The sequence below is a fragment of the Suncus etruscus genome, chromosome 1, assembly GCF_024139225.1.
Source record: "Suncus etruscus isolate mSunEtr1 chromosome 1, mSunEtr1.pri.cur, whole genome shotgun sequence".
Lineage (NCBI taxonomy): Eukaryota > Metazoa > Chordata > Mammalia > Eulipotyphla > Soricidae > Suncus > Suncus etruscus.
Genome location: NC_064848.1, coordinates 160,797,557 through 160,941,735, shown reverse-complemented (window position 1 = coordinate 160,941,735; position 144,179 = coordinate 160,797,557). Strand labels below are relative to the sequence as shown.

Below are 144,179 nucleotides of genomic sequence, written 5' to 3'. Positions count from 1 at the left end.
ACATCAGGAGGTGCTCGTGGAAACCAAAACAATCATAGTCTCACTTAAAGCAATAATCCTAGTGTCTAAGGAGGAGGAACTTGGAGCCCTAGTGACTTTGGTTGGGCCCTATGAAGTCTAAAGTCACCATATCTGTGTTTGTGTCCTATGTGGATTCTGTGGACTGACCTGCACACCCACATTGACATTAAAACCTCCTACCCATTTGATTGGGCACATTAGGAATCAATATGGAACAGGAGGCAACATCACATTTCTGACATTTATTAAGCATTATAAGTGCATAAAGGTTTGAAGAGAGTAAATAGGGCCACATAGATAGATAGAGGGCTGGAGCGCAAACTTTGTATGCAAGAGCCTGATGTTTGACCCCCAGTACAAGTCTGATCATTGCCAAATGAGGCTCCAAAATAGATTTTTTTTAAAGTAAGAAAATTATGCACAGTCCCTTTGTTGGTATGGGAGAATAGGAGACCAGAGTAATTGGGTCACAGTGCTGCCTAGGTCTCTGATGAAGGTGTTGGTGCCATATGGCTATAATAAGTCTTGGATTACACTATTGTTATTTGAAGCATCACATTCAGTTTGTCTAAAGTCCAGTTTGCTCATCTGCAAAATGGGGATCATCTCAGCACTTACCTGGTAGGGATATTGGGATAGTTTAATAGATACCACCTAGAAATGCTAAGAAGTGCCCTGGGGAACATCAATGATATCTTGGCACCTGGTTTCAAGAGGAGATCTCGGGGCAGAGAAGTGAATCCAAGATTTTTAATATTTCTCCAGATGCTGAGCCACCTACCCACCACATGCCACCCCCTACAAAAGTGAGCATGGCTAGAGAGGTAGTAGAGCAGGTAGAGTGCTTGCCTTACATTGGGCCTACTCGGGCTCACTCTCCAGAATCCCATATGGGCCCCTCAGCACTACTAAGAGTAATTCTGAACGTAGAGTCAGGACAAAGTCCTTTACATAGCTGGATGTGGCCCAAAAGTCAAAACAAAACAAAGCAAAATGTGGAGTACAGTCAGGAATAAAGGTTCCAGTTTGAGAACAGAGAAGGAATACAACCACTATATCCATGGATCCCTGTTCCCATGAATAAGGGTGCCGATTCCCATCACAGCTCAAGGATCTCTCTACCTTTAACCCTATGTTGCTTGAGCCCAGGAAAACCACTGATGCCTTCATGATGAAAGAAAAACATGGTGCTCTCTGAAGAATGTTCACTCCATCACTTCTTGGCCTTCTGCACTTCACTAAGATCAAGAGCAGAAAGTCTACTCCAACATGGCTAAGCTACAACTGTTCGAGGACCCGTTTTTCTTCCCCAGCACAACCATACAGAACTTGGATGGTTTCTCTCACATGGGAGGGACCCAAGTCCCTGTAGGTTCATTCATTGGTTTGTGGATGTGATAGAGTGTTCGACAACAAAGCTAAGCTTTGGGTGTTTATTGTTCAGATCTGCAGCTAACAAGTGTCCAAGGTGTAAAACGGGGAAAGTCCAAGGGCCCAATCAGATCGGGAAGTGAGAATGCGAATGTTCACTGACTCGCTGCCTCAAAGAAAAAGCAAGACCCTTCAGTATCCAGTCCAAGCACTGTGCAAAGTTGCAACTGTTTCTCCTGGAATATTTTTCTCTCCTGCATTGTCCACCTCCACAGCTAGATTAGAGGGCTGAGGATAGTTTTTATCCTACTTCCCCTGGGTAAGGATTCACTTATTATTAATGAGATAAATTAATAACAAACTACACCAATAACCCTGTATATTACCTTTTTTATAAAATTGGAGATACGAAAGGTAGAAGAAATATTTTTAATATTTTATTTAATATTATTATTAATAATATTAATATTTAAATATTTTTAATATTTTAAAAGTCAAATCTTGGGACTATGGAGATAGTAGGGCAGATTGAGTGCTTGACTTGCATCTGCTTAATCTCAGTTTGTTGGGGATTGTTTGCTTTGGAGCCATACCAGGCTCCATACCAGGGGTGGTGAACACGCAGCTCTTGAGCCGCATACGGCTCCCGGCCAAAATGAATGTGGCTCTTTGCCTCTTATCATTATTTTGTATACTGTGGCTCTTTGCCAAGTTTGGATTTTGTTATGCTGCTTCTGAGGAGGGACCTCTGAGGAGAGATCTCCGAGTGCGTAGTCCCGCCTCCCATCCCTCAAAAACAACTGCACGGGCCAGCGAGCAGGGGACCCACGTGTCACCTGTTGTGTCACATCTTGCCGTTAATTATTAGTGTGGAGGACGCAGCACACCCTCACCATCACTGCAGGATTTTTACCCTCACTCCAAATGGCAAAATGCAATATGTGTTTAATAGATTATTGTTAAAATTAGATGCTTTTGTGTGAGTGAGTGTCTGTTTTGGCAGGTCCTGCGTGGTGTGGCTCTCTGACTCTCACAGTTTAAAATGTTGGCTCTTTGTGTCGAACTTGTTCGCCACCCCTGCCAGAGGTGCTTAAGGGTTACTCCTGGCTCTGCTTTCAGAAATAACCCCTGGAGGGCTTGGGGGACCACAATGGATGCCAGTGATCAAATCCAGGTCAACCTCATGCAAAGCTAGTGCCCTACCTGCTGTATTATCACTCTAGTCACTGGCAAACCTTGCTTTAACTCTGACAATGTATGTGGTTCTCCCAAATACTGCCAGGAGTGAGCACTGAGGCAGAAACAGCCCACTGAGCACCACTAGGTATGGCCTACCTCCCCACCCCAAAGTCAAATTTGTAATTTTTAAAATGTTATCATTTCAGAATTATTCCACCAAATATAAGCTCTTTGAAAATACAGAACATGTCCTATTGAGCATTACATCCTCAAAGGCTAGCTGTGGACTTAAGACAACTGAGACTCAGAACTCTTCTGTGAATAAAAGGAGTGTAACATTAAAGAAACAGCACTTTAACACATTGATCCCTTTTCAATCTTCACTGATTTCAGCCCAGCTGCCAGACTCTTGGAACCAGGTCCATGGGTAAGCATTAGCCTACTCTCACAGGCTCTGTCCTGCAGAAGCGTCTGCACAAATGAGCTTCCAACAGTCTCCAATTCACATGCCACAAGATGGACCAGGCCCTTTGAAAACCAGAGCAAGTTGCTAACAATTACATTTCCTATGTTTCTTGCCCAAATGGGCCAAAACCCACTGGCAGTGTTGCTGAAGTCATTACTGCAACGCCAATTTGCTTCCAGAGTTACAGTTGTATTCAAGGAAGTTGAGTTACACTCCTGAGAGGTCATTAGCTGCTATCAACACATTATTGAAGGCTGAGGTGTCCTTGCTGTCTGGGATGCCTTCAGTCAAGTGTGACAGAAGGAAATGGGGCCAAAATAATTAACCTCATGTGATTTGGGCAGGACTCTGCAACATTACCATATGTGCCCAATGTTGTTTTCAGTTAAATAATCTGAATGTTGCCATGTTTTCATTTCCATTCATAAGATTCATTTTCACACTCTCCTGACTATTGTTTTTCTGGTTCACAGTCTCATGACTTTTTTTTTCTCTATTTCCTTTTCCATTCTCATCTGCCCCAGGTTCTGCTGGTGATAATTTTATTGGGGTTTTCAATGTCATCAACCTCACACCAGGTCATAATTCTCAGAAGAAAGTCAGAACATTTCGCTTTGTAGAGGCTTTTTTTGTCTTTGTTTCAGTTCAGTCTGATTCACCAAGTCCAACCCTATGAACTATACTTAACCTCTAAGTAGTTCCTAATATCATTCAGGAACCAAGGCCCATTTGCCTGTAGCAGCCCAAATACCAAGATCAGCATATCTTTGGGAATCAATGCTGGTTCCAAATATTCTCTCTAGTGTTGCATAGAGAGTTTAAAAGGATGTAATGCATGCTTGCAAGGAACCTTGAGTTCAATCTAGAGCATTGACTATATATGGTTCTGATAGTTCCAGCACTGCTGGGTCCAAGCACTAAAACTATCATGCCCCCATTATTAGGCCTGATGTCACTGCTGGGAGTAACTCCTGAGTCCAAAAGACAACCCATAAAGGAGGATGACCACAAAGTCACATGCTGAATTCAGCCACCTTATGCAACCCAAGACTATTTCAGTTATATCACAACCTGATAACACACCAAGAAAGCTCTCCATGGAGTTTCAGGAGTCCTGAGGTTCATGAATCAACCAGACATTAGATAACCTGTACTGTAGGACCAAATTCTTTTTTTTTTCAGTTTTTATTTTTTAAACTTTATTTAATTTTTAATAAATTCTTTTATTGAATCACCATGAGATACACAAAATTGTTCATGATTGAGTTTCAGTCATACAATGTACAACACCCTTCACCAGTGCATATTTCCTGCCACCAATATCCTCAGTTTCCCTCCTGCCCTCTCTCCAGCCTGCTTCTTAGGCAGACATTTTTTATTTCTCTCTCTCTCTATCTCTCTCTCTCTGTCCATTTTTTTTCTTTTAGACACTGTGATTTGCAATATTGTTACTGAAGGGGTTTCAAGCATATCACTTTATCTTCTTTCAGCACCTAGTTCTTTTTTGTGAAGTACCAATTTCTAAGACAGCTTTCTTGCTCATCTCTTACACCCTAAGTTCAAAGCAGAACTTGGAAAATTAAGAGACAAACAACAAGAATAAATACCCTTTACTCCTCTTACTGAATCCCTTTCACCATCTCCAAGCTGGAAACACATGAGCCATCCAGCCCAGGTGAGCATCCTTTCCAGGGCTCAGCTGCCTAGAAGTGTGTCTCAACGTAAGTTAGGGGAGGGCTCTATAGACTAATGATCAATAAGGCGGGTGAGGCTAAGCTACTATGGAAACACAGGAAAGCACTGCCAGCCATTTAGAGTCTTGGCTTGACTCATAATTTAACCTTGAACATGGTTTACAAGAATCATTAAGTCCCCCCCCCCCCAAAGCCTTCATTGCTGGCAATGATTAGCCAGGATGCAGTAAACAGGAAGTTAACATATTTATATAGAAGGCAGGTGATGCAAGAAACGCTATTCACTCTGCATTCCCTTATGGATTCCTCAACGCCTACTCACTCAGTGCATCATGCTAAGAGTTGTGAGACAAGACAGTGAACACACCAGAAGTGGACAGCCTAATAACAGGAGGGACAAATATGCAGCACAAATGAAGTACCTGCTGTAAGACATACATTGTGCTTGGAGCTTTTATCACCATTAGTCCCTTATGCCAGCCCTGCAGCAGGCTGTACTTTATACTTAAGTAAAGCGAGGTTTAGAACAGTGAGTTCATCCAAGAGTACATGTTAAAATCAGGATTTCTAGAATGTAAGACATGGTAGGTCTAACTTTCAGATCTGTACCATTTCTACTCTGCTTTCGCCAAGAGACAAATGGGAAAGTGAGGTAGAGCATCCCCTGCTAGACCCATTCATTTTGCCCCTCTGGTCTGTCTGTTCCACCTGATCCCCACACGAGGGCTGGCTTGAGCAGGTCAGAGTACTCTGCCTGAAAATCTGGTAAGAGATTTTTTTTTCCATGCAGTATGTTACATATTTGAATAGTTAAGTTCAAAAATTCTGAGGTATTTTCAACGTTTAGAGTTCTCTATACGTTGTAGGTTATTGTTTATCTCAAAACACTGAGGGCCTTTGAAGTATCTTAGTACTCTCCTCAGTGTGCCAGTACTGTTTTACCTTGGGCTCACTGCACATGGGTGTGTGGTGGGCATGCTCAAGCTGCTCCAAATGGTGTTCAAGCCACCAATGGGTAGTTGTTGTACCAGGAATGGGTAAATGCTTAGGCCAGAAATCTATGTTGGCAGCTGGATTTGCTTTCATCAGTCTTAGAATGGGAGAGAAGAGTGTGATCTAGGGACTAGGCTGAAGGCTTCCAGAGCCCAAAGAAAGGAGAGGTGAAAAGGGTTAGATGTGTCCTCAAATTGATTGAGTTATTCAGTCACATCTTTGCCATGTATGTATCAGCTCTCACAAAAACACAACTAAAAATATCAAGTATTTCTTTTAGCTCTTTGCAGGACAAAAATATCACAGTTGATTTAACCCTTTGTTGTATAAGTAGTTGGCATTTCCTGTCTGAGTGCAACTGCCCAATGTCCTGGTACTTACGAGTTGGGGTGTGTGGCCAATGCAGTGGCTTTCCACTCAGCACTAATGCACACTAAGGTTAGCTCCCTCCTTTCACAAAGAACAGTTATTCTCTATAGTAATGCTATCTTGATGTGCAGGGTTATTCTCTGGAAGAGTTCCATATCTGTTTGTTTTTTGACTTATGTGTGTTTTCTTTGAATTTTATATTTTACATTTATCCCTAAACATATTTTGTATTATTTTTGAAAAACAAATTCTAGGTATATGAAACAGCAGATAAGGTGCTTTCCTTGCACACAGCCAACACAGGTTTGATTCCTGGCACTATATATGGTCCTCCAAGCCTGCCAGAAATGATCCGTGCGTGCAGAGCAGGAATAAATCCTGAGCAATGCTGAATGTGACCAAAAAGGAAAAAAAAATAAATTCTCTTGTGTATACATTGACTGTTGCATACTGTCCTGTAGCCAATATTCATTTCCTCAGAAGGTCTTGCGCTGTCAGCTGTCAAGTAATACATTCATTACAACTATATTAAACACATTTCAAATATAAATCAAGATGGAATATTGGGCCCTCATGCTTATAAGGCTTATAATAAAATAAAACCATGTTAAGATAATCAAAAGGATTGGATGAGATGGCCAGAGCCACTCCTGACAAGGAAAATAGTAATGTGTGCTAGCAGCTGCAATAGTTAGCAATGTTATATGCCAAGCACATACCATGAGTATGACCTAAATGGCTTTTAATCCTGACAACCACCCTGTGAGGTACAATTGGTATTATCCTCAATGTAGATAGTGCTAAGTAATTTGAACCAATGAAAAGTTAAAGATTTCAACCAAAGTTACACAGCTAGTGTAGTAGCTGGGCAGAGCTAGAATTTGACTCCAGGAGTCAAGTTATTAGAAATGACAGATAATTTTTCTAATAATATCTAACTCGGGAAAGAGCTAAATAATAGATGGATGTTTGGGTATACAGCAAACTGGATGGAGGCATGCATGGATGAATGTTTGGATGGTTGGATGAATATTTTTGAAGAATGAGTAGATGGATAGATAGGACTGCTGTTTAAATGGGTGTTTATATTAGATATATGTATTGGATTGATGGACAGATAATATTTTGTGGTAAATACAGAACTCAAGAACTTGATGTAGAAGAGGAATCTGAGATATCCTACCATTTGACTCTTAGTTTGACACTCAGAGGACAGGGTATAGAAAGGCAGTCTGAGCTTTATGGGAAATGCTAAGATTTTCATGCAATTTTTCCACTAGCAAGGAAAGTAGATCATCTCCAAGTATTTTTATCTTACCCAAGAATCCATGCCACTTCTGACTTCCTGGTGATTCTGTCTCCTTGCCCTCAGTCTGTTTAAAGACAGAACAGAACACAATTCACCATATTGAATTCTTAATTCTTGTTTTATAAATGTGCAATACTGGTGGCAGTCAGTGGAGATGCAAACCCATGTCTTTCTTGGCACCATTGACCAAGGAGATGGAGGGTGTAAAAGCAAAAGCTTGATGATACAAAGGTTTGTCTCTCATGATAAGGGTTTTTTCACCTAAACTGGTTAGTGACAGACACATGCAAGTCATGCTCTTGCCTGTCTCTACTCTAGCCTGTCAGACCAATCTTGTCCACCTTCGGAATATTGATTCACTATTCCAGTGAAAGGACAATTAGTATAGTGTGGAAAACCACACTGAGCACCTAAAACCCAGATATATTTGAAAGGAGATAGGGACACAGTTACAAATAATAAAATTGATTGTTGGGCATAAGGGTAGAGACATCTGTCCTAGCATCATCTGTATCTAAGGCCACCCAATCTATATAGGACAATCTCCATGATCTAAGGTCATACATATATTAACTTACTCAACTCTCACTGTAACCCTGAGAAGGAGCAAGTTCCACCCCCTCCAATCTATCTGATGGGGAAATGAGGCTCAACATTATCAACTAGATGGTGCTGGAGTAATAGTACAATAGGTAGGGCATTTACCTTGCACATGGCTGACCCAGTTCAATCCTCAGCTCCTCCTATAGTACCCAAAGCTAGCCAGGAGTAATTCCTGCGTGCAGAGTTAGGAGTAACCCCTCAGTATCACAGGTTTGTCCCCAAAACAAAAACAAAAAGGCAATTACCAGCCAAAAACTAAACCTTGCTGCAAATGTCCAAACTCTGATTTCCATTTCTGTTACATCACCGTATTAGGTGGCCAGCAAGGGGAAAGTGCATTGTTATTCAAACCCGTGATAACTTGCCTTTGGTCAGTGACTGAGTAGGCAAAATGTAAAGAAAAGAACAAGAATACAGATGGGCAGAGTGGCACAGTGGGAGCTGGATACTGAGGACTGGCAAGGTTGCAGTAAGGAGCTAAGCCATACACTTTCCCAGTGCAAATCTTTAGGCACTTCCTGTATATGTGTGACTCTCCAGGATGGACATTTGGGGACTCTAACTCACAAAATGAATCATAAATCATATATTCCTGTATCTGCTTCAGGGGAGCCCCAGGTAAGGATAAAATGGGGGAGATGTACATCTCATTCTCTGCTTCTACCTTCCCTATCCAAAAGTGCCCTCCCCATCTCCCCTAAGTAATGGTTCACTGAAACTCCAGAAGCTTCCCAGTTGCTATGGAAACGGTAAGACAATGTCTAATAGCACACAAGCCTGGAAGAAGCTAAGCTTTTATAGTATCCTCAGGCAAGCCCAGAGCAAATCCTACAATTACCCTTTGCATCCAGAGTAAAGCATTTTTCTCAATAACAAAGTTTCTTTTTTTTCTTTTTTTAAATTAATGGTTGAATCTGGGTTCTGAATTGCACCAAACCAGGTGCACTAAGTGGGGTGCGGGTGCGGGAAGGGGGGGCACTTCCCCTCTTTGGATCCCTTTCCTTGGACATTAGGATAATAAGTCTATAATCTGTGCGGGTCTGGGCAGGACCAGGTGGGGTTGCCACCACCACCACCATTAGACAAAATCTTGTGCCATCTTTAGCAAACTTCTAAGTATTCATAGACCAGCCTGGAGAAAATCTGGAGGTGGAGGTGTGATCCAGCACCCAGGCAGTAATGAGTGGCTCCCCTAGTGGACAGTGATGTTAATTACCAGGAAGGTGGGATCCCGTTCCACTTCGACTCTGCAGACTCTGGATCTCTGGATTCTAGTGTACAAACTGCGAGGAACGAGCGAGAGAAAGAGAGAAGAGGAGACGGGGAAGAAAGAGGGGGAAGAGAGAAGCGTAGAGAGAGAGAAAGAGAGAAGAGAAAGAGAGAAGAGAAAGAGAGAACTACCTGAGCGAGCAATCTAAGGAGTTCATAATTAGAGATGAAAGTGGAGAGTGGAAGCAGAAGCTGATGTGGAAAACAGTTGGGTCCCCAAGCTTTTTTTATTTGGTGTAACTTCCAATTTCCTCTTCTCCCAGACAAGAGCCCCCCCCAAACTCCTTACTGTTTCACTCTGCAATCATCTTTACCACCACTAGTTAAAGGCAAGCAGGTATATAAGTCATTGTTCCTTTGCTTCTATCAGATACAGCCCTCAGACCCACATGCAGACTTGTGGATGATCTTGAATAAGGAGTCACTTTGGGGCCGGAAGTGGCTCTATAATGGGAGGGTACACGCTTGTGTGTATGAGGCCCTGAGTTCCAGCTTTAAAGTACCCCACCCCCGCCAATAAAGAGTCAACTTCAAATCTTCACATTTTTCATGATCTTAGAGTTCAATTGTGTTCCTTATCAGTCTCTGCTGTAACTTCAAGAGCAAAGAGTTTTGACATCTAAACATAGTAAGAATCCAAGTCCTGCACTCCAGAAAGACCAGAAAGATCCCTTGTTTATTTTTGCTCTCTAGAATCCATCCTGGAGGATTCAAAGCTGAGTCTCATTTCTGGGCTCTCAACTACCACTTTAAGGTAACTCTAAGTTCTCCAGAAAAGTGTCATCACTTCTTCAGCCCTTCCCCCAGATGCCTGGAGCACCCTGCTGTGCTGAGTAGATCTTTCCTCCCGCTGTTTCCCAGAGTCCTGTTGAAAAGGCTTATTTGTATACGTCTTCAATTATTATCTTCCCAAAACCATAATCCAGGCATCACAAGTTGGGTGGCCTCATCTTACAGAGAAGACAGAGGCAGAGAGGAGAGGGGGCTTGCTCTTGGGCACACAATTGACATAGCAGAGCTATTAGTGTGTTGGAGAAGCTGTAAGTATAATGCGGTTAAATGCATGTATGCAGCTCTGGTTGAAGAGTAAAATCTATATCAGAGAAAAGAAATGTTGCTGCTTGCTATAGTCTGCAATAGTTCTTTGTGTTTATTTTTCCCTTGGCTGAGAATGTGCATTCTACATTCTTCATGTACAGAAATCTTGCAGTCAAAATAAAGCTACAAAAGGAGGAAGATATACCTAAATCTACTCTCTGTCTGGTACATTTAGAATGGCATAGTGAGTCTGATGGGATCCATCTGGAGACAAAATGAAACTGTGAACCTCTTTGTTTCTTCCTTTATACTTATCTTCCCTTTTCTCCTATAAGGGAAAAAAATATACCCCTTTACAAATTTATTTTTAGAAGTCTGTGCAAACCTTATGAGCTTTGGCTAAATTTGAGTTTGTAAGCTCATTGCATATTCTCAGTTTTCTCATTGATAACCCTCAAACCTTTTTACTCTAATTAAAATAAACACGTGTTTTGTGGCATTTTCAGGGGGGGTGGGGATGTTGAAGCATTTAAGTCAACAGTTGAGTGGTTGTGGTTCCAGCAAGACAGCCCCCCACCAGTTCTATAATGCACTTCTGCCAGCTTGGGACATTCCCTTTCCTAACACTGACCATTCCATCCTCGTCATATGGCATTCCTCATTTGCTTTTCAGTCATGTTCAGCCACTTTGAGTCTACCAAACTGGTTTGGCTAAGTGAGAAGCCAAAGAGATACTAGAATACAAAAGCATATTCACTTCTTCCTGTTACGCAAATAATGAGACAAGTTCAATAAAGAGGTTTAGAACTTTTTGCTCTATTCTTAATTCCTGGAGTCCCAACAAAAGCAGCCCAAAAGATAATGTATTGCATTATTTTCTGGAGCAAAGAAACTGCCCAAAAACTTCCCAACAAAATATTAATTACCTTAATCAAAGGCTGTTATAGGGAGATGTGGGGAGTTGAAGGGAGACACAGTTGGACTCAAGTATCTACAAGGACAAGGATTTTCCCTGTCTTCTTCATGGAGTAACAGCTGGAAAGTGCTGAATAGAGCTATGAGAAGAGGGACTGACACTGAAGAGAAGAAATCCCATTTCTGAATTGAGCTAGTGAATGATGATGATGCACAATTCCAGAGGTTTGTCTCATGGACACATGGCAAAAAAGAGCTAAATTAAAAGTAAGACTGCGTCAGAGAAGATTGCAAAGAAGGGAAAGGGAAATAAAAGGATAAAAAATGTGAAGAAGGAAGCAGAGGTTCAGTGATGTCAACAAACATTGCTTTAGTCTTCTGTGTGTCAACTATGCTATTAATAGTGCTAGTCATTTAAATATGCACATTGCCTTTTATTCCCCAAATAGTACAAGAGAAAAACTATTATCTCTTTTACATGTGATTAAATGTTTATTTATAGAGGATAAATAATTTTAACAAGGTCAAATAGATCTAATGGACTTTTTAACTTAGGTGTTCTGTTGCTGTAGCCTGCGCTCCTTCAGTTTCATAGTCCTTGCCATTGTTGTCATCATCATCATATCTTCAGCACATTGTCATCTCTTGTACCATCACACCATCACTGTCAAGCCATCATCACCTTCACATTATAATCACCATCATCATCATCACTCTCAACATCCCCATAAAACACGACCATCATTGCCATCACTCCCACCATTACCATTACCACCAAATATCACCATCATCTCATCATCACAATCACCTTCCAAGCATCACTAATATCATCTTTATCACATATCAGCACTTGTACCACAATCTTCATCTCCATCACTGGCTTTCTTTAAGCGCTCAGAAGTGTCATCTCTATAAATTTACACATTTTTTTATTTATTCATCCCAAAGACTGAATTTTTTAGTCGAGTTAGGTGGGAGAAAGAAAGCTAAATAATATTCCCAGCATCTCGAAACTGATGGATGGCAGTACCCAGACCATCTGATTCCTTACATTGGTACATTGCTATACTAGCCTGGTAGCCCCAGTGTCTCTTAAGATTGGTTAGCACTTCATTCCCATTTTTGGATTTTACCTCCCCTCTACCAATCAGCACATGCTAAATCACTGAAGATTCCTTGTCAATTTGATCTGACAGACTAATTTCAGAGCAGCAGCAATGAGAAAATGTTTTGAGTTTGGGTTTGTATTTCTGAAATAAAAGTCTTCTCTCTTCCTCCTCTGGAGAAACATGCAGATAAACGAGACAAAGGAACCCCCCCCCCAAAAAAAAACCTGCAAAATAAAACCAAGGGATGCAATGGAGTTAGCTCAGAAAGAGACTAAGACTTAGGTGGTTCCAAGGACATTTTGCTGTGCTTCTCATACAGCTGTCTATCAGAGGCCTGTACTGGCATAGTACTTTAAGAATAGCTTCCCTATTCACACAATGACCCAAACTCAGCACAATGACACCCCATACACTGTCCCAAGTCACCCAATATGTCCTCCTCCTTTATGTACCTGACTTAATCAACAAATTATATTTGATTTCATCTCTGAGATAGCTTGCAGTCACCATTCTATTTCTAGTGTTTGTCCTATACTCCTAAAAACATCCCCTAAATTTATATACTTATGATACTCTTGGGATATTATAGCAATTTTATAACTATCACCGTACCCTACAATCTACATTCTTCAGTGCAAAATGAGCAATATTCTTTAAACAAAAAATTTGTGACTCTTAGATTTACTATCTTAAATAGTAAAGTCATTAAAATGAAAAATGTCTGCTACAGAGGCAGGCAGGGGAAAGGACAAAGAGAAAGACGGGAGGGAAACTGGAGATATTGGTGGTGGGTTATATGCACTGGTGAAGTGTGTTGTGCATTATGTGAACTGAAACTCAATTATTAGGAACTCTGTGACTATGTATCTCATGGTGATTCAATTAAATAATTTATTTATTAAAAATAAAACTACCCAAAAAAGCAATTTACATGGGCCAGGTCAATAGTACAGTAAGTAGGGCACTTGCCTTGCATGCATCTGGCTCAGTTTATCTTGAGCACCACAAAACCACAAATAAGCCTTAAACACTGCCAGGTCTAGCCCCAAAATGAAAGGAAAAGCCATTTGCAGGTCTCCTAAGTATTGCCAAAGGTCACTCCTGAGTACAGAGCCAGGAATAGCTAAAGGTATGACCTCAAAACAAAACAAAACAAAACAGCTAAAGTTATGACCTCAAAACAAAGAAACACTTTGGTAGTATAGATATGAGGTAATTATAAACATCAAAATCAAAAGAGACTATAATATTTTAAACATGTGTCCCAATCTATCATTATTAGATCCCCATTCCAAAAAAAAAAAAATAAGTGTAATAAGAAGACAGGTGGAGACTGGGAGGGAATCTTGAGTTATTGGTGGAGAGACACTGACACTGGTGGTGGTTTCAATGATGGAACATTGTTTTCTGTTTGATTTTTGGTACCACACCTTTCAGTGTTTAGGGCTTACTCGTGACTCTCTGTCAATCCTGGCCATGGTCCATGGATCATATTCATGCCAAGTAGAACCAGTAAGGACTAGTGCAAGACAGGTACCTCAACCCCTGTATTATTACACACAGAGACACACCAAAAAAATAACTTATAAAGTCATTGACAGTTCTCTCTCTTTTCCTCTCTCTCTGTCTCTGTCTCTCTCTGTCTCTCTCACTCTGTCTCTCTCTCACACACAAACACACACACACACACACACACACACACACACACACAAAACCTATGCTGGAACACTCATGCTTCTTAGCTTTTAAATTTGTTTTCTCTTCACCCACACTTTTCCCCTCTGTTTTCCCCTATGCCATACCTGAGGACTCCTATTATGCTTCAAGTTTTAATAACCAGCTTCACTGGAATTTGACACTGTCTCTGTGGTTTCTCTACTAGAGTCAAATACTTCTGCTTTACAATTCTAGCATGAAAATGGTGACGTTTCAGATAGTTGGGTTTGTGCTCAATATCTGTACTGAAAACTTCTTGGGGAAAAGGAAGATGCCTAAGTTCTGACAGATGGTTCAACGTATTATGTTAATATTTATTTAAAGCTAGACTATGCTAATGGGTTCTCTAGGTGAATGAATAAATAAGCAAATCATTTATTCAAATTAATTAAATCTGAAGCCAGGGAGCACCCACCCCAGATTATTAGCAAAAAGCTTTGATAATGTCATTTCACAAAAGTTTATGAGGCTTTTGTTTTGTTTTGTCTTTCAATAAATATACACTAAATGTGAATTGGCTACAGGTTGCCATCAAATTATGCAGAAAACAAAAGAATTATGTGGTAGATACATTCTCCAAAAACTGCTGATGGTCTAGTAGGAAAATCAATATTCACAGCCATGAAATAGTAAAAAAAGAATTCAATATACCACAAATTAAATTATGGGATTAATACAATCTAAATCAAAGCTCCAAAGGGACTTTATTTTTTTATCTTGACAGAATGAAGTTCATTTTGAAGATCAAAAAAAGACAGGAACAATCTCAAGGAAAATCCCAGAAGGGTTTTGTGTGATAATTGATAATCTGATACTAAAATTTATATGAAAATGAGGAGGATCTAGTTCCTTCCCTAAGGCAATCTTACAGAAGAACAAAGAAAGAGGAATTATCTCACCAGATAGCAAGACCTATTTTAAGGTTTTAATAATTAAGACAATGTGATATTTGCACAAGAATGGAAACAGTCATGTATGGAACAAAATAGATGACACAACAGTCCTACTCATACATGGTTTTCTGATTCATAGCAAAGAATTACCATGCCTGCCCTTTTTGTGTTTGCTTTTCTCATTAAACTTGCTGTTTGTGAAATAAATTCATTCATGCTGTTGACTACAGTATAAAATTATTTATCCTCTTGGCTCTCTAGCATCCTTACATTCAGCATGCATCTCCAATGTTATGGGGAAAAAAGTCATCTTAAGAAATGGCTTTGAGTCAATTGGATATCCATATGGAAAAGAGATTTGCCTCCCTGCATCTCACATCATAAAGGAAAATCAATCTCAGATAGATTGTACACCTAAATATGAAGGTTAAAGTCATTAATATTGTTAAGAAAACACATCTATAATATTGGAGAAGGAAAATATTCCCTAAACATATTATAAGTAGTGCTAACCACAGATGCTGAAGGACAAACAATTCTGTTTCATCAAATACTAGTAATATTGTCAAGGGACTCAATAATAAAACTAGGAGAAGGGTTCCAGAGCAATAGTTCAGCGGGTAGGTCACTTGCCTTGAATGTAGCCAGTGTTTAATTCCCAGCATCCTATGTGGCCCTGAACCCTGAGTACGGAGCCAGTAGTAAGCCTTGAGCACTGCTGGATGTGGACCAAAAATCCAAACCAAGCAGAGATTAAGAAGCAAACCTAAGGAGTAAAGGAAGATATAGGGGCCGGAGAGATAGCATGGAGGTAGGGCATTTGCCTTGCATGCAGAAGGACGTTGGTTCAAATCCCGGCATCCCATATGGTCCTCCGAGCCTGCCAGGAGCGATTTCTGAGCGTAGAGCCAGGAATAACCCCTGAGCACTGCTGGATGTGACCCCCCCCCCCCAAAAAAAGGGAAGCTATAATTGCAATTTGAGTATATGACAATGAACAAAAGTGTCAGAAAGGAAGAATTCCTACAAAACTTTTTTGGGTCACACCCGGCAGCCCTAAGGGACTATTTCTGGCTCTATGCTCAGAAATTGCCCCCGGCAGGCTCGGGGGATCATAGGGATGCTGGGATTTGAACCACCGTCCTTCTGCATGCAAGGCAAAACTCTGCTATCTCTCCGGCCCCAACTCATTTTTTAAACGTTATTTAAACATCATGGTTTACAAAATTCTTTCTAATACAGGGGCAGGAGTGGTGGCGCAAGTGGTAGGGTGTTTACCTTGCATGCTGCTGACCTCGGACTCCAAGCCAGGAACAATTTCTGAGCACAAAACCAGGTGTAGCCCCTGAGCATCACCAGGTGTGGCCCAAAAAAAACAACAAAAAAACTTTCTAATACAATTGTTTCAGGCATTTAATGTTCAATCCCAATCCCACCACCAATGTGATCTCTCTACCATTGCTCCCAGTTTACCAGATACCCTCAAGCCTACCTTCTTAGCTGGTAAAACACACACACACACACACACACACACACACACACAAACACAGTTTATTTTATATTGCTTGTTATAATAAAATGCTAATGGAATCATGGAAAAAACCTTCAATAGAAGAAAATTTGTGAAAATTGTTGCATCTCACTATAGTTTAATTAAAGTCATTATCTAAGGTTTTACTAAGCCATTTGTTACAAGTTGAGATTTCTGAAATATTGTTTTCGTTTATTGAATTCATTTGGCTTCTCTGCTACTTCCCATCTCATTTGGTGTGCTCTTATTGGGTTCAATATTGTGTAACCTGAAGATACTGTGAGGCTGAATGCTCCATTAGGAAGTCAGGATCTATAGAACTGAGCCAGTAAGTTTTAGTGGCTTAGCTTGGCTTGCATCTCTTTTGAGATTAGTGGTGAAGATAGGCTGTTGCTTGTGTGGCAGTGGCTGTGGGTTAGGGGTGTGGTTGCTACAAATCATTTTTAAGGCAACCAGTTAAAAGGCAAAATACTTATAGAGAGGAGAATTCAAAGGAATAGATAAGTTACCAAAGTGGTAACCAAAATTTATTCAGGCTCATATATCATCAGAGAAAAGGAACTTCCTACCTCAGTACCTTTCACATCAGAATGGTTAAGTAAAACAGAAATAGTCTAGTGTTGTTGGTAAGAGTGTGGGTAACTGGAACTCTTAGGCACTATTGATAGAATTGTAAATTACTGCTGAAAAACTATTTAGCAATATCACAAAAAACACCCATCCACGTAATCCATTACCCAATATTTTCAATACTCCTAATAATGGGAGCAATAATGCAAAACGGTACCCAATAATATTAGTGAATCCAACAAATTTAAAGTTGAAGAGAAGACAGACACAAAATTAAAAAATTGTAATATGATACTTTTTGATATAAACAAAATATGGAGGGATTATTTCTGGTTTTGTTTTGATTTAGGGCCATGTTTGAGAGTTATTCCAGGTTCTAAATTTGGGGTGTTGCTCTCAGCAGGGGTCCAGGAAACTTTTGGTGCTAGGGATTGAACCCAGGACTCCCACATGTAAAGCATTTGCTCCAGCAATTTGGCCTAATCTCTCCAACCAAAGAAAAACAAGTCTTGGCTATATCAAGATAATGCTCACCTGGAAGAATAGTAACTAGAAGGTAGATAAATGTTATACTTCTGGGGTGCTGGTTATACTGTCTTTTTCTGCTAATTAAGCAGACTTGTTCAGTTTATAAATGTTTACCAGGCCATTTGATTATGACATATGCACTCCTCATGTAATTGTACTTCAATATAAAATCCAAAGCTTGGGACCAAGAGATAGTACACAAATCTCTAGGTCTCAAAGTCCTGCAGGAACTGATCCCTGAATACAGAAACCAGAAAAAAGTAAGCCCTGTGCATTGTTAGGTGTAGCTTAAACTTTTTTTAAGTCCAAAACTTACTCTAGTTGATCATAAGAAGAGAAATTAAAGAAAATCTGCATTATATTATATTATAATAATATTATATTATTATATATATTTATATTATATATATTATTATGTATGTATATTATAAAACTATGGTCAGGCAAAAAATGATGAGGCTCTTTGGTGTTCTTAATTGTGAAAGGAAAAAACCTTTCCAACAAAGTTGAAAAAACTACAAATTCAGCATTAGTTTATGAAAAAGTTTTTAATTAAAGACTGGAAAGGAGCATTCTTTTATACTCACTTTATAAAGGGGGTCTTTCTAAATATTAATAACAAAACATGTGTTCCAGTAGAAATATACATAAAACAAAAATATATTATACAGAGATAAAAATGTCTAATAAATTTACAAAAGTCTTTTATATCAATAAAAATTACAGAAATACTAATTGAAATGAGACATTTCCATCTATCTACGAACATTTTATGATATCACCCAATATTGATAGAGATGAAATGACAGGAATTTAACCTATAATTTCCTTTCTGAGAGATATTACGGTAATATACATTAAAAACTCATAAAAGCCTCATGCTGGTTGAACTAGATTATTTAAATGCTAAGATTTATCTTGAAGAAAATAATTAGAGGAGCAGCCAAAGAACCCTGTTAAAGAAGATTCCTTGCATTGTTACTTATGATTACTTTAACAGTTGAAACAACGTACTACGAAAAGAGAGACTAGTTTTATTATAGTGGGATAGAAAATATGCAGTCAATTAATTTAAAATAGCAGGAGCCATGTGGCAAGAGAGATTCAGTGGGTTCAATCCCAAGCAATTCTTATGATGCCCTCCAAGCCTACCAGGAATGATTCCGGAGTGCAGAGCCAGGAGCAAACCCTGAGCACAGCCAGGTGTGGCTCAAAAATAAAATAAATTAGTCAATGAATAAAACACAACATCAGCGCTAAAGGGTTGGACTGCATGCCTGGTATGTGAATTTGATTCCCAGTACATGCTCCCATGAACACCCTCAAGTATCCCCCGCCCCGCCAGGAAGCCCTCTCCAAAATAAATAAATAAATAAATAAATAAATAAATAAATAAATAAATAAATAAATAAATAAATAAAATTTTAAACCAGAAAATTGGGTTTGGAAGATGCTATCAAAATACTCCCTGGACTTTGAGTGTATGTCTGTGAGGTAGGTGGGTCTGGGGTTGGTCTTGCTCCCATCACTTTAGGGGATTAGGTAGAAGAATGGAGCTTGAAAGCCTGCTGGAGATGCTCATGGCAAAGGGCTCCATTTGCAATATCTGCATGGGTGTCCAAGGTGCTAAAATTACATGTTTTAAACTTACAACCCAATTCCCCTTAAGCCTTGATATTGAATTTACCTTTTAAATAACACAGTGTGCAGTGAAGAGTCATGTTTATAAAGGCCACCACACGACATGAGAGAGTAGACTGTATTAATAAAAAGAAGAGATATTGACAATGAAAGTGTACTCTGATACACATTTCTACCTCTATATAAAGAACATGCAAAAAGTAAAAACCACATGTATAAAGTAATGAGATTAAGGACTAACTTTCAATTTACAAAACTATTTTCCAATTGTGTGAATCTTTTTAAAAGGGTAGAGATTACTTTTATAATTATAAAGCAGTAAAATTTTCATTTTGGAAAGAAATTAAACAGACATTACAATGATGCTATACATCATAGTTTTTCTTTTTAAAAAAAACTGATTTTCGCAATGGGATTCCTTCTCAAGTAAAATCTTATGTGGAAAGTAGCTATTTGGAGCGATGGAAAACACAGCGAACTCTGTCACATGCCCCATGAAGCCCTCCCTGCTCATCTCTTTCCTGCCCCACCCCGTCCTTTGACTCCCTTTGCCTAATCCCTCAACATCTGCAAATGAGATGCTTCTACAGAACCCAATGCGCCAGGAACTTGGTGCTAAATTTTGAATTTTGATGACCATTAATTGGTATATGATAAACTTTTGTTGTATACTCTTGTTAAAAGTAAATAAAAGGAGACTAGAGTAGGGCATTTGCCTTGCATGCAGCCAACTTGGGTTTGATCTGCAGCATCCCATAAAGTCCCCACACACTGCCAGGATTAATTCTTGGTGAGATTTACAGAGCCAAAAAATAAACCCTGAAAATTACCAGATGTGGCCACAAAAAAGAGTAGATAATAGAATAAGTTTTAGGCTAAGATTCCATATTTGGAAACTCTTCATATACTATATAATTATATGCTTATCTGAATAAACATATAAGCACTTAAAAAGGAAAGAAATATATCATACTATACAGAGTATAGAGTCTTGTAATATCTTGTTTTATGTATGCTTTGTGGGAGATCACACCCCAATCCTAGAGTGAACTTCCAGTTCTGTGCCAAGAAGCTCCTAGAGGTGACTTTAAGATTACAACGCATATGCCCTCTAACCCACAGAATTATCTTCTCCCTACCCTCTACCTGGATATAGAACTAAGTTGACTTTTATTTTTATTTTTATCCCTATTTTCTAATTTTTCCACAATGAACATATATTTTTATAATATAAAAATATGAAAATCTAAAGAGCAACTTGAAGTTAAAAAAATAATTTGTTTTACTAAAGTTTATTGCTATTTTTGCCAGTAAGTGACTCAGGTGGTATTTGAGAATTATGCCTTTAGATCTAATTACATTTTTTAAAATGCCACAGTCATATTTTATAGACTAAAAATTCTCAAATTAAAAGTGTACAGCTGGATGAATTTTGGCCCATATATTTTTCCTGTCATGTAATTACTTTATCTCATTGCTCCTCTCTTCAACTTTTATATCTAATTCTGATTGCTGCTTTTAAAAGGTGCTAGTTTATTTGGAGCTGGAGCAATAGTACAGAGGGTCAGGTACTTGCCTTGCATGCAGTCAATGTGTGTTGATTCCCAACACCCCATATGCCACAGAGCCTGCCAGGAATAATTCCTGAATGCAGAGCCAGGAGTGACCCATGAGCACTGCCAGGTATAGCCCCTCAAAAATGGTGCCTATAAGTCCCAAAAAGTGAGTACAGCAAGTAAGACAGTTGCCTGGCATCTCATATGGTTTCTGAGCCCTCTAGAGGTGACCCCTGAATACTGACAGATGTGGCCCAAAAACAAAAACAAAAGCAAGGTTTTTTTTTTAGTGTAAGTTAAATGAGATCTAATTAACTTACACAAAAATATGCATATTTAAGTACTATGCTTTGATAAAAATTTATCTAGAAAGGATGATTAGTTATTCCTGAGCACCAGTTCTGAATCTGAACCATTCTTGACCTCAGGAAAATTATTTCATATCTCTGAAACTCGGTTTTCTCACTTAGTTATCGTGCAGGCATTTTGAGAGAACTAAATAAATCATTTGTGGTATAAACTGTGGTGCAGAGTCCGACATGTCCCTTAAATAATGAATGTAATACATGTTGTTTTGTTGTTTGTTTTCACCCAATCTTGAATCTAAGACCAGAAATACAAAGAACTTACTCAAGGAAACATAATGGGATGGAGAAAGCAGGTAAGATGCCACAAGCTAATTCTGAGATGTCTCTATGTACCTCCTTCTGAGCTGACTTCCCTTTAAAAAGTGTGAAAATAATTATATAGTGATCAAAAAAACCTGGAAACAACAGTGCCTCCAAATGCTCTGCCTGTGAACGAGTGATGATAAGGGAAGCCATGATGCTATGGGCCAGCAAACCTTCCTTCAAATCTGTTAAAGGAGAAACAAGATCTATTGTTGCTGCCTGTGAAGAAACTAAGTCTGAATCACAGAATCCACTATTGAAGCTTTGTCCAAGTGTTGACCTTGAGCTCTTAAAGAGTGTTACAGCAGAAAAGGATTCCAGAATTAACTTGAGTCAGGCATCTAGGCTCCTATGTGATGTAGTAATAATCACACTAAATAACAAAATGCCTCTCAGTTCTTGCAGCCCTGCTCAGTGTACCAAGTGAAGCTTTATCAACACCACCTTGTCTATTCCTTATCACCCCTAAGCTGAATACACAGTGCAGATAGGAATATGAAACCTTAGGAAGTTTAAGTCATTCTCCACATCCATGTAACTCAAAATCTTCTCAGGTTCTGTCCTTGTACAAGATTCCAAGTTTTCTCAGAAAACAAGGAAAAAGGAGAGACTTTCTAGCTCATTTCATGAATCCAATAAGACCTTGATACCAAATGTTCTTGAGGGCTCTACAGGAAAATATAACTTACATACAGGGACTAGAAGTGGAGGGGAGAGATAGTACAGGAATTAAGGTCATGCCTTTCACACAGAAAATCCTTTTCATTTCTGACACCACATATGGTCCCTTGAGTACCATCACAGAGCCAGGAGTATGCCCTGATCATCACAGGAAGTAGCCCAAATCTCCTCTCTACTACCACAATCCTCAAAAAGACAAAAACAAAGAAAAGCAAGACAATTTACATTAATATTATCCAGAAACATTTTCTCAAAAAATATAAAATAAAAAGTAATATAATAAAATTAAAATAATTGTGCATAACAACTAAGGAAGCTTTATCCTGACAAAGCAGAAAGTTTCAACATTGAAAACCAAATGAGCCCCCACATTTTAAAAAAGAGATCACCATAAACAAAAAAGAGTTGTAAACAAAAAATTTTGAGTGCTGGAGAGATAGCATGGAGGTAAGATGTTTGCCTTTCATGTAGAAGGACAATGGTTCGAATCCCGGCATCCCATATGGTCCCCTGAGCCTGCCAGGAGCGATTTCTGAGTATAGAGCCAGGAGTAACCCCTGAGTGCTGCCGAGTGTGACCCAAAAACAAAAATAAAAACAAAACAAAAAAAAAAGATCAATTTCCTTGTGATGTGATGTGATGATATATAGAAATGGAATTTGATGACTTCAACACCAATTCTTTATTTTATAAGTTTTCATAAACAGAATAAAGCAATCTACAGTAGGTTTTGTCTCCTACAGTAAACTTTTGTTCAACTTTACTCCAATTGTGTGGTCTCATCCTTCGTCTCTAGACCCTAACATTTGGAGACTCGCCCAGGATCAAACACTGATAATTCAATTGCCAACAAAGCTGCCTAGGTCCCGTGAACATACACCAGAACTCCCTCGAGATGCCAGACTGAAGAATCAAGAACTTCATTTCTTTTCGCAGTTGATTCACAGCCTGAATAAGAAGTACTCCCTGCAGATCCAGTTGACTTAGCTCCCAGAACCAGGACAGAAGGCAGATAGTCCTGGTGTTCCTGTTGACTATGCATTGACTGCAAGGCAACCAGCAAGAATGAACACTCTCTTAGCCAGCTGTAGAAATTTGTGGGTCAGGCCGGGAGAGATAGCACAGTGGCATTTGCCTTGCAAGCAGCCGATCCAGGACCAAAGGTGGTTGGTTCGAATCCCGGTGTCCCATATGGTCCCCCGTGCCTGCCAGGAGCTATTTCTGAGCAGACAGCCAGGAGTAACCCCTGAGTACCGCCGGGTGTGACCCAAAAACCAAAAAAAAAAAAAAGAAAAGAAATTTGTGGGTCAAACCGTCACCCTGGGGAGCCCTTTCCTAAATGTTGACTTATGTGATTTGTTTGGGGTTTCTGGTTATGCTCCACAAGATCTCCTGCTACTGAGGTTAAGTGTTAAAAAGAAGTGGGTACCAACCCATGGGATCGGGTTTCAGGGTAAGGAATTTTTTCTGAGAGCATTCTCATTTTATACTTGTCCAGAATGAAGTTCCCCAAAATGTAAGGGAGAGGGATATTTTTCTGTGGTGTATAGGAATGTGTCGGGGAAGCCACCTGGCAGCACAAGGGGAGCCAGACCCTGAGGCTAAGGCTGGAGGTCTCAGGCAGAGTTTTGGGAGTGCTATTAACTAGAGCTGTCTGGCCCAATCAGAAGGGCCTTTAAGGAATGTGCCCAGACTAACTTCCTAGTAGGGAATCATCAGTTAAGACAAATAAGAAGGGAGTCAGCAGCTCAACACTACCTTAAGGTTCCAATGTGATCCCCACAGCTCTGTACCCCAAGCCAGGAGGGACTTCTGAGTGCATAGCCAGGAGTAACCCCTGAGCATCACTGGGTGTGGCCCAAAAACCAAAAAAAAAAAAAAAACAATAAGAAGATCATCCACTACCATCAAGTAGGTTTCATCCAAGGAATGCAAGGATGGTTTAACATCGGCAAATCTATCAACGTCATACACAACATCAACAACAAGAAAAATAGAAATCACATGATCATATCAATAGATGCAGAGAAAACATTTGATAAGGTCCAACACCCATTCTTGATCAAAACTCTCAGCAAGATGGGAATGGAGGGAACCTTCCTCAATATAGTTAAGGCCATCTACCACAAGCCAGAGGCAAATATTGTCCTCAATGGAGAAAAACAGAAAGCCTTTCCTCTAAATTCTGGCACAAGACAAGGCTGTCCTCTCTCACCACTCCTATTCAACATAGCACTGGAAGTCCTTGCTATAGCGATTAGGCAAGAAAAAGATATCAAGGGAATCCAGATAGGAAAGGAAGAAGTCAAGCTCTCACTGTTTGCAGATGACATGATACTCTACCTAGAAAACCCTAAAGTCTCTACGAAAAAGCTTCTAGAAACAATAGACTCATATAGCAAGGTGGCAGGCTACAAAATTAACACACAAAAATCAATGGCCTTTCTATACACCAATAGTAATAAGGAAGAAATAGACATTAAGAAAACTACCCCATTCATAACAGTGCCACACAAACTCAAATATCTTGGAATCAACTTGACTAAAAATGTGAAGGACCTATACAAAGAAAACTATAAAACTCTGCTCCAAGAAATAAGAGAGGACATGTGGAAATGGAAGCACATACCCTGCTCATGAATTGGCAGGACTAACGTCATTAAAATGGCAATACTCCCCAAAGCATTGTACATATTTAATGTGATCCCTCTAAAGATACCCATGACATTCTTCAAAAAAGTGGATCAGGCACTTTTGAAATTCATTTGGAACAATAAACACCCTAGAATAATTAAAGCAATCATTGGGAAAAAGAATATTGGAGGAATTACTTTCCCAAACTTTAAACTGTACTACAAAGCAATAGTTATCAAAACAGCATGGTATTGGAATAAAGACAGGCCCTCAGATCAGTGGAATAGGCTTGAATACTCTGAGAATGTTCCCCAGACATACAATCACCGAATTTTTGATAAAGGAGCAAGAAATCCTAAATGGAGCAGGGAAAGCCTCTTCAACAAGTGGTGTTGGCACAACTGGCTAGCCACTCACAAAAAATTGAACTTAGACCCCCAGCTAACATCATGTATGAAGGTTAAATCCAAATGGATTAAAGACCTCTATATCAGACCCGAAACCATAAGATATATAGAACAACACGTAAGTAAAACACTCCAGGACATTGAGACTAAAGGCATCTTCAAGGAGGAAACTGCACTCTCCAAGCAAGTGAAAGCAGAGATTAACAGATGGGAATATATTAAACTGAGAAGCTTCTGCACTTCAAAAGAAATAGCCCCCGGGGATACAAGAGCCCCCCACTGAGTGGGAGAAAATATTCACCCAATACCCATCAGATAAGGGGCTAATCTCCAAAATATACAAGGCACTGAGAACTTTACAAGAAAAAAACATCTAATCCCATCAAAAAATGGGGAGAAGAAATGGACAGACACTTTGACAAAGAAGAAATACATATGGCCAAAAGACACATGAAAAAATGCTCCACTTCACTAATCATCAGGGAGATGCAAATCAAAACAACTATGGGGTACCACCTCACACCACAGAGATTGGCACACATCACAAAGAATGAGAACAAGCAGTGTTGGTGCGAATGTGGAGAGAAAGGAACTCTTATCTACTGCTGGTGGGAATGCCGTCTAGTTCAACCTTTATGGAAAGCAATATGGAGATTCCTCCAAAAACTGGAAATCGAGCTCCCATACGACCCAGCTATACCACTCCTAGGAATATACCCTAGGAACACAAAAATACAATACAAAAATCCCTTCCTTACACCTATATTCATTGCAGCACTATTTACCATAGCAAGACTCTGGAAACAGCCAAGATACCCTTCAACAGATGAATGGCTAAAAAAACTGTGGTACATATACACAATGGAATATTATGCAACTGTCAGGAGAGATGAAGTCATGAAATTTTCCTATACATGATGTACATGGAATCTATTATGCTGAGTTAAATAAGTCAGAGAGAGAGAGAGAAAGATGCAGAATGGTCTCACTCATCTATGGGTTTTAAGAAAAATAAAAGACATTTTTGCAATAATAATTTTCAGGCACAAAAGAGAAAAAAGTTGGAAGTTCCAGCTCACCTCAGGAAGCTCACCACAAACAGGGATGAGTTTAGTTAGAGAAATAACTACGTTTTGAACTATCCTAATAATGAGAATGTACGAGGGAAATAGAAAGCCTGTCTAGAGTACAGGCGGGGGTTGGGTGGGGAGGAGGGAGATTTGGGACGTTGGAGATGGGAATGTTGCACTGGTGATGGGTGGTGTTCTTTACATGAGTGAAACCCAAATACAATCACGTATGTAATATAGTTGGTTAAAGAAAAAAGAAAGAAAAAAAAATTATGATTCTTGGTACAATGTGAATGAATGTTAAAAACCATATGTTAAGTGAATAATCTATACATATTGTAATCAATAGTTATATTGATAATCACAAATATTGCAAAAAATGCAAATAATATGCTTTTTGGGGGGGCCATACCCAATGGTGCTCAGGGGACAAATCTGGCTCTGTGCTCAGGGATCATTCCTGAAGTTGTTTATGGGACCATATCGGGTTACAGGAATTGAACTCAGATCTATTGCATGTCAGGTAAGCACCTTCCCTGCTATACTATCCCTCCCGCCCACATAATACATACTTTTAATTAAAATGTGAAATATCTCTATTAAATTTTATATATATTTATATAAATATAAAATATTTATATTTATAAAATATTGTATTGGGTTTCCTATAAAATATCTTATAAAATATTTTATTGGGTATTCTACTCAGAATAATAAGGCAAAATAAAGGAGGCTATTCAAATAGAGGGATGGAGTGATAGAACAGCAGGTAGGGTGCTTGCCTTGTGACTGATCCAGGTTCAATTACCATTTGGTCCCCCAAGCTTTACCAGGAGTGATTCCTGCTCAGAGCCAGAAATATGCCCTGAGCACAGCTGGGTGTGGCCCAAACTCCGAAAAGAAAAAAAGAAAAGATAAATGACTACAAATTAGAAAGAAATAAAGCCGTTTTTATTCACAAAGAACATGATGTTTAATATATAAAACCCTAAGGAAGCTATAAAAGTACTAAAATTACTAAGCGAATTGAGCAAGGATTTGTAATACAAGACCAATATATAAAAGTTATAATTCTTCATACTAAAATATGAACAAACAAATGGAATAAGATATAAAAGAAATAGCATTTAAAATAGCAGCTACAGGCATAACATACTTAGACATAAAATTTATAAGAAGTATACAATACTGCTATACTTAAAATGTAAAGGATCTGCAAACAGAACTTAAAAACATCCTAAATAAATGGAAAGTGCTTTGACATTTATGGAATAGAAGCTTAAATAGAAAATTCATCCAAATATATCTACAATTTCATTGTTGTACAGACCAACTTAACATCAATCTTGTAATAAAAGCTGACTAGCTTATTATAATTTAGTATTTTAAATGCAAATTAAAAATACAAATGACTCATAATAATCAGAACAATTTTAAAAGTTACTTTTACAAGTAATTTCAGTCTTACTATAAAACTATAAAGAAATTAGGTAGTTTGGTATTGGCATGGTCAGATATATCAATTAAACAGAGTAGACTCCAGAAATAGGTCTATCAATGTATATGGGTTTATTTTGAAATGATTTTTTTGATAGAGAAAGGTAAACTTTCAAAAATTATTTGCCTATTGGGGGCCTGAGCAATAGCACAGTGATTTGGCATTTGCCTTCCATGCAGCTGATCCAGGGAGGACGGTGGTTTAAATCCCAGCATCCCATATGGTCCCCCACGCCAGGAGCAATTTCTGAGCACAAATCCAGGAGTAACCCCTGAGCATCACTGGGTTTGGCCCAAAAACCAAAAGAAAAAAAAATTATTTGCCTAAGGGCCAAAGAGATAGTACAGCAGGCAAGGTGCCTTACATGCAACTTGACCTTGGCTTAATACTTGGCACACACATCAAAAAGATTATATATCATGATTAAGTGAGTTTCATCCCAGGGGTGCAAGGACTGTTCAATATATACAAATCAATCAACATCATATACCACATCAGTAAAAGGAAGGATAAAAACCACATGTTCATATTAATAGATGCAAGCATCTGCATCTATTAACTTGTCAAAACATTTGACAAAATTCAACACCCATCCATAATTAAAACCCTCAGCAAAATAGGTGTGGAAGGAACCTTTCTCACAATACTAACACCTATCTAAAAACACCCATAGCCAACATTATTCTTTTTTCTCTTTCAGCGCACATTTATAGATATAACCATACACACAAAAGCAAATGTCATGTCATAAGCTATAAACATAAGCAGATAGTTGGAGGATAGGTGGGGATAGAAAATATCTAGCCCTTTCAACAAATTAATTTTTTTTATTTTTACTGTGGTCAAAGTGAATTACAATTCTTTCACGTAATATTTGAGGCACATAGTAACAATGAATGAGGGGCATTCCCACCGCCAGTGAGTCAACATTATGCTTAATGGCAAAAAGCTGAAAGCATTTGCACTAAGGTCAAGCACTAGGAAAGGAGGACCACTTTTATTCAACATAGTATTATTGTAAGTACTAGCTATACCAATCAGACAAGAGAAAGAAATCAAAGGAACCCAAACTGAAAAAGAGGAAATCAAACTATGTCTATTTGCAGACGATATGATGATATACGTTGAAGACCTTAAAGATTCCACCAAAATAAAGTTCCTAGAAACAATAAACCAATACAACAAAGTGGCCAGCTATAAAGACTATACACAAAACACAGATACATTCTTTTATACAAATAACCACTCAGAGGAGAAAGAGATTAAAGAGTCTACTCATTTAAAATGGTGTCCAAAAAACAATATGGAGATTTCTCAAAAAACTGGATATTGAGCTTCCATTTGATCCAGCTATACCACTCCTAGGGATATACCCTAAGAACACAAAAATACAATTCAAAAATCCCTTCCTCACACCTATATTCATCGCAACACTTTTTACAATAGCCAGACTCTGGAAACAACCAAGATTCCCTTCAACAGATGAATGGCTAAAGAAACTATGGTACATATACACAATGGAATATTATGCAGCTGTCAGGAGAGATGAAGTCATAAAATTTTCCTATACATGGATGTACATGGAATATATTATGCTGAGTGAAATTAGTCAGAGGGAGAGACACACAGAATAGTCTCACTCATCTATAGGTTTTAAGAAAAATTAAAAACATTAAAATAATTCCAGAGATGAGGGCCAGAAGGACTGGCTCAAGATATGAAGCTCACCACAAAGAATGGTGAGTACGGTTAGAGAAATAACTACACTGAGAACTATCATAACAATGTCAGTGAGTGAGGAACGTAGAATGCCTGTCTCGAATACAGGCAAGGGTGAGAAAGGGAAGAGATGGGGGCATTGGTGATGGGAAGGTTACAAGGTGAAGGGGGGTGTTCTTGTTATGACTGAAACCCAGCTACAATTATGTTTGTAATCACGGTGTTTAAATAAAAAATTATTTTAAAAAAAGAGCTGACTTTTATGTAAGGTGTGAATATAGATCCAGCTTTAACTTTTTGTCTGTAATTATCCAGTTTTCCCAGAACCATTTGTCAAATAGGCTATTTTTACTCCATTTTATGTTCTCAACTCCCTTGTGGAAAATTAGCTGACCATAGATAAAAAATAAAATAAAATGGTGTCCAAAACTATCAAGTACCTATGAATCAACCTTACAAGAGAAGTGAGAGACTGATACCATGAAAACTTCAAAACACTTAAAAAAGAAATTGAAGAAGACTTAAGGAAATGGAAGAACATTCCATGCTCATAGATTATAGAATGACCATCTTACCTAACCTACTATATAAATTCAATCCCTATTTAAATTCAAACAGTCTTCATAGACTTAAAATAATTAATTATAAAGTTTGTGCAGAACCATAAAAGATTTAGGATTGCCAGATCCATACTGAAAAATAAAAAACTGGGAGACATCTCATTACCTAATTTGAAGTTCTACTACAAAGGCATAGTGATCAAAACAGCATGGTATTGGAACAAAGAAAAACTTTCAGACCAATGGGTCAGAACAAAATATCCAGTGACAAACCCCCAAGTATATGGTTAATAAATCTTTGGAAAAGGAGCCTAGAACTTGAAATGAAATAAAAAGTTTCTTCAACATATGGTATTGGAACAATTGGACAACCACGTGTAAGGAACTACAGATAAATCCATATCTCACACTCTACACAAAAATTAATTTAATTCAAAAATGAATTAAATACCTTGAGATTAGACCCAAATCCACAAAAATTTATTGAGGAAAACATAGGCAGAACACATCAAGACTTACACCTCAAAAAAGTCTTTGATGATAGGATGCCAATGGCAAGGGCTATAGCATCAAATCTGAATAAGTAGGGGTTCATCAAATTAAAAAGTTTCTGTATGCCAAAAGAAACACAGACTAAAATTAGAAGACAACTAACTGAATAGGAGAAAAAAATTGCACTCAGCACATCAGATTAAGGTTTGATATCTAAGATATACAAAGTACTCATAAAGGTTAACTCCACAAAACCTAAAAACTCCATCAAAATGGGGAGAGGGAATGAACAGACACTATTCTGAGGAAGACCAACAGAGAGCCAACAGACACATGAAAAAATATTTATCATCACTTATTATTAAGGAAATTCAAATCAAGACAACAATGAAATATTATCTTACACCAGAGAGGATGGCATATATCAAAAATAATAGGAACAACCTATGTTGGTGAAGATATGGTGAGAAAGGAACTCTCATCCACTGCTGGTGGGAATACTGCCTGATCCAACCTCTATGAAAAAAGCAGTATGGAAGGTTCTTAACAAACTCAAAATTGAGCTGCCATATGACTCAGTGATTCCTTTTTAGAGTATCTATCCCCAGGACAGAAAATCACTCATCCAAAAGGATGCATGCATACTGCTATTCATTGCAGTACTCAGTACAGTAGCTAAGACTTGGAATCAACCTAGATGTCCAACAAATGAGTGTATCATAAAAATGTGGTACATATATACAGTAAAATACTACACAACTGTAAGAAATTATGCAGTCATACAATTTGCAGCAATATGGATGGAACTGGAAGATATTATGTTAAATAAGTAAGCCAGAAGAAGAAGGATACAGAATAATATCACTTATATGTAGCATTTAGAATAACTTCATCAAGAAATGCAGTGGTATAAATAGGAGTTGTTTTGAACACCATTGGCCCCCAGAGTATAGCAAGGAGAAAGAAAGAAACTTAAGTGGAAAAGGAGAAACAAAAAGATGAAAGAATGGAGGCCAAGGGCCAAGCAGTCAGGTAGTGTTCAAAAAGGACAGAACTAAATATCCAAGTCAAAGGCAACAGAAATCAAGAATCAAGAGGAATCAAAAGACCTAAACTTTAAAAATCTAAACTTAAAATGGGTCGGGGGCAAGGGTGTTATGGGATACAGTTGGGGAACATTGGTGGAGGGAGGTCGATACTGGTGGTGAGACTGGTCCTGATTCATTCATTGTATGTCTGAAACCCAACTATAAAAGATTTTGTAAAAAAAATAAATAAATAAAAAAAGACTATGGGGACAGAGCAATAGCTTAGAGGTGAGGCTTTTTGCCTTGCACTCGCCAATCTAGGACCGACCTTGGTTCGATCCCCAGGCATCCCATATGGTCCCCTGAGCAAGGAGCGATTTCTGAGCACATATCCAGGAGTAACCCCTGAGCATCACCGCATGTGGCCCAAAAAGAAAAAAAAGACTAGAAAGACATGTTACATAATAGAGAAAATAGAAACCTGACATTTAAAAAGTCCACAACCAAAGGATCTTACAATTTTTTATTTAGTCACCGTGAAATCACAGAGTTATTTATGATTGGGTTTAAGGTAGAACTTTTACAATACTAAAAATAGTACAAAATTTGAGCCACTTCTAAAAAATATATGACCAGTCACTGCCTGTGTTTCTGTTCCTCATAAAGTTAAACATGATCCTTCTATGATTCAACAATCTTATTTTTAGAAATTTTCCCAAGATAACCAAGAACATTTGACCACACAATTGCCTGAGTGCAAAACTGAAAGTTCTATCACCAAGAAAGTGCATGAATTCATTGGGCTATCTTTAGACACTTGAATCCCTTTAATAATATAAGTAAATAAAACAATACATACAAAAGCATGAATAAATTTCAAAAATATGGTCTTGGGCCAGAGAAATAGTACAGCAGATAGGGTGCTTATCTTGAACTCAACCAACCGAAGATTGATCCCTGGCACTCCATATGGTCCCCTGAGTCCTACTGGGAGTAATCCAGGAGACCTGAGCCATAAGTAAGCCCTGAGTACCATTGGGTGTGACCCTTCTCAAATGAAAGCCCGTAAGCAAACAAAAACACCCACGATTCTGTGTCAGAGAAGCCAGACCAAAAAGTGGGGCACCTAACGTGTCAGTCTTTTCTGGAAATGATCAAGGTGAGGGACAGAAGAGACAGTACAGTGAGTAAGGCGCTTGCCTACAGCAGTTGACCCCGGTTAGATCTCCGGCACCCGTCTGATCCCTTGAGCACCACCAAGACTGATTTCTGAGTGCAGAGCCAGGAGTAAACCTTAAACATAAGCCAGATGTGGCTGAAACAAATCAATTAAAAATGTCCAAAAAATTGACTTTTAAAATTATCAGGTTCGCCGGGTATATCTTAAGTTCAGTAAAGGATACGTACCACTAACTGTGATAAACATTTTTGTCTCTTTTACCTTTCTCTTTTTTCCTTCCTTTGGTTTTTGGGTCACACCCGGTGGCACTCAGTGGTTACTCCTGGCTCTGTGCTCAGAAATCATTCCTGGTGGGCTTAGGGGACTATGTGGGATGACGGGATTCGAACCACAGTCCGTCCTGAATCAACTGCGTGCAAGGCAAACGCCCTACCGCTGTGCTATTTCTCTCCACTGAGGTTCACAGTACCAGGCAAGTGCCTCAAGCCATAAGCATTTCGATCACGAGCCATATGGTGGCACCAGAGGGCTCAGGAGAATTCTTACTGTTCAATCCAGCAGGTGGCAGCAGGCTCAAGCCAACTTTCAATGAAATACGAAATTGGTTGGTTGGTTGGTTGGTTGGTTGGTTGGTTGGTTGGTTGGTTGGTTGGTTGGTTGGTTTTTGGTTTTGGATCACACCCAGCAGTGCTCAGGGGCTACTCCTGGCTCTACGCTCAGAAATCGCCCCTGGCAGTCTCGGGGGACCATATGGGATGCCAGGATTAGAGCCACCGTCCTTCTGCATGCAAGGCAAACGCCTTACCTCCATGCTATCTCTCCAGCCTGAGGAATACAAAATTTTTTAGGATCTTTTTGGATGATATTTTCTCTTGTTTTATAAATAATTTGTTTCGATGTCTGAGAAGAGAGAGAGAAGTGAGAGATATGATGATGATGATGATGATGATGATGATGATGATGATGACACATATATGAGCCCCATAAATATCCCAGGCACTGTTCTCCATATTTAATAACCATTATCTCATTTCACCTTCAATTCTGTACCATGATCATGATTGTCTTTATTCTAAAGATACACAGTTGGCCACACCGAGAGAATAAGTTTCCAATTCATTTAGCTACCTGGGAGTGATAAAAGATGGGTCTTGTCCCACAGTACCACAGGTGCAGATGATCAACAGATGGAGCTACTATCAGCTGAGGGCTTCTTGAAGATGCATTAAAGCTATTTTGCATGCATTCCACCTAAATCTGGCCAAAGATCAGTATTAGAAGGACAACTGTCCTTGCCCAAAGCCTGAAGCTAAGAACAGTGTCCTTCAGCTTATCTCTCCCATCCCCACAAAGTCTTAACCTCCTTTTGTTTAGATTGGCAGTTAGGCTAAAGCTTGCCCATGGTGCCTCTGTCCTACAGTCCACTCTTTTTGCCTGTTGTTTCCCCATAAAAGCCTGGTTATTGGTCTGACCCCTGAGACTGATGCCTAGCATTATGTACTTCATGCCCAATTCATGTCACCTGGGAGGATGGGAAGGCTTCTGGCTATAAAGAGGGAGTAACCCCTTTCTCCTGGTCACCTCCCAAATTCCATACTCCCTATGGAATCCTATCAGGGTTTCCTGATATCAAACTTCTAGGAGTTTTGGCTCCTAAAACTCAAGCCTTTCTGCCTTGTCTAGGCAAAGCAACTTTTACAACTTTCAGAGTCCCTGCTGAAGGCCAGGCACGGAGTGTTCCCATCCACTCAGAGCCACATACAGAGCTCTCTGCAGAGCATAAAAGCCCTCAAGATACTGTAGGCAAAACCAAAGGCACAAAGTGGATTTCAGGTGTGATCTCACCCCACATGAATGGTACCAATCTCTGCCTGTCGGGGACACATTCTGGACACGGGGCTCATCGGTTCAAGCCTTCAGGGGCAAGATTTAGAGAAAGGGAGGAAGAGACAGCTCATAACTTTGGCTTGGAAGAGGAGAAAGGAGCCAGTGAGACTAGAAGGGAGACCTGGGAGACTGGGTGAACATAAGACTAGAGGGAAGGGGTGCATTTTATGTAAACTACTATATACTTTTTTTAATTTAATTTTAAATTTTATTTCTTTATTTATTAAACAATAGTCCAGGGACTGAAGAGATGACTTGGGGATTAAGGTGCTTAGTTGCTTGCATGCTACAAACTCCCAGTCTGATCCCCAAAACTGTGCTTCTAAACATTGGCAAAGGTTGCACCTGTGTACAGAGTCAGAGTAACATTCAATCATCTCCACATGTGGCCCAGTCACTCCTTACATAAAAAATCATATAATATTCCAAATACAAAAACATCATTAAAGTCATTGAAAGCAAAAACATTTTTTTGTCTTAATTCTGACCTACTCAGTGGATGTTTTTACCTGATATCTAATGATAATTCAGAGCCATTCTAGGTATGTGGGAAGGGAGAGGGAAGGGAATGTCAGGACAGGCAGCTGTGGGGAGATGGAGGGAGAGGGCTAAAGGAATCTAGGAGGGCAGGAAAGAAGACCTGTATCAAGCCCTCAGCATGGACTATCACCTCTCACTCCTTCTAGGTTATCTGCCATAACCTGTTTTCTAGATGAATGAAAACAGGAACATGAGGCAGTTTCCATAAGGTCTCCATCAATATTCCTTTTAAAAAAATGAAAATGAAGCTTTACACAATTTGCCAATCCAGGCACTTATCCAAAGGTTACGCGAACATCATTGAAAGGGTATTTTCAGTCCTACATTAGAGCTACTCTATTCATTATAGCCAAAATATGGACTTGAAATAAATGTAATTGACACATGTCTGAATAAAAAAGAAGTGTGGGATATATACTCAATGTGGTACCACTTTGCTATTAAAAAGGATGAAGTTGAATCTTTTGCATCAACATGGATGGAGCTTGAGGCAATCATGCTGAATGAAATCAGTCAGGAAGTGAAAGACAATTATGGTTTCACTCACATATGAAATATAAGTAAACAAAGCAATGAATTGTCAAGCTGTGCCAAAACTAACACTTAAACTATAGTGTCAACCAGATAGAATGGAGGTGGTGAGTCCTGAGAATGGGGAGAGGATGGGAGGAATTGTGAAGCCTAGAACAGAAGGAACTCCATTTAAGGTTAACAAAGCTAAATTTTCATGTAAAGACTAAGTTTCTATTCCAACAATAATAACACAGACCCCAAGGCCCAATAAATCACAATATACCCATCTAGACATAAAAGGACATGTGAAATATTCTAGAAATGCCTTAGATAACAAACAATCAACTTACCGGTCAAGACTTCCTGCTTTTAGCCCTCTATTACCTGGATTGTGACCTCTTAAAAGGGCTCACTCTCTGGGAGATAACTCTGGTCCCGTCAGTTTGTAGCTTGTTGGTAGAGAGAATAAAGCTTTGTTTTGCTTTATTTCAATTGTGTGGTCTCATCCTTTGACTCCAGACTCTAATTTTGGGGGGGCTTGTCTTGGATTAAATGACATAAGCCAGTTCATGGTCTCCTGGATATTCTGAGACCTCTTCAAGGTAGGTGAAGATCTAAAGAAGACAGAGCTCTGGGTGTGGCTCAAAGTGAAAAACTGAATGCAAAATTTTCCCAAGCCAAAGTAGTGTGGGGACACCCCACTCCTCCCCAGGGTTGTGGCAGGAGCCACAAGGTTTGCAGAAGGAGTGGCAAGGTTTACAGCAGAAGCTGTGAGGTTTAGAGGAGTCCTAGGGATTTCAGCAGGAGCTATGAGGTATAAAGGACTCTCACTGACCCGTTTTTATTAGAAGAGGGTCAAGGGTCAAGACAGGATTCGGCTGGTCCGAATGCAATGGTGTTTACAATTAATTGATCACAGCCAGTTACAGATTTCTTTGTTCCTTCTCCACTCCCATTGCTTCGCTTGACTAGCCAAAAGAAAAAAAAAAAAGACAGAAACTGCAAGGTTGGGACACACAGGCAGTACCTCCATACATCCTTCATTTGGTTTGAGTTTCAGTGTGTTGTCATTGTCTCTCTGTCTTTTTGTGTAACCTTGTACCACAGGACTATGAGTCAGGGGAACTCTAAGGAAAATGCCACCTCTTGGGGTTGGTGGAATTTGGTTTGAGCTCAGAAAAAAATTTTGTTGTGCTTTGTTGTGCTTTTGTGCTTGTAGTTGAGTCTCGTGTCTTTCTTTGTGTATAATTTAATCTGCAAGTCTAATACCAGTCCAGGAGTGGAGTGGGAGAGTCAGGAATCAGCAGACAGTTTCAATCAGCCTATAGGGACTCAACTTGCCATCTTTCTTGACCAACCTAAATGCCTTCCTGCCATTCTTAGGTGAAAGCAGAGGAATATCAATCGAGCTTATCTGCATGTGTATGGAGAAAGGGGGAAAAGAGCAAGACAAAATGAAAGGAGGAAGTCCAGAGGAGCCAGGAAGGTCAGTCCTCATGCTGTCTCTTCATGTGATCCCCACCCCAAAGGAAAAGCGTGAGTGCACTCTTCCTCTTTCTATGCATGCTGCAGATATGTGCATCTGTTGATGGGAAAGCAGTCAGCAGGAGGGACTGTGCAGAGCCAGGCAGTCCGAGCTGGATGAGGGGAGAGGGGGGATAGTCAACAAGGGCCGGAGGCAGAGGCACCAGCCTAGCCCCTTCCAATGGAGGAATGGCTAGAGAAAAGCAGGAAAAGTGGACCAGTGAAGGATGATGTACATTGTATGACTGAAACTCGATCATGAACAATTTTGTAACCACAGTGCTAACGTTTTATAAATAATTATTTAAAACAATGGTGACATGTTTGCATGTCGAGGCTATTTAGAGAGGATAGATAACTTCAAGTACTTTGCTATACTTTCGTTCAGAAATGGTAGCTGTCACTGAAACTCTCTGGATCAGTGAGTCAAATTCCACTTTAATTCATGACTCCCAGTTCTGTTTCTTGAATCTGCACTTTTTGTGATTCATACTTTGCTGCACACCTTGCTCTTCAATTAGGCTAACCACCTAATTCATATTTTTGCTGCACACTTAGCTCTTCAATTAGGCTAACCACCTGATTCCCTCAACAACTCTTCAAATGAATGGTCTTGGCTCCTTTTACTACCCCATTTCTACTCCTTTGAAGGTAAGATGTGCTCTCTACAACCTTCTCCCTCAGTGCATGAAGGGCTTCAGAGTCTTCAGGACAACTGAGTAATAAAAGTGAGTCTTACTCACCCATTACTCACTCCATTTTCTTGTAATAGAGCCCAGGCTCACTTCCCCTCCTCTTAGTGATAACATATTGGGGAAATATTTGGAGCCTCCTGGTTGAACTTGTATGTAAGTATAGCATATAGGATCCAGAGTTTTCTCATCCCCGGAGAGATGTAACTTTAGAGGGTGTACCCAGAAGTTACTCCTGTGCTCTTGTGCTCATGGATAACTCCTGGCCAGCTCCAGGATCATATGGAGTGCCAGGGATCTAATCCAGGTCTATTATATACAAAGCAAGCACCCTACACCCTACCTGCTATACAATTTCTCAGATCCTTAAGAACAGATGTAACTTGAAAGCATTTTAAAATGCCCAAGTTTCTGAAGGCCTGATTTTCACATCTATTTAAAGCCTGTTGATTGACAAATACAATGAGGATAATCTTGTTACATCATCTTCATTTTCTCCATATCTTCATACTTTTTCACAAACAAACTTCCAGTGTACTGAGCAAGACAAAAGAGTCATTGAAAGTGAGTCAACAAGACACAAGACTGGGATTTGTAAAAAGACTTGGTTATCTCCAAAGCATTTATGGGATAGCTGATACAGAGCAGGCACTTGATGATCCATTGTCATCTGTGTCCTCATGACTGCAGTGAGTAAACCTATTTCACAAGTAAGGGTCAGTGAGGTCAAGAAAACTGCAGAAATTGTAGGGCTCAACTCCAGGCATAGTCAACTCGAGTAGTCTATTTTCTTCACCTTGTGTTATCTCCATTCCCACTTCACTAGTAGTTCTCTGAATAGTCTTCAAGAGTCATAGAACATAGGAATCACCTGGAAAGTGTTAAAAATAAAGATGGGGGTGATAGTAAAGGGTTAGAGTGCATGCTCACCCTACCATCACTGGGAATGACTTGACTTTAGAGGTCCCTAGAACTCTAGGACCTGAGTAGCATCGGATTTCCTGATTCTAATTGAATCACTGTCCTGGCTGCCCAAGTATTGCCAAGGGTGTATCTATCTGGCCTCCTGAGCACTTTTTGGCGGGGGGGCCCTCAAAAGTCTGACTTCTAGGTGCATAGTGAAGCTTAGATACTTTTTTTGGGGGGGGCACACACGGCGGTGCTCAGGGTTACTCCTGGCTGTCTGCTCAGAAATAGCTCCTGGCAGGCACTGGGGGACCATATGGGACACCGGGATTCGAACCAACCACCTTAGGTCCTGGATCAGCTGTTTGCAAGGCAAACACCACTGTGCTATCTCTCCGGGCCCAAGCTTAGATACTTTTAAGGAGTACTAGGTGGTTCTGAAGTTACAATAACTTGCACTGACACCTGAGCTACTAAGTCTGAGGTCAGTTCTCTGTGGACTAAACTGGCATTGGCTCACTTCCTTGCCAGGCCAGTACAAAGCACAACAAATAAGCCTTTTCTGACAGGAGAGGGGGACAGAGGGAGCTCCCTTGGTCTCTGATTCTTGCTGACCTCGTGAGGTTTCTCACCCCAGAGCCTCATTTTTCTTTTATTTATTTTCATATCTGACCAGGAAAATGGGAGACCTCAGACCTTGTGTCAGACATAATGTCAGATTTTGTAATGTAACAGGAGCCTGGCTGTGTCCTGGTCCACCTCCTCCACCAGACTCACATCAGTAGAAATAAAATGTTCCTGGGTTGTGGCCATGCCTTGTTCCAAGCCTAGAGAACTCACCCAGAAAGCAAATGGTTCCTTGCTGGCCAAGTCTTTTATCACTGCCACCTCTCCTCTCCCAAGCCCAGGGCACCAAGGTGCTGCTACCAACATGAGCACTATAAGAAGTGTTTTTGTGGGATCTTGGATTCACCTTCCTCACTGTCTATCACAAGTGTCTGTTACTTTAAAGCATCTTTCTTGGATATGAGATAAGAAGGGAAATAACCTCTTCCATCTTTTCTATATATGAGTAATGACCAAGTATTTTCTCATGGTAAGCATTGGCAGGGTTTTAGCATAAATAAGCTAACTTGAATGACAAGTTTTGAATGACATTTTGTCCACCTTTTGCTTGTTTCATTTGGAATAAAACATACAGACTCTGAGCTAAAGTATGTCTGTGACAATAAATGTCAGCTTCCTCTGTGAGCCAATTAATCTGTTAGTTTGGAGAGGGGAACAAGCCTAGCTGCCTCTTGGTTATGAAGAGAATGAATAGAGTGTGTATATGCACACACATGTGTAAATGGGTACTCATGTGCGCTTGCATGTATATGCATGTAAAGGGCTTATTCAGTAAAATTTCGGACATGCATAAAAGACTAAATCCCTTTCTCCTCATCTTGCACTACATAGCATCACCACTTGTCATAAAAGCAGGATCTCAGGTCTCACCCTAAACCTTTTCCACTAAATTTCTCCTCTTAACCAGATTCCTATGATTCAACTAAAACTGTAAAGTTTGAGAAGCTATGGTTAAATTTATCTGACAAGAAGTGAGTCTTCTAACCAATTTTCTCATCCCTTTATTTTTGGACCACACCCAACAGTGTGTAGGGTTTGCTCCTGATTGTGCTCAGAAATCACCTGGTAGTGCTTAGAGGCTCAGATGGACCATGTGTGGTTCAGGAATTTTAGTCATAGTAAGCCATGGGCAAGAAAAACCTCTGTGGGGCCGGAGAGATAGCATGGAGGTAAGGTGTTTGCCTTTCATGCAAAAGGATGGTTGTTTGAATCCTGGCATCCCATATGGTCCCCTGTGCCTGCCAGAGGCGATTTCTGAGCATAGAGGCAGGAGTAACCCCTGAGCACTGCCGGGTGTGACCCCCCCCCAAAAAAAAAGAAAAGAAAAGAAAAAAGAAAAACCTCTGTACTAAACCTCTATACTAATGTTCTGTCCCCCTTTTATCTTACTTGCATTGACATGAATATAGGACACATTCCTATATTCCTGTGGAAGAGATCTTAAATATTCCTCATTACTCTTTCATTATTGATGGTCTCCTGTCACTGAAGGAATCTTTGAAATTATATGATAGAGTATCCCCTCCAAAGAAAAAAGAAAAAATCAATATCAAAACTTCTGATGATCCATCCTGACTTTGTTATTTTTGTTATTGAGGGGGGCACGCCCAGCAGCATTCAGGGTTTACTACTGTCTCTACACTCAGGTATCACTCCTGATGGCACTTGGGGAACCAAATGTAGGACCAGGGATTGAACCTGGATTGGCAGAAAGCAAAGTGAATGCCCTATCTGCTGTATTATCTCTCCAGTCCCTGTATCTATCATCTTGTCTGTCACTGCAAAGTCAAGCAGTGTCAGAGAGAAGCCCTGAGTCAGTTTGGGGACAGTGTTAAGCCCAAACCACACAGGTAAGAGAAGTGATGGTTCATGTCGTGAGAGTAAGCAATACAGATAATGGCTGAGACAGTTCCACAAAGCAGCTGCCAACATGTACCTGTCAAGCACAGAAAACTTGTGTTTCTGCTTGTGCAGGGCACTCTTTCCATCACCAGTATACAGGCAACAGGAACAACAGCTGCACATGTGAACTCCACTGAGAGAGTCCTTCCATATGTCCTTGGTTGGGACTGGGACTGGCTCCCCTCAACTGCAAGCCACCCTCTTCTCTGTGGAGCATTCATGCGAAGCTACAGGAGAGTGGCTGCTCCAATCATTTATCCTTTCTCCAGAGTTGTCAGTCTTTTTTCAGATCCTGGCAGGGCAAGGCCAGGGGGTGGAGCAAAGATGGTGTCTGACCAGCTGTGAAATCACAGCACCACAATGCTAGAGCTACCTGTGAGCCAGATGGTCCCAAGGTCACCTTCAAGTTAGATGGAGTATTGTACCTGGAGCTGCTGCTCACACAGAAGCCAGTTACTAGAAAGTCTAATTTGGACTGGAGGATGATTTTACACACACACACACACACACACACACACACACACACACGCACACGCACACGCACACACACACACACACACACACACACACACACACTGAGCTGGAGTGTGGTACCATATTCTTATTTGTTTGTTTGGGGGGGCATACTGGTGGTGCTTAAAGTTTGCTCCAGGCTCTGTGTTTAGGGACCATTGCTGAAAATGCTTGGGGAGCCATAGGGGGTGCAAGGGATTGATCCCAAGTGGACCGTATGTAGACAAATGCCCTCCCACCTTTACCATTGCTTTATCCTCCCTATATTCTTCCTGACTCAATAAAAAAGAAGCACATCCCAAAGCAAACATCTTGTCTATAAAACCAGAAATTTTCCTCGGAGCATGCTATTCAAACAGTGCAGCAGGTAAAAAGCCAGAGTATCACAGGGCACTCTTGAATATCTTGACAACATGGACTTGATTGCATTCATCATTATGATGCCCCCAGTGTAACAGATCATAAAGGACCACCTCCAAGAATAGACTAGATTTCAGGCCTAGACTTCAGAAATGGAGGCTCAAGACTCCAATTTCAAATTAATATCTGCTTCCTAAGTGTGAAAATATGTTATGTCCTACAGACCCAAGAACCTGATTTAATATTGTTTATTCTGGTGACCCAATTGTTTGAAGTAATCTGGAGCTAAGTAAATCAGTTACACCTAACAACTGAGGGAGTGGGGAGGAAGTAGAAATACAGCAGTCCTGGCCTTGAAACTTGCATTATGAAACAACAGATTGCGAGGGTTCCAAGTAAAGTCACCAGAGGAGGGACAAAAACAATCAAAGCAGTACACAGGCCCACACGCTTACTTTTCCAGGCTCTGTGTTCTGTGTTTCTCAAGCAAACCAGATTGAAACCAAGGCACAAACCAAGTAGCTGGCGATGAAATTTGGATTTTTTTTCTAACAAAATACTGTGTAGGAGAACCCTGGTGGGGTCCCAAGGATGAAACCCTGGTGCCCAGCTGGGTACATTCCCCTACACATTTCTACTAACAAAGCCTCGGGACTTTTTGGAAGAGGCTGCAGGTGGTTGGAGACGTGAAACTTAACCTTTCCAAAGGCACAAGTCACTGGGCTGGGAGTGAAATGTTGGGTTTTCCTCACAATTTTAAAGTTTGGGGAGTTTGGGGCAGGACTACAGGGCACCACATAGACTAACCTGGTGCTGTTCTCCATGACCTGAAAGGTAACAGGCCAGGCACAAACAAAAAAAAAATGGAGATATGATATTGGGTTTTTCCTAAGAAAACAAGAAAAAAAAAAGCACCCAGTCAGGCCTGGTGGAATGAATGAAGAAAAAATGTAAGGAAGGGTGGAAGGGTAGAAGGAAGGAAAGAAAGGGAAGGAAGAAAGGGTGGAAGGGTGGAAGGATGGAAGGGAGGAAGGAAGGAAGGAAAGGAAGGAAGGAAGGAAGGAAGGAAGGAAGGAAGGAAGGAAGGAAGGAAGGAAGGAAGGAAGGAAGGAAGGAAGGGAGGGAGGGAGGGAGGGAGGAAGGAAGGAAGGAAGGAAGGAAGGAAGGAAGGAAGGAAGGAAGGAAGGAAGGAAGGAAGGAAGGAAGGAAGGAAGGAAGGAAGGAAGGAAGGGAGGGAGGGAGGAAGGAAGGAAGGAAGGAAGGAAGGAAGGAAGGAAGGAAGGAAGGAAGGAAGGAAGGAAGGAAGGAAGGAAGGAAGGAAGGGAGGGAGGGAGGGAGGGAGGAAGGGAGGGAGGGAGGGAGGGAGGGAGGGAGGGAGGGAGGGAGGAAGGAAGGGAGGGAGGGAGGGAGGGAGGGAGGGAGGGAGGGAGGGTGGGAGGGAAGGAAGGAAGTGAAGGAAGGAAGGGAAAGAGGGAAGGAATAAAGAAGAAAGGAAGAAAGCCAAGTGTGGCTTTCTACCTACTTAACAGCAAAGGTAGTCGCCAAGAAAGAGTTGAGAGTTGATGGTATTTCTTGACATTCCTTTCTGGCCTTTGTTTCTGCTGAGGTCCAACCTTCTCTAGACTGGTGCCAGGTTAAAGTCTTAACAGGCCTTAATGATTCTGATCACAAAATGGGTCCTGACAGTAATACTTTTAAAAGCTTAAAGCTAATGGTAGAGTACTTGTTCAAATTTTGTCTCTTGGTTTTACTATTATATCCCAAGAACACTTTTCCTATCTACCTTCCTGCCAACTTCAAAAGGAATGAAGATGCCTTTAATCTCAATGTCATGGAGTGTTTTACCTTATATACCTTATGTTCTATCTACCTTATGGTTTTGGGTCTGATATCAAGGTCTTCAGTCCATTTTATTTTGACCTTTGTGCATGGTGGTAGACGGAAGGCATCTTTAAGTCATCTTTAAGGAGGAAACAGCACTCTCCAAACAAGTGGAAGCAGAAATAAACATTAATAAATATTAAGCTGAGAAGCTTGTGCACCTCAAAGGAAGTAGTGCCTAGGAAACAAAACCCACCCACAGAGTAAGAAAAACTATTCACCCAATACCCATCAGACAAGGGGTATATATAAGTTATATAAGGTACTGACAAAACTCAACAAGAAAAAAATCTAACCCCATCAAAAAAATGTCAAAAATAGACAATTTCTCAAAGAAGAAATACAGGGGCCAGAGTGGTGGCGCAAGCAGTAAGGCGTCTACCTTGCCCATCCTAGCCTAGGACGAACCACAGTTTGATCCCACAACATCTCACATGGTTCCCCAAGCCAGAAGTGATTTCTGAGCACATAGCCGGGAGTAATCCCTGAGCGTCACCGGGTGTGGCCCAATAACCAAAAAGAAAAAAGAAAAAAAGAAAAAGAAGAGGAAGAAGAAGAAGGGGGAGGAAGAGGAGGAAGAAGAAGAAGAAGGAGGAGGAGGAGGAGGAGGAAGAAGAAGAAGAAGAAGAAGAAGAAGAAGAAGAAGAAGAAGAAGAAGAAGAAGAAGAAGAAGAAGAAGAAATAAAAATTGCTGAAAGGCACATGAAAAAATGCTCCACATCACTAATCATCAGGGAGATGCAAATCAAAACAACAATGAGGTACCATCTCATGCCACAAAGACTGTCACACATCACAAACAAGAACTATCAGTGCTGGCGGGGTTTGAGGAGAATGAAACTCTCATTCACTGCTGGTGGGAATGCTGTCTAGTACAGCCTTTATGGAAAACAATATAAAGATTCCTCAAGAAACTGGAAATTGAGCTCCCAAATGATACAGCAATACCATTCCTAGGGATATACCCTACGAAAAAAAATACAAAACAAATACAAAAACACTATACAAAAATCCTTTCTTCACACCTATATTCATTGCAGGACTATTTACAATAGCCAGACTCTGGAAACAACCAAGATGCCCTACAACAGATGAATGGCTAAAGAAACATTGTGTATATATACACAATGGAATATTATGCAGCCGTCAGGGGAGATGAAGTCATCAAATTTTCCTGTACATGGATGTACATAGAAACTGTTATGCTGAGTGAAATAAGTTAGAGGGAGAGAAAGAGAGAAATAGAGAGACACAGAATAACCTCAGTGATCTATGGGTTTTAATAAAATAAAAGGCATTATTCTTATAATGTCCAGCGATGAAGGCTGGAAGGACCAGCTCATGATATGAAGCTCACCACAAAGAAGGGTGAATACAGTTAGAAAAGTATGACAATGTAAATGAGTAAGTAGAATGCCTGTCTCGAATACAGGCAGTGGGTAGGAGAGGAGGGAGATGGGGGGCATTGGTGGTGGGAATGCTGCACTGTTGAAGGGGGTGTTCTTTGTACAACTGAAACCCAACTACAATCATGTTTGTAATCACGTGTTTAAATAAAGACACTATTTAAAAAACAGAAGAAAGGAGATTTTATATATTCACAAATAATTATATATGTATAAATGTAACAAATGGGTGTGATCATAAATGTAAACAAAAATGTTAAATCTGATGTTAGAATATTTCAAGAGAGTACTCGTGCAAGTTTAAATATAGCAACCCTATTAGAACACTTACACTGTAATATTCATTCTTGCTATGAAATACTTCCTTGCCATGATAGTTTGACAGAATTATAGTTTTCATTTTCAAAATTAATTCTTATGCTGTGAATATAGTTCTAGGAAAAATCCAATTGAATATATTCCAGAAAAGTTTGATCTTAATAGAAACATCTTGGTTTCATTTTGTTAATATTGTGAAAATATGTTCCTTGTCTTTGCCAATTGAAAAGGATAGTAAATAATAGGGAGATTATAGACATGTTGTGAAGAAACGATGTTTACAATGAAATTCAAAACTGACATACTTGGAAAAATTCTGTGTATATATATAACAAACTGCTGAATAATGTTAAATCATAACAAGTACATAAAAAGCTTTAACAAAGATAAAGTAGAAAGAAAAGTAGTCGTAACCTATTTTTATTACTGCTGTGTATCCCTATACAGAAAGTCACATTCTCCAGGTTTTTACTTAAGAACACCTTTTTGGGGAAGTAAGATGTCAAATTATTTTGTTTTTGTTTTTTTTTTCCCCTAAACTGCTCCTGGCACTCTGCATTACCAATTATGTCTGCCACCTTGTCATGTAATTTTCCTTTTTATCCTGAATTTAAAAATTGGTTCAATTCTTTCCTGTCTTTTTGTTTTGTTTTGTTTTTGTTTTTTGAGTCACATCTGGCAGCTTTCAACGGTTACTCCTGGTTCTGCACTCAGAAATCGCTCCTGGCAGGCTCAGAGGACAATATGGGATGCCAGGATTTGAACCACCATCCGTCCTGGATTGGCTGCATGCAAGGCAAATGCCCTACCGCTGTGCTATCTCTCTGGTCCCCGATTCTTTCTTATCTTAAAGAAAGTTCATATGGGGGGGGGGAATGGACACGGAGTGATGATTAATAACTCTCGTGTTGGGGAAATGAAGTGGCAATTCAAGTATTAGACAATAAGATGTAAATTGTTGTAATCCATGTTGTCTCTGTACCAATTAGAAAGAATATTTCTACTGCTAGAAATTATATTCTAAAACTAAAAATAAGTATTCTTTTTCTATTAATATATGCATAAAAATAAGTATTCTTTTTCTATTAATATATGCATAAAAATAAGTATTCTTTTTCTATTAATATATGCATTATCTGTTAACATATGCATTATAATGATGCATACAGAAACTTTTAAATCAAAAGAAAATATTGCAAAATCTTAAACCAGCGAATTATAACCCCCAAACTATTTCTAGAGTCACTTTCTTAAGTCACTTATCAGGTAAACTTTATTGCTTTACTTAGATTATTTTTAGAAGTTATAAAATGCCCAAGTCTGAATGTATATGGATGGAATTAAAATATTTATTTAAGGTAATCTTTTTTTTTGGCGGGGGGGGGGGTCACACTCAGCAGCGCTCAGGGGTTACTCCTGGCTCTCCGCTCAGAAATCGCTCCTGGCAGACTAGGGAGACTGTATGGGATGCTTGGATTCGAACCACCGTCCTTCTACATGCAAGGCAAATGCCCAACCTCCACGCCATCTCTCTTTTCGGCTTTTTGGGGGACCATACCCGGTGACGCTCAGGGGTTACTCCTGGCTATGCGCTTAGAAATTGTTCCTGGTTTGGGGGACCATATGGGAAGCTGGGGGATCGAACCGCGATCCTTCCTAGGCTAGCGCTTGCAAGACAGGTGCCTCACCTCTAGCACCACCGCTCAGGTCCCTATTTGAAGTAATCTTATTGATTTTTTCAATGGATTAAAAATCATAAAAGTAATGAAAGTCAGGGGCTAGAGCAATAGCACAGGAGATAAGGTGTTTGCCTTGCACATTGCCTACCCAGGTTTGATCCTGGCATCCCATTTGGTTCCCTTAGCCTGCCAGCAGTGATTGCTGAGTGCACAGCTAGGAGATACCCCTGTGCATAGCTGGGTGTGCCACCAACAAAAGTAACTAAAATAAAAATATTCAGAAGAGACAACACATAACATTATCTATACAATCATTCAATTTTGTACACTGATCTTTCCTTCATGTATATGTACATGTATTAAAGATTTTATAAACTTGGGAGTGAGTGAGAAATGGCTGCAGGTGGGGGTTTCCAGGCAGAGTGCTGACTGCTCTACCTGCAGAATCTCCACCGGGCTGTGCTTCTTCTGAGGAACTGAGCACCGGAAGGGAGCCCTGTCCTACCCTTCTCTGTCTTTCCTGAACTCTGGAAGCTCTCCTCAGAGCCCTGGGAAGCTAACTCCAAAGAAACTACATTCGGGAAGAGATAACAATGCTATCTGGGCAAAAGCCGGCTCCCTGTGTGTGACACCAGGCGGGGAAAATCCGCGAAAGTACACCGGCCCAGTGGGGCTCAACTGTGAAAGACTGTGAGTGTGACCTGTCTATGTCTGTCTACTGTCCTCTTGCGTGAAACTCTTGCGAGTGGGGCAAAAAGAGGCTCAGAGGAGCACGGCCGCTCCGCTTCGCTACGCGGCCGTGCACTCTTTCTAAGGAAAGAACTCCATTGCAATAAGAAGGAAAAATCACACTAAGAACGGCGCTATATCACAGAAGCAAACATTTCTCTCTGGACTGTCTTCTCTGTTGCATGCTCGGGCCTAAGATTTGACCCAGTGTGAGGCTTCATCCACGGAGGACTCCCCTCCCTTAGAGGCAAGTCAGCCCATCCAGAAAGGGAGGAGCCAGAGGAGTGTGCTGCCTACATCATATAGACAATGAATACCACCACAACACGTAGAAAAACCCACAATACAAGTGTGACAATGGGTAAACAACGCAGGCCAGCATCAGACATAGAGAATGAAGATGACAATTCTGAGGACCAGATAATGACTGAACAACTAATCAACCTCTCAGATAAGGACTTTAGACTAGCAATATGGAAGGTGCTCAACAGACTCCAAGAAACCATGGATCGAGTTGAACAGAACACTAATAAGAACCAAGAAAATATGAAGGCAGAAATGACAAAACTCCAAACTGAAATAACATGTCAACTAACAGGACTGAAAAAGTCAGTAAACGAAGTGAATGACAAAATGGATAAGCTCTGGGACAGGGTATCAGAAGCTGAGAATAGACTTGGTGCTGTGGAAGATGAGATACATAACAATTCCATACAGCAGGAGAGATTGGACAAAAAACTTGAAGCAAATGAGCAGACAATGGAAAAATTAGTCAAAGAATGGGAACAGACGAAAATAGAAGTCTATGATAAGATCAACAGAAACAACTTAAGAATCATTGGAGTCCCAGAGACCCAGGAAGAAAATTTCCAGGAAGAATCAATGGTCAAGAACATCATTAAAGAGAAACTTCCAGAGCTAAAGAATATATGTGATCAAATCCTGCATGCCCGAAGAGTACCAACCAAAAGAGACCCCAGAAAAACCACCCCAAGACACATCCTAGTCACAATGACAAATCCCACAGATAGAGACAGAATTCTGAAAACAGCAAGATCAAAAGGGGAAATCATGTTCAAGCAAGCTTCCCTGAGATTTACAGCAGACCTGTCACCAGAAACGCTCAATGCCAGAAAGCAGTGGTGGGATATTGTGACAAGACTGAATGAAATGAATGCTTCACCCAGAATACTATACCCAGCAAAACTCACTTTCCGGTTTGACGGAAGAATACATGGTTTCACAGACAAAAAACAGCTCAGAAACTTCACAGACACAAAACCAGTCTTAAGAGAAAAACTGAAAGACCTAATCTAAGACAAGACTACCCAAAAGACACACCAAATTTTGAAATAAAGATGGCGTTAAATCCCAGGACAATTCTTTCTCTCAACGTCAATGGACTAAATGCACCAGTTAAGAGACACAGAGTGGCTAAATGAATCAAAAAACTCAATCCAACCTTCTGCTGCCTACAAGAAACGCACCTGAATAGTCAGAACAAACATAGACTCAAAATAAAAGGCTGGAGAAAAGTTATCCAAGCAAACAACACCCATAAAAAAGCTGGAGTGGCCATACTAATATCAGATAATGCAAACTTTATACTCAGGAAGGTTGTAAGGGACAAAGACGGACATTTTATATTAATCAAGGGGTACGTAGAGCAGGAAGAATTCACTCTCCTAAACATATATGCACCGAATGAGGGGCCAGCAAAATATTTAATACAACTGTTGACAAATCTGAAAAATAATATCAACAACAACACAATAATTGTGGGGGACCTTAACACGGCTTTGTCAACACTGGACAGGTCAACCAGACTGAAACCCAACAAGAATATACTAGACCTGAGGAGAGAAATGGAAGAAAGAGGCCTAGTGGATATATATAGGACACTCCATCCCCAGAAACCTGGATACACATTCTTCTCCAATGTACATGGGACATTCTCCAGGATAGACTACATGCTGGCACATAAAACATACCTCCATAAGATCAAGAGGATAGAAATTTTGCAGACTACCTTCGCTGACCACAAGGCTCTGAAATTATTTGTGAATTCCAAGGGGACTCAGAAGAAACACTTTAACACCTGGAAGTTAAACAGCCTCATGCTCAATAACCAGTGGGTCCGAGATGAAATCAAGGAGGAAATAAAAAGGTTCCTGGAAACAAATGACAATAAAGACACAAACTCTCAGAACTTATGGGACACAGCAAAAGCAGTACTGAGAGGAAAATTTATAGCTTTGCAAGCACACATCAGGAAGGAAGAAGGAGCTTACCTGAGTAGCTTAATGACACAGCTAATAGAACTAGAAAATGCTCAACAAAAGGACCCAAGAATAGGAAGACAGAAGGAAATAACAAAGCTGAGAGCAGAAATCAACGAAGTGGAAACTCAAAAAACAATCCGAAAGATCAACGAAAGCAAAAGTTGGTTCTTTGAAAAAATAAACAAGATTGATAGACCACTGGCAAACCTAACAAAGAAAGAGAGAGAGAGAAACTTGATAACTCGTATCAGGAATGAAAAAGGAGAGATCACTACTGATATGACAGAGATTCAAAGGGTAATCAGAAACTACTTTGAAAAACTCTACGCCACTAAAAATGAGAACCTGGAAGAAATGGATAAATTCTTGGACTCTTATAATCTTCCACGGTTGAAGGAAGAGGATGTAGCATATCTAAACACCCCCATCACCATTGATGAAATTAAAACAGTAATCAAATGTCTGCCGAAAAAACAAAAGCCCAGGTCCAGATGGATTCACTAATGAATTCTATCAAACTTTCCAAGAGGAACTACTGCCAATCTTGGCAAGACTCTTTCATGAAATTGAACAAACAGAAACACTCCCAAATAGCTTTTATGAAGCCAACATCACCTTGATACCTAAACCAGACAGAGACGCTACCAAAAAAGAAAATTACAGACCAATATCACTGATGAATGCAGATGCAAAGATCCTCAACAAAATCCTGGCAAATAGGATTCAATGCCTCGTTAAGAAGATCATCCACTACGATCAAGTAGGTTTCATCCCAGGAATGCAAGGCTGGTTTAACATCCGTAAATCTATCAACATAATACACAACATCAATAACAAGAAAAATAAAAACCACATGATCATATCAATAGATGCAGAGAAAGCATTTGATAAGGTCCAACACCCATTCTTGATCAAAACTCTCAGCAAGATGGGAATGGAGGGAACCTTTCTCAATATAGTGAAGGCCATCTACCACAAGCCAGTGGCAAATATTATCCTCAATGGAGAAAAACTGAAAGCCTTCCCTCTAAATTCTGGCACAAGACAAGGCTGTCCTCTCTCACCACTCCTATTCAACATAGCACTGGAAGTACTTGCTATAGCGATTAGGCAAGAAAAGGATATCAAGGGAATCCAGATAGGAAAGGAAGAAGTCAAGCTCTCACTGTTTGCAGATGACATGATACTCTACTTAGAAAACCCTAAAGACTCTATCAAAAAGCTTCTAGAAACAATAGACTCATATAGCAAGGCAGGCTACAAAATTAACACACAAAAATCAATGGCCTTTCTATATACCAATAGTAATAAGGATGAAATGGACATTAAGAAAACAACCCCATTCACAATAGTGCCACACAAACTCAAATATCTTGGAATCAACTTGACTAAATATGTGAAGGACCTATACAAAGAAAACTATAAAACTCTGCTCCAAGAAATAAGAGAGGACACACGGAAATGGAAACGCATACCCTGCTCATGGATTGGCAGGATTAACATCATCAAAATGGCAATACTCCCCAAGGCATTATACAGATTTAATGCCATCCCTCTAAAGATACCCATGACATTCTTCAAAGAAGTGGATCAGACACTTTTGAAATTCATTTGGAACAATAAACACCCTCGAATAGCTAAAGCAATCATTGGGAAAAAGAATATGGGAGGAATTACTTTTCCCAACTTTAAACTGTACTACAAAGGAACAGTTATCAAAACAGCATGGTATTGGAATAAGGATAGGTCCTCAGATCAGTGGAATAGGCTTGAATACTCAGAAAATGTTCCCCAGAGATACAACCATCTAATTTTTGATAAAGGAGCAGGAAATCCTAAATGGAGCAGGGAAAGCCTCTTCAACAAGTGGTGTTGGCACAATTGGATAGCCACTTGCAAAAAATTAAACTTAGACCCCCAGCTAACATCATGTACAAAGGTAAAATCCAAATGGATTAAAGACCTCGATATCAGCCCCAAAACCATAAGATATATAGAACAGCACATAGGCAAAACACTCCAGGACATTACAGGCATCTTCAAGGAGGAAACTGCACTCTCCAAGCAAGTGAAAGCAGAGATTAACAGATGGGAATATATTAAGCTGAGAAGCTTCTGCACCTCAAAGGAAATAGTGCCCAGGATACAAGAGCCACCCACTGAATGGGAGAAACTATTCACCCAATACCCATCAGATAAGGGGCTAATCTCCAAAATATACAAGGCACTGACAGAACTCTACAAGAAAAAAACATCTAACCCCATCAAAAAATGGGGAGAAGAAATGAACAGACACTTTGACAAAGAAGAAATACACATGGCCAAAAGACACATGAAAAAATGTTCCACATCACTAATCATCAGGGAGATGCAAATCAAAACAACGATGAGATACCACCTCACACCCCAGAGAATGGCACACATCACAAAGAATGAGAATAAACAGTGTTGGCGGGGATGTGGAGAGAAAGGAACTCTTATCCACTGCTGGTGGGAATGCTGTCTAGTTCAACCTTTATGGAAAGCGATATGGAGATTCCTCCAAAAACTGGAAATCGAGCTCCCATACGATCCAGCTATACCACTCCTAGGAATATACCCTAGGAACACAAAAATACAATACAAAAACCCCTTCCTTACACCTATATTCATTGCAGCTCTATTTACCATAGCAAGACTCTGGAAACAACCAAGATGCCCTTCAACAGACGAATGGCTAAAGAAACTGTGGTACATATACACAATGGAATATTATGCAGCTGTCAGGAGAGATGAAGTCATGAAATTTTCCTATACATGGATGTACATGGAATCTATTATGCTGAGTGAAATAAGTCAGAGAGAGAGAGAAAAACGCAGAATGGTCTCACTCATCTATGGGTTTTAAGAAAAATGAAAGACACCCTTGTAATAATAATTTTCAGACACAAAAGAGAAAAGAGTTGGAAGTTCCAGCTCACCTCAGGAAGCTCACCACAAAGAGTGATGAGTTTAGTTAGAGAAATAACTACATTTTGAACTGTCCTAATATTGAGAATGTACGAGGGAAATGTAGAGCCTGTTTAGGGTACAGGCAGGGGTTGGGTGGGGAGGAGGGAGATTTGGGACTTGGGTGATGGGAATGTTGCACTGGTGATGGGTGGTGTTCCTTTTATGACTGAAACCCAAACACAATCATGTATGTAATCAAGGTGTTTAAATAAAAAAAAATATGCAAAAAAAAAAAAAAAAAAAGAAAAAGAGGCACAGAGGCAGGCAGAGAAGAGGGCAAGGGGGAGGGCAGGAGGGAAACCCTAGACATTGGTGGCAGGAAATGTGCACTGAAAGTCAATCATGAGCAACTTTGTAATTGTGTATCTCATGGCGATTCAATTAAACAATTTATTTATATATAAAAATAAAATACCTTAATAATCTTCTATACTGAAAAAAAAAAAAAAAAGAGTTACTCCTGGCTCTATGCTCAGAAATCGCCCCTGGCAGGCACGGGGGACCATATGGGATGCTGGGATTTGAACCACTGTCCTTCTGTATGGGAGGCAAACGCCTTACCTCCATGCTATCTCGCTGGCCCCGACATTGGAATTCTTGATCTAAATATCCTATTGAGGAAAATGAAGTGTATAGATGCCTGAAATTCATGAACATCAGAAACTGCTGTTTAGAAAGAAGTGCAGATCTGAATCAAAGATAAAGTGAGATTAGCTACAGTACTTTATCTTGCAGGCCTAATGTAATTTAATTTAGAAATCAGACATTTTACAGTTAGAGATATAATTTCAGAAATGCCATGACCTCTATAAAATCATTAAAATTAAAGGGTTTTGGATTTATAAAGTCTGATAGATGAAAGTTTTTGCATTGCTTTCTAAAATTTTAGTAAGAACTGAGCACTTCTATATTTAAATGTAAGCATTTCTTTGCTTATGCATAAAATTGTTAGAATATTAACTCCAAAATATTTAGAAACTGGTACTAGTATAATTAATTAAGATGTTAAATATCAACAGATATTTAGTATTTAAAGTTTTTTTTTAATTGGGTTTTGGGTCACACCCGGCGACACTCAGGTGTTACTCCTGCCTCTGTGCTCAGAAATCACTCTTGACAGGTTCAGGGGACCATATAAGATGCCGAGATTAGAACCACTGTTCTAGATCAGCTGCTTGCAAAGCAAACGCCCTACTGCTGTGCTATCTCTTTGGCCCTGTATCTAAAGTTTTTGATAAATTAGATTTCTAATGATTCTAGGTTGTGGTGTACCCCAAGACCCACCCATATCTGGGAGGAGTTTTGGGAACCGGATAATAGGTGTAACTACCTGCAAGACCTCCCATTTCTGGGAGGGGTCTGGAAAAGGATAGATAAACCTCTGAGCCAGGGGATTCGGGCCCTTTTTGCCGTTTCTCTCTTGGCCCGGCTTGGCTTCCTGGCTTTTGGATCTTTGGGCCGCATGGAGCCCAAAGGGAAGATGGCTAACAGAAAATAAGATGCAGGGCGAATGCTTAAAAGGTTGACATAGGCCACACACCTGTGGTGGCTAGGGCATGAATAAAGATGATTCTTCCTGAAAAAAAAAAAAAAAAAGATTTTATAAACTTACTTTATTATGTAATAATATTTTATTGTGTAAAAACAAATGCTACATTGTAAAATTTATTATACCCTTCACTCCACATCACTTATGATTTTTATATTCAACCGCAATAAGTACCATAATCAAAAGGATTGTCTGGAGCCTAACTCTTTGATTATAATACTTAAATTATTCACAACATACAAACTCTGCCCAACAGCCACAATCTCACCAACCAGTAATCTTGACATTTGCTCTTTGTCTTATTTACTAATAATCAAATGTTTATTCTCACCTTCAGACCCTCAGCCTACTGTTTTTGGTTCAGCCACCAACAATTTATGTCTACAAGCCCAAAGTTTTTGCAGTTATATAGGCCAGACAGGACAATGACACAGGTAAGACCTCTATATTCTTGGTCAGCTGGAAGAAATTCAGCAGACGGAACCATAAATCCTGTAGTAAGATTTTCATTAGGGTCTCTCAGATAAGGTTATGGTATGGGCCACAAAATTACCTATTATTTACTTTTATTTATTTATTCATGTAAATGATATATTATGTATTTGGGCCACACCTGGTGGTGCATAGGGCTCACTCCTGGCTCTGTGCTCAGGCATCACTCTTGACAGTTCTTTAACCTATGTGATGCAGGGAAGTGGGCAAGTCGAGTGGTTAGAACCCAGACAGTAGAAATGGTGAGGCAAAGGGAAGAATGTCTGAGAATGACTTTCTTCTCCACCAAGAAAGCCCTTGCTCTAGAGGGAATTGGCAAAAAATTGAGGCGATTTGGAGGGTTTGGGAAACCGAAAGCGGATGTGAGAACCAGAAAGACTTTCTGATGTCAGAATTGAAAGGCATTAAAAGGAGGTTTAAACGAAGTGTCAGAAACGAAACTGGAGCGTTTCCGGTCTCCTGACTCCACTACTTGACCGCCAGGGGGCGGTGTCCGTGGAAGCTCACGTATTCCATAGACTCTAGCGCCAGAGCGGAAGACAAGCCGTGTGCCTCTCTGGCCCGCCGCGCCTCTACTCCTCTCTCCCGACTGACGTTGAACAACAAAGATGGCGGCAGGGACTAGCAATTACTGGGAAGGTGAGTCCGAGGCCTTGGGGTGGGTCTAATCCAATAACTGAGGGGTGGGATGAAGTCGGATCTTGCAGGGTAGGCGGCAGAGGAAAGAGCTGAACCTTCAGATCGGTCCTTTTCAGGGTCGGGTCTGGTTTCTTAGAAGCCTGGGGCCTGGGAGCTGAGGAAATCGGGGGGCGGATCTGCGAGTTGGCCGAGCCCGACCCTAGGCCTGGGGCTGATGTGGGTGGCAGCGGGTGGAAAGTCTAGGGAAAGGGGTTTGGGGTGACTCACAGGAGCCCGGAGATGAGCGCCTTGGAGTCGAGGTCACTGTTGGACGTCGAGGAGGACAAGAGAAAGGCGGAACTCGTCGGTCTGGCCCACCCAGGGACGAGTGAGGGGCAACTTGTGTCCCCGGAGTCCCCCCTCTGCCCCACAGGCGAAGGGTCCCAAGCACTGGACGTCCCGTCGCATTGCTAGACTAGAGGAACTGACTTTTTAAACCTCCTGGCTCTGGAGTTGGAGATTGTTTCAAAGAGGAAGCGAGAGAACTGGAACCAATTGGAATGAATCACTGTGGCATTTGCTCTCCATTTTCTGGCCACAAACTTCTATTTGTGCTTCTACAAATGTCTCTTTCCATTCTTGAAAATGCGATCCCCATGAAGTGGCCTCCCTTAAAAGAAGCTCTTCCCCCGCCCACACCTTATTTTGAATCACATTCATTGCAACTGATAAATTAACTCTCCCCACCTCTTTCTCAAAATCTGTTTCTTGTCGCTATCTGTCGAAGCCTCTGGAAACCACCATGAATTTTTGATAGCTTTGTCGCTGTCACCTGAATTCTAAGGTCCTTCACCTGTCCCTGTCAGACTTGCAGAATGCTTTTACTTGATGCTTTCTAACAAGAAGACAGTTAATGGCAGGGAAGCATGCAAGTGGTCTAAAAGATAATCAGATGCCTATTTGAAATAGGCATTTCAGCTAGAAAATATTTTACTGCTCGTCATTAGGTTATGGTTTTTGAAGTGCCTTGTAATAATTACAATTGGTTTATGGTAGTTTTTTTTTTACAGCTTACTGTTCAGTGCCATTTTTTGTTGTTATTTTGGGACCTTGGTGGTACTCAGGGCTTACTTAGCACTGTCATCTAAGATCACTCCTTGTAGTGCTCAGGGGACCGACCAGATGTGGTGCTGAAGCTCAAACCTGGGTTGGCTTACTTCAAAGGCAAGCACCCTACCCACTGTACTATTGCTACGTCCCTAAACACATCATCTTTTAATGCATAGATTATCCATAAACGTTTTTCTGTGGAACATGAGATTTTGGAAAATAATAAGTTGAGAGTTTTGGAAAAGACTTTTGGAAAACAACAAGCTGAGATTTTAAAAAAACAAACCCAGTTTTCATGATTTCAGACTGGATTGGGATTCTAAGATTTGGTCACTGGGCAAATACTGCTATATTAATTTAGCTTCTTTCTTCTGATTGTTGATTATATGTCTGTTGAAAGAAGATTTTGTATTCCTCTTTTCTGGAAAGATAATACCCTTATGCCACTTCTTGCTGTATTTCAGTTCATTGGTGTGAGACTACTTGTAGGTTTTTAGACTATGGTTTTTAGACTCTTAGATGCCAGCTATACTTTTATTTTGCTTGTTTGTTTGTTTGACTTTGTCCTTTTAAGACTTGTGCTCTCATGTATGTTAAGTTTCTATACTTAATTTGACTTTGTTAGAAGCATATTTACTATTTTAGATTCTCCATATTTGTTTCAGTAAGTTTACTAGCAACTTAAACCTTTGTCAGCAATTACTTTTTCATTACTCTCCTTCACTAAGATATTGTAAAATAAGAAAAGGATTTAATAAGCCTAATAAAACTTGGAGCATAATGAGATAGGAAAATCCTTGTCAAAGTCCACGGTAGTTTTTCTTTTATAAAGTTAGATGAAATGCTGGTCATGAACCATATTCTGTTCTTTTGTGACTTAATCTCTTCTGCTTTCTTTCAAGTTAGAAAATTTTAGTTATTCCTTAGAAATAATTTCAGGGGACTGGAGAGATAGCACAGAGGTAGGACATTTGCCTTGCATGCAGCCAACCTGGGAGGGACCCGGTTCGATTTCCGGCATCCCATTTGGTCCCCTGTGGGGGCGATTTCTGAGTGCAGAGCCAGGAGTGACACCTGAGCACCACTGGGTATGGCCCAAAACACAGTCAATAAATTAATAAATTAAGTTTAAAAAAAATAATTTCAGGGGTGGTAGGACATCGTTTGTCTTTAAGATAAAGCTAAAAAAATTGCAATTCCCACTGTTTCTTTGTTTCTTGTCCTATCTGAAGTTTAATTGATAATTTGTTTGGTTTCCTCCTATTCTTGGCCAGGGATGGTGGTGGCTAGATATATATGCAGCTATTTGTATAGTTTTCTTAAGAAAAGTTTTGTGATTTTTATGTCTACCAATGTACTTTGATGTCTAGTTATTTGCTTTTATAATTTTTTTTTAAAGATCTCAGGAAACAGGCTCGACAACTGGAAAATGAACTTGACCTGAAACTAGTTTCCTTCAGTAAACTCTGTACAAGTTACAGCCACAGCAGTGCCCGAGATGGAAGACGCGACAGGTATAGGTACTACCAGATTCTGTCTCTTATGTCTTAAACTATGTAATTTTTTTATATTTTGATTGTACTATGGATTCCCAAGGCCTTGGAAATGTAATACTACTCAACTAGCCACGTTCCATATTTAAAATGTCTTTGAGTACTAAAAACTAGGCTAAAATATAAAACTCCATAAGAGTCATTTGGTAAAATTAGATTTTGGGTCTTTGTGTGTATTTGTTTGTAGTTTTTGTTGCTTTTTTGGACCATACCTGATGGTGCATGGGGCCTCTCCCAAAGGTGCTTGAGGGGGAATTTGCAGTGGCAGGGATGGAATCCAGGTCTCTATGTGAAAGCCTGCACTGCTGGGCCCAATTTTTAGTACTTTGTTTTCTTTGTTAATGATTGTTTTTATCTTTTAGTCATTCATAAATTTTTTTTCTTAATTTTGTTTGTTTTGGCACCACAGGGTACTAGGGATGGCTTGTGTGTAAGACAAGCACCTTATACCCTATTATCTCTCTAATCCCTACTCTCTAAACTTTTCCTAATTCTTGAGATAAACCTTTGTGGTCCTTGTGATTGTTACAGTGTTAGGAGGAAACTACAAAGGTTTAAGAATGATAAGAATGAGTCTGTGAGGCTGGAGCAATAATACAGTGGCTAAGGTGCTTCCTTGCATATGCCCAACCCAAGTTTGGTACCAGCATCCCACATTATTTTCTGAGCACTGCCAAAAGTGACCCCTGAGTATGATGTCCCCGAGGCAGAGAGAGAGAGAGAGAGAGAGAGAGAGAGAGAGAGAGGGAGGGAGGGAGGGAGGGAGGGAGGGAGGGAGGGAGGGAGGGGGAGGGGAGGGGAGGGGAGGGGAGGAGAGACCCGTATCAGAAAAAAGTGTTCCTAATTCAGCAAGTATAAGAAAATATGGTCTGCTCACATTATTATATCTCTTAGATCTTTAATAGTCTAGTAGTAGATTTAAAGAACTACCCAAATGAAAAGTATCCATACTATTCTGATGTTTTATAATGAATGTTATACAGCATATATCCTCACTACTCATTCAACCTCACTACTCATTCAACCTATTTTTAATTTTGATTCATTTTGGTTTTTTGTTGTTGTTATTGTTTTGTTTTTTGGGCTGTGACACCCAGCGGCGCTCAGGGTCACTCCTGGCTACCTGCTCAGAAATAGCTCCTGACAGGCACAGGGGACCATATGGGACACCGGGATTCGAACCAACCACCTTAGGTCCTGGATCAGCTGCTTGCAAGGCAAACGCCACTGTGCTATCTCTCCGGCCCAATTTTGATTCATTTTAATTTTGTTTGTTTTTGTTTGGGGGCCACACCTGGCAGCAGTAGGGAGTTTCTCCTGGCTCTACGCTCAGAAATTGCTCCTGGAAAGTTCAGGGTACCATATGAGATGCCAGGGATTGAACCCAGGTCCGTCCCAGATTGGCAGTGTGCAAGGCAAATGCCCTCCCTGCTGTACTATCATTCCAGCCCCTAATTTTGATTTATTTTGAAAAATAACAGTATTGAATATTGAATATGAAAAAAATTATTTTTTTAGCTTTGAATCTTAGTCTCACTTTTGTTAAGGTGTTGATCCATATCCAGTGAAGTATGTAACTGCAACTGGTGTTCAGGTTAATCTCTCTGGCTCCTCTTATGCTCTCTGTAAGTCATTCTTTCGTTTAAAAAAGAAAAAGGAAATATTTGTAATATTTATAAAGGTATAGAAAATCTTTTTTTTTTGGGGGGGGGGCCACACCCGGTAACGCTCCGGGGTTACTCCTGGCTATGCGCTCAGAAGTTGCTCCTGGCTTGGGGGACCATATGGGACACCGGGGGATCGAACCTCGGTCTGTCCAAGGCTAGCGCAGGCAAGGCAGGCACCTTACCTTTAGCGCCACCGCCCGGCCCCAGAAAATCATTTATAGATCCCCATCTAGTTATCTTTCCCATGGAAAAGTAATCATCAATTTACTTGAAGCCTCTGATAATATCCCATTTTCTCCTTCATAATCTCGATATATTTTTAATATATATGTTGTATCTCCTAAATAACTGCTAGTTGGGTTGAAGAGATATTACAAGGATTAAGTTGTATGAATTTGCTTTTCATGTGGCCAACCCCAATTCAGTCCCTTGCACTGGTTCCCCCAGTTCAAGACTCATCAGGTATAATTAAATTGTACTAAGTACAATTGGTTGTGGATTTCCCCCCTAAAAATGATAAAAGCCTACTAACTTGTTCTATTGTTTAATATTATCTTTGAGATTAAGTGATGAATGCAATGCATTTAATTCCAGTATATCAATTGCTATCTCTAATATTACATGATTGTATTACATTATACTCTGTGGCTGAACATGATTTCTAATTTTTGCTAATGAATTTTTAAAAAAGTTGGCACATACAGTTCATCTTGTGTTATAGGAGTTTAATATAAAAGCTGCTGGAAACATTTATGAACAAAAATATTTTATATGCCTAGAAGATAAATTCCTGGTAGCAGCATTTTCAGTTGCTGTCCTCTTTGGTTTATTTATTTATTTTGCACACTGGTAGTGGGTGAGATATTTTTCAGCCAACAATAAAGAAATGAAAACTGAGATCTAATTTGAATCTCTCTGAAATAATCAGTGCTTATTGCTTCTGTTAGAGTCTAATGTTAAAGAATTAAAATTAAAGGCAAAAGGGACAGCATGTTGAATCTTGGACCTAAGAAAGCAATTAACATGTCACATTTTTTTTTTCTTTTTGGTCTTTGTGTCACACCCTGCAGCACTCAGTGGTTACTCCTGGCTCTACGCTCAGAAATCACTCCTAGCAGACTCGGGGACCATATGGGATCCCGGGATTCGAACCACGGTCCTTCTGCATGCAAGGCAAACGCCTTGCCTCCGTGCTATCTCTCTGGCCTCACATAATTTTGATCATAATGAGTTGCTTTGCATTGTGTCTCCTTTTTGGCAAAAAGAGACAATTTTCTTTATCATAACTGAACTTTTGGATTTTTTTAAATTATTGGAAAGCATTCTTCTGAAACTTAGGTCTTCCAAATAGATGTTGTAGTTTCATAATTTCTAGTTTCTACTCGTTGGAGAGAGTACAGTGGGTAAAATCTTGCATTGCAAGTGGATGACCTGGATTTGATCACCTAGCACTGCATTTGGTTAACCAAATGCTGCCAGGAATGATCCTTGAACACAGAGCCAGGAGCACTAGTTGTGCTCCACCCACCTACCTCCCCCCAAAATTGTTTTAATAAAATACCTGCTTGTTGGAGGTACAATTATATGATGCTTTTAAAAGTATTTTGTTTACTACTTAGGTTGAAAGTTTGTGACAGGTGTAGTTTATTAAATGTATCTTGAGAATTTTATCATCTGTGAAAAATGTCTGTAAATTGAATTAAATTTAACTGAATTATATTAATTGGAGAATGAGGTATAGGCTATTTCTCGAATTTAAGAACTAGAAGAAATTCTTTCCTCACTTACCTAACATTTTTGTTTTGTTTTGTTTTGTTTTGGTTTGGTTTTGGGTCACACCCGGCGGTGCTCAGGGGTTTCTCCCAGCTGTCTGCTCAGAAATAGCTCCTGGCAGGCACGGGGGGGGGGGGGACCATATGGGACACCGGGATTCTAACTAACCACCTTTGGTCCTGGATCGGCTGCTTGCAAGGCAAACGCCGCTGTGCTATCTCTCCGGGCCCCTTACCTAACATGTTTTTAAGGATCATCTTCGCTGTACCTGGCACTGTTCTTGTGTTAAACATTGTGTGTGTGTGTGCGTGCATGTGTGTGCTTGTGCACATGTTATAAAACATAGTTTCCTTTCTTCTTCATTCTCATTTTGGTTCATTGCTTTTTTTCCAGAGGTGAAAATCTAGGCATATTCTGTTTCGTTGTTAGTTTTTTATTCTATTTTTCTGGACATACTCTAAACACTAATCAAAAAAACTTGGGTTGGCTCTGACATTTAATAAATAGCTAGATACTTATTAACAATCCTGCTACATGCCAACTTTTTTTGGGGGGTGAGAATCACATCAAACAGTGCTTAGGAATCACATCTCACAGTGCTCATGAAATATATGTGGTGCTGGGAATCAGACTGGGTTGGCCATATGAAAAGCAAGCATCTTTACCTCTGGGACCCAAAAAATTAAATATATTTAATATATGTCAAGTACTGGCATGATTCTTTTTTTTTTGGCTACTTTTTGGCAAATACTACTGTGGACATGTACAAGAAGGGAAATAATATCTAATGTTACTAGTATCCAGTATTATGTTGATGTATTTAAATCTGTTCTTCATCTACACCCTGCCACCATCATAGGCAGGACAAAATTTCTTCAGTAAGATTGAAAAGCAAGAGAGAGGTTGGAGCAATAGCACAACAGGTAGGTAGGGCATTTGCCTTGTATGTGGCCAACCCAGATTCAATCTCTGGCATCTCATATGGTCCCCTGAACCTGCCAGGAGTAATTTCTGAACACAGAGCCAGGAGTAACCTCAAAACAAACTATTAAAAAAAATTATAAAAAGGATGAAAATCAAGTCATTGCTGGGCTTTCTCTATGTTTAGGATAACTAGAATTTATATTTCACTATTTCAGTGATAATATATACCACTTGAAGATTTAAGGAATTATATTTGCTTAGGTATAACAATTTAGGGTTTTTTAAAAAATTTTATTTAGACACTGGTTACAAGGTTGTTCATAATACAGTTACTGGTTATAGTTACTGGGCTTTTTGTTTTATTTGTTTTGTTTTTTTACAGATAAAGTTGTTCATGATTGAGTTACAGTCATAGTGTACAATAGTCTTCACCAGTGCACTTTTTCTACCACGAATGTACCTTGTTTTCCTCTCACTCTCCCCAATGCCCTCTCCCCTTCCTGTCCCTGAGGCTTAGTTCTCTCCCCCTTTCTCTCTAAGTAACTTTCATTTAGGTAACAATGAGCATTTGAAAATGTTTTACACTCGTATTATTATTATCATTATCATTATCATCATCTTTGTTTTAGGATCCATACCCAGAGGTATCAAGGATCTACTACTAATGTGACTGAGAAGTCTGGGGACCAGGCAATGCCTGGTTTGAAACCTGGCATCCAGCATGCAAAGCTTATGCTCCAGCCCTTTGAGCTGTTTCACTTTCTGGATTCTTTCTTTACATTCTTAAAATTAAATATAGTAAAGTTTGGGGAAGTTTTAGATTCATATGTGTGTGTATTTGTTTGTTTGTTTGTTTTAGGGCCACACCCAGTGGTGTTCAGAGGTCACTTTTGGCTCTGCACTCAGGAATTACTCCTGGTAGGCTAGGGGGATAATGAGATGCTACTTTTCAAACCTGGGGTGGCCACAAGCAAGGCAAATGCCCTACCTTCTGTACTGTCTTCTCATCCCCAGATACACTTACATTGTGTACTGAATTAAGTATTTAGGACATCATGATATATAATAGTGATTGCTTCTTAAGAAAGAGAATGTCTTAGGATAACACTTAACCTTTTTAATATTTTTTTAACTTTAAGTGTATTTAAGTGTATTTTAAAAGATTAGATTTAAGAATGGATTCTCTCTACTTAAATTGCTCTTTAGCTCTGACACAACACCCCTTTTAAATGGATCAAGCCAAGACAGAATGTTCGAAACTATGGCAATTGAGATTGAACAGCTTTTGGCAAGGGTAAGTGCTTTTGTTAAATGGCTATTTGCTATTAATTGTACTTGTTAGATATGATACTTGTTTTATATATATATATATATATATATATATATATATATATATATATATTTAATTTTAATGATCAGTGTATTAAAATTTTACAAAGTTATTTATGAATACATATCATATGTGCAATGTTCCAGTGCCAGTCCCTTCACCATAATAATGCTCATTATAGTAATGAAGATTTGTCTACTGAAATTATCCTCATTCAAGATGCTTGCCTCCTTGAGCCAATTAAATTTTATGAAATCTATTCCCAAATCTTATGCCTTATAAGATAAATTGGGAGAAATGCAAAATCTTTCTCTATTTTCATCTTGGGTTTGTTGGCTTTTGTTTTTGTTTTTGGTGTTTTGTTTTATTTTGCTATTAGCTAAAGGGACACACACTGGCAAATAATTTGCTTTTGTTTTATACTCTGAAATATTTTTTATTGGCTTTCCTTTTTCTCTTTTTTAGCTTACAGGAGTGAATGATAAAATGGCAGAATATACCAATAATGCTGGTGTTCCTTCCTTAAATGCAGCACTGATGCATACATTACAGCGGCATAGAGACATCCTGCAGGTAATATATTGTGATTGGCACTTTTTAACATTATGAGGAGGGATTGAGGGAGGGAGGAGGGGGGGAGGGAAGAGAGACAGAAGAGGAGAGGGAAGGAGGGAGAAAGACAGAGGGGAAGGGGGAGTGGAGAGAGAGAGAAAGAGAGAGAGAGGGAGAGAGAGAGAGAGAGTCCCCTCTGAATAGAATATGTTTAAACTGTAATGATTTCACATTTTAAAGGGAGGTAGATGGCTCAGTGATAGATCCTGTTCATTCTCTGGCACCACTACATCATTAGATGTGAGCCCCATAACATGGCTTTTTGGATGTTACAACCAAGTGTGATCTCTGATCTCTGGTGCACAGCCAAGTGAGCACCCCAGTGAAAGTGAGTGACCCTTAAAGAGCAGCACAGTTGATGGTGCAAGTACCACAACAAGTTTATAAGCAACACAACCAAGTATAAGACTTGTATTCATCACAAGCACAAAAAGAAGGGGAAAGAGGATAAATGTTTAGAAAATTAAAAGAACTAGGGCTGGAAAGATAGTACAGTGGATAAGGTGGTTGTCTTGCAAGCAGCTGGCCTATCTTCAATCCCTGCACCCTGACTGGTCCCCAAGCCTCAACGATAGTGATCCCTGAGCACCATTGAGTGTGCCCTTCACCCCCCTACCTCAAATGAAAGGAAAATTTAAGAGAACAAAGGGGAAAATCATGGATAAATGCTATTATGCTTTACGTGTGTGTGTGTGTGTGTGTGTGTGTGTGTGTGTGTGTGTGTGTGTGTGTATGGGAGAGTAGAAATTCTGGAAAATCTAAATAGCTTTTGATTTTTTGACTACCAGAATTGAATAATATACATTGCTAGATTAATCTTCTGGTTAGTTGTATCAGTGAAATTGCCAGTAGACAATAATTTGGTGGTAGAGAATTTACTTTTATGCTTTGACAATAATGTTAAAGGAGAGTAGCATATTGTTATTTAAAATACTACGAATGGAGGGTGGAGTTATAGTTAAGTGTGCATAGCCTTGCCTATAACCAACCCAAGTTCAAATATTGGAATCCCATGTGGTCTCCCCTGAGCACAGGAGTAATTCTGCTGCAGACAATGTCAGGCCATCTATAGACATCTCCATTTTAGGGGAACTCAGGAGGCCCACCCGATGCATCCTGGATTTCCCTGGCATGGAGAACTGAGAAAACCCCACAGGGTTCCTCAAAAGGCCTGCTGCAAATGTTTCTGTCCCTGTTTGGAGAGTTGAGGAATTCCTGAAGAGATATTTCTGAGATTCGTGTTATGTACCGACATAATTACTGAGTCAGAGCTAGGAGTAACCCCTGAGCACTGCCAGATTTGACCCAAAAACAAAACGAAAAATTAATAGCAAAATACAACTAATAAAGGCTGCCATTAAAAGCTCAATGGTAGTTGCCTGTGAAACCCTTGACTCTATCCCTTAGCACCACAAAAACCAGTATTAAAAATACCAAAATGGGACTGTGGATAGCTCAGGTGCAAGACCTTGAGTTAGATTACCAGTACCATAGGCCTCTGTCTAGTATCTTAGAGTTGACCCTCACAATCCCAAGTACTTTCAGGTGTCCTTGTGGCTGCCAAGTATCGCCAGGCCCAAGCATACAAATCATCTAGGCAAAGTATTGCTAGAATCAGCTTTAACTTTTGTAAAAGGTACTATACTAGTAAAACAAACTTAGAGATTTATATACAGAGCTGGAGAGAGAGTATGGCACATAATGTGCTTGCCTTGCACAGTCAACCCAGTTTTGATCCTCAGCATCCTATATGGTCCCCTTAGCTCTGCCAGAAGTAATGCCTACACATTGCCAGGTGTAACCCAAAACTAAAATAAAAGTAAAATAATATGGGGCTGGAGCGGTAGTGCAAGTGGTAGGGCGTCTGCCTTGCACACGCTAACCAAGGACAGACTGTGGTTTGATCCCCAGTGTCCCATATGGTCCCCCAAGCCAGGGGTAATTTCTGAGCACATAGCCAGTAATAACCCTGAGTGTCACTGGGTGTGGCCCCAAAACAAAAATAAAATAAAATAAATAGGGGCACATATCTTTAAAATAATAATTCAATTTAAGATTTTGAAAATTATCTAAAATAGGAATAGATGGATACTTTATTTACCTAATGGGGGGAAATGTATATTAGAAATGTAGGTAGGGGCTGGAGAGATAGCAAAGCAGTAGGGTGTTTGCTTTGCACATGGCCTACCCAATTCCCTGCATTCCATATTGTCCCCTGAGCTTGCCAGGAGCGAATTTTTTTGTTTGTTTGTTTGTTTTTTGTTTTTGGGTCACACCCAGCAGCACTCAGGGGTTACTCCTGGCTCTCTGCTCAGAAATCGCTCCTGGCAGGCTCAGGGGACCAAATGGGATGCCTGGATTTGAACCACTGCCCTTCTTTATGCAAGGCAAATGCCTTACCTTCATGTTATCTCTCCGTCCCCACCAGGAGCAATTTCTGAGTGCAGAGCCAGGAGTAACACCTGAGCATCGCCAGGTGTGACCCAAAACAAACAAACAAAAAATGTAGGATAAAATGAATTGGGTATTTACTGTTGCTAAAAACTGAAATTGTTTAGCACTAACATTTAATTATTTATTCTGCTAGGTATTTACTTCTCAAATATACTTAAATCTCCCTATTCTCCAGGGCTAGGGATTGAACCCAGCACCTCAAACATGTAAGGCATATGCATGCTCTACCACTGAACCCATCCCATCCCTTTAAATAGATTTCAATAAAAATATATATAAATGTACATTGCAGCATTTTTAGCAGCAAAAATATTTTAATGACAAAAATGCACATCATTAAGTATTTTTAAGTTATAATATTCATAAAATGTTATAGTTATTAAAGTAAGTAGAGTCAATATGGAAAGATTGTATTTTTGTGAATATAAAAGCCATGTTCAGCAAAGTATGATTTCTTTAGCATAAATGAAATAATAGATATGATTTCATATGCAAATATATTTTTTAAAAAGAAAATACAAGAAAGCGATGATAATAGTATGAGGTTGTAGAGCAGGGTGGTTTTTACTTTATTCCTTTGGTACTTAGTCTTTTTTGGGCCACACTCAGTTGTACTCAGGGGTTATTTTAGATTTCTGCACTCAGAAATCATTCCTGGCAGTCTTGGAAGACCATATGAGATATGTGGGATCGAATTCTGATTGCCTCATGCAAGGAAACCTTACACCCTGTACTATCACTCCAATTCAATTCTATTGACACTTCAGAAACAAAAATGAGGCATCAGAGTGATATTACAGCAGGTAGGATGCTTGCCTTGCATGACACCAACCCAGGTTTGATACCTGGCTTTCCTGAGGCTCCCCCCCACCCCCCAGAAGTGATCTCTGATACAGAGCCAGGAATAAGCCCTGAGCACCAACAAGTGTGGTTCAAAAACCAAGATGCCAACAGGAATTCTTTAGTAGATGGGATTATTTGGGGGTGGGAGCAGTTCAACAGGGATTGAATCTATTTCTTTACATAATGTGGTAGTAACAAAAAGAAAATATTTAAAGAATAACTTTGTTCTTTATATTTCTCATGGTTCTGTTTCTCTTTGTGTACATAAAAATTAAATTTCTTTGGAACTTCCAAAATGATGAAATTTAAAAATGAGTTTCTTTAAGTACTCTGAAGAATAGAAAGTTATCCTAGGCTATTTCATGTCATGTTAGATTATTTTTGCCCTCCTTTATAAATCTGTACAATGAGATAAGGTACTAGACAAAAGATAGTATTTAGTGGCATTTATCTTCTAGCATTGAATTATTTTTGTTTGAAAGAAGTTCAGGAAGATATTTTTACTTCTCAGCAGTAAATAACAATTTTTGACTAAAAAAGTATGATATGATTATAACTTGTTCAATAAGATGATAACATAATTAATTTATGTTAAGTCTTGTTGCTGATTTATTGTAGGATTACACACATGAATTTCATAAAACCAAAACAAACTTTACGGCAATACGGGAAAGGGAAAATCTCATGGGATCTGTACGAAAGGATATTGAGTAAGTTGCCTTTTTTCTAATTTTTTGGATGTTTATTGAGGTTTTAGTCTTTGAGTGATTGCAAATTGAATAGGAGACCATGATTTGAATGTCAAGATTTCTAATTCCCATTTCACTGTTGTTTAAACATTGCTGCTGTGATTTGACCCTAATCTGCTTTTCTTGTTCTTATCTTCAGTTTCTACATTATCATTGGCTCCTGCCAACATTGATTTTCCTTATCTCAACTTGAAGTCCAGCTCAAATTTATTTGGCTCACTGTCCCCTTTTCAGAAAAAAAAACTTCTCAGTGTTTCCCTAGAAATCAGCTTTCTTTAAGGGAACAGACAGAAGTACCCCTATCTCCACCACCCACACACACAGTTGCACCTTATCCCAGTGATCTAGCCAACTCTCTCTCCCACTTTCTAGGCTGCAGTATCATTCACTTTGGGAAACACTTTGACAATTTCACAAGACTTTTTTCTGATCTTTTAAACATCTACTTTTAGATTTATAACCTTGCATCTCCAAGATAGCTCAAGGGGCTGGAGTGTTGGTTTTGCATGTATAAAGTCTAGATTTGTCCCCAACACCACATTACTGTGTCCCCAAGCATTACTGGTATTTATTTCTGAACACTGAACTGGGGTAGATTCTGAGCACTGCAAGGTGCGGCCCAAATAACATTACCAATAACTGAAAATCCTTCCTTTTGCCCTTCCTGATAAACACCTAATTTTACTCTTTCCCTTATCCCAATAATTATTCATTCAGATACCTATCAGTAAAGTATAGCCTTTCCTGACGCCTGAAAGTCTTTTGTTCCATTTCTATATAAACTCTTAGCTTTTTGTTTTGAGTTTTGTTTGTTGTTTTGGATAACCCATGGTTATCCAATCCCCAAAGTTGTTTTCACCTCCAGAAACTGTATTGGAAAATTAATTTTTATTATTTGTTTTATTTATATTTTGTGTCCAAGCGTATGAGTTTTGTTTAAGAAGTTTTAAAAAAGAATACTTTGCCATATTTTTAAGTGTTTTTAGTTTTCAGGAACATATAAAAGTTTTTAAGTAACTGTAGTCTCTTTACATACATGTTTTAAGAAATACATTGAGAACCAATTTAAAAGATAGTCTTATGTATAAGCATTCAGCTTTACCAGTTTGTGGGAATAACTAGTAATGAACAACAACAATAAGTTGATTTCTGAATTATGACCAGAAAACAAACATATTCTTTCACTACACTGTTTCCTAATTGCCAATCATGGGTAAGATTATATTAATCAAAGAAGGTAGAAATGAAAGACCGGGGACGACAGATAATATAGGAGTTTTATATCCCAAGGGACAAATAAAAAAAAACCCACAAAGAAAAGACATCTGTGTTCATTGCAGCTCTATTCCCTATAGCCAAAATCTGGAAACAACCCAACTGCCCAAGAATAGATGAGTGGACAGAGAAGTTGTGGTACATATATAAAATGGAATACCCACAGAATAATGAAATTAAAAAAAAAAGAAAAGAAAAATGAAGTTTAGAAATTTGCTGATACATGAATTACCTGGAGAGTATATGAGTAGAGTGAGTCAAGGGAGAGGGATAGACAGACACAGAATGATCTCACTCTTACAGGATATAAAAATATATAGTAGGGTAATAACTAATATCTAAAGACGATAGAAACAAGAAGAAACAGCAGGATAAATATTCCTTAGTATTAAGCTTGCCACAAGGAGGGGAGGGAGACAGAAAAGGACATAATGACAATGGTAGAAAGTAGTTTTTCTGGACAAGAACTGAGTGCTGAGAATAGGGTAAGTGATATGACTGATATCCTTTCCATTACAATATTGCAAACCACAGCACCTAAAGGGAAAAAACGGAGAGGAGCAGAGCCCTTTAATATAGTGGGTAGTGTGTTTGCCTTGCATGCAGCCAACATGGGTTCAATCTCCACCACCCTTATCGTCCCCTGGGCACTGCTAGGAATGATCCCTGAGCACTACTGGATGTGACCCAAAAGCAAGCAAACAAAACAGAAAAAAAAAAAAAAAAATGTCTGCCATAGAGGTAGACTAGGGAGCAAGAGGGTATACTGAAACTCAATCATGAATAAGTTTGTAATTCACAGTGATTCAATTTAAAAAAAAAAACGCTCACTTCAACAGCACATATACCTCCCCAAAATAACTAAATAATAATACCCCCATAAACTTGAAAATGTTAAAAGTAACAATGAAGACCAAGGTAAAAATTCTTAGATTGCCCAAACTAGACACTTTTAGCTTCCTGTTAGTGTTCCTTGGGCTTCCATTAATCAATGCATGTGCCATTATGAAGGAAGCCTGGTTCCTATATAAAAGAAATGAAGATTTCAGTATCTTTTCACCCATGCTGTGTTCTGATATCAGTCTGACATTTATACTTAGAGAAAGTAAGAATCTAGAAGATAAGGGCTGGCAAGGACACAGGATGGGGCTGGGGGTGGAGTGAGTTCAGATGATAGAGCACATATCTAGCGTGATAAGAAACTTAAACAAAATAAAGGCCATATGTAACAGATCTGTAGTCAGTGACAGAAAACTGAAAGCTTTTCCTTTAAGATCAGGTGCAAGAGAGGCCAGAGAGATAGCATGGAGGTAGGGTGTTTGCCTTGCATGCTGAAGGGCAGTGGTTCAAATCTCAGCATCCTATATGGTCCCCTGGGCCTGTCAGGAGTGATTTCTGAGCATAGAGCCAGGAATGGCCCCTGAGCGCTGCCAGGTGTGACCCAAAAACCAAAAACCAAAAGAGAAAAAAAAAAAAAAAAGATCAGGTGCAAGATAAGGAAGTTCACTTTTACCACTGTTAAACATAACATTGGAAGTCACATTAGGCAAAAAAAAAGATAAAGGATCCAAATTGGAAAATAAAGAGTATATAGTTAGTTGCAGAAAAATTGATAATAAACATAAAAACTTTAAAGACTCCTCCAAAATACTGTTAGAAACAATAAAAGAATAATATAGAGAAGCAGAAGACTAACCAAACTAATATAAAGAAATCTCTTCCACTGAAAGAAAAGTAAAAAGTCCAGGTACAATTTTATTTTAAAAATTTTATAGAATAAGATAGCCACCCTGATTAAAATACAAAAAACTTGGGGAAGGCATCTATGGAACAGTGTTCAAAGACAAAAGCCAGGAGACCATGAGATTGTGGCTTTGAAACAGGTGCAGCTGGATGACAACGATGAGGGGTACCGAATTCTGCCCTCTGAAATCTCTCTCAAAGAGTTGAAGCACAAGAACGTTGTCAGGCTTTCTGATGTCCTATGTAGTGACAAGAAGCTGATTTTAGCATTTGGATTCTGCAATCAGGACCTGAAGAAGTATTTTGATCAGCTGCAATGATGACCTAGGTCCAGAAATCTTGAAATCCTTCCTCTTCCAGCTGCTCAAAGGCCTGGACAGTCACAGACACAACACAAAGTGCTGCACAGGGACTTGAAGCCCCAGAACTTGCTCATGAACAGGAACCTGGGGCTGAAACTCTGCTTGGCTCAAGCCTTTGGTATCCCCGTGCACTGTTATCTGCTGAGGTGGTCACACTAGAACCGCCACTGGATATCGTCTTTGGAGCCAAACTGTACTGCACATCCATTGGCATGTGATCAGCTGGTTGCATCTTTGCAGAACTAGCCAATGCAGGACAGACCCTCTTTTCTGACAATGACATGGATGACCAGCTGAAGAGTATCTTCCAATCGCTGGGTACAACCACTGAGGAACAGTGACCCACCATGACCAAACCCACGTGGGTACCCCACAGTGTGACCCCTGGGAGAACTAGGGTGTCCCTCTAGTCCTCTGCCTCGGGAGCCGTACTGCGTCTAGTTTCTCCCTAGGGCTTCCCCGGAGCTCCATTTCTAGGCCTTCACATACCTCACATACCTTCACATACCTTCACATACCTCAAGGGTGTCCCAGTGTATTCGTGGGACCTAGGAAGCCTTGGTGGCTGGGTCACTGTTTTTCAAATCCCGGATGAGCCCCCCAAATGTTAGGGTCCAGAAATCAAAGGACGAGATCACACAAATTGGAGTAAAGTTTAAACTTTATTCTGCCTGCCAACAGCTCCTAACTGACCAGTCAGGGTTTTCTCCCACGAAGGATGAAAGAACCTTGCCTAGGATTGTGAATGGAATTATATAGGATAGGGATATAGGGAGGTTTAGCTTTCTGATGATCTTTAAAATAATTGGCTCTTATTTAGGGGTACCTTCCTATTGCTCCTTTGTCCTTCCCTGATAGGCTACCTAGTATGGCCAGGTAGAAGGAGGAGGGATCTATGGAAAAAGGCTCACACCATGTGGTCCTTACAAAATTTTGTTTCTCCCTGCTCAGAACCTAAGAAGAAGCCTGCCATGTGGCTTTTACAAAATGGCGTCCCTCCTTATTTAGAATTCAGGTCCCAACAAATATTCCATATTTATAGATTAGAAGATTTAACCTGGGCCCGGAGAGATAGCACAGCGGTGTTTGCCTTGCAAGCAGCCGATCCAGAACCAAAGGTGGTTGGTTCGAATCCCGGTGTCCCATATGGTCCCCCGTGTCTGCCAGGAGCTATTTCTGAGCAAACAGCCAGGAGTAACCCCTGAGCACCGCCAGGTGTGGCCCAAAAACCAAAAAAAAAAAAAAAAAAAAAAGATTTAACCTTGTTAAAATGACTCTCTTACCAAAGTAGTATGCAATTCAGTGTAATACCTATCAAATTTCTAATGATATGTTTGAAATATGGGATGCAAATACTTCTAAAATTGGGTTTGGTTTGTTTGTGCCACACCCAGTGATGCTTAGGCTTTATTCCTGGCAGGACATATGGAACCATATGAATTGCTGGTGATTGAACCTAGTTTAGCTGCATGCAATACAAGTACCTTGCCCACTGTAATATCTCTCTGGTCCCAAAATAATCCTAAAGTTGTATGGAACCACAAACCTCCAAATAGCCAAAACAATCCTGAGGGGAAAAGGTTCATGGTAGAATATTCTATGGGTTTAAACTGTAAAGTGTGCAGCCACATGAGCCACCAGATCTACACAAAAAATTATTTGCTGCTCATAGTTATTCTTGCTGTCATTCTGTGAAGATGGGCAGAGAAGACAGAGAGCAACCTCCAGAATCCATTGATCCCTTTGAATCTTCCAGGGGAATTAAGTACAAAGACTCAACCACAGCACAGCTAGAACACTAGGAAACTAATGGCGGGGGATGTAAAAATTCAACAAGCTCACTGAGCGAGTACAATATCACCGAAGACATAATACCAATAAATCTTCAAACAGTGATACTCTGGGGGCCAGAGAGATAGCATAGCGGTAGAGCCTTGCATACAGAAGGACAGTGGTTTGAATCCCAGCATCCCATATAGTCCTCCCAGCCTGCCAGGTGCGATTTCTGAGCCATAGAGCCAGGAGTAACCCCTGAGCGCTGCCAAGTTTGACAGCCTCCCCCCTCCCAAAAAACAAAACAAAAAAAAAAAAACCAAACTGATACTCTGAAGTTATTAGGTGAGTTCAAAGAAACAGTAGCTGGGTGGTCAGCAGAGCACAAGAATATGAGTCAAAATGAAAAGACTACATCAGAAACAACATGGTATATGGTATTTAAAAAAAAAAAAAGTCAAGGGTTCGGAGAGATAGCATGGAGGTAAGGCGTTTGCCTTGCACATGGCCGACCCAGGACTGACAGTGGTTGATTCCCAGCATCCCATATGATCCTCCAGCCTTCCACGAGCAATTTCTGAGTCCAGAGCCAGGAGTAACCCCTGAGCATCACATAGTGTGACCTCCCACCAAAAAAAAAAAACGAACAACAACAAAAAAAAGAATTAAAAGGGACAATTCTATGGAGGAGGGATATTGGCACTTCAGTAATAGGTGTGCTATGATAACATTGTATCCTAAAACATGCAGGTACATACATAGTTACCTCAATAAATTTAAAATATTTTTTATTGTAGGAGATAACGAAGTTCGATTTTGTTTATTTAAGAAAATGTTCAATTTTGTTTGTTTAAGAATGTTGGGCTAGGGATAAAACAAATCTCATGGCTTTCATGAGACCTGGATTTGATCCTGAGAACTGCCTACCTCTCCTCAAAAAGAATAGAATTATTTAAGTGAAAACTAATGAATTCTTAAATTAAAGAAGTATTCAGACCCAGAGAAATAGTGCAAAGGTTAAGTCACTTGCATTGAATGCAAGTTTGTATAAAATAGATAACGGGCCAGAGTGATAGCACAATGGGTACGTTTGCCTTGCATACAACTGACCCAGGTTCAATACCAGGCATCCCATACGACCCCTGTGACTGCCTGAGCTCAGAGGAATCTCTGAGTGCAGAGCCAGGAGTAATCCCTGAGTGCTGCTGGTTGGCCACAAAGAAAACAAAAATAGGTTAATAGTTTTAGAATCATTGAAAGTGTTAAACATTTTAATTGTTCATTCTAAACAATGGACTCAGTTTTTCTGTTGTGGATATTAACTTAAAAATTAATCTTTTTTGCATTATCTATGAAAAATGTTTTTTTCCTTTTTTCTAGATCTTATAAAAGTGGGTCTGGTATAAACAACAGAAGAACTGAATTGTTTTTGAAAGAACATGACCACCTGCGAAAGTAAGTATTGCAGAATATATTCATACTGTATAATATCTCATGTAAAAATGTTATGGTAAACTGTATGAAGTGCCTTTATCATTCAGCCATAAATATCTTAGTCAAGCTCTGGTGTCAGATATCTAAAATCTGCTTTCTATCACTAGCTTGTTTAATGTTCTATTCTTTATCAGATTTGTTGCTCTAATATTGTGCCCTATCAAGTGTTAATAACAATAGTGATGATAATACTGTAGCAAATCATGTTTGAAAGACCCGTTACCATTTACATATATAAGTTTTATAAAGGATGATTGACTATGGGGCTGGAGTGATAGCGCAGTGGTAGGGCGTTTGCCTTGCACGCAGCTGACCCAGGTTGGGCCTGGTTTCTATCCCCGGCATCCCATATAGTCCCCCAAGCCAGTAGCGATTTCTGAGCACATAGCCAGGAGTAATCCCTGAGTGTCACCAGGTGTGGCCCCAAAACAAATAAATAAAAAAAGATAATTGGCTGTGCATTAGATTAAAAGAAAATTTTTCTTATTTTTTTTATTATTTTACTTTTATTTTTTTATTTTCCCAAATTTCATAAGATGCCTAAAAATTAACATATTTATGAGTATTATATTATACCTATTTTATTTTTTTAAGAAGGTAAAAAAGTATTGGAAAAATAGAGGAGAAAAGATAAGGAATTCCCCATGTGGGAAGGCATTTAGCGTTGGACTAAGTTGTACCTATTCTGTCTCTTTCCTGACATAATGATTTATAAATCATATTCTAGAGTAAAAGTATTAGGAATTTTTTATATTTCAGGTGGATATTATATATTAGTCATGTTCATATTACAATAATGCATTATTTAATTTTTTTAATTACCATTTAATTACCATTTTGGGATCAGAGAGATAGTACAGAGAAAGGTAGTGTGTTTGCCTTGCATGCAGCCAATCCAGGTCCAATCCTTGGAATCCCTTATGGTCCCTCAAGCACTACCAGTAATGATTCCTGAGTGTAAAGCCAGGAGTAAGTCCTGAGTGAGCACCACCACATGTGGCCCAACCACCCTTCTCCCCAAAAGAAGTTGTTCATGTTCTGATGTATTGTATAGTATTAATTGGCACAAGGGGGCAGTGTTTCCTAGTTAAATGTTTATTGTTATTCATAGCTTGAGTGAATACTTTGGTATTTGAAAGGATCTCTGAAATATAATTTAGCATCAGATACAAAACCAGGCATTCTCAAGTAACACAAAATAAAGATTAGGTTTACCAGTATTTCAGAAGTAAACAAAATTACTGTAGTTTGATTATTTAAAGAGGAATGATTTGATGCTTAAAATAATCTGCCAGAGGATTTGCATGCATGTATATTTTTGTTTCAGAGCATGTTATTATAAATTTTATATGAAAAATTTCTGAATTTTATTTAATTTTAAAACCTTTTGGTGTGGGCCGGAGAGATAGTCTGGAGGTAAGATAGTCTGCCTTTCATGCAGAAGGACTGTGGTTTGAATCCCCGCATCCCATAAGGTACCCTGAGCACTGCCGGGTCTGACCCAAAAACAAAACAAAACAAAACAAAAAAATATATATCTTTTATATATATATATATATATATGATATAAAATGATATATATATCATTTTAACATGAAAACAATGAGATAATATTAGCACACAAACAAGTAATGTGTTTAGAGTTGTAAAAATAATGAGAGCGTTGGGAGGTTGGGGGTCACTTCTGATGGTTATTAGGGCTTACCTCCAGTCTCAGCTCAGGGGTCAATCATGGAAGGCTTAGGGAACCATATGGAATGCCAGGGATCAAAACTTAGTCAGGCACATGCAAGGTGCCTTATCCACTGTATTGTCACTTTAGTTCCTGAAGGTATATTCTATTGTTGTTTCATCAAAGTACAAAATAGAGTCAGAATAAAGTTAGATAAAATGATTCTCATGAATTTGGAAAATTCTTGAGACTGAAAACAAGAGCTTAATTCAAATACCGTATTTTCTGGCGTATAAGACAACCCCCTAATTTTACAGTTAAAGCATAAGTTTAGGCCTATATTTGCTGTATAAGACAGAATGTTCCTGTGCTACAACTGTATCTTCCACAGTGACCCAATCACAACAAGCAAAGGTCCAAAAGTTATACTGTAGTAGACGTCCTCTCTGACTCTGGCCAATCTGAGCAGGCTTTTTACAGTGTAGATTCGGGTACAGAACACTGTATAATTTGCATGCATAAAAAGCCTACTTGAATTGGCTGAGTTAGAGAGGCAGTCCAAGCAGCCTGGCAGTGATTGGTGCAGGATTGAGTTGGAAAATTCGTTTTGTGGCAATATTCAGACAGTTTTCGTTTAGCATATTGAAACATTTTTCGGGATATACTCGGCGTATAAGACGACCCCCCCCCCCCCAGGCCCGGAGAGATAGCACAGCGGCGTTTGTCTTGCAAGCAGCCGATCCAGGATCAAAGGTGGTTGGTTCGAATCCCAGTGTCCCATATTGTCCCCCATGCCTGCCAGGAGCTATTTCTGAGCAGACAGCCAGGATTAACCCCTGAGCACCGCCGGGTGTGACCCAAAAACCAAAAACCAAAAACCAAAAAAAAAAAAAGACGACCCCGATTTTCGGTTGACTTTTTTTTGTTTCAAAAGTCGTCTTATATGCCGGAAAATACGGTACATTTTAGAAAATCATTTTGTGTAAATTAAAAATATTCTTAGGTAATAAAATTATGAAAAAAATAGAAAAATGAGGGTTTTATTTTTCCAATGTTGATAGTATTTGCTAAATACTTTGAATAACTGGCAAAACTTTTAGAATAACTTTAGATACTGAAACTGTGAGGTGAGCTGTAAGTACTGGGGTTAAAGCACTTGCCTTGCACTCAACTGACCTCTATCTATGGTCCCCTAAGCACTGCTAGGAGTGATCTCTGAGCATAGAGCCATGAATAAGCCTTAAGTACTTCATCCCTTATAAAAGAGACAAAAACTGTGTGGCCTCTTTAAGCACTGATTTGAGAATATTTTTATTTTGATCTTTATTAATACTTTTTAAATACCCAGTAACTCAGTTAACTAGTTTGATTTTGTGTAAAGGGATCCGACTTTTTAGAATTCCTATTCTTAAAAGTTTCATCTTTTTCATGTCAATGTAAATTTCTACAACTTCTTTTCAAAAATACTCAATTTTGCCTGAACAGTAAAAAGCTCTAATGAATGAATACCAGACTAGTTTTGACCAGTTTTCCTTAATACGTTTTTCTTTAAAAATGAATGCTGGTTTGTAATATTTTCCTTGTTTTCAGCCATACCCTATAGTACTCAGTGTGTATTCCCAGCTTTGGGGTCTTTCCTAGTGGTATTCAGGGGACCATATGGGGCCCAGAGATTGAACCTGAGTCTAACTCAATGCAGTGCAAAGGCCCTGCCCTCTGTACTCTTTTTGACTCTTCATTTCACATTCATTCTTTTTTTACTCTTTCTCATTGAAAATCTCAGCCACCATGACACTGAAATTTACAGGTTATTCACTTAACCTTTCTTTTTTTTTTTCTTTCTGAGGCCTCCAAATTGAGCCTCAGAATCCTTTAACTAGTGCACTACTCCAAGAAGAAATTAATTTATTATAGTTCACAAAAGTGATTTGCCATATACAGTCCCAATTATTTAACCCTGACACACATTATAGCAATACTTTCTTCCCATAGTTGGCAGGTATTTGAAAACTTACCAAGAGAAATTGAAACTTAGTTGCATATGTAAAAAGTGATTCGTGATTATTGTTTTCTTGCCAACAATAATACAATTAAGTAGAATATTGAAAAAGAATAAAATTTGAAAGTATGTACAATTAGCTAAAGATTAAAGCCAAAGATTTCATTTATAGTAGGAAGCTCTGTGTATTTTTATGAATAATTCTTGATTTGTGGGCCTGTCATGATTTACATTTTGAATTACAGATTAGATGTATTAATCAAGTCAGCTTAAAAATCCATGTCAATTTAAAAAGACAGTTACTCAAAATAAAATACTTTAAATATTTATTTTTTTATTTTATGTTATTTTTTGGTTTTGTTTGTTTTTTTTTGTTTTGTTTTGTTTTGTTTTTTTACTGCAAAGGTCTTGTTTTTCTTTTTTTCCTTTTAACTTTTTTTGGATTTTGGGCCACACCCGGTGACACTCAGGGTTACTCCTGGCTATGCACTCAGAAATCACTCCTGGCTGGGGGACCTTATGGGACCCCAGGGATCGAACCAGGTCCATTCTGGATCTGCTGCGTGCAAGGCAAACACCCTACCACTGTGCTATCGCTCCAGCCCTGCAAAAGTCTTCTTGTTGGGTCCACTGCTAAAGAAATGATAGGAATAATGGAGAAGACTTAAGACATACTCTTGATAGTTGGGGGTCCTGAGTACTTTAAATATTTCTATAGCATGCAGGATCATAAAGTGGAATTCTGTATAATGATATTTCACAAACAAACAAGTAGGGATCAGAAGGAGTACAGCAGATTGCATATAGTTGGGTTCAGTTCCTTATATTCCATCTGGTTCCTGAGTACTGCCAGGAGAGATCTATGAACAGAGCCAGGACTAAATTCTAAGTGCTGCCTGGCAGTACTTAAAGACTTAAAAAAAAGAAACTAAATTAAAAAGAAAATAAATTCATAGAATTTGGAGCTGTAGTGACATGATAGTCATCTTCTGTTGGAACATGGCATTGGTAAAGAGTAAAACATTCAAGTTGAAGGCAGTTTTCTGTAGTGAGAAATTTTCTTTCCTCAAATGTATCTTTTTATCTGATAAAATGTTGCATCCCCCCCCCCATGGGGAGATTTATAGAGATTGTTCAGTGTCAACTTGGGTTGATTATTAATTCAACAAATGTTTGTTACTCCTCTATTCATTTGTCAAGTATTTAATGAATGTCTCCTGTGAGCAAGGTGCTGTATTAGACTCTAGGGAATCAAAGATTAATCAGACTCAGTAACTTCCCCTTTGGGAATTCATTCTGGTTAGAAAAATAATAAGTATAAAATCATGTTTATCGGGGCCACATACTACATGCAGCAGGTAAGTAAGACACTTGACTTGCACACAGCTTGCTTGGTTTCAGTCCCCAGCAACCCATATGATCCTTGAGCCAACCTGGAGTGATCTTTGAATGCAAAGTCAGGAGTAATCCCTAAGTACTGCCAGTTGTGGCCCCAAAACAAATACAAACAAAATATTTATGGTATTCTTTGAAGTACTATTTTTAAAGAACCAAATGGGGTATTATAAGTGAGAAAAGTTTGTGACTTTATAAACTTAACAGTTGATTGTTACAACTCTAAACACCATATGATCAAACTCCTAGATATTTACTGGAGAATTGGAAACTTTAAATAGAATTATGAACACAAATGTTTATGTGTTACAGATTGACAGGTGTTTAACATTTTTTTGTTCCTTTGTAACTTCATGTCTTTATAAAACAAACCATGAAAAGGGAAGTAGAAATAGATATTTCTTACAATGAAATATTTCTTACAATTTCTTACAATTCCTTTCCAAAATGAAAGGATATATGACACATCATTAAACTTCTAAGAGTGGTTATAATCTAGTTTTATCTTTGTGTCTCTGTGTTTTCCAAATATCGATTAGCACTAAAACAGGTTTGTGTATTCTATTGCAGCTTAATTGCATTCAGGTAACTTGTTTTGAGAAATGTATTATATAGATGCAAATTTCATAAGACCGTAAAGAACTTCTGGTTCACTCTCAGTGAAGACTGCAACGTCATAGTGCTAGATGTCAGAGGTCTTATCAGTTAGTGACAATCTTATTTATTGTAGTTTGTGAAAGAATGAAAAAAATTATATCAATCTAAATACATTTTTAAAACACCATACCTAGTGGTGCTGGGGCAGGGAGCAATATGATGCTGGGTGTTGAACTCAGGGCCTCATGCATGGTAGGCATATATAAGCTCTATGAATTTCCCCTCCAGGTCCCAAAAGACTTGACTTAAAATTCTTATTTGGGGGCCGGAGTGATAGCACAGTGATAGGGCTTGGATACCCCTTAGTGTCACTGGGTGTGGCCCAAAACAAAATGAAACAAAAACAAAAGTCTTTGGGACCGGAGCAGTGGTGCTGCTGTAGGGTGTTTGCCTCGCACACAACTGTCCTTGGACAGACCATGGTGAGATTCCTCAGCATCCCATACGGTCTCCCAAGCTAGGAGCATTTCTGAGCAGTGTGGCCCAAAAAAGAAAAAAAGAAAAAAGAAAATTTTTATTTGTACTTGTTTGTTTTATACACACACACACACACACACACACACACACACACACATTTGGGTTTTTTGCTTAATTTTTTGACACACACACACACACATTTGGTTTTTTGCTTAATTTTTTGACAGAAGATCCTAGTTATTTAGCCAAGTTCTTTTTTGTTGGCTTAAATTGCTTTACAGTATATGCTTGAAATTCCAGTTTTTGTTCTGGAAATTTGTACCATTTATGGTATTACTAAATGTCCTTCCTTCTACTACAGTATCACTGAATGTGGCACCACTGGTCCTTTGTAACACTTGGCCAAACAGGATGGAGGCTACTAAGGCCACATACTCAGCTTTGCACCCAGATCCACCAAACCCATCAAACTCTGCTTGAGATATTGCATATTTAAATTTTACCGAAATCAGATAGTAGAAATAATGAAGTGTGTCTGACTGATTTTCTGATGATTTGTGTGATGTGCTTAACTTTGTAGTCTTTTCCTAAGCAGAATGAATTGAGTTGAATAGCAAAGTATCGGGGCAGGAGTGGTGGCGCAGCAGTAGGGTGTTTGCCTTGCACACCTAGCTGACCTAGAACAGGCCGAGCCGCAGTTCGATCCCCCGGTGTCTCATATGGTCCTTCAAGCCAGGAGCGATTTCTGAGCGCTGCCTGATTTGGCCCAAAACAAACAAACAAAAAGAATAGCAATGTAACAACGGTTCCCTCTTACAATTTTATGCTATTTAAGTTATATATCAGCTATTCTAACTTCAGAGTGGGTTACTATTTAGTTTAATGCATTGTTCACCACTTCAGTTTGTAAGTTTTTAGCTACTTATTTGAAATTAAATGTGCATTTACATGCATTCCCATGTTACTATCTTCTTAAATGATAACAATATTATAACCAAGAAAACAACATTGGTGTCAAAGCCATTGATTTTATAGTGGGAATAGCGCTTGCCTTGCACATGGCTCATCTAGGTTTCATCCCTGGCACCCCATATGGTCCCCTGAGAATTGCTGGGTGTGGCCCATAAACAAACAAAAAGACAATGATATTGATACTGTTAGAATTTGTCACCACAGTGATCACTCACATTTTGTACTTTAATAGCTATATCCATTTCTCTCCCTCCTTCACTCATCTCATTAATCCCTGATAACTGTGAATCTTTTCTCCATTTTTGAAAAACTTTTGTTTTTTGATCCATAACTGCAGTGCTTGGGCTTTTACTACCTAACTCTGTACTAAGGGGAATCCATATTTGGTGCCAACGGTTGAACCTAAGTGCCTTAACTCATGTGTTTATCTCCAGCCCATGTTCTCCATTTCTGTACTTTGTCATTAAAGAAAGTTCTATATATATGGAATCATAAAATTTGTAACCTTTTAAAATAGACTTTTTCAGCATAGTTCTCTGAAATTCATCGTTCATATTTTTCTTAGCTTATTTTTTATTGCTGAAAACATAGTAGTCCACAATAAAGATATACTATGATTTTTTCAAGCATTCATTGAAGAGTATTAAGTTATCTCCATTTTTTGGCTAGTCTGCATATGTTTGCTATAAAGTTTTGTATACAAGTTTTTTGGTGAATATAAGTTTTTACATTGGGCTGAATGTCAGAGCAGTCATATATTTTATTTACTTGAACCATTCTGTTACATCTATAGAGATATCTCATTGTGGTTTTAATTTGCCTTGCCCTAAAATCTAATGATTAATATTAAAGTCTTTCTTTGTGTGTATTTGCTGTTGCTGTTTGTTTCTCTTTGGTGAAATGTCATACCTTTTTTTTTTTTTACCATTAAAGACCTTTTTTTCTGTAGATTTTTTAGAATTATGCTATAGATACAATCCTTTGTCATATGTGTAGTTAACACATATTATTCCTAATTTGAAGTTTGTATTTCATTCTCTTAGCAGAGTCACAGAGTAAAAGTTTTAAATTTTGATGAAGACAAATTTAGCACATTTCCTTTCTTAATTATGCTTTTAAAGTATCAAATTAAGAATGCTATGCCAGGGCCGGGAAGGTGGCGCTAGAGGTAAGGTGTCTGCCTTACAAGCGCTAGCGTAGGACGGACTGCGGTTCGATCCCCCGGCGTCCCATATGGTCTCCCCAAGCCAGGGGCGATTTCTGAGCTCATAGCCAGGAGTAACCCCTGAGCGTCAAACGGGTGTGGCCCAAAAACCAAAAAAAAAAAAAAAAAAAAAAAAAGAAAGAATGCTATGCCAAGCTCTAGATCTCAAAATAGTTTTTTTTCCCTAAAAGTTTTGTCATTTTTACATTTGAATTAGTTTCCCTTTTGAGTTAACATTTTTATAAGGTGTATGTAAAACTTTAGTAAAAGTTTCTTTTTTTTACCTACAAATGTTTTTTAATTACTTTTTTGTTTGTTTTTTGGCCACAGTCGGCAAGCACTTAGGTGTTACTCCTGGCTCTGCATTCAGAAGCCACTCTGGCAGGCTGGGGTGGGTGGCATCTGGCATGCCAGTGATAGAACTCAGGTCAGCTGCATGCCAGGCAAACTCCCTACCTGCTGTGCATTGCTCTGGTCCCATTTAATTACTATTAACCAGCTTTTCTTTCTTACATTGAGTTGCCTTTGCATCTTTGTCAAAAAAACAGAATGACTTTGTGGTGGGTAAAAGATTTTAGGTGATTGGACAACATGGTATATATACTAAATGCCATTGGTTTGTACCTTTTTTAAAATGATTCTTTTCATTTTCTATGGATTTTTACCTCAGTTATTTTAAAAATCAACTCAGAAATTTACCTCAAGGACTCTGAGTATTAAATGAGGAAATAAGTTGGATATATTTGCATGGGACTATTTATGGGTTCTATATTCCATTCTGTTGATCTGTGTACATCTCTAACTCAGCTAGTGCTTTGTAGTCTTGATTGCTATAGTTTTATAGTAAGCAGTGAAATTGGTTCTTCTCATTTTTTACTTTCTTTTGCAAAATTGCTTAGCTATTCTAATTCCTTTTACTTCCTATATAAATTTTAGATAATCTTGTCTATATCTTGGAATTGATTAAACCTGTATATCAGTATGGGGAGAATTGACATCTTTACTATGTTGAGTCTTCCATGAACATGGTATGTCTTCATTTATTTAGATCATTGATTCTTTCATCAATATTTCTAAATTTTCAACATAGAATTTCTTTATGGGTTTTGTTCAGTTTATACCTATTTTATTTTTATTTTTTTTTTATTTTTTATTTTTTTTGGTTTTTGGGCCACAACCCAGCGGTGCTCAGGGGTTACTCCTGGCTGTCTGCTCAGAAATAGCTCCTGGCAGGCACGGGGGACCATATGGGACACCGGGATTCGAACCAACCACCTTTGGTCCTGGATCGGCTGCTTGCAAGGCAAACGCCGCTGTGCTATCTCTCCGGGCCCTTTATTTTTATTTTTTAAACAAATAGTATTAGATTTTTCAGTTGTGTGTTTCCATATTTATTACTAGTATATGTGGAAGTATAATTGGAAGTATATAATGGAAGTATAATTGAGAATTTTGTGTATATATTGGGTTCTGCAGTCTTGCTAAACTTACCTATTAGTTTTAGGAGTTTAGTTTGTTTCGGACCTTTAGACCATATCCAGCAGAGCTCAGGGCTTATTACTGTCACAGTGCTTAGTGATCATTCCTGACTGTGTCTCCAAAGACTATATATGGTGCCGGGATCACACTAGGGTCTTCCAGGTGTAAAGCAAGTACTTTAACCTCTATACTTTCTATCTGACCCAGTTTTAGGAATTTCAGTAGAAATTTGGGGGAACTATAACTACAACTATAAATATTTATTTCTTCCATATATAAGGCAAAAGCTTATATGCTTTTCTTTTCTAGAATTATTGCACTTGTCTTAACTTCTGGCAGCACTGTTGAATTCAAGTGGGGAGAATTAAGAATAAACTTATTTACCCTTTCAAAATCTTAGGGGGAAATAAGTGTTTTGTGTGCTTTTGTTAAATACTCTCATATCAAGTTGAAGATACAAATATTTTCCTAATTTTCTGAGAATTTTTCTCATAAGTGGTCATTGCAGTGGTCATTCAAATATTTTTGACAGATGATATAGTGAATATCTTGAGAATCTTTTGAAGAGTCCTTTAGTTTGTTATTGAGACAAAATTGAATGATGACTGTGGAGAAGGGAAGAAGTTACCATGCCTGAGAAACATGAAAGAAGGAATGTGTTATTGTGTTCATTCTTAGAGATCAAAGAACTGCTGGATGTAGAAATATAGACTCTCTTCTGAGCCTTTTAAATACTCTGCAATGATGATAAAATATGGAATGTGGAGATTGTCCAATGACATCAATGTTACTAGATGAGAGAAGGGGAAGAATAGTAAAAGGTAATGAACTGCAAGAGAACTTTTTGCTAAAGTTAGGAAGTAGTAGAGGAAATAAAATTTATTGTCAAGAAAATGGGAAAAGAGATGTAAAGAGCCAATCTCTGAAATCAGATTCCGAGACTTTTTTGCTTGGATTTTGGTTTGAGGGCTACCATACCCGTGTTGCTCAGGGACCACTTGCTTGGGAAACCAAGGATCAAACTTGGGTCAGCTGCATATAAGACAGTTGTTTTACCTACTGTACTATCTCTGTAGTCTAGACTCGTAGAGTTTGAATTCTAATTCTATCTATTCCTGTGTAACCCATGGACAAGTTGCTTTCCCCTGCCACAGTATTTTAAATCTGTAAATAGTGAGAATGATAGGATAAATATCATAGAATTGTAAGGATGGAATTAAAACAAGACATTTAAACAGGTACAAGATTCATAATAGGCTCTCTATAAATATTAGCTACTTTTATCTTAACAATTCAAAAACTAATAGGTTATCTTCTTTTTAACCCTTAATTTGGTAAATTATTTTATTTTTATCTTCATGTAATCTGTTACCACAAAGTTTGTTTGTTGAACTTGCAGTAGAATTTGTTTTATTATTGTTATGCCTGGAGTTTTAAGTCTTATTTTTAGGCTCTTTGATATATTAAAAGACCCTAATGAGAATACTCAGTCAGTCCATTTTGTTGATCACAGAGGTATGAATCCAAATCTCATTAAACACAACCTCTTTTCGATACTTGTGAAACTGAGACATCTGTGCTGTGTCTCTTCATTGGAAGATCTATAGCAGTTAGTGTACTTTTCTGACTCATGACCCTCCGGGTATACCTCCACACACATTTGTTGACAAAATTTATGCATACTTTACTATCACATTCACAGAAAATTCGCATTCAACTTTATGCTTAGAATTAAGTTAGTCTGTCATTTTTAAGAAGTTATTGTAATGATAGTAAAAAATACTTAGCACTTAAAGTTATCAGGTACAGTTTAATTGCTATATAAACTTGTTTAGTCCTCTTAACAGCCTCATAGGCTTTGTTATCATTCCTATTTTACAGAAAAGGATGTTGAGGCACAGGGTAAATTGTCTTATGTTAGATCACTATTAAGTGGTAGAGCTAGCACTGGATAGCCACACTTTCTGGCTCTTAATTCTTCCTCCATAATTTTTGAACACCTTAATCACAATAATTATTTAAAGTATATTTTTAAAGCTCACTTTTATTCCCTAGTTCATGCAGTAACTTGAAGTTCCTGTTCACTATTTTATATTGAAAGTTCAATTTAATTTATAGAATAAGCCTAGAAAGTCCTTTGGAAAGAAGTTGATAGAAAAATATGCAAGTACTTATTTGTTTATATATGCTGTATTCTTTATATTACACCAAATGGATAGATTTATTGTTTTGCTACTTCCTTCTATAAAGCTACCTTTGTATCAAATTTACTTACAAATTCTTCCCTAAAGTGGGTCTTTCATATGTTTCCAGTGTGTGGTGCATAAAAGCAGACATTTTATAGATCAAAAGTACATTCCTGTCTTTGTTCAGATTTTTAAATTCTAAAGTACAATGACCTAACATTTGGTCTTATTTCTCATAATTGTTTTTCCCAAAAGGAAAGAACTGTAAGGTATAAGTAATTACTACTTAGAGTCATCACAACTACATTTGTCCATCTTGTCTCAACAAGTTGGTTGTAATTCTTTCGTTTGATTTGACAGTGGTGACATCTTTGGACTATCTAAAGACAGTTTCTTTCTTTTTGCTATCTTAAAGGTATTCTGACTTTAAATTGTCTCTGAGAAATAGATTTAAGCTAATACATAAAATTGTATTTGTGGGCAGACTAATTTTTCAGAATTTCCTCCAGATGCTTTCTAATGTATGAGTACTCTTTAAAGTGATAAAAAACAAAGTTAGCCTATTTAACGTAGAAACATTAAGTACATAGCTTATTTAATGTGCTCTTAATAATTCCATTTTAATTTTTCTTTTCATTTGTAGCTCTGATCGTCTGATAGAAGAGACAATAAGGTAGGAAAGTTTTTTGTTTTATTATAAGTAATTTGCATGAACAGGTAAGGTTTACCCTATTATTACAGCTAAATTAATTTTATTCTCTAAGCTTAATGATAAGCATTGTATTAGATTGCTATGTACTTTTCCCAAGTCTTTCCTATATTTTTATATATAGTAGAAGCAAAAGCATTTGTTTCTAGAACAACAGTAGACTGTTTTGTGGGAGTTAAATTTTCTGAGTAATTAATAGTAATATCAACTTATGTTTTTATTTCATTGGAAAGCAATCAAACTATGATTAGTAAACGTCCTGTTTACACTGTTTAGATTTGGTTTCTGTAAAAGCAACTGTAGAAAATCTGCAGTAGTACATACATAGTATTTGTAATAATAATAATAATTTTGCTTAGAATGTGATAAATTAGTTTGTTAGTTTGAAATGCTTAAGTCTCTTGGTTTGGGGGATCTTTAAATATTTGACAACAGTAAAAGGTACATAAATGAGATATAAACTCTAGAACTCAGCAGTGACTAAAGCAGCAATTTCCAGGGAAGGTAGAATAAACTGCATTGTATTCTTACCATAGCTTTTATTGTTCTCAGGTCCTTTATGTGCTTTATTTAATCTCTTCAAATTCATGCTATAGAGATCCAAGTAAAAAATTGTGGGAAGAGAGTGAGCGAGATAGTACAGGGATTAAGACTTTATTCTTGTGTATTTCCAACCCCAGTTCCATGCCCCACATTGCATGTTACCCAAGCACTGCCAGAAGTCACTTCTGAGCCCTGTCTAGTGTTCCCAAAGGCCAAAACGATAAAAAAGAAGAAAGAAATTTGCTGTAGCTTGTTACGAATATTTAGATTCAGATTCTCAAATCTGAGTAACTGTAGAACCCAGAACTCTAAAGCATTGGGCACCATGATGCCCTCTGTGAACCACCAGGATATTCCAAGGAGACCACAATTGAGATATCATAAATGTGGGCCACAGCATGAGATTAGGGTCAACCATAAGTCTGTGGCCATAAGACAAAAACAAGTTTGAAGTGGTCACAGTCAGAAGATTGAGAAACACTGCTCTCCATCACTGCTCTATTTACTACTCATTCAAAAAAAAATATATATATATATATGGGGGAGGTGGAAAATATATATGTATATACATACCTGACTCTGCTACATTTTAGATCTTTGTTCTTAGATAATCTTTATTTTCCATTTTTTAATGTTTTAAAACAAGGGATCAAGAACAGTACCAATTCTAAAAGAACTGATCCTAAAGATTGCTGTGAGGACAAAGATAATATGAGTAAAATTCCTAGTATGGTGCTTAGCTGGCTGATAATAATCTAAAAATGGTATCTCTAAATTTTTTATCTTTTTTTATATTATTTCATTTCTGCATAACTCCAACAGTAAAAGAATTCCCATATGCTCTTTATCTGGAATTCCCAGTATTACATTTTACCTTTGTTGTTGTTGTTGTTGTTGTTGTTGTTGTTGTTGTTTTGAGTTTTTTTTGGGGGGGTCACACCAGGCAGCGCTCAGGGGTTACTCCTGGCTCTGTGCTCAGAAATCGCTCTAGGCAGTCTCAAGAGACCACATGGGACGCCAGAATCCAAACCACCATCCTTCTGTATGCAAGGCGTTTTGCAAGGCAAATGCCCTACCTCCATGCTATCTCTCCGGCCCTTACCTTTTTTTTTTAACCACAATTTTTTCTGAAGTTTGTTGCATATATGAGTTTTTTAACCCCTAAAAATTTCCATTGTTGTATCTATTTAATTATTTTATAATGAATCTTTATTTTATTCAATGGATTAATAAATCATACATAATATGTCATTCTGATATTTTGGAATTTTAAATTATATATATTAGGTCTTCAGTCTGAACAAAAGTTTTACATAATCGTTTAGTTGATTACTAAGATAGCTCCTTGTGGCTCCCTTTTATTAGCATGTGAATTTAGTCACATTTTGCAAAGAATTTTTTTTATTTTTGTTTTTGGGTCACACCCGGTGGTGCTCAGGGGTTACTCCTGGCTGTCTGCTCAGAAATAGCTCCTGGCAGGCACGGGGGACCATATGGGACACCGGGATTCGAACCAACCACCTTTGGTCCTGGATCGGCTGCTTGCAAGGCAAACGCCACTGTGCTATCTCCCCGGGCCCTGCAAAGAATTTTTAACTTAAAATAGTCCTTGTTTATGGGATTACTCTTGTGCTCAGGACTTACTCCTGGTTCTGTTTCAGCACTACGATCTGTTATGCCAACGATTGAACCTCAGTCTTGTTGTTTGTTTATTTTGTTTAGTTTTTTGGCCTTGCCTGGTGGCACTCAGGTTACTCCTGGCTCTGTGCTTAGGACTTACTCCTGGTGGTGGGGAATCATGGATGCTGGGGATCAAATCTGGGTCAGCTACATGCAAGGCAAGCACCCTACCTGTGGGTGTACCTATTTAAGACCCTAGACCCACCCACTTTTGGGAGGGGTCTTGGGAACCGGATAGTAGGTGTAACCTTACCTGCTAAACCCTCCCATTCCTGGGAGGGGTCTGGGAAATGTTATATAAGGCTTGGACCAAGGGAATTCGGGCCCTTTTTGGCTTGTTGCCCTTTTGGCTCTTTGCCCGTTCTGCGCTGCTGGGCGCTCTGGCTTTTGGGTTCTGTGTTCTGGTCTTTGACCAGCATGGAGCCCAAAGGGAAGATGGCTGAAAGGAGTTTAGATGCAGGGCCAAGAATAACTAGTGCTTAAAAGGTTATGAGATAGGCCACACACATGTGGTGAATAGGGCATGAATAAAGTTAAGGCTTCCTAAAGCCTGCCTGTGAGTGAGTCTTAATTACGCCGATTACCTGGGCCTGGAATCCGCCGGCTGAATGGGGATAAAGCCACGTGGCTGGGGCCTAAGCACAAAGGCCTCCATCCATCGCCATCCAGCCCCATCGCTAATTATTTCATGCTACACCTACCCACTGTGTTCTTGCTCTGGCCCCCAACCCCAATCCTTTTTATTTCCTTTTTTGATCTTACTGCCTGGGACCAACTACCTTAATTAAGCATTATCATTTCAAATCTGACCTGTTTAAGAATTGGTTATGAGTATAAATTTTGTAAATTTGGAATATATCACAGGATAGAAATAATTGAGAATTATTGAATCATTCCTACTTTTACTTTGTTAAAGTGTAAAAGAAATTGCTAGGAGATCCGTTTACTGCTTCTCTTTATTGAAGATATAATAGATTTCATAATGAAACATAAAACTAGTTATGATTTCCTATGCACAGTTCTAAAAGTTACATATCAATTTTCTATATGCAGAATTTTTATTTTTCCTTTTGGGTATAAATTTTTAAATATGTCACAAGGAGATAGCATAAGAGATAATCACATGTAAAAACTCTGAAATTGCTTTCTACACTGCATGACCCTGTCCCAGCTGGGTTTAGCCAAGGTAGCACCAAACTGTCTGGTACCAAACCTGCAATGCCAGTCCAAGCACTACTGAGAGTTCCTCTATTTAAAATATGGGAGGGGGTGTTTAGAGAGATAATATATTACCTGGCAGGGGAGATATCATGATCACGAAGGTGGTTTCCCCAGGACGAGGCTTATCCATTGCACTCTGGATGTGCTGACTCCTGCGATTTCCTCAAATGTGGGAAACTCGACTGCATAATATGATTAAAAGAGAGAGAGAGAGAGAGATAGTATAGGAGGTAAGCCAAACCCTGTTCCATCCTCCGCTCCACATATGGTTCCCAGGGATCACTCCCAAGCATAGAACCAGGAGCAGCCCTAGAGCATCACAGGATATGGTCACCATGCCATCAATTCCACAGGCCTCCCCTCCATAAACAAGCAATAAAATGGGGCCCAGGAGATAGTTCAGTGTATATGTTTTGCATACAGGAAATTCAGTTCAATCCCAGGACCTCAGCTCTCTATTGGCTCCTAGAATACTGCTAGGAATGACCTCAAGTACTGAGACAGTAATCCCTGAGCACCAATAGGTATAGCTTTAAAAAAAATAAAACATAATTTTTATTTTAAATGTTCACTGAATATAGCTTAATGTCGACTTATTGAAAATGACTAGTATATTTTAATAAATTTGCCTTAGATGTGTGACTGTGATCTTTTATTGAAAAATGAAAGTATTTAATTTATAGAACAGGTAAGAAAATAGAAGTTCCAGTAAGCACATCAATGATTTATCATTTTAAAAGCCTTATATATTATCTGCAGCTTTTGTTTGCCTCTTAAGTAGTTGACCCTGGAAAAAAACAACAATCTCGGTTTCACTCAGCTTGGCTCCAAAAGATGGAATGTGATGGAAAGGCATGTCTAGATATACTTCGTGTGGTACTGGAAATCATGCATATTCAACAAGATAATAGCATAATATATGATATTAATATCCATTCTCCAAGGAATAGAAAGTGCTGTGGAAATTATTTTTTAATCTCTATTTACTTCTGAATCAAAGTGCATAGCAGATGTTGATATTACTCTACGTTTAAAAGATAGAGGCATATGTATTCAAAGATTCCCGGCAGATTGCTTAGGACAGGCTTGAATTTGTTTACTTTATACAAAACTGTAACACCACTTTTGGTGGGGGGTGGGGTGTTGTTTTCTCGGTTTTGGTTTTTTGGGTCACACCGGCAACACTCGGGTTACTCCTGTCTCTGCGCTCAGAAGTCGCTCCTGGCAGGCTTGGGAATCATATCAGATGCCAGGAATCAAACTGGCATCTGTCCAGGCCTACTGCTGTGCTACCACTCCTGTGCTATTACCCCCTGTAACACGGATGTGTGCGCGTGCGTGCGTGCAATATTTGGAAACATCACCAACTTTGCTTAGGGGCTATGGTGGTGGGAGGGATTGATTCATTACTGTAGGATTCAAACCAGAACCCCACATGCAATGCATGTGCTCCAGACTTGAGTGCTCACCACAGCCCCTTTAACAACGACTTTAAAAGTTCATGTAGAAAAAAAAAAAGTCCATGTAGGGGCCTGGAGCGATAGCACAACGTTAGGGTGTTTACCTTGCATGCAGACAACCAGGACGGGCCCAGCTTCATTCCTTACATCCCTATGGTCCCCCTGAGCCTGCCAGGAGCGATTTCTGAGCGCAGAGCCAGGAGTAACCCCTGAGCAGTGCCGGATGTGGCCCAAAGACAAACAAAAGGTCCATGTAGGGGGCTGGAGCAAGTAGTTCATTGTGTAGAACATTTCCCTATCATGTAGCCTGTCTAGGTTTGATCACTGACACTCCATGTGGTCCCCTGAGTATCACCTGTACTGGTTTCTGTGTGTAGAGTCAGCAGTAACACTGGATGTGTACCCCTGCCAAAAAAAAAAAAAAAGAACACCTTGTAAAGTAGGTTTATTTTTAAATGACCACATTTTAAGTGTTTGTATCCTGTCATACACTTAAACTGAAAATTTTTTAAGAATTAATAACAAACTGTTAATAAAGCTTCATCTTGTGCTCTTTTAGTTCTTTTTATTATTATTATTATTATTATTATTATTATTATTATTATTATTATTATTATTATTAGTGATTTGGGGGCCATACCCCACAGTACTCAGGGCATACTCCTAGCTCTGTGCTCAGGGATCACTTCTGGCATGCTTGGAGGACCATATGGGATGCAAGGCAAGTAACTACTATTGTTCCTACCCCTCTTGTAGGGTTTTTTTGTTTGTTTGGGTTGTTTTTTTTTTGTTGTTGTTGTTGTTGTTTTTGGTATCTCAGATTTATTGTATTGTTGGGGCCAGAGCAGTGGTGCAAACAGTAAGGTATTTGCCTTGTGCACACTAACCTAGGACAGACTGTGATTTGATCTTTCTATGTCCCATATGGTCCCCCAACCCAGGGGCAATTCTGAGCACATTGTCAGGAGTCCCTGAGCATCAGTGGGTGTGGCCCAAAAAACAAATTTTTTTTCATTGTGTTGTAAACTCAACATGATATGCATCCTTTTTTAATCTTGACTGCTGTGCACTAGGCTTATATGTTGTACTCTGAATTGCCCTGTAACCATTAACCTAAAATGCCCATACCTGACTGTTCAGGGCTTACTCCTGGATTTACACTCAGATTCTCCTGGATACTCCTTTGGAGTGCTGGGCATTGATCCATATTGACCATGTACAACTTAAGTGTACTATTGTACTATTTCTCTCACCCCCTACTAATTTTTTTTAATATTCCAGTTTTCACTTCTGCTCAAGAATATTTTATTTCCTATTGCTTTTAGCAGTGTCACAGTATCTAAGCATTATGCTGTTTTATATCTAAAAGGGATACTGACCTTCCCCTTTATGATTTCATATTGAGGATGATTATGGAATCAGGGAGATCAAAACTTTTTTAAAGTTAATTCTTGTCATGATAAAGATAAAGGGAAAAGATATTGAGACTTTTAAACATAACATCAGAGTAAGCTGTGAAAGACTATACCAGGGGTAACTTATTTGCTTTTCTCTTAGTCGATAATAAATCAGTGAACTGAGTCATTTGACTTGGAAGTTAAACATGCTCGTGTGTCCTAAAATCAGCTTAATTGGTTCTCAAGTAGAACTTTGGAACAAGTTTGTTGCATAAACTGATGGCTTCTTATATCATGAATATTTTGTGATACACTTTTAGTTCTATTTTTATTACAGTGATTTCCTACATCCCTCTCAACAGTTCTTTTCTAATTAAGGATATTTTAATAACTCACCTCTATTAAAAACCATTTTAAGAAACTTTTGTAATATGTGATTACAAATACGTTAATATTTTCACTTGTTACTTAGGTTACTTCATTAATCCAAAAAGAAATAAGGATAGCATGGGGCCAGAGAACTAGCACAGCGGTAGGGCATTAGCCTTGCACACAGCTGACCTGGGATGGACCTGGATTGATCCCCAGCATCCCAGTATGGTCCCCTATGCCTGCCAGAAGCAATTTTTGAGCACAGACCCAGGAGCAACCCCAAGCGCTGCTGGGTGTGGCCCCAAAACAAAACAAACGAACAAAAAGAAATAAGTATAGCATAAGGTGAAGTAGTCATTAGGAAAGGGATTCTGGGAAGGGGTCTTGGGAAGTAAATTTTGTTTTCATGTTCCTGCCTACTGATTTTCAAGATAATATTGCTCACCATAGTGTTCTGTTTGCTTTTAAAGGTATGTTGGATCTTTACAAGATAATCTCAAGTGCCTGTTTAACTTTTTTTTCTTTTTCACACCCTTACAGTATCGCTATGGCAACAAAAGAAAATATGACTTCCCAGAGAGGAATGTTGAAATCAATTCAAAGCAAAATGAATACTTTGGCCAGTATCCTTTTTGAAAATTTAAATTTGTGTGATTTTTTTAAGAAAATATACATTTCTGTTTTATGACAGGTTGTCAATATCAGTAGTAGAAGCCATAGTATTGGCATAATATGAATATACCCTACACCTCAACTTTGTGAAAGTTCATATTATTTCTAAAAGATTGTATACCAGAGGTTTATTTGTATATTTAGGGAAAATTTATAAATACAAAATTTCTAATTATTCACACAATTATTTTACATGTTAAAAGCTCTTGAATCGGGAGATAGCACAGTGGTGTTTGCCTTGCAAGCAGCCGATCCAGGACCAAAGGTGGTTGGTTCGAATCCCTGTGTCCCATATGGTTCCCCATGCCTGCCAGGAGCTATTTCTGAGCAGACAGCCAGGAGGAACCCCTGAGCACCGCCGGGTGTGGCCCAAAAACCAAAAAAAAAAAAAAAAAAAGCTCTTGAATCCTTGTTGGAATGCCACAGAATATATTATTATCTAATATCATGAATTATATGCTTCCTTTTATTTCCCCTTTTTTTTAGTTTGGAGAATAACTCAGTGACAGGTGATTAGAAAGAGAAGGCAGGAGACACCTATAAAGCTGATGAGTTGTAACTGCTGATAGCCTATTTTCACTTTGGTTCATTCTGCACAAGCTGAACTCTAGGATAGCTTCTGTGCTTCTTTGTTGTGACCTCAACTTTTTCTTCTTCAATTTCCCAATTTAAATTAGGATTACTAAAACTTTCAAGAAACTCAGTCTGGTAGGTACCATGCCTCTCTCAGCATGCCTCTCTAAAACATTTGCTTATACTTTGAAAAGCAAGCCTTTTAAGGGAAAAAAATTTTCTAATAACTAAGAGGGGAGGAGCCTGTAATTTTCAAAAGTTGATTATCTTCAGGCCTTTTGATAATTGAAGTCAGTTACTTTTATTTTGATGCCTTCTTTGCCAAGGAAAAGATTATTCTAAAGTGTTTTTTGTATTTTGCAATTTAAATGTATTTTATTTCAACATTATCACTCTTAAGTATAAAACCACAGATCTAAAGTCATTTATATTTTATGTAACTCTCTGTAAGTTTACAAAGTACCAGTATATACATTATCTCATTTTTTATTGCCACAAATTATAATCATTCTAATAGAGCTTGAGTTCAAAAACTCAAATCAAGTGGATATTAGTTGTGACTCTCATGACTAATGAACACCAAAACCCTAATTCAGATTTATTTAAGGCAAAGGCAGGGTTAGTTACTTTGGTTTTTGTTTTTGGTTCACACCCAGCAGTGCTCAGGGGTTACTCCTGGCTCTGTGCTCAAAAATCGCTCCTGGCAGGATTCGAGACCATATGGAATGCTGGAGATCAAATCCAGGTTCATCTTGGGCTGACCACATGCAAGGCAAAAGCCCTACCGCTGTACTATCTCTGTGGCCCCACAGGGTTAGTTATATATCTAAAATTCAGGGATAGTATTTGATCTAGGGCATGCCCAGATGTTACCCAAGTTTCTCTGGAAATTCTATATTTTCTTCCATTTTTATGTGTATTGATCAGACTCTCAGGCAGATTTTCTTATGGTGACAGAGATAACTACATGTATCATGTCCTACCAGCTCAGTATTCTACTTAGGGAAAGGGTGTCTTTTCTAATGATAGTAGTTGAAGTCCCCAAAGAGACTGTCATTGCCCTAGCTTGAGTCACTGCCTTTGCACTGGCCATAGGGAGAGAAACTACTCCTGATCAAAAGTAAGGCACTTGCCTTGCACACAGCAGTGGTGGATTCCCAGGCTACATATGATCAGACCCTAGCCCTGCCGGATGTGTCTCCATCTCCCCCAACCAAAAAAAAAATAATTGTGCTTATAAATTATACCTTTTTTAAAAAAAATTTTAAAGCCCAAAAATACATACAGTATAAAATATTCTAGTTGCATAGAAGATTCAATATAGGAAGAAAAAGTAGTTGTGATCACACATGCTGTAAAATATGTAAGAACACAAATAAGGGGGCCGGAGTAGTGGCTCACACAGTAGGGCATTTGCCTTGCACATGCTAACCTAGGTTGGACCACAGTTTGATTCCTCCGGCATCCCATACTCCCCCAAGCCAGGAGTAACCCCTGAGCATCACTGGGTGTGGCCCAAAAACCAAAAGAAAAAGAAAAAAAGAATACAAGTACAAATCTGCTGAGAGGCAGCATAGGGAGGATACTGAGAACAGAGATAATTGTCTCAGTGCTGCTGTCCTAGGTGGTTTGGTTGGATGTTCTCCAACCTTGACATAATACTTCTACTAACAAAGTGACAACTCCTGCAGGTGCACAGTCAGAAACAGTTGCTAGAAATGCACCCTAAAGGAAGTCATGTGCTTTTGTCTCCAATACATGTACAAGAAACAGCATAAAACTGTTTGGATGTACGAGTATGTGTGCATGCCTCATGACTGCTGTAATACTCCCCTCACTTCTTTAAAAGATACCTTTTGAAGCTGGAGCAATAGTACAATGGTTAGAGTACTTGCACTCAGCCCATTCAGGTTCAATCCCTGGCATTCCATATGGATTCCATAGCACTATCAGGAGCAATTGCAAATGAATACAATTACTAGCCTGCAGAGCCAGGCTAACTCCTTGAGTCACTAGTGTAGCCCCAAAACAAACAAACTAAAGAATTTTTTCATTTCTCCCCTAAGTAACACAGCTGAAGCAGCTTGAGTTACTTTCCTGTCATATTTTACCTACTACTACAAAGCTAAAAAAAAAAAAAAAAAAACAAAAAACAAAGAAAACTCATGCAAATAATTCACCAGTGCTTTTTTTATGTGTTTCCTCTTTATTTTTATTTTGTGGGCCACGTCTGGTGGTGCTTGGGCTTAATCCTGGCTCTGCATTCAAGGTCCACCTCGGGCAGGCCACTGCCTTTTATGCAAGCCCTAGAGTTGTCCACCAATTATCTGAACTCAAGGGGAACTGTCATGTAGGAGACAGGTACTTCATTAGTATCCTTCTGGTAAAACTTCCTGGTCTCCTGAGGAAGGAATTTTAAAAAAGAATGAGAGGTTGTGGCTGACTAGCTATGTCTGTGCCTTTCTAACCTGTGGATATTCTCTGTACCTAACTAGGCTGGCTCGCAGATTGTCCTGCAGACAGTAACTTTTCAGTGCACAAAGTAGCCTTTAGCATTTATGTTTTCCTTTTTCTCATTAATTTGTTTTCACTGTTCTTCTGTACTGCTATTTATTTGGGATAGATTAAGTTGTGAAGTAGTAAAACTTTCTCATTTGGGGACACGTGTGTTTGCTAAAATCTCAGTATAATTTTCTCTTCCCATTCTCAGTGCTTCTTTTTTTTCCCACTGATCTCTATTCTTGTTAATTGCTGTGACTTTTCATTGAAGAGGTTCTAAAAAAATAATGACCTTAATTAAGATTCTCAAAGATCGTTTTCCTGCTGTGAATAGTCTGATCCAACGAATCAACCTTAGGAAACGGCGAGACTCGCTCATCTTGGGTGGCGTTATTGGTGTCTGTACCATCCTCTTGCTACTGTATGCTTTCCATTGATGGGACGGCTCCAGAGACTCTTGACAACCACCACTTTCACACCATGACCTGGAATAAAAAAAAGGAGAAGTTGATTGTCTTGATAATTAGCCTGACTGATGGGATTAATCCAAGACTAACAGCAGTGGACACTCTGACTTGGTCAGGTTAAGCTGAAGCCACAGTTTTTCTGTGCTGACTTTTCTAACACATTTCCATCTGTTTTTAGTTATTTTTTTAATTTTTTTTCTTAAGTTGATTTTTATTTTCTCCCCATGGAGGTAAGTAAACCAATCAAAAACAGAGTTTCTGTGTTTTGGAGATAGTATTGATGGCTGTTGACAAGCCAGGTCTTACAGCTGAACTCTTCAGGAAACAAGGTTTCACTATATCCAAAGACTGCTTTCCTTTTCAACTACCAGATTGAGTTGTAAATAAAAGTAGTTCTTATTCTTTTACTCTGTCCTTAAGATGAGAAATCACAAGTTATTTTGTGATAATCTATGTATAAATTCATACTCTCTGTCTCCATCTCTTAATTTTCAAAGAAAGTTCTTTTTTTTTTTTTTTTTATCCATTCTTTGAGATTCTGACTGGTAAACTTCAGCCCAATTGAAGTGGTCAAAAACAAAAGTCAAACACTGCAAAAACAACCAGTTTTTCTTTTTTGTGTATGTGTGCTCACTACAGGTTTAAGTATGTTATAATGGATAAACATCAAGAATGAAAGACTTATTTTAAAGGAGTCAGTCATTATTTTGATTTTTTTTTATTTATTCTGTTGGAATAATAATACTTTTACAGGTGAAAGTGAAATCTAAATTCTACCATGATAGTAGAAACTAATAATCAATGTTTATCAATGTCCCAACTATTTCTCATGTCAGGATTGTTACTAGTAACTGAAGAGAGAACTACTGAGTTTTCAGTAAGATCAATACAATAAGCCATGCATAAAAAGATGAAGGGTTCACCATCCAGATAATACCATTTGTATCTGCTCAATTGTTGATGAGCAAAAGCCTGATATACCAGAAATACTGTGTTCTATGAAAGCTTGTTCATTCCAAATCTGTTGTGCTTTCCAAACACCCAGAGAATGGCTTCACAATTGAAGGTGCACACGAAAGAATCTGTCTCCATGCACCTGTCTGCTGTTGCTATCCCTGGACAATGTCATAATTTTAAGCCACCTACCAGAATTTGTTTCAAGTTTAACCACTTCTCAGATCCTATAAATGTATTATCTGAACCATCACAAAAAAGTTTGAAATTTTCCAACATCAGAAAGACGTCTTCATCAGTGGAATTGACTATGATATTTGTAATAATGGCTTCCAACTGTGCAACAGGGAGTAAAAAAGATTCTAGCATGTCATTCTTAACAGCATAGTGTATCAATATTATCTTTCAACAGACTTGATTTCTAGACCAATGAATAGACCAACCCTTGGTCTGGTACAGACTGAAAGGTTTTTTTGTTCTAGTGTCAAAGTTTTATTATGTTCCTATATGAAGGGAATTTGATATTTTTAACAGGTTTATTTTTCTAAATATGGGTTGATTGATGGAGATAGTTGATTGGGGATGCCCTTAGAAGAAAACTTAAGTTTTCCCAATGTAACCTTAAAAAATAAGGGAAGTAAGTTAATTTATTAAATTCTCTGTCAAGAGAATGAAACAACTCTCCCCTGATACTTTATTATCTTTGATTTTTCAAAGGTCCTTGATTGGTGGTTGTGCCTCAGCTAGAATATATGGGACTTTGGTTGCTATATAGTTGGCATTTATAAAATCTAAAGTATCATAAATAAAGTTATTTATTTAATTATATTAGAAGACTTTTTTACTAGTCTGATTATTTGGTGCATTCATTAAAGCGGATTGTGTGAGCTAGGACACAAGCAAATCCAGCTTGCTGCCAGTAAGCAAACAGATGCTTTTGGTGGATGATGTGCATTTTAGAGCTGTGCTTAAATGATATAATGGGATTATGTTGGTTATTTTCTTTATGAAAATAAACTAGTTCTTCTAAGGAAGTTGAAAGGTTTCGTGTAGATGTTAGATTCAGATGGGTCTAACTGGTTTTCCAGTCTTTGGCCCGTAGTGAGGTGGCCCAGGGACAGAAGTAGACAGAAAAGCAGAGTGCTTATCTTTTCCCCTTACAGTTTCTTCTTGCAGAAAGATTTTGCAGATAAAGAAGTAGAAGTGTGACACTTACTTTTCCCTGATAGCTGGTTTGAACTTTTCAATTTCGTGCCATGTTTCTGCTTTTTAAATCACCTTGATTTCCTGCACTAGTAAACTTGCAGGCTAACAGTATTTGCTTTATTTAGACCCTCGGGCCGTTTGCGGCCCTCCATACAACATTTTGTGGCCCTGCCGTAGAGGAATCTTTTTTTGTTTTGTTTTGTTTTAGTTGTTTGGGTCACACACCCCCAATGTTCAAGGCTTACTACTGAATTTGCACTCAAGGATCACCCGACTTTGCCTCCTGCAGCCTCCAGGTAAATTGATTTTGAGACCCCTGAGAGCCAATCAGAACTGGGAACTCTGAAGAATCTTTTATTTCTGGTCTCAAATGTTGCCTCTTGTATTTTTTTGTTTTGTTTTTGTCAAATTTTTGAGGCCTTTCTGGGCAATATTCAGTGGTTACTCCTGGCTCTACACTCAGGAATTACTCCTGATGATGCTCGGAGACCATATAGGATAATGGGGAATGAACCTGAGTTGCCCATGTTCACAAACATCCTACATGCTGTGCTATTGCTCCAGTCCCAGATGTTATTCCTTGGGAGTTATTCCTCAGCCATTGACTCATGTAAAAGAATCTTTCCTTTTTGGACCTTTCTAGCAACCACTGAGAATTTTTCATTTCACTTTACAAGTATGAAAAACCTTGACAACAGAAAGGTAGAAATTACAAAATGGAGTATGTTTGTGACTTTTTGATATATGTGTATAACTAGTAAAAAAAAAAAATAAATCAGTTACTCAAGTTCAAGCCAACATATTTAAGTTCTTTGGTTTATCTGGGTTCTTCTCTACATTCTATTCTAATTATTAATTTTCGCTATTCCTAAAATCTGCACTTTTCCCCTTTACTTTTCTAATATTAGAAAGAGGCTCTCTTTCTCCACAATTCTTCTGTCCTTTATGAATATCTTTTTTGTTTGTTTTTGTTTTTGGATCACACCCAGTGGTACCCAGGTGTTACTTCTGACTCTGCGCTTTGGGTACCAGGGGACTATATTGCATGCTGAGGATCAAACCCTAATCTGCTTCATGCAAGGCAAATGCCCTAACCACTGTGCTATCACTCCAGCCTCAAGAATACGATTTTAAATACTATCCAATGCGGGGCTGGAGCGGTGACATAAGTGGTAATGTGTCTGTCTTGCCCATGCTAGCCTAGGACAGACCTCGGTTCAATCCCCCAGATTCCCAAATGGTCTCCCAAGCCAAGAGCAGTTTCTGAGTGCACAGCCAAGAGTAACCCCTGAGCATCACCAGGTGTGGCCCAAAAACAAAAACAAAAAAATACTGGAGCCAGAGAGATAGCATGGAGGTAAGGTGCAGAAGACCTTGCATGCAGAAGGTCGGTGGTTTGAATCCCAGCATCCCATATGGTCCCCCGAGCCTGCCAGGAGTGATTTCTGAGCGTAGAGTGAAGAGTAATCCCTGAGTTTTTGGGTGTGACCCAAAAACCAAAAAAAAAAAAAAAAAAAAAATACTGCCCAATGCAAGGATCAAACTTGGGAACTCCATCCTTGAATGAATTCATTATTCAGTTTTATAATTGAACTCCATTTCAATTATAAAATTGAAATAAGTGATGGAAAGAGATGCTCTGAGTCGTTTTATTCTACCTAGAGCCAAATATTTATTTTTGTTATTTTCCATTGGATGCTGACTAAATCTGATCAGAAAAAATAAAATGTATTTCAGGAGCTGGGGAGATAGTAATAAATAAGGTGCTTGCTTGCCTTGATGCAGCCAACCCAGGTTTGACCCCAGCGTCCATTGTGATCCTCTAAGCCCTTCCAGGAGTAAGCCCTTTGCACAGTCATGTGTAGTCCCTGAGGGGAAAATAAGAGAAATGAACATTGTGATACTTGTGGACCTATTAGAGTTGAGGCTCCTTAGTCTTGCATTCCCACTGTTAATTTCTCTCACATTGTTAATAATTTCACTCTGATGAAAAAAGACTTTAAAGAAGTTCACTAGTTGGGGGTTGGAGTGCTAGCACTGTGGGCAGGGTGTTTTCCTTGCACTCATCCAACCCAGGTTAAATTTCCGGCAGCCCATATGGTTCCCCTGAGCCTACCAGGAGTGGTTTCTGAGTGCAGAGCCAGGAGTAGTACTCTTGAGTGCTGCTGGGTGTGGCCCCAAAACAAAAATTTAATTTTTTATAAAAGAAAAAAAATTCACTAGCTTTTTTGGTGTCTAATATTTCATGTCATATCTTCAAAGATATGAATTTTTGGGAGTTGACTAGTATTGCATTGAGTTTTATAACAAATAGTAACTAAAGAACAGATGGTTTCTTCTCAGACAATTTCTGATTGTGTACTCCTTTGGGGTTAGCCTGGTCTCCAAAAAAAATGGAGAGCTTGGCATTATGGTCTTCACACATTAAATCTTATCTCTTTATATACTTAAATATATATTGTCTTGTATAAAAGAAAGTAAGTTAGGAAGTGTCTCTTGGAATATTTATTGGTTAAGAAGCGAGGCAAAGTTGGGCCATGTTTGAGAGCTCTTTCTCGTTTTCTTTCTACCTAAAGTCTCACGTAAATGTTGTATTTTCACCTGATCCTGAACTGTATTAGCTTTTAGGGAGGGAAACAGGAAACCAATTACAGTCACACTTTATGATGATAGAAGATGTTTTCTCATGAAAAAAATGCCAATACAGATTATTTTTAAATTATTCCAGGTGCAGTTTCTAATTTTTGCCTTTAAAATGGCTTCTTGAAACCAGTTTTGTTGTACTTATAATTTTTGATCTCCTCTAAATGCACATTTCTGACTGTACAGAAGAAACTTTGTTATGTAATTTATTAATAAATTAGAAGTCTAAATGGTTGTGCTTGTGGTTGTTTCTTTTGGAATAGAAACTATTTCTCACAGTGTCCTAATACCCAAAGTTTCTGTTGGAGCCAGAGAGATAGCACGGAGGTAGAACATTTGCCTTTCATGCAGAAGGACAGTGGTTTGAATCCCAGCATCCCATATGGTCCTCCCCCTCTCCCCCCCCCCAGCCTGCCAGGAGTGTTTTCTGAGCGTAGAGCCAGAGCCAGGAGTAACCCCTGAGTGCTGCAGGGTGTGACTCCAAAGAAAAAGAAAGAAAAGAAAAGAAAAGAAAAACAAGTCCAGAGGATTAACTAATTTTCTCATAATCTTAGTGACCACTAAAACAAGAATTTGAATCTTGAGTGCACTTTGATGGCAAGTTTTGTGCTTGTGCCACAAAAATAGATTATAGCTCATGCTGTTTGAACAAAAATTTTATTATGAAAATTATAAAAGCCATTAATTTAACTGTTTAAAATCTATTTAAGGCCTTGTGGCTTGATTTTTTTTTCCCAAAAAATGTGAATTACAAACCAGGAACTTGATGAAGACCTTAACTCATTTGTGTGAAGCAAACATGATAATCACTATGCTACGGAAACAAGACAATGTAAATAACTGTTTCGTTGCAAAAACTAATATACTCTACCCAAGAGTGCAAAAACTTGAATTTAAAAGTGATGTCTACAACTATATTCACAGCAGCACTATATAAAATAAATAGCTACGGTCTAGAAACAGCCCAAATGTCTAAAAACAAATGAGTGGGTGAAGAAATTATGTATATATACATTGAATAATTTAAGAAAATATGAAATTCTGCCTTTTACTGCAACTTGGTTGGAACTTGAGGTTATCTTATAATGCAGAGGGAGAACAAATGCCACCTATGTCAAGCGATGTTTGCAAAGAGACAACGGAACAAAGAAATCTTAGCAGAAATGAGGTCTAAATTGAGGGGGCAGGGTAGTAGTTGAGTTTAGGGAGTGTTGGAGCAGTCTAAAAGGGATATAGACCAGTGGTGGAGTTTCTTTAATGGTGTGGGGTTACAGTAGATGTATCCCAAAAGTACAAATAATGCTATTATTTTAAAATTTAATTAACTTTGAGGAGGCTTTTGGGCCACACAGTGGTGCTCAGGGATTACCAGGAACCACTCCAGGCATGCTTGGGACCCATATGGAATATCAGAGATTGAACCCAGGTTGGCAGCAGGTAAGGCAAGCGCTCTACCCACTCTGTCCCCAAAAAACTTCAATAATAGTTTAAAAGTATAAGATGGTAGTTTAGATTGCATTGAACTTGAAGAAATTATACTTGGGTGACTTTGATTTGGAACAAACTCTTGCCAGACTGTTCATTCTCTGGCTTAGCCCCTCAGAATTATGAGAAGTAGCTGAGGCTTAGCCTGATGAGGCCTCTCAGTACAGACAGGTCCTCAGGCAGTGGCAGCCAGACTTAGTTGGTGACTTGTTTTCTTTCCAGATGATTTTAATGGGCTCTCTCAAACTGACCTCTCATGGCTGAAGGATCAGAAACTCCCCTGTATATCTGCTACCAGATACCAGCAATGGCTACAGAATCTCATTGAATGTTTCCTCTTAAGGTATTTGACTTGTACTCAAAAACGTAAAGCAAAGCACATGCTCAGTTCCCACCACCTCACCCCACTCCACCCAAAAATACTACCAGGAGCAGTAGGTGTGGTTTCAATATCAAAGAGATTTCTTATTTCTTTTTTTTTTTTTTTTTTTTTTGGGCCACACCCGGTGACGCTCAGGGGTTACTCCTGGCTATTGGCTCAGAAGTCGCTCCTGGCTTGGGGGACCATATGGGACGCCGGGGGATCGAACCGCGGTCCGTCCTAGGCTAGCGCAGGCAAGGCAGGCACCTTACCTCCAGCGCCACCGCCCGGCCCCTTCTTATTTCTTTTTTAAAAAAATAAAGTACTTTATTTAAAGACCGTGTATTACATAGTTGATTATAATACATTTATGAGAGCCAAATGTGTGAAAACTATTTTATCTCACAATGAGGTAACTAAGTCATTGTCAAAAAGTTTACTAAGCTCTTGTTGCTAGTTGATCTTTCTGTTACTTCTTTTGTTTCTGAACAGTAGGTGGCTTTGAATACACCTTGGCATCTAAATTGGTTATGTTCTGAATAGGATGGTAGTATTAAAGATAATCGGAGTTGTCAAGCAGCCACATATGTATCTGCCTGGTCCAGGATTCCCAAGCACTGTGGCTGATACTATGGCTTTTGCGGGGCATGTTTTCATACTTCCAGAAGTATGAGAAGTATGAGAAGGCACTCCAAAAAAGTCTGGGTGATGTCAGGAAATACTGCGTCCCTGGAGTTTGGGTCTGATTGTTGTCTGCAGAAAACTATAGATGAGTGGTGAAGCAGGGTCATTGATAAAGTGGTGATTGTGTGTGGTGGGTACAGCTGGAACAAGGGCAGGAACTTGGGCTACCTCTTCTCTTGAGATTGCCAGCTTTCAACTGCATAGCCTTGGCTTGGTTTACATCTCTTTCAAGAATAGTTGAGTCTATGAAGCTAACTGGATGAAGATGGTGACTGCATTTGAGGTGCAGGGTGGGAGGGATGCCTGTACTCCCCCAAAAAACTTGGTATTGTCAGCATACATAGCATACATATGTATACCAGCATACATAGAGTTTTGGTCAGATTGGTGTTTCTTCAGAGAGCTGCAGGTGTGTGATGAAGTGGTATCTATGGGTGATGAGTATAGCTTGGTATAGCTTTGGCAGGTTGTGGGTTTGGCCTGCCCTCCTGAAATTACCAGCCTTCAGCGATATGGCTGGTGCATCTATAATTTTTCTTGGCTTGGTTTACACATCTTTTGAGATAGATTGAGTCTATGGAGCTGGCTGGATTACCGACATGGCACCTTCTTGTTCATTTCTGAAAGAGGAAGGGGGGGGGCAATTTTCCTGCTTCAGGGCCAGAGCAATAATACAGCAGGTAAGACCTTGCCAACCCAGATTCGATCCTAAGCATCCCATGTGGTCCCCCAACCACCACCAGGAGTGATACCTGAGTGCAGAGTCAGGAGTAAGCCCTGAGCACAACCTGATGTGGCCCTAAAAGAAAAAAATATATATTTTTCCTGCTACTGGAGATAGTACTTGCTGACTGAGTTGGTGCTGAGAGGAATGCACATCTACCTGAGGTCTTCCAATCCATGTGGGCCAAGATTTCCTACCTCTGAGGAACTGCTAAACTTGCAAAATGTGTTTAAATGAACACACTTAAAACTAAGAAGTTGGGTACTGAAAAGTCTGGGAGGAGAAGAACTATTCAAGGAACCCCAGAGATCACCAAATGCTGCCTGGTCTGTGATACTATTTGCTTCCTTTGAGGAACAGAGCTCTTAGAAAAGTCATCTTATGGGGCCAGAGAGATAGCACAGCTTTGCACACAGCTGATCCAGGACTGATGGCAGTTGGAATCCCGGCATCCCATATGGTCCCCGTGCCTGCCAAGAGTGATTTCTGAGTGCAGAGCCAGAAATAACTCCTGAGCACTGCCAGCTGTGACCCAAAGATACAAAAAAAAAAAAAAAATATTTTTTAGCACATATCTTTTTTTTTTTTTTTTTTTTTTTTTTTTGGTTTTTGGGCCACACCCGGCAGTGCTCAGGGGTTACTCCTGGCTGTCTGCTCAGAAATAGCTCCTGGCAGGCACGGGGGACCATATGAGACACCGGGGTTCGAACCAACCACCTTTGGTCCTGGATCGGCTGCTTGCAAGGCAAACCCGCTGTGCTATCTCTCCGGGCCCTTAGCACATATCTTTGAGACCTTCTCAAACATCCATTAAGTGAGGAAGTTGAACCTCCCAAGTAACACATTCCAGGGGACCTGGAGGCCACTCCCAGTGATTCTTGGTCAACCAGGTCTTACTGTTCTATACTGGGGCCCACAGATTCGATTCTGTTCAGACCTGTCATACAGAGAAGCACTAGGGCCACATCCAGTGGTGCTGAGATGAGCTGGGGGTGCATGGATTGAACTCAAGTCCTGAGCATGCAAAGTGTACAGCCCTGACCTCTGTGCTGCCTCCCAGGTCCTCAATTAGTTTCCTGCTAATGAAATTACAGCATGAGGTACAATGAGCAAATATGACTGGTGGGTTCTTTTAACAATTCCAGAAGCATAGGTTTTGGATTTTGGGTTTGAGGTCTACACTCAGAGGTGATCAGAGCTTACTCCTAGTGTTATGAACAAATTAGAATTAACTATGTGCAAGGCCTTTCTGACCCTTAAAGCTGTTTTTCTTTTGTTTGTTTAGTTTTGGTTTTTTGGGAGGCACACCAGGTTTGCTCAAGGATTACCCCTGGCTCTGCACTCAGAAATCGTTCCGGGCATGCTCAAGGGATGTCAGGAATGGAACCTGGGTCCATCCCAGGTCAGCCGTATGCAAGGCAAAAGCCCTACTACTGTAGGCCACTGTAGACCATCTCTCTGGCCTCCTTAAAGCTGTTTTAAACTATTTTTCCTAGTGACAAGTATCATTAAATGAGTATAACTTATAACTTAACATTTTCCCTTTCTCATAATGTTATACTGATAAAAGAGCATCTTGTGTTTTTCACCATGGAATATGCCCTGTACTCTCCATTTCGATCTCTATCTCCTCTTGAATGTGTCACCAACTGTGACCCCCATTATTCATTAAAGACCACAGATAGCAACCACTCTGGGCTGAGTACTGGCTTCCCATCTCACTCTTAAACACTATACAGAACTGACTAGCTTCCAAATTCTCCATCTCCAATTCCAAATTGTCCATCATTCTTTCTCAAGAATATCTGGCAGTTTTTGCTTTTCTATAATAACTTGGTATGAGCTAAATCTTGAGATATATGCCCACAGGTTTCTGCTTTAAAAACAATAAAGCCCCAAGCTGGATTCTTCAGAGGAAGGACAGATAAATATCCAGATAGATTGATAATATGAAGTAAGAAGACCCCCTATAGGGGTGGTCAATTGTGCTAGGGTTCAAACTGGAGGTCTTCTGCATGTAGGACACACATTCTTGACCCCTGAGCTATTTCCCCCAACCTTTGAATTCAGCCACCTTTCCCTAACAGGAGTCAGCAACCTTTAAGACATAAAAAGCCACTTAGACTCATTTCGGAAGGAAAAAAAAAAAAAAAAACCTGGGAGCTACAAAACCATCTGACATTTAAAACAAATATAGCACTGCATTCATTGTTTCTTATCTTAATGTTATATACAGGATCATGCAGTTAGCTGTCGATCTGAAGGAAAAAAATAACTTTTTCACTTAATATATTTGTGCAAATTTGTAGCCAATTAAAACATTTAAGTGATAATGCTCCCCGGTCCCCTGCAATCCTCCCTGCTCTTGGAGCTGCGGCAAAGCTTCAAAAGAGCCGCATGCAGCTCTGGAGCTGCAGGTTGCTGACCCCTGGTCTAACCAAAGCTTCCTCATCTTTTATGGACTAATCAGCAGTGCTGTCAAATTTGTACAGGGAGAGGAATTTGGCCTTAGAAGTGTTCTACTCTGCACTGAAGGCTCTGAGGTCAATGAGCACATCACTACCCACTCTTAAGTTCAGCTCTCTAGTTTGCAAATAGAGTTCAGCTATGTGCAGTTGTAGAGATCAAACCAAAGGGAAGGTAACCATGGTATGAAATTCCTAGGAGTGTGGGACAGACGATACACATGGCTAATTTGGGTTCAATCCCCAGCACCACATATAGTAGGAAGATCTCCCAGCCAACAGCAGATCAGTGGATAGCTAATTTGTGTTCTTTTTTTTTTTTTTTTCTTTATTGCCCTTCCCACCATTGTCACTGATATGTTATCAGAGTTATCACATCTGGCAGTGGTGCTACCTAGGGATCATACATTAGGTTGCAGAGCTCACTAACGTTTGCACTCCTTAAGTTGCAGTGAGGGCTCATGCACTTGCCAGGGCTCATGCACTGTTTTTGTTTTAGGGTCACATACATAGGTGCTTGAGGAACCAGAGATCAGGCGTGGGGCTCACATTAAAAAAAAAAAAAAAAACACATGTAGGCCACCTCTCTGAGGCATCACTAGGGGCTCTTAGTTGAGCCACAAAGTTGTGATTATGGTGCTCACCGTGGGCCACTGTCATACCATATGGTCATCTTGGTTTTTGTTTTTTCATGGTGTGTGTGTGTGTGTGTTTAAGTTTTGAGCCAATGCCTGGCAATGCTCAGGGTTTACCTGGCTCTGCACTCAGGAATCACTCCCAGGGATTGAACCTTTGTCAGCTGTGTACAAGGCATGTGCCCTACCCATTGTCCAATCTCTCTGGCCCTTATCATGTCTAGGGGCTTATTCAGAAACTGATACAAAAGCAATAGAGATGAAGGGAAGGAGAACGAAACTGTCACCTAACTAATTCCTAGGCATGACTTGTGGCAAAAGACACCTGCCTTGCAAGCCTAAAGCCTTAAATTTAATCCCTGACTCTGTCTACATGTACCACATGAGTCCTGGTAGCTTTACTCTCTAGGGGCCCCAGCCCACACCAGGTGTGTGACCCCCCCCCCAATCCATCACTACAACTAAAAACAGATGGGCTCATACTGAGGCTAGAAGTGGTATAGGCCATGCAGGTCCCACTCCCAGAATCATAGACACCACAGTTAAAGTGTTTGGCCCCAGCAAGCTCCACAGCCCAGCATTACAACAACTTCAGCAGCATAGGGAAAGGAATTGGGTAGAGGAGAAAACTCAGGTAACTTCGAAATTTAATTAACTCCAATTCAGAGCCCCCCTCCCTGGGCCAAGAGGAAACAAAATTCCAGCTTGGCCCTAATTGACTCACCTTCCCTTTACATCCTGGGTCATGCAAAACTCCCAAGGGTCTTAGTACATTTGATTCTTACACTGACTCACCCTCCAACCTCTGACTCATCCTGTCTGAGGTTTAGCCTCCCTGGGGCATCCCCTTACATCATTGCCCTGAAGTGCTGCCACTCCCTTGCAGTCCTATTGGGAATTGGAACATTGACCTGGAACAAGGTATCAGCTGATCCCGGTATCCCCTCACCTCCTAAGATTTCCCAATTACTCAATTGGCACCTCTCTCTCACCACTCCCTAACCCCACCAATCTTCCCACCCTCTTCTCTCCCCCACTAGAATGAGCTGCTCTTTGTGAAACTTTTCCTGAGCTGGGGAGATCTGGAAAGTATAGATGCAGAGTCATCAGTCTCAACTACAGATGAAGGGCATCTTCCCCAGGAGATGTCTGGCCCTGTTCACAGACTTTGGTCATTACCGCTGGATCAGGGCTCAGGGGCACACTTCCAGTCATGAAAGATGAGGATCAGAGATATTACTAAAGAGAACTAAATTCCCTAGAGAACAGTTCTACTCAGCAGATATTAGCCCATGCAAAATGTGTGGAAGGCCAAAGTTGAGAAAGCCTAGTAAGGGACTGGAGTGATTGAATAGAAGATAGGTCATTGGTCTTATGCACAGCCAACCTGGATTCAATTCCTACTAGCACCCTGTATGATCTGAGACCTGCCAGGAGTGATTCCCCGAGTGCAGAACCAGGTTAGTAAGCCCTGAGAGCACCACAGGGTGTGACCAAAAGAAAAGACAAAAAAAAAAAAATGGGGGGGGCCACACACCCAATGACGCTCAGGGGTTACTCCTGGCTATGCACTCAGAAATCGCTCCTGGCACATCCCTAAGACTTACAGCAGACATGTCACAAGAAACTCTCAAGGCCAGAAGACAGTGGTGGGATATTGTGACAAGACTGAATGAAATGAATGCCTCACCGAGAATACTGCACCCAGCCTGACTCATGTTCAGGTTTGAAGGAAGAATACATAGCTTCATGGATAAACAACAGCTCAGAAACTTCACAGATGAAAAACCAGCCTTAAAGGAAAAACTGACAGGTCTACTCTAAGAAAAAGAGACCAAGAAACACAGCAAACTTATCTACAAAGATGACATTAAATCCTATGACAATCATCTCCCTCAATGTCAATGAACTAAATTCACCAATTAAAAGACACAGAGTGGCAAATGGGTAAAAAAGATGAATCCAACCTTCTGCTGCCTACAAGAAACACATCTGAGTAGTCAGAACAAACATAGACTCAAAATCAAAGGCTGGAGGAAAATCATCCAAGCAAACAACACCCTCAAAAAAGTTGGGGTGGCCATATTAATATCTGATGACACCAACTATATACTCAGAAAAGTGGTAAGGGACAAAGATGGACACTATGTACTAATCAAGGGATATGTGCAGCAGGAAGAAATTAGACTATTAAACATATATGCACCCAATGAGAGACCAGCAAATTATCTAATACAGTTACTGACAAATCTGAAAGAAGAAATCAATAATAACACAATAATTGTGGGAGACCTCAACACGGCCCTATCAACACTTGATAGGTCAACCAGACTGAAACCCAACAAAAACATACTAGCCCTGAAAAGAGTAATGGAAGAAAGAGGACTAGTAGATATATATAGGACACTCCGTCCCAAAAAACCTAGATACACATTCTTCACCAATGTACATGGATCATTCTCCAGGATAGACTACATGCTGACACATAAAACATACTTCCATAAAATCAAGAGTATAGAAATCTTGCAGGCTATCTTTGCTGACCACAAGGCTCTGAAATTAGATGTGAACTACAAAGGCACACAGAAGAAAAACTTTAACAATTGGAAATTAAACACCCTGCAACTGAACAACCAGTTGGTCTGAGATGAAATCAAAAAGGAAATCAAAACTTTCCTGGAAACAAATGATAATGAAGACACAAACTGCCAGAATCTATGGGAGACAGCAAAAGCAGTCCTGAGAGGAAAATTTATAGCTCTACAAGCACACATCAGGAAGGAAGAAGGGGCATGTCTGAATAACTTAATGACGCAGCTCAAAAAATTAGAAAATGACCAACAAAAGGAACCAAAAATAGGGAGACAGAAGGAAATAACAAAGCTGAAAGCAAAAATCAATGAAGTGGAAAACAAAAAAACAATCCGAAAGATCAACAAAAGTAGAAGTTGGTTCTTTGAAAAAATAAACAAGATTGATAGACCATTGGCAAAACTCACAAAGAGAGAGAAATCTGATAACCCGTATTAGAAATGAAAAGGGGGAGATCACGACAGATATTGCAGAGACCCAAAGGGTAATCAGAGACTACTTTGAGAAACTTTATGCTACTAAACACGAGAACCTAGAAGAAATGGAAAAATTCTTGAAAACATAACCTTCCACATTTAAGTAAGGAGGATGTAGCATATCTAAACACCCCCATCACTGCTGAGGAAATTGAAACTGTAATCAAACATCTGCCCAAAAAGAAAAGCCCAGGCCCAGATGGATTTCCTAACGAATTTTTTCAAATCTTTTAAGAGGAGCTACTACCAATCCTAGCCAGGCTCTTCCATGAAATTGATAAAATGGGAACACTCCCAAACAGCTTTTATGAAGCCAACATCACCTTGATACCAAAACCGGACAGAGATGCTGCCAAAAAAGAAAATTACAGATTCCTGATGATGCAAAGATCTTCAACAAAATCCTGGCAAATAGGATCCAATGTATCATCAAGAAGATCATACACTACGACCAAGTAGGTTTCATCCCAGGAATGCAAGGATGATTTAACATCCGTAAATCTATCAACATCATACACAACATCAGCATGAAGAAAAATAAAAACCACATGATCATATAAATAGACACAGAGAAAGCATTTGATAAGGTCCAACACCCATTCTTGATCAAAACTCTCAGCAAGATGGGAATGAAAGGAACCTTCTCAATCTAGTTGAAACCATCTACCACAAGCCAATAGCAAATATTATCCTCAATGGAGAAAAACTAAAAGCCTTTCCTCTAAATTCTGGTAGAAGGCAAGGCTGTCCACTCTCATCACTCCTCTTCAACATAGTACTGGAAGTGCTTGCTATAGCGATCAGGCAAGAAAAAGATATCAAGAGAATCCAGATAGGAAAGGAAGAAGTCAAGCTCTCATTGTTTGCAGATGACATGAAACTCTACTTAGAAAACCCTAAAGACTCTACCAAAAAGCTTCTAGAAACAATAGACTCATATAGCAACGTGGCAGGCTACAAAATTAACACACAGAAATCAATGGCCTTTTTATACACCAATAATGATAGGGAAAAGAAGGAGGTCAAGAAGGCAATCTCATTCACATTAGTGCCACACAAACTCAAATATCTTGGAGTCAACTTGACCAAAGACGTGAAGGACCTATACAAAGAAAACTATAAAAACCCTGCTCCAAGAAATAAGAGAGGACACACGGAAATGGAAACACATACCCTGCTCATGGATTGGCAGGATTAACATCATTAAAATGGCAATACTCCCCAAAGCATTATACATATTTAATGCGATCCCTTTAAAAATGCCCATGACATTCTTCTAAGAAGTGGATCAAACACTTATGAAGTTCATCTGGAACAATAAACACCCTCGAATAGCTAAAACACTCCTAGGGAAAAGGAAAATGGGAGCCATTACTTTCCCCAACTTTAAACTGTTCTACAAAGCAGTAGTTATCAAAACAGCATGGTATTGGAATAAAGACAGACCCTCAGATCAGTGGAATAGGCTTGAGTTCTCAGACAATGTTCGCCAGACATACAATTACCTAATTTTTGACAAAGGAGCAAGAAATCCTAAGTGGAGAAGGGAAAACCTCTTCAACAAGTGGTGCTGGAAGAACTGGCTAGCCACTTGCAAAAAAAGCAAACATAGACTCCCAGTGAACATCATGTACGAAGATAAAATCCAAATGGATTAAAGACCTTGATATCAGACCTGATACCATAAGATATATAGAACAACACATCAGTAAAACACTCCATGACATTGAGACTAAAGGCATCTTCAAGGAGGAAACTGCACTTTCCAAACAAGTGGAAGCAGAGATCAACAGATGGGAATACATTAAGCTAAGAAGCTTCTGCACCTCATAAGAAATAGTGCCCAGGATACAAGAGCCACCCACCGAGTGGGAGAAACTATTCACCCAACATCCATCAGATAAGGGGCTAATATCCAAAATATACAGGGCACTGACAGAACTTTACAAGAAAAAAACATCTAATCCCATCAAAAAATGGGGAGAAGAAATGAACAGACACTTTGATAAAAAAGAAATACTAATGGCCAAAAGGCACAGGAAAAAATGCTCCTCATCACTAATCATCAGGGAGATGCAAATCAAAACAATGATGAGATACCATCTCACACCACAGAGATTGGCACACATCACAAAGAATGAGAACAATCGATGCTTGTGGGGATGTGGAGAGAAAGGAACTCTTATCCACTGCTGGTGGGAATGCCGTGTAGTCCAACCTCTATGGAAAGTGATATGGAGATTCCTCCAAAATCTGGAAATTGAGCTCCCATTCGACCCAGCTATTCCACTCCTAGGATATACCCTAATATACCCTAAGAACACAAGAATACAATACAAAAACCCCTTCCTCACACCTATATTTATTGCAGCACTATTCACAATAGCCAGGCTCTGGAAACAACCAAGATGCCCTTCAACAGACGAATGACTAAAGAAACTGTGGTACATATACACAATGGAATATTATGCAGCCGTCAGGAGAGATGAAGTCATGAAATTTTCCAATACATGGACGTACATGGAATCATGCTGAGTGAAATAAGTCAGAGGGAGAGAGAGACACAGAATAGTCTCACTCTTCTATGGGTTTTAAGAAAAATAAAAGTCATTTTTGCAACAATCCTCAGAGACGATGAGAGAAGGGCTGGAACTTCCAGCTCACTTCATGAAGCTCACCACAAAGTGAGTGAGTTATAGAAATAACTACACAGAGGACTACCATAATCATGTGAATGAATGAGGGAACTGGAAAGCCTGTCTGGAATACAGGTGGGGGTGTGGTGGGATGGAGGGAGATTTGGGACATTGGTGGTGGGAATGTTGCACTGGTGAAGGGGGTGTTCTTTACATGACTGAAACCTAATCACAATCATATATGTAATCAATATGTTTAAATAAAGGGGAAAAAAGAAATCTCTCCTGGCTTGGGGACTATATGGGATGCCAGAGGATTGAACCGCTGTCTGTCCTAGGCTAGCACAGGCAAGGTAGATGCCTTACCACTAGTGCCACCACTCTGCCCCCCGCAAATTTTAAGACTATGAAAACCTAAATGGGAGGTTAAAGAGATAGAACAGGAGTAAAAGCATGTACCTTGCAGGTGGCCAACCCTTTTTTAACTCCCGGCACCATATGGCCAACCAAGTAGTAGCCCTGAAGGGTTCCAAGCACTACTTGGTTGGCCCAGACATTGCCTACACTACAAGATCAGATAACACTGAATCTTCAAGAAGGTATTGACCCACCAGGAAAGGACCCTGGACTTCCTGAGCTTTGTTTGTGAGCCCCCTCTTCAAAGCAAAGAGAAAAAAATTAACCATCAGTGGAAGATGATCAAATGGGTTAAGTGTATTATGTAGAGCAGAGAGTAAAATATATATTTTATATACTCATATTTAAACTATCTTTATTGAGTCTAATTGACTATACAAATTCTGTATAAAGTTTGAGCACCATATCAAAATTGTGAACATAGCCACCATTCCAATAGCTCTTATACACCTCTTATTGTCCCCTTATCCATAAGCAGTCAATGCTCCACTCCAGAGATCAATTTGCACTTTCCAGCACTTTATATTAACAACATGTTTCATTTAGAATGGGCCTGTCTTCTCTCAGCTGCTATTCTTGATTTGAGATTTATCCATGGTGTCCTGTACATCAATAATGGAACATTCTTCCATATTGCTAAATAGTCTCCCAAAACATAATTTGCTCATTCATCCGTTTACCTGCTGTGGGACATTTGGGGTCACTCCCAGTTGGGGATCATTACAAATTGGGCTGCTCTGAACCTTCAGACATATATCTGTGTAGATGATTATTTTCTTCGTATATATATATATATATATATATATATATATATATATATATATATATATATATATATATATATATATCCAGATTGGACAGGGGAGGGCTAGAGAGTTTATGCCGCAAATAAGACATTTGCTTTGCACACAGCTCACCCAGGTTTGATCCCCAGCACAGTATATGACCCCCTAGGTCATACCATGAGTGATTCTTCAACACAAACACAGAAGTAAGCCCTGAGCGCCTCTGGGTAAGTCCCAAACCCAACCTTATCCCAGCACCTTCCAAAGGTTAGAGATGGCTGGGTCAATTGATAGTGTACAAAAAAACAAAACAAACAAACAAAACTAAGTTTAAAGGTAGGGCTTAAGACTAAAAATCAGGTAAATACTCTTTCAGATTTTTGTCTTTTTTCTGCTGAAGATGACCTATGGAAAGAACCCTACTGGCCTATGACAAAAATTTAGACAAAATTTCTCAGCACAACTTTCCACCTTGACTGTTTAGCCATCAGTGTTGTTTTGCAATCTAAACAGTCTAAACTTCATTGAAGTTCAGTCTCTTTAAGTGGTGAAGTAACAAGGAATGCTTGATTTTCTAGACTGTTTTGTGTCTCTATCCCAGTCCTGCTCTTTGATCCAATTCACTAATTAGTTCATAAAATTTTCACTTCGATAAAATTCATCTCTATCAGATAAATATTTAAATGCCAGGAAATCTGCCTTGAAGAAGTTCCTTATTCCAGAAAAGGAGAGATAGATATGGATATATGTAGTCATTAATTAAATATAATATATTATGCACTGCTGTAATGACAAATTCTTGGGCACCATTAACTGATTCAACACCTTAACTTTTTTTAAATATTTTGATAAAATTAGTGTGCTTATGTAGAAATAAGAATTAAATAGAAAAATGCAAGGAAAGCATCTACTTCCTTAGCACTCTATGACTATTAAAACTTTTTTTTTTATTTCTACATGTCTAAACACTTATGTATATATTTGGGGGGAAGAAGTTTGAGCCACATCAGGCAATGCTCGAGCCTTACTCTTTGCTCTATGCTCAGGGATCACTCCTTACAGGGCTCAGAAGGCCATTTGGGATGCCAGGGGTTAAGCCCATGTTAGTCACATGCAAGGCAAACACCCTGCTACTGTTCTATTTCTCCCAGCCCTTTTCTAGCTTTGGTGGTCTCTCTCAGCTCTTACATGTTCTTGAAAAAGTTGCCCCAATTTTTACAGTGTTCTGTTACCTAGCCAGGAGTTGAGATTTACAGTTTATCCATATCTTAACCAACATTTGGGTCAGCCCCCTCCCTAATATTTCATGAATGTCTCACTGGATTAGTTTTTCTTGTGATTCTTGGGCAATACTCACAGACGTTCAGGGCTTACATTTGGCTCTGTGTTCAAGTGTTACTCCAGGCAGTTGCTCATATACTACCCTGGGGAACAACCAGATTAGCTGTGTGTACAAGGCTAACACCCCTATTCTATCTCTCCAGCCTCCCTTACACTGTGATTTTAATTTGTGTCCAGAATAACTAATTATGATCATGGCATCCTGTGGCTTATGGACCATATTTGCTCATGAATCTAAACCAGGCAGCTTGCTGATCATTCTGTCCTCGTAGGCAGCTTGCTGTGTCGCGTCTTCTTTGGATTTCATTATGCAGACACCCAACTGCTCAATGGTTTGGTTGTACAAATATAATTCATGCCCTACTTTTTAAATGTAAAGTGGTTTCCACTTTTTATTCTTTATAAATTTTTTGACTTTTTAAAAATCTTAAAAACAGCATGTAAACAGGCTGACTCCCTAACTACTGTTGTATATGTAAAGTAGCCTCTTGATTTCTTTCTAGGAAGGAGAGAGAGAAGGAAAGAGGTAAGAGAAAGAGAGGAATTAGGATTTGCTTTGTCCCCCAATTTGTCTTGAGAAGTGTTTAAACTATTCTGGAGCTATAAGTAGGGAACTCAAGGCAAAGGACATTGCAACCAAGACCATCATTCCTCCACTGAGAAGAGCCAATGAGAATAGTTCTCATAGGGCCAGAGAGATAACATGGAGGTAAGGCATTTGCCTTGCATGCAGAAGGAAATCCCCGCATCCCATATGGTTCCCTGAGCCTGCCAGGAGTGATTTCTGAGCATAGAGCCAGGAGTAACCCCTGACCGCTGCCGGGTATGACCCAAAAACCAAAAAAAAAAAAAAAAAAAAAAAAGTTCTTACAGACCCAGGGGCCAGTGACAGGCCTAACAACACATTTTCTTAAGGTTCCTTTTCTTTCAGTTGTGTGTGTGTATGTTTGATTTTTTTGTTTGTTTGTTTTGTCTTTGTTTTTGTGTTATATTTAGCGGTGCTCAGGGGTTACTCCTGCCTCTGTTCTCAGGAATCACTCTTAGTTGTGTTTAGCAAACCTATGGGATACCAGGGGTGGAACCTGGATCCTGCTGCATGCAAGGCAAGCACCCTCCCTTCTGTACTATCTCTTGACCTCTCTTTACATTTGTTGTTGTTTTGAGGCCACACATCGCAGTGTTCAGGGCTTACACCTGGTTCTGTGCTCAGAGGTAACTCCTGGGTTGTGCTCAATAGAATTCATGCATGCTGGGATTTAAACTAGGGTTAGCTACATGCGAGGCAAGCACCTTAGCTCTGTACCTCGTAGACAGGGCTGCCTGATATTTGGTACTCTCTGCTTCCTCTTTGTTGATTCATGACTACATCCTTTACAACCCTGTTTTATTTATATAATGTATATAAGTATAATATATATGTTATACCTACCCTGAGAGATTTCTATCCAGTTAGAGGGGGAATGGAGCCAAGCATCAGATTATTTAAAGACACTCCCTCAGACACTTCTTCTTGCAGCCAAGGGTGAAAATCTTTGCTTTATATCTTTATTTTTTATGAAGACTTGAGTGCCTGGACTTGATGTTGATTTTCTTCAGATTACAGGGTGCATCCAAGAAATTCCCTTTTCCCAAGTCAAACATGTCCAAAAATGCTGAAGCCTACTGTGCCCTAGCTCTCTCTCACTCTCGTGATTTAGGGCCGGTGGATCAATATATTCACATTCAACTCCCAGACTGTCTATTAACTACAGATAGAACCAACACTGACATGCAGAAACATAGCCTGCAGCCTGAGTTTGGAAGCAAGAATTCCGGGGAGTTGGCCAGTTATGAAAAGAAGGATCATGAGGCCCAGAGCCAGGAGATTACTCTCATTTCTACTTGGCTTTCCAGTAAGTTTTGCTAATTCCTTCTCTATTACAAATGAGGACATAGATGGCTGGCATAATTGTGTCCTAATCATGTCAGAGTTCTATGAGGCAATAATGCTCAGCAATTGGGTGCAGTGCTGACTTGTCAAGAGAGGTTTTTGTGTTTGTAAAAATGGTCAGAGAGAAGGCCTTGGGTGCTTTCTTAGTTCTCTGTCTTTTCTTGGTAAACTGGGAGAATACTCTAGAGGTACTCGAGGGCAGCCATCTGTAACTCTGACAGCAGCAGCAAAGGAAGAGAAATAGGAAGGCTGCTCTGTGTGGTGCTGAAGCAGACAGGTAGAGCCCAGCAATGAGTAGGTGATCAACCCTCCAGGCGATTCTGCTCTACACTAATGGCTGAGAATCACTGTTCTAGAAAATTCCATTGCATGACTCTTTGTATTCTACATAGGCACACTGTTTGCTAGATGGGAGTCTTTTATTTTTATTTGGAATAGCTACACATTGTACTGCTCCAAGTGTTTCTAAATATGAGTTTGGGATACATGTACAGTGTTCTCTTTCGTTATGAATATCAAATATCTCAAAAAGTGAGATTGTCAGCTTAGACATATAGCTCATATATATATATATATATATATATATATATATATAGGTCACACACATATATTCAGCTTTATATATACTTTCATGTGGTGATTACATACATATTCTACACACAATAGAAATGTGTGAATATTTTATTTCCTGCACATCCTCATGGATAGTCTGAATTTTCACTACTTTGATGACTAATAAGGTTAAGAATTTTTATGTCTTTTTTATATCCAGTAGGATATTAATTTTTATGTAGAAGTCCTCAGTTTTTACAGATATAATAAAAAATTTTCTAGTTGAGTTTATCATATTGAATATACATATTTTAAATATATTGCAAGGATAGTCATTGAATAATACACTACAAACACATTCTGTGGTTTGTCTTTTAGCATTGTTGATTAGAAAGTCTTCATTTGAATATAATCCATTTCATCAAGTTTTTTCTTTATAGTTGGAGTTTTTGAATTCTATTACTATAGCTTGGCTAACCTTCAAAGACCAGGAATATATTCTTGTTTTTTACCATCTAAAATAGTTTTGGTGGGCACAGTGGTAGGGCATTTTGCCTTGCATGCAGCCAATCCAGGTTGGACGGTGGTTCAAATCCCAGCATCCCATATGGTCCCCCGAGCCTGCCAGGAGCAACTTCTGAGCACAGAGCCAGGATTAACCCCTGAGCATCACCGAGTGTATTAAAAAAAAAAATTTGGTTTTGGAGGCTAAGTGCATTTTCTGCATGCTGGGGTAACAGTACAATTACCATAATTGCATGGTACCCCAGATACCACCACCAGAAGTGACACCTAAGCCTTAAGTAGTGAGTAGCCCTTGAGCACTGCTATGTATGGTCCAAAAGCAAATAAATAAAAGTACTATTTTACTTTTCACAGAGTTTATATGTACAGCTTACTGGATTTGTATGTATGATGTGAGTAGAGGACAAGATTCATTTTCCATGAGCATGCATTTAGTCTACACTTAGCTTTTATTTACTCTGCACTAGTATGCCAACTTGGTCATTAATCAAGTCAATATTTATGTTTGGGTCTTTTTCTGGATCTTTCATACTTTTCTATTGGCATATTTTTCTATTCTGAGAAAAAATATTCTATCGTAATTACTAATAGTATAAATCCTGAAGACTTGTTCTTTCTCCCCTAAGGTTGTTATGCAATGTTATGTGATAGCTCCAATGCAGAATCCAAATATCTAGGGGCTGAAGAGATAGCACAGTGATAGGGCATTTGCCTTACACGCAGCCGACCCAGGACAGATAGTAGTTTGAATCCCAGCATTCCATACAGTCCCGCAAGCCTTCCAGAAATGGTTTCTGAGTGCAGAACCAGGAGTAACCCGAGTGCTGCTGGGTGTGACCAAAAAAAATAATAATTCAAATATCTACTGATTAATGGAAGGAAATATAAAATGTACAAGAGAATATTCAGTCTGAAACAAGGAAATTTTTGACCTTACGCTAAGTGAGAGAAACCCACTATAAAAGGACCAATACTGTACACTTATGCAAAGTACTTAGTGTGGTCAAGTTTACAGAAACACAAAGCTAAATAGTGGTTTCAGGAGCTGGGGAAAAGGAGAAATGGGGAGTCATTATTTTATGAATGCAGAACTTTCCCTTTGCAAAATAAAAATGTTCTGAGCTGGATGGTGGTAATGGCTGTATATTGCTGTGAATGTACCTACCACTACTGAACTGTTCACTTATAATAGGATCATCTTGGGGCTGGAGCAATAGCACAGTGAGTAGGGCATTTGCCTTGCATGCAGTTCACATGGATTCAATCCCAAACATCCTATATGGTACCCTGAGCCTGTGCAGATCCAGAAGCAAGCTCTGAGCACTGCCAGGTGTGGCCCAAAAAACAAAAACAAAAAAATTACCTTTTTGTTTTTTAGTTTGGGGCCGCACCTAGCAGTGCTCAGGCATTACTCCTGCCTCTGCACTCAGAAATCATTCCTGACAGCCTCTGGGGATTATATGGGATAGGGGATTGATCCCAGGTAGGTGGCTTACAAGGCAAATGCCCCATGTACTATACTATTGCTCTGGCCCATTTTTTGGAGGGGGCCACACCCTGCAGTGTTCAGGGGTTACTCCTGGCTCTACGCTCAGAAATCGCTCCTGACAGGCTCGGGGAATCACATGGGATGCCAGGTTTTGAACCACCGTCCTTCTGCATGCAAGGCAAACACACTACTCCATGCTATCTCTTTGGGCCCCTGGCCCATTTATTTTTAACCAGACTTACAACTGAGTTGTAGTTCAAATGGATGGCAAAGATGTTCATTTTTAGTCTCCAATAGTACCACAGGGTCCCCCAGCACTGTTGGATATAGCCTTAGAGACCCCTCAATACCACCAGGATAGTCCTCCTGATTCCTGAGTAGTACTGTACTATTGAGCCTTCATTGAACTTTAGGGCCTTGTTGGCCTAGAACAGGGGTCCTCAAACTATGGTCCGCAGACCACATACAGCCTGCTGAGGACATTTTATCCAGCACACTTTTTTTTTTTTTTTTTTTTGCCAACACTGCCTGTCCTCCTTAGCAACCTACTTATGCTAGTCCCACAATGCACTGTGTGAGATGTGCACCATGCTCTCTGAGTCTCCTTCTTCACTCTGTCTCTCAACTGTTCCTCAGTTTGGGGCAGGGATCCTCAAAGTAAGGCCCGCCCAAAGCAGGCCCATAGTTCCTTTTGAAATACTAGTAAGTTTGTTGATTTAACTTGTTCTTCATTTTAAATATTATATTTGTTCCCATTTTGGTTTTGTTTGTTTGTTTTTGGTTTTTGGGGGGCCCATACCCTATGACTCTCAGGGGTTACTCCTGGCTATGCGCTCAGAAATTGCTCCTGGGTTGGGAAGAGGAGCATATGGGATGCCGGGGATTGAACCCAGGTTCGTCCTGGACAGCCGCATGCAAGGCAAATTCCCTTCGCTGTGCTATCCATCCCCCCCATTTTTTTATTTTATTTTACTCAAAAATAAGATATGTGCAGAGTGCATAGAAATTTGTTGTGATTTTTTTTAAATAAAACTATAGTCTAGCCCTCCAATAATCTGAGGGACAGTGAACTGACTTCTGTTTAAAAAGTTTGAAGATTCTTGGGCCCTAGAATCACTGAGAGAGGCCCCTTACTTCCCTGAACACTGTGTAGGAAGTCCAAAAAATGAATAAAAATTAAAGTGAGTGGTACTGGAGAGATAAAATAATACAGTGGATAGCCTTGTATATGGCTAACCCAGTTCAATCCTGAGTATAGAACCAGGAGTTATCCCTGATCATCACAAAGTGTGACAAAGTCACTTGAATTTCAAATGGTGCCATGTATTGAGAAGGAATGATACATGCTCAGTAAGTGTTAAATGTGACTTTAATATCAGGCAGAACTTCCAAGACTCTCATTGATATATATTCTTGATCTCTTCAGAAGCTCATGATTTACCCTCAGATGATGAGTATTAAGAATAAGATCGATGGGGCCGAAGAGGTAGCACTAGAAGTAAAGCATCTGCCTTGCAAGCACTAGCCTAGGACAGACCGTGGTTCAATCCCCTGGCATCCCATATAGTCCCCCCAAGCCAGGGGCAATTTCTGAGCACATAGTCAGAAGTAACCCCTGAGCATCACCGAGTGTGCCCCCCCCCCAAAAAAAAAACAAGAATATGATTGATTAGGGCTGTAGCAGTGGTGCAAGCAGTAAGGCATCTGCCTTGTCCACGATAGCCTAGGATGGACCGCGATTCAATCTCCCGGCATCCCATATGGTCCCCCCAAGCCAGGAGCAATTTCTGAGTGCATAGCCAGGAGTAACCCCTGAGCATCACCGAGTGTGGCACAAAAACCAAAAAAACTAATAAGATTGATTAGGGGCTGGAGTGATAGGGCACTTGCCTTGCATGTGGCCTACACAGGTTTGATAATCTCAGATATCAGATATTCCATAATGTCCCAAAGGCACTGCCAGGAGTGATTCCTGAGTGCAAAGCCAGGAGTATAACCTCTATTATAGGTGTGGACCAATAACAAAAATTAAAAAAAATGTATAGGACAGATTAGGATAGAGTAATAGTACAGCAGGTAGGGCAATTGCCTTGCATGAGGCAGACCCAAGTTTGATACCAGGTGCTCCATATTGTCCCCTGAACCCACTAGGTTCAGGGGTGATCTCTGAATGTAGTGCCAGGAAAAAGATCTGAACACAGTCAGGTGTGGCTCCAAACAAATGAATAACAGAAGGACCAGAGCAAAAGTGGGAAGAGCACTTGCTTTGCATTCAGACAACCCAGGTTCAATTCCCCACACTCCATATGGTCTCCTGAACCCCTAAAGGAATAATCTCTGGGCACAGATCCAGGAGTAGGTTCTGAGCACTGTGGATGTTGTCTCAAAACCAACCAGCCAATTTATTTGTAATTACTAAGTAAAATTAATATGTTTTGTTTAAAGTGAATGATTTATACTATCGATGGAATACTACCATCTTCTACAGTAACCACATTGTTCCATAATAATCTATAACATTTTAGATAGATAAAGTTGAGCTCAAAAAAAAAAAGAAAGAATGCTGGGGTCCAGAGAGGTAGTACTTGCCTTGTACACAGCTGATCTGAATTCAGTTCCTGGCACCTCATAGATTCCCCTGAGCCTGTCATGTGTATGATTCCTGAGCACAGCCATGTCTGATCCTAAAAACAGACCCCCTCCAAAAAAAATGAACTCTTCCACTAAACCAATCCGACAAGCAAAAGTGTCTTCATATTCCTGAGCTATATGAGAACAAAGCGTCACTCGGGTTTGAAATTGCACCAGACCTTTGTCTAGGTTAACTAACCAGCTATGATTTGAACTCTTAAATTCAATCTCATGAAATTAATGTTATCAGTACAGACAGGCATTTTTTAGAACAGTATCCAAGTGAAGATGACACACAGTACTTTAAATATACGTTTGAATTTTTTTCGAAGTTTCTTTTTGATTAAAAGCTTTCTTAAAAGATAATCTCTATCTCTGCTTTGATTTTTCTTTTCTAAATATAATCAAGCTTTTTTTATTCTCTCTGAAGCTCCAAGACTTGACTCCACTACTAATTGTTAACCAGCGATGAGAATCTGAGCAGCATTGTCTGAGTCTCAGATTGCTCTTCAAACATCCACAAAAAGCAAAGAGATGGAGCCCCCATGTGAGACAGGTATAGGGTTCAGGTGTCAGTGTCATCAGCCTGCCTTCTCTGCTCTCCCAGCCTCCATGTGGCAAGGCCTGAGCATCAAACTAGCCAACCCCTCTACACACACACACACACACACACACACACACACACACACACACACACACACACACACCAGCATGAAGAACCTGAGAAGTAAGGACACAGAACAATTACTGGTGGAATTGCACTGCCAGATTCACCAGACACACAGTAAATTACCTACTTTAAAGTAGATACCTGTGCTTCCCTGGGCCTTGAGCAGACCCTGTATACAAGACAGATCAAAGTGGAAGGGGGGGGGGAGGAGACAAGAGTAATAGTATAGTGTGCATGCAGTGATGGCTAACCTTTTTGAGCTCGAGTGCCCAAACTGCCACACAAAACCAAAAAATTTCCTCAAAGTGCCAGCACGTCCTACCAATGGCCAGTCCAGCCCTGTTGCCTGTTGCCAGGTGAGCTGCAAAGCAGACACCAGCACACTCGCCTCCCACCGCGCCAATATATCTTAATTGCAGACCTTCCCGAGTGCCAGCTGGCACGCGTGCCATAGGTTCCCCATCGCGGGAGTATAGGGAATTTGCCTTGTAAGAAGCTGAAACAGGTTCAATCTCCTGCATCTCTTATGGTTCCCCACTCCCTACCAGAAGTGATCTCTGGGTGCAGAGCCAAGAGTAAACCCTGAGCACTGCAGGGCTGGCCCCAAACCAAAAGAAAGAGAAAGAAGCCAACCAAATGATTTCCCAGAGCAAGTGTGCTGCCAAGATTACAGCCATTGCTGTCCATTTTATATAATACGGAAGTTTTTGTCTTCAGTTAATTAAGGCTGTTTCATTCATTACACTTTTAGCATTTGCCACCGTGAGGCTTTCTGTGTGTATGTGTGTTGTGTGTGTGTGTGTGTGTGTGTGTGCGCGCGCGTGTGTGTGTGTGCACGCGCGCGCGTGTGTGTGTGTGTGTGTGTGTGTGTGTGTGAGAGAGAGAGAGAGAGAGAGAGAGAGAAAGAGAGAGAGAGAGAGAGAGAGAGAGAGAGAATATCAAAGGGGATTTTAAAGAGGGGGAATAAATGATATGGTTTTCTGACCAGCAGAGACAATGACTTAACAGGCACATATACATATATATATATATATATATATATATGTATGTATGTATGTATATTCTGGAAGGAGAATGCTGAGCATGGCATTGGGGGAAACAGTGAACATATGTCCCAAGTACAGAAAATAGCTGATTATGACTGAAACCCAACTACAAACATGCTTGTAATCATGGTGTTTAAATAAAGATAATATTCAAAAAGAAAAAAATTAAATGGCTGAGAAGTGTCATAGGGGGGTACTTTTTAGTATGGTAATGCTTCAGGTAGCTTAGTAAAGTAAGAAGTGAGAAAGGTAGACTTGAGAAAGAAGTATTTCCACCTCTCTGCCAGATCTTCCTTGGCCACTGGGAGAAAGGCCTGGCATGGATCAGAACTAGTAAACTCTGCTCCAAGCACCTACATGGCACAGATGCACACATCCAGCAAGACAGTTACCAAAGCTATACCTGGAATCCATCTGTTCTGCACAGTGTGGGAGAGGATCCCTAGAACCATTTTTCAGGGAGCCATGGACTCAGGATGAAGTGAGGAATTGCTCTTTGCAGAAAAGAAAAGTTTGTCCTTGTCTCAGCACTGACCTTCCAGGTCCACTGTCTTCCCTTGCAGAAAAGATGTTCAGGAGGTGGTGAAATAGTGAAGCAAAACAGCTTTTTTTTTTTTAAAGAAATTTACTTAGATGTAAGGATAGAGAAAGAGAGGAATATGTGTTCAAGAGAGAACAAGGCCTTGAAAATGCAAACACTCAAGAAAGAACATGGGCTTGAACTTAGGCTGCCTTAGTTTTGTAATCAGAACAAACTCAAGGAAGAGACTGTCCATAATTGGGCAGGCAGTGGCTGAGAAGTTATTTTCCCTCCATTCTCCCCATTTCTCTCCATTCTGTCGTCATCATGTTGCACTTTTAATTAAACAAGCTGCTCAGGGAGCCATGGTCCCCGTCTCCTGGGTGCCTGTTTACCTCCTGCCTATTTCACCAGCGCAAGACTGGCCCCCATGGGCCTTGATCAAAACATGAGTTCATCATGTGGGCTCCCGCAGGAGGCCCCCCCCCCACTCTTCTCTGCCAGGAAGGCTGTGTCTCCCTTCCCCCAGGGAGGGCCTGAGACCGAGAATCTCTCTCCCACTCAACAGCCAGAGGAAGCCTCCCTCAGCCACCCAGAACCTCCTGTGATGACACCAGGGAGAACTTCAGGGTCTAGTTTGAAGCATGAACAAGAGCAGCCCCACAGCATAGACTTTCCCTAGCCAAGTCCCCAGGGATGGACATCTTGCTCTGTCAGAGGCCCTCAGAGAGACTTAGTAAGTGCAGGGAGAGGAGAAGGCCTGGAGCACCTGGGGAGGGCAAGGGACTCCTTGGTGGGTGAAGACAGAGGAATTGGCTGAAGCACCCAGGTCTCAGCAAGGACAAATAGTGAGAATTGAATCCATAACAAGGGTGGGAATTCTGGGTAGTTCCAGGAGATAGTGCCCAGTGGAGGAGTATTGCTGGAGCCCAAGGAGGGTGTTTATCAAGAGCACATCTCTATGGTCTTCCAGTTCACTTGGCCATGCTCATTCCTCAGGCCCACCAAGTCCCACTTCCTGTGGCCTCTCCTTCAGCCAGCTCAGCTGGCATGTGTGAGAAGGCAGGGTGGGGAGGTGGTGGGGGGGGGGACTCCAAGGCGCCTGCCACTTAAAAGCCCTGCAAAGGCTGACTCTGTTGCAAAGAGCACTTAGTTGAGCCCTTCTATTATCAAGTGCCTTGCTGTAGATTGAAAACAAATTCCTTTTTAAAAGCTTGGGAGGAAAAAAAAATAAAGCTCAGATATTCACATTGATTGCTTTGACTAATGGATTATGGGGACTAATTTTCCTCCCTCGGATATTCCTATTTTTTAATTAAGTTATAGCTTGTAAAAGTAATACAGAAATAAATGTTTCTTGTCAAAATCTGAAGTTACAGTCGGGACAGAAATGGATGGACAGGCTGCCTTTTTGCACCTTTACGGCCTCTTTCCACAGGTGGCTGGTGATAGCAGTTTAGCAGATATAATTTATATTGCTTTTATGTTTTTCCAAAAGTTGAAAGAATGAATATTGCATGCACTGGGCAGCACAAAACGTTCTTGCGGAAGAGGGTTGCTCATCGCCCCGGTGCGCCTGCCAGGACCCAGGATGTGTTTTGCCATCTGCAGGGCCTCTGGGACTCTGGCCCTTGCTCCATGGTCCGGCTGGCTGCATTCCTGTCTGATGCCAAGGCAAACTCAGTCTCCTCTTACCCAGAAACCTCTTCCTCCAACAGGAAACTGTGCACAAGGGAATCCCTGTCAAAACTTTCTTCAGAACCCAGAAGGCAAGCCAAATTCAGAAATATCTAGAAGATTCTCCCTCTAGTGAAAAGAAAGCAGAGACACACTGGAGAGGCAGGAGCAAAATGAAGCAGGAATGAGGCCTGATCAGCCCCAGCATCTGTGTTCCCCCCTAACCCCAAAGCCAGATGGAAAGTACAGAGAGAAGCTTAGAAGTCTGGGCTCCGCCCCAGCACCCCAGGTCCCCAACCACAGGACCCTGGGGAGTTGCCTAGTCCAGCCTCACGTGCCAGATTCTTCCATTTTCCTGAATAGTGGTCATGGGGACCCAGTCGGTTGTTCCCAATTTTCTGTATTTTTCTTTTGCTGGTTTTAGAAAAAAAAAGTTGGTGCCCAGGGACTTCTCCTGGTTCAATGTTCAAGAATCCATGTGGTCCCAGGAATTGAGCCTAAGCCTCCAGCATACCCATAGGAACACAAAAATACAATACAAAAATTCTTTCCTCGGGGCCAAAGAGATAGCATGGAGGTAAGGCATTTGCCTTGCATTCAGAAGGTCGATGGTTCGAATCCTGGCGTCCCATATGGTCCCCTGAGCCTGCCAGGAGCGATTTCTGAGCATAGAGCCAGGAGAAACCCCTGAGCACTGCCGGGTGTGGCCCAACCCCCCCCAAAAAAAAATCCCTTCCTCACACCTATATTCATTGCAGTGCTATTTACAATAGCCAGACTCTGAAAACAACCAAGATGCCCTTCAGAGATAAATGGCTAAAGAAATTTTGGTACATATACACAATAGAATATTATGCAGCTGTCTGGAGAGATGAAATCATGAAATTTTCCTACACATGGATGTACATGGAATCTATTATGCTGAGTGAAATAAGTCAGAGGGAGAGAGATACAGAATAGACTCACTCATCTATGGGTTTTAAGAAAAATAAAAGACATTTTTCAATAATTCTCAGAGACAAAAGAGAGGGGGCTGGAAGATCCAGCTCATGACAAGAAGCTCATCAAAAGAATGATGAGTGCAGTTAGAGAAATAACTACATTGAGAACTATCATAACAATGTGAAAGAATGAGGGAAGTAGAAAGTCTCTGTAGAGTACGGGGGGGGGGGGGGGGGGGGGGGAGGAAGGAGATTTGGGACATTGGTGATGGGAATGTTGCACTGATGTTCTTTACATGACTGAAACCCAACTACAATCATGTTTGTAATCAAGGTGTTTAAATAAAGATATTAATTTAAAAAAGTTCAGAAACTTAAAAAAAAGCCTCCAGCATGTATGTAAGCATGTGCTTTGCCTGCTGATCTCTTTATCCCTGGGCCATGGCACCCAGTGAGACCTCACCTGGAAGAGATATTCTTGTAGCACCTTCAGAATTTTCTCCCCTCTTTTAAAAATTACAAGCAAGAAAAAAGATAGAGTGAGAAAACTTGGGCAGCTGAATGACCAACTATTGGGAGAAAAGGCCAATAAATAAGTGATGATTTTTACATGTTATGAAGCCAGTCAAAGGGAAGTTCAGACAGCATAATAAACAAGAAAAGGCCTGACTCAGCAAATCTAAAGTAGGTTTTAAAAGAAAATGGTCTCTAACTAGAGGACTTGGAAGTGCATTAATTTAAGAAATACCTTTTGGCTTTGAACAAGAGAGTCTACAATAACTTCTAGATTGGAGAATTAAAATCTTTTTTTTTTTCATTGTTTGGGCCACACCCAGCAATGTTCAGATTATTCCTGGTAGTTCTCAGGGGAACATATGGGATATTGGGGATTGAACCTGGGTTGACCACTTACAAAGCAAGCACCCTATATGCTGTACTAGTCCTCTGAGCCCTGTGTCTGTTTTTAAGTAAGATCAACCTTGTGTTCATGAACCATCTCTGAGTAAAAACCACACAGCAGGTAGGAATCCGCATCCTCATAACAACTCTGGTTTTCTGGTCTTGTGTCTTGTTATGTAAGAAGCAGTGAAGAAGAGAAGTAAATGCCCCTTCAGAGATTGTCTTGATGAGAGGTAGCCTGATGAGAGGCAAAACCCTATTTGAAAAGTGATGGTGTAGTTTTGGCTGAGGGCAGGCTCCCCTGGAAAAAAAGCATAGAGTTCAAGCTAGAGAGAGAGTTCCAAGGATTCATAGGTTCATTTTCAGGTTCACTGAGCACCATCTAGAGTGACCCAGGAGCTCAGAACCAGCTCAGTCTCTGAGAAACACTACATGTGGCCTAAAAGCAGAACAAAATTTCAAGGATCAAATCCTGCCCATAGGCCAGGCTCCAGAGGCCTCTTGGGATCCTCTCCTCCAGCCTGTTCCTGCATCTACAGACCCTAGCCCAGCAGGGGTCTCAAACTCATAGCCGTGGGCGTTTGCGGCCCCTCTGTACAACATTTTGTGGCCCTGCCCTAGAGGAATCTTTTTTTGTTTTGTTTTGTTTTAGTTGTTTGGGTCACACCCCAATGTTCAAGGCTTACTACTGACTTTTGCACTCAAGGATCACTCCGACTTTGCCTCCTGCAGCCCCCCAGGTAAATTTAGTTTGAGACCCCCTGCCTAGGCCTTTACTCAGGCAACATCTCTGGGCCTGGTCTCATCCGCCTTTTCTGTCAGCCTGCATCTCCTCACTCAACACAGAATTCAGCTCCATGGGGAACATCTGGGCTGTGTTTACCCATTGTGCACAGCCCAGCTCCTGCCTGCTTGACTGCCTCCGAGATACTGAGTGTCTATGCATGCTTTGTTCCTGGACTGCACATGTTCCTGGAACAGATGCTTGACCCAGAGCACTCGTGGCATAATGCTATTTTGAAATATTAACCACATTTTCCCTTTTTCTCTATGTCCTTGAGTGTTTCTGTTCATTCACATTCCTTACTTCAGAGAGAGGAAAAGCTGAAAGTTCAAAGGAGAGGCTGGAGAGGTGGTGTAGCAAGTAGGGCATTTGTCTTGCACACGGCTGACTTAGGATGAACTGCAGTTTGATCCCCCAGCGTCCCATATGAATCCTTAATTCAGGAGCGTTTTTTGAGTGCAGAGCCAAGGAGTAACCCCCTGACCCCTGAGCATCACTGGGGTGGCCCAAACACCCAAAAAAAGAAAGTTAAAGGAGCCAATTCTTGGCTTTTATGTTTCCTCAGCCTGCTTTTCAGAAAGGAATAGAAAGCTCTAGGGCTTAAGAAATAGATGTAGATTAATAACTGTTATGATATGAGTTATATCAAAGCCAAGATCTGAATCTGGAAGTGAGGCCTGGACAGGGGGCCAGAGTGATAGCACAGTGAGTAGGGCATTTGCCTTGCATGTGGCCTACCTAGGTTCAATCCTCAGCATCCCATGTGGTCCCCTGAGCCTGCCAAGGAGTAATTTCTGAGCACATAGCAGGAGTAACCCCCCCTGAGCAACTGCTGGTAGGGCCTAAAACAAAAATTTAAAAAAAAAAAGGCCTGTACAGTTTGGTTCTTTCCTTTAGGGTCCTTGAGTGGGGTTATAGGATCTGGGACAGGGATCTGAGAGAACCTGACGTTGTTGAGCAGGTGAAAATGAGAAGAAGGATTAATCACTTCTCTCTCAAGTGGGCTTATCCTCTAATGCAGAGCTCACCCTTTTCCCAACCCTTCACTAAGACTTCAGCAACAGGCATAATACAGTACAAAGGGTGCTTGTCATGCACATAGCTAACCCAGATCCAACCTTCAGTATACCATAGCGTCCCCCAGGTGATTTCTGTGTTCAAAGCCAGAAGTAACTCCTAGCATCACATGGCATGGCCCCCCAAACAAAGAAAAAAAATGAGACTTTGGCAACAAAGTAAGAAGTCAGAATTTATGATAAATGGCATCAGCAACCATAACACCTGGGCTTGGAGCAGCCTGCTATGGTCAGGTTGTTGTTAAGACTTTGCCAGTCACAGGTTGCTAATCTGAGGGGCCAGAGTGTTCGGCCTGTCCACTCACGTCTTGTGACTTTCACAGCCCCAATCCATCTAAAGCTAACTTAGGCTGCAGGCACTTTGTCCCTGTGACATTAGGTTGGTTGCAACCCCGATATTTTGAGGTCTTTTCTGGGCCAGCTGTGTGGGCAGGAGAAACTGGAAATGCTGGGCCTCCCCTAGAAGCCCATTTAAGGGAGAAGTGTAAACCCTGAGCTCTGCCTGGGGAGGAGCCCGGATGCTGCTGGTTTGCATCCTCAGTGCTTCCTTCCCCTGCTGAATTATTTATGCTCATGGCCAGGCGGCAAATCAATAATGCAGAAGGCAGCAGCCCTGGCAAGGCTCTGCCTCCAGGTGACCCTGCATTGCCCCTACTTCATGGGGGAAACTCTCCCAGCTCTTCTTCAATGAATGTGGTCCTGAGGGCCCAAGATCCACTCAGGAGGGACCCTCCTTCTACTCCCTGATTTGAACCTGCCATCCAGGGCCTATTCAGTATCAGTCCCACAGAAACATGAAGGCTTGGCTGTTGGGTCTAGGAACACCTGGCACAGGACAAGGCATGAGAGACAAACCCAGTTTCTCAAGGTATCTCCTGCTCTTCTTCTAGGGCCTGGAATCTAAGAGATTAGAGTGCACCCAGAAGAACTGGGGTATTTGATTTTGGTTGTTGAGCAGAAATTCCCATCCAAGTCTCTTTAGGACCTGCTTGACTTTCTTCAGTACCACATGCAGAAGGTTCCAGCAAGTTTGCAATGGAAATCCAGAGGCTGGAACATAGGGGAATGCTTTCACTTTCTTGAGAATTGTACCTTTTAGGGCAACCCACCTTACCCTCTAATGTCCTCCCCTGTTCCCATACCACACACACACACACACACACACACACACACACACACACACTTTGCCAACGAGTGTTGGATACAGACCTCTTCTGCTTTGAGATTCCACCAAAACTGATCCAGGATTTCTCTCTTTATCCTTCTCCCTTCTCACATATTTCTGCTTCGATTGGGTGACTCCCAAGTGGGTGCCCAGGACAGTGGTTCTCAGGGACCATTCCCAGCCATTTTCAGCAAACAGAGCCCTTAGTTGAATGCTTGAGCCAAAGATGCAGTGCTACTTAGGCCCTGAAGTTCAGGAATTATCTGGGTCACACCAGTGGTTTCTTGGGGGCCTTCAGGGTCATGCCCAGATATGTGGTGTCAGGGATCAAGCCAAGGGCCAAGTGCATGGCAGACATGCACCCTAACCTCTGTGCCATCTCTCTAGCCCCAGAGTTGCTCAAATATTTATTGTTTGTCATAGTAGACCCCATTTCATAAGAAAGAATGATTATTTTTAAAGGGATAATCATAGACCCACTAAGAAGATACCCTGAGGAGAGATACAATGCTGACCTGTTTGGCCTTCAGTTGTTTCCCCTCACCATCCCCCCCAATAATTTCCCATTGCTGTGGCTCGCCTCAGCCACTACTAGGGACCATGAGTTTCTGAGGTGGTGTGTGGAACAGAGGATTTCTGCACTTCTGACCAGCTCTGGGCTGGGTCCAGTTCAATGGTGCACTGCCCCCACTGAGCGGTGTGAAACTCTAGGGCTGGTTCAGTGGTCTCTAACTACAAGATGGCCATTAAACTCACTTGGGAAAGCTTTTAAAAATCATCGGGATGTTCAGAACACACTCCAGGACCTCAGAAACCAAACCCCTCTAGGAAACAATAGACCACACATGAGCAGTTTTCAGACTTTGCAAATGATTACTGGCTGGCTGGCTAGAGACCAACAATGGTCATTCCTTACAGGAGAGATTGAGGGCTGACCCAGGAGGACAGGCTGGAGGAGACCTGGATCGTGGCCTGAATGCCTCTCCTGGCCTCTTGTTTGAGCCCAGAGACTAAAGGCAGGTAGAATACGGATTGAGGAGAGCAGAGATTCGAGGGTCCTTCCTCTAAGATTCTGGAGGTGTCAACATATCACATCCCCTCCCTATTTCTATCTTCATTTGTGCCTCTAACCAGTGTTCCAAAATGTCTCTGAAAAGATCATGATACAGACAAAAAAGCTGCAGAGAAATGTGACTCTTCCAGGCCAGGCCTCAGCACTGTGAAACGGACAGGAAAGTGTCTAGCAGTCTTGGAATAGCTCCTGTCCCTAAAGGCCTGTGTCATAGAGGACTCCTCGGTGAGGTTATTGTGGGCCACTCTAGCTTCATTTTTGCTTAATTAAGTGTGATAGAGTGCTGCCAGGGAGAGCTGCAGGGATTTACTGTGGCTATTTGTACAAAGAAGAGGTATGTGCCCCCATAGCCACCAGCCCTGACCCCAGTCTTCTCAGCCTCCAGAAGGAGAGCCCTAAATTTCTGTTGTGTCCAAGTCTCCAATACTGCAGGCTTTGTGACAGCTGCCCCCTACATTTGGCCTCTGTGCTAGCCGATGCTGTGTCTGGGGCCTGGAGCCCTGAATGGGCCACTCCACAGCTGGATGAAACAGGCAATAACCTTAATCCTATACTGAAGCTCACTGTTCAGCTCCCAGTCCTCACCCTCAAGAGTCACTGGCCATGTAACCTCCCCCTCAACTTGGCACACACTAGCCCACCGTCAGCCAGCACGTTCATCTTTATTGTTTTCCATGCAGAGAAGTATAGAGGGCAGTGGTAGGACAGGCAGCTCTGCTGTCCCTATGGGATACAGGGACAGGCTGGGACAGCACCCTAAGCCAGGAGACACTGTGTTCATGCAGTCAGATGCTGGACCGAAGACAGTGTGGCACAGCAAGGCCACCCTTCTTTCCAGCTTCAACAAGGCCTTAGGGTGCCCACTGCTGAGGGACCTTCTTCCATGTTTAAAACCAAAGGATTTCTGGTGCTCTAGTTCTGGGTTTCTCCTAGCAATGGGGTTTGAGAGGGAGGGGTGGTCTTGTGGGCCCTCTGCTTTTCCCCCACTCACATAGGTCTCTGAGCTGGGTCCTGGTGCAATTTATAATTCAGTGTTCTTCCAGCCTGAATGGAAAGACTTGATTGCAGCTCAACCAGGGCCCCTCTCTCGGGCTGCTCTGGGATCTGAGTGTGAATAGGTGTTGTCCAGAAGTGACATGCTGATCACAAGGCATCTTGTGGGTACAGGTAAGGCATGTGTGATATCCCTGGCATGTATTGACACATGCAGGGAAAGCACTGCCCCTGTACCCTTTACCCTGAACGATGCCTAAACCTTAAACTTCATTTATTTTGGCTCCCCGGGTATACCTGGTGTCTGCTAGGAGACAGACCCTTGTAGAACCAAGACCTGGGAAGCGCTGAACTAGGGCTACCCTGTATCCCCACCACCAGACCTAACCTCAAGGATGACACCATTTCTCTGGCTTGCCACCTCCACCCACTGAAAAGCAAGGGTCGCTCTTATTTGGGTCTCAACAGGCTCATGATACAAACCGAGCAGGACCCTCCTTAGTATATTCCCCAGGTCAGGGTGGATGCAGAAGCTCCAATTCTACAGGGAGCTCCACAGGTGTCTGGGGCCTGCCAAGAGTTGGACCCTTCTAGAAGGTTCCAGGCTGTTCTCAGGACCCTAGGTCCCTCCTGACAGCCTCTGTGCTAACTAATTCCTCCTCCAAGGAATGCAAGGTTCTGAAAAGTGAAGGGAAACCTTCTTGGTCAGTTGTGGATAGTCTGGCTGTGGCTAGTCTACCGTCCATCATGACCTTCCACTCTCTGGAGCCCAGGGAGCTTGTAGCACCCTTCTCCGGGTATCTGAAAAACTGAATCCATGGGGTAGTTACAGAAAAAGGCCAAAGAAGAAAAATCCTGGGGCCAAAACCCAGCTTAGTTCCTGAGGATAGGCTCTGAATCAGGTGAAAATTCCTCAGTTCCCCAGCTACTGAGCACACTCCCAGCCCAGGGTCATCACCCACCCAGACTGTGCCTTCAGCCATTCTCTTCCCTCTGTCCTGGAACTTTCCTGGCCCGAATAAAAACTGAACTGGGAGCAGGAAGCCCTATCTGAGACTCATTTCAGGATCCCCAAATATGTATCCCTGACCCCCCAGGGGGCCCTACAACAGCCCCTATGACAGGAGATCAAGTCTGTACTTATCACTGCTTTTGAGGGTCAGGGTTTCAACTGTTCTGGGTGGATACCCCAAGATTCAGCAAGTGGGAAGAGAGAGGCAGATGTGTCAGGACCTGAGTTCTTAGCAGATGCTCTTGTGGTGAAAAGTCTGAGGAGGGGCATAGGATGCTGTCCCATGCCTGGGGTCATCACCCCATCACTGTGGGTCTCTGTCCTGACAATGATGAGGATGAAGACAGCTGGTGCCCCTTTTGGAGGCAGGCGCACGTCCTGTGGCCCAAGTAGCTCCTCTGTGTACCAAGCAGCCATCACTGGGTCTCAGAACCTGAGTACTGACTGGAGTGGCAGCAGGCATGTGGTGCAAGGCATGCAGACCATCTTTAGTGTCACCTCCTTGAGAGAAAATATGAAAGAAAAAGTCCCATGGGTCTGCTCCTGGCATGGGTTGCAGCTAGGTGTTGACTCCTTCCCTGTGCTGCATCGTGGGTTCTGAAACTGGGGAGCAGGGGAAGAAGCCAGAACACTGGAGTGAAAAATGTGAGGCCATGTCCATGAGTGAAGAAAAATCCCCTGATTCACTGGAGTAACAGAGAGTTTTATTTCCTTCCCATTGTGCTTCCATCCATCCAGTCTTCCTTCATTTCTTCCTTCATCTTTTTCCATCTGACATGGGCTCATAAAAGAGTGATTTGAGGGTTTTCCTCTGAGTTTGTGCTTTGGGAGCTGACAGGCAGGGCAGTAGCCATGCTGTCCTCCATGGTACATGGGGAATGTGGGTTCGGAGCTCACCAGCTGGCCAGGGCTTGCTTCAGCAAGCACAGGGCCTCACTTACTCTTATTCTTATCTGTGAAGAAAAGAACAATTGTGATCAAACAGAGCTCAGAACTTGGTCTCCAAATCCCTGTTCAAAGTTCTGGGGTTTGGGTTTTCAGGTAGATTCATAGTGATACAATTTGGGGCTCTTGGCAGAGTGTAATTCTTGCCAATGAAGATTAGAGGCTGGCTCAGAGTGGGGTATAAAACACCGGGACATAAAAATCATTCAGCCTTGGGCCCAGAGCAATAGTACAGTGGGTAGGGTAATTTGCCTTGCACATGGCTGACTTAGGATGCCTTGGATCCCATATGGTGTCCTGACCACATCAAGCATAATTCCTGAGTGCAGAGCAAGTAGTAATCTTTAAGCACAACCTAGTGTGGCCCAAAAAGGAAAAAAAAACATTCAGTCTTTTGAAAATTTATTGTTGGGTTTTGAGACACCCCTAGTGATGCTCAGTGGTTACTCCTGGCTCTGCACTTAGCATTCAATCTTGGTAGGACTCAAAGGACATCTGGGATACTGGAGATCAAACCTGGGTCAGCCACATACAAGACAAGCACCCAACCTGCTCTACAAGCTCGAGCTCCATTCAGGCCTGGTTTTTTCCATGCCTATTCCTGTAGTCCTCTTCAGCCTCAGAAGAGTTGGCTCTCCAGACCCCACCCCTTGGTCACTGAAAGGATCTGAGTCACTGCTCTGGAGATTCTGAGATTGTAGCCCTGATATGGTCTTTGTTCTGGTTCCTATTTGTTTGTTTTGCCAGACCATACCTGGAAGTGTTCACGGACTACTCCCAATGTAGTGTTCGGAGGTTGTTCCTGGCCATGGAGACCCTGAGTTGCTGGCTGAACCCAGCGGAGCCCTTTGAATCTCCCTTCAGACCCATTATTTTCACCCTAGCCCTCCTCCTTTCAAGTACCCCTGCCCCTCCTCTGGCCCTCATCTGGCAACATCCTTTCCTGAACCCTACACTAAGCTAACCAGCTCCTCTACACCCTAGGACTGGATCTCACATGCAAGGTTGACCGTCACTGCCACGATGATAATGATGATCCCCATGATGATGAAGGTAATGCTGAGCAGTCGGGCTAGGCGCCCCAGCCTCCGGGCCCCATCTAGGTCCCCTTGCTGCACACTACTTCGGGACTGCAGAGAAAGGAAAGAAAGAGGTCAGAAAATCAGGCCTCAGCACTCCTGGGGTGGTGGCCTCTTCCCAGGGCCTCCACAACAACTCAGCTTCTCTCTGCAGCCATCTGGAAGCCAGAAATGGCTCCTCCTGAAGAATCCAAGACTCAAATGGCCCAAACCACTTAGAGGGGCCCGGGCCTCTCACTGACTGAAGTTCTTCCTCTTAGGAGGTTGGCACAGCCAGTGGTGGCACAGGGAAAACCATGGACCTACGAGGGTGAGTAAGGAACATCTGAGCTGACAGGAACAGAGAATCTAGACTCTGGCAATGCCCATCTGAGCTCCAAGTCAGTCACTGAGGCTTTTTCTTCGACCCCAAAGATCACTGACCCTCCCACTTATCCTCCTCCCACTTAACATCCATATTCAAACAAGTCCACCTCTGAGTCATGGGGTTTGAACAGCAAGGCTGAGGCTCATGTGGAACCCAGTACTCTACTCAGTGCTTCACTCTACAGTGTGTTACACACATAGCAGAAGGGGGTGATGGTGGCAGTTACAAACCAGTTACTAAGACACTTACCTTGCACATACAAAGCATGTGCTCTATCGCTAAAGCCTGTCCCAGGCCCTTTTGACCCTATTTAACTCAATACAATCAAGTGTGTGAAGGTAAGGATTAATAGGAACCTGAGAGTTCATGGAGATGGTTTAATAGGATGATTACTGGATTTAATAGAATGAATAGTAAAGAATCAATAATGTGGGGCCGGCTCAATAGCGCAGCGGTAGGGCATTTGCCTTGCACGTGGCTGGTCCAAGGTGGGCCTGGGTTCGATCCCCATGTTCCATATGGTCCCCTAAGCCAGGAGTGATTTTTGAGTGCATAGACAGGAGTAACCCCTGAGCGTCACTAGGGGTGACCCAAAAACCAACCAAAAAAATTCAATAATGAATTTTCTTTTGTTTGGTTGGTTTTCAGGCCACACCCAGCAGTGCTTCTGCTGTGTGCTCAGGGTCCATTTCTGGAGGGGCTCAGGGAAGCATATGGAGTACTGAGAATCAAACCTGGGTCTGTCACATGCAAGCGCCTTATCTACTGTATTATCTGTCCAGCTCCAATAATGAATTTTCTGAAAAAGAAAGTAATCCTATTTACACAGTATCAAAAGCAATAACATACTTTGGAATACTTTTCTTGGGGGTTGAAAGTTGGGAGTTTTGCTCAGGGCTTACTCCTGGCTTTGTGCTCAAGGATCACTGCTGGCAGGGTTAGGGGGACCATTTGGAGTGTCAGGGACCAAACTCAGGTTGTTGCATGCATATAGGAAGGAATTTAACTGCAAAGGCCTGGGAGGCACCACTGGTGATTATGAGTCAACTGGAATGACTGTTCAAGGCAAGACCAAAAGATACGGTGTTACTGGAGCCCTGAGGAGTCAGGGACTATCCCAGCAGTGTTTGGGAGTATCCCAGGCCACACCTGTCAGTACTCCTGGGCCTCCAGGACTGTACTTGGTGATATTTCAGGGAGAGCATGAGGTGCAAGCAATCAAATCCCAGCATATTATGTGCCTTCACTACATTATCATCTCCTGACCTCTTGTTTTTCTATTTTGTTCAATGATTATTTGAGGCTCCAGAGTCCAACCTGAAATATAATCAACTCAGTGGTGATGATGATGTGATGATAACCAGAGGAAGAAAATTAAACCTGAACTTTTTGCCCATCAATATGTTTAGAATTTTGTTTTATTTGTTTTTGTTTGGGGGCCACACCAGATGGTACTCAGGGCTTACTCCTAGCTCTGTGCTCAGGGATCACATCTGACAGTAATTAGAGAACCATCTATGGTCCCGAGAATCAAACCACAGTAGCTGCTGTAGCTGCATGCAAGGCAAATGAATCAACCTGTATACTCTCCAGTCCTCCAACAGGACATCTGTACTGGCATGACCTCATTCAGCCCCTGAGTCATCCTTTGAAGTTGGTATTGTGACCCAATTATGCCTGTTTAGAAGCCATATCTAGTTGTGTTTGGAGAGTTAGTGGGGGATCATGTGGTGCTGGAGATGGAACCCAAGTTGGCCACAGGCAAGTGCCATGAGCTCTGGCCCTTTGTTCAGAGAAGTGTGTCCTTCCTTCTCTCTTCTTGTAAAGCCCCAGCACTCCTCTTCACCTCTCCCATTTCTAACCTGCTCCCCACCTAGGCATCACTGTCCTAAGGTCACCCATCCACAACAGTATGAGGTTACCCTCACTTTGCCCCTCACCATAGCTTTCTGCTCCCTAGATCTGTTCCCAGCTCTCAAATCCACTGATCATGTGCCTTACCCAGATTATTGGTTACAATTTGCAGACATTCTTCTGGACCACCATGCTGATTCATTTCCTCAAACACCCATTCCATCCAACTCTCCTCTCTAGCCTTTTGTACCTACCTTCCTTGATGGTTGCCTCTGTCCCCAAAGACCAGGCTGCAGCTTCTGAGAATCTTCCTTCCCCCAGCTTCAGTCCCAATATCCTCAGCATCCAGCTCTGGCCTTTATTCTACTCATCTCCCCAACTTTTCTCCCCACAGATATGACCTTTGGGGCCAGCAGAGCGTGGGACAGTCCAGGTACTCAGGATCAGGAGCTGATAGGCTGGTAGGGAAGGCTGACCTCCCCACAGTCAAACAAGAGAAGGTATGGTTGCCACTGCAGGCACCTATTACCAAGTTGAGAAGAAAGGTGAAGTGGGGCCATTTCCTGGAGGAAGGACATGTGGATTGAGCTATGAAGAGTGAGTAAGAATTTAATAGGTTGTTATTGTTTTTGTTTTTCCCAAAATGAAAGATTAAGATTCCAGGCAGAGAACAGTATGTGCAAAAGTCCTGGGGGAGACACTGCAGAGCAAAAATGTAGATGTTCAATAAATCGTTGTGACTGAAGGCAAGATTGGACCAAGGCCAGAGTGTTTGGAGCTAAGACAAGGAAGTCACAAAGTGAGCAGATTTCTTACCTGGCCTAAATCAACCTTGTTCCCAGAAGTTGTGAAAGCTAGTGACAACATCAGTCTGGGTCAAGGGCCTAGTCTGATTGGATAAAGCTTTCCAAAATACCTCACTGGGCAAAACATAGAATTAGAGAGGAAGGGAGAGGGAGAGGAGTAGGGAATGCCCAAATTCAGTGATGGGGGTCAAGGGAATGCTCATACCCAGCATCTCACTGGCTCCCCGTTGTCTGAGAACCCAGGAACTTGTCAGAAGTAGCCTCTGAGAAACACTTGGAATAATATTTAGTTAATTAATTAGAAGAGAGAAAAATGGGGGCATTGTTGGTGAGAATGTTACACTGGTGAAGGAGGGTGTTATGTTTATGACTGAAACCCAACTACAATCATGCTTGTAATCATGGTGCTGCTCCAACTTGGATCTCATGAGTACTGGGCATGCACTTGACCACTGACTGAATCAGCTCTCTGGCCGAGGAATCTGTTGTTTCGTTTTGCTTGTAAAGCAAGATAGTCTTCATTGAAACTTATTTCAAAAGTATGAGAGGAAAAGCAGGTACAAGACAGAACATGGGCTCCTCCAGAGTTGGAAAAGCCAGAAAAGCAAGAGAGATGTATGTTCAAGGGAGAATACAACCCTGAAGAGCAAGCCCACAGTCAGTTTTCCAGCAACTGAACTTGGTGCATCGTTAGCTTTCTAAATGATTTAATAAGACAAATAAAGGACCCATAAAAAAGGTGTTTCACTTTGGGGGCTGGTCCCATCCCCTAACCCATGACACATTTTGTTTCCTGCCTACCAGGTCAGGCTAATGAGCTTCAACACCAAAGGGTGGGCGGGCAGTAGGAGGTGGACAACACATAATGACTTCAAGAATTTCCAGAAACTTCAGCCAATGAAATCCTGAGGCTGCCTCAAATTATGTACCAAGGGCTCTTCCTCAACTGATAAGCCAGCATTCAGGGTGAAAGATATAAGAAGGTATTTTTTTATATTTTTATTTGTTATTTCTTTTGGATTTTGAGTCACACCTGGCAATGCTCATGGATTACTCCTGGCTTTGCACTCAGGAATTACTCCTGGTGGAGTGGATTGGGGGGACACTATATGGGATGCCAGGAATTGAATCTATATCAGTCACGTGCAAGCCAAGTTCTCTAACAGCTGTACTAACACTCTGGTCATCCAGGTTTTTTTGTTCTGTTTTGTATTGGGATCACACCCAGCAGTATTCAAGATTTACTCCTGGCTCTATACTCAGGAATCATACCTGGCAAGGTTCAGGGGACCATATGGGATGTCAGGAATAGAATCTGGCTCTGCTAATGCAAGACAAATGCCCTACCTTCCATAGGATATACTATTGAGATGGGCACAAATCTG

General features: G+C 40.3%; 2 protein-coding genes and 2 pseudogenes across 3 annotated transcripts in view; 3 read left to right on the top strand and 1 right to left on the bottom strand.

Annotated features, from left to right (window-relative positions):
* The first annotated feature begins 56,108 nt into the window (after positions 1-56,108).
* GOSR1 (golgi SNAP receptor complex member 1) lies at positions 56,109-101,144 on the top strand. 2 transcript variants are annotated; one of them, XM_049782677.1, is made up of 9 exons: positions 56,109-56,141; positions 58,630-58,744; positions 64,354-64,441; positions 64,943-65,050; positions 69,005-69,096; positions 75,669-75,743; positions 88,407-88,436; positions 95,686-95,768; positions 99,202-101,144. In XM_049782677.1, exons 1-9 carry the CDS (start codon positions 56,111-56,113, stop codon positions 99,324-99,326), a joined length of 747 nt encoding a protein of 248 aa, XP_049638634.1. In that variant the 5' UTR covers positions 56,109-56,110; the 3' UTR covers positions 99,327-101,144. The 2 variants fall into 2 exon arrangements, with proteins under 2 accessions (XP_049638634.1, XP_049638626.1); XM_049782669.1 differs by having other exon boundaries at positions 58,630-58,750.
* On the top strand, positions 72,214-72,925 carry LOC126014035 (cyclin-dependent kinase 5-like; annotated as a pseudogene).
* LOC126032622 (uncharacterized) lies at positions 91,982-92,112 on the top strand (annotated as a pseudogene).
* A 38,524-nt stretch (positions 101,145-139,668) lies between the features above and the next one.
* The window catches only part of TRARG1 (trafficking regulator of GLUT4 (SLC2A4) 1), an 11,444-nt gene continuing 6,933 nt past the window's right edge, over positions 139,669-144,179 (bottom strand). Inside the window, 1 exon segment of the mRNA XM_049788476.1 lies at positions 139,669-139,818. Coding sequence (XP_049644433.1) covers positions 139,669-139,818 — 150 coding nt within the window.

Bases quoted from the DNA above. Each gene is read 5' to 3' on its own strand.
- GOSR1 (XM_049782669.1), top strand. From the start codon at position 56,111: ATGGCGGCAGGGACTAGCAATTACTGGGAAG. The intron at 64,442-64,942 runs GTAAGTGCTTTT...TCTCTTTTTTAG, and splicing joins TTGAACAGCTTTTGGCAAGG to CTTACAGGAGTGAATGATAA. The intron at 69,097-75,668 runs GTAAGTTGCCTT...CCTTTTTTCTAG, and splicing joins TCTGTACGAAAGGATATTGA to ATCTTATAAAAGTGGGTCTG.